Raw genomic sequence first — 134,753 nt, 5'->3', positions numbered from 1 at the left:
AAGGATAATCAGGGCTTGGAAAGGCGAAGTGGGGGTTGGAAATGTTCTACAACTGGTTTGTGGCGATGGTTACACATTTTTTACATACACTAAAAAACCCATTTGATTTGTAGTGGATTGAGATGCCTAACTGTGAGGAGAAAGTGGAAGAGACTAACGGGCCATAAACAAGCCTAGCAAAAGCAAAGTTGAGACTAAGTGTAGTTGAGGCTGGGATGGGGGTGCAAGTGATCCCTAGTGATTGGCAATGGGGCGCTGCAGCAAAGTGCAAGCTCCTTAATGGATACCCTGTCTGCCTTAGCCCCACGCCGAGAAGACGCTGTGAGTGTGTGAATTTTGAAGTGGAGGGCTCCATATGGGGTGGAGTGGCTGAAAAAACAAAAAAAAAAAAAAAACCGTCCAATTCTCCAAGCCTGTGACTTGCTTGAGGTGTACGTATTTTAATTATGCCAAAATATACCTAACCATTTTCATAATTTTTAAAAATCTCGTGTGTGTGTGTGTGTGTGTGTGTGTGTGTGTGTGTGTATGCGCGCGCGCGCTGGAGGACCTAGTGTGGGATCCCTGGAGTTGGAGTTCCAGGCAATTGTGAGCCTCCTGACAGGGAATCAAACTGTGGGCCTCTGGAAGAGTGATACAGACTTTTAACCTCTGAACCACCTCTTCAACCCACTGAATCCACATCCACACTGTTGAGCAAAGATCACTCTCTATATAACCTTTTCATCGTCACAGACTGGCACTCCATTCCCTAAGTAGTAATTACTTCCCCCTATTCCCATCACAAAACAAACAACACTCCTGTCTCTATAAATTTGCCTACTCTTACAATGTTTATCGATTTGTGACTGGCATATTTGGTTAATCATATAACCTTCAAGTTTTTAATCCATGATGTACTATGTGACAGAACTTCATTCCTGGTTGGACTTGGTGGTGTATGCCTATAAACTCTGCCAACCCAGGGGTGTCTGAGGCAGGAGGATCTAAAATTGGAGACCAGTTTGCCATTACAGAGTGAGACCTTGTCTTCAGGCAAACCAGTTCTCCCTCCTCCATTTCATTGCTTTAATGGCTGAACACACTTACTGCATAAAGCATGTTATTTGGATCCATCAGTTTTGCCTTTTTGCCTTGTTTTCACTTTTTGTCTGTTGTAGGTAAAGCTCTTATCTATATTGGTATATAAGTGCCTGCCTGCACTCCTGCCTTCGGTTATTTTAAATCTATATCCACGGGTGGTGGAATTGCTGATCCTGGGCTGTCTGAGTCACTGTGGTGGTTTGAATGAAAATGCCCCCCCTAGGCTCATAGGGAGTGGCACAATTAGGAGGTGTGGCCTTGTCGGAGTGGGCGTGCCTTGTCGGAGTGGGCGTGCCTTGTCGGAGTGGGCGTGGCCTTCTTGGAGGAAGCCTGTCACTGGTGCTGTGAGGTTTCAAGTGCTCAAACCCGGCCCAGTGTCTCTCTTCCTGTTGCCTGCTGATCCAAACGCAGAACTCTCAGCTGCCTCTCCAGCACCATCTGTCTGTCTGTGCTACGCCATGCTTCCTGCCATGGCGATAATGGACTAAATCTCTGAAACTGTCAGCCAGCCCCAGTTAAATGCCTTCCATGAGAAGAGTTGCTGTGGTCATGGTGTCGCTTCACAGCAGTAGAAACCCTAACCAAGACAGTTACTTTTCTACTGCTATGACAAAATACTTGGACCAAGGCAATTTATAAAAGAAAGCTTTTCATTTGGAGCTCACCATTCTAGGGGATTAGAGTCCATGACCACCCATGACAATAAGCAGGCAGGCAGGCTCGGCCCTGGAACAGTAGCTGAGCTCTCACATCCCTCCACAATAATCATGAGGCAGAAGAGCTAACTTGGATTGATTTGGGATTTTGAAACTTCAAAGCTGAGCTCTCAGTAACACACCTCCTCCAACAAGACACGCCTCCTAATCCTTCTCAAACATATCCCCTCTCAAACTCTTTGTAGTGTAGCCTTGGTTGTCCTGGAACAAGCTCTGTAGTCCAGGTTGAACTTCGAACTCAGAGATCCACCTGCCTGTGCCTCCTGAGTGCTGGGATTAAAGGCGTGTGCCACCACCGCCTGGCTCTCTCTGTTGTATCATAGTTACAGAAACTCAACATACTCCAAACTGACCCTTGACTTCTTCACTAGCCAGCCCTTCCATTGCTCGTCACCTTGGTAAAGGACACCACTTATTAACTAGGTCAGAATGCAGGCATCTGGAGCTGAGAAATGGCTTAGTCTGTAAAGTGCCTGACACACAGTGTGAGGACCTGAGTTCATATCCTCTCTACCCACATACAAAGCTGAATTCAGCCTAGAACCCCAGCTGTGGGGGCAGACACAGGTCCCTGGGACTTGCTGGAGGGCCACTTTGACCACAGTTCAGCGCCCCAGGTTCAGCAGAAGACTTGTCTCCAAAAATAAAGTGAAGAATAACAGAGGAAGACAGCTGATGTCAACCTCTGGCTTCCACATGTGTGCACAGGAACACAGAGTATACCCCTGTGTGACAGATTTCCCCTAGGAAGATACAGCGCACACATATCTATTAAGCCCAGAAAGGGAACCATAAAGACAGACCAAAGTTATGATTACACCAAAGTCCAACTTTGTGAACCTTCGCATTTTTCCTGGGGTTCTGCACATGAGTGTGTGTGAGGGCTGCTTCCAGGAGTGGGGATGACTCACAAAGCAGACCGTCACCAAGAAGGTGCCCCAGCGTGGGTGACGAGGGCTCATGAAAGCTACACCCCTGGTGCTCTCTGCACAACTTGCAGAGAGTGTCTAGGCCCCAGAAATCTCCTCTCCCAACCGAATCAGCTCATCCAGTGAGAGTCTCCCCTCCCATCAGCTGTTTTAGTGGGGAAGGGCCTTCCAGAATCTTCCAGATTTTCATTTTCCCAGACATGTGACATTTTGTTTACTTCTGTGGTGGTTGGAATGAGAAACAAACCCAATGACTCGTGCATTTGAACACTTGGTCCCAGTTGGTGGCACTGTTTGGGGAGGTTATGGAACCTTTAGGAGGTGGAGCCTTGCTAGAGGAAGTACGTCACTGGGGTGGGCTTTTTTTATTTATAGCCTCACCACCTTCATGTTTGGTCTCTGTGTTCCATGTTCCTGGTTGAAAATGGGATCCTTGCCGGGCGGTGGTGGCGCACACCTTTAATCCCAGCACTCGGGAGGCAGAGCCAGGCGGATCTCTGTGAGTTCGAGGCCAGCCTGGGCTACCAAGTAAGTCCCAGGAAAGGCGCAAAGCTACACAGAGAAACCCTGTCTTGAAAAACCAAAAAAAAAAAAAAGAAAAAAAAAAAAAGAAAATGGGATCCTTACACTTCTTGCTGCAGTCACAGACAGCCATGCCATTTTTGACTCCCCCAGAACCACAGCCCCATAAACTCTTTCTTCTACAAGTTGCTTTGGGCCTGGTGTTTTATCACGGTGACAAAGAGTAACTGACACATCCCCAGAGTCTCGTGAGCCTTCTCTCTAGAGGAATTCGGAGGATATTGACATCCAGCACACACACACACACACACACACACACACACACACACACACACACACACAGGAAAGGAGAGAGGAAGGGAGGGAAGGGAGGAAGAAAAAGATGGGAAACGCCTTTGGTATGAACACAGGTGGACAGCAGTCCCCGAGCGCACAGGGGCAATGCTTACAGCACCCTTTGGTCCCTCTACCATGCTTACCCCCATCCTTCTTTTCACCTTCTCCGCTTAACTATCCTCGCGTCCCCAGGCAGCAAAGCCCCGGCCGTCTCCTGTCAGCAGCAGAGGGAGCCCATACTCTACCAAAAGGGACTGAGTGTCTCCTTATACTCCAAAGCAGAAAAGACAGCGATTGTTGCTTTGTGCCACACAGTATGTCCTCACAGACAGAGCTCTAACCTCCCTCATACATCTCTGTTGCTGGGAATCCATGCTCCATTATGGGCCCACAGCGTCACTCTTGGAAAGCCTGGGCCAGCTTGGAGGGGAGTTGGGGCTTCAGTGCTGTTCTTGCTGCTCGTTGTCTTGTGCGCTGTCAGCTCCCACTCTCGGGGTTCATACCTTCACTGGCTGCTTCCTGGCAGTTGCTTAGCTATGGAGCATCCGCTGATCAGTTAGGTCATCACCAACGGTGGTAAAATGCAAGAGGCAGGTCAGCTGGTCAGAGTCTCCTAGGCCAGCATTGTAGGTGAATGCTCGACTGCCCACCCGGCAGAGCATCGGGGTCAGCACCTCCCAGACCCCTTACTTTTGGAGCTTTGGTCCTAGAAACTATCAAAGAGAGCAAAGCACTCCTCTCACATGTCAAACTCAGTGTGTAAGCAGATGATCAGTAATGACAGAGGCTGAGATACTAATTGACAAATGTTTCTTCAACTACACCGGCACCGCTTGGGGACATGACAAGTTTGGTTGCAGGCCATTACAATAAAGTCAATCACACGATTTCTTCCCAATGCATTCAAAAGTTATTTTTACAGGACTGAGAGATGGCTCCACAGTTAAGAGCACTCACGGCTCTTGTAAAGGACCAAGTTTGGTTTCCAGTATCCACGTGCAGTCTCACAACCTATGACTTCAGTTCCAGGGCATGCAATGTCCTCTTCTGGCTTCCGGGGGGCACCCACATGCACACGTACACACTCAAGCACATACATACTACACATCAAAATAAAACAATATTTTAAATTTATGTTTACCATGCTGGTTGGTTTTTTGACAGCTTGCTACAAGCCATAGTCCCCTGGGAAACAGGACTCTCAATTGGGAAAATGCCTTCGTTAGACTGGCCTGTGGGCAAGTCTGTGGGGCATTTTCTTGATTGATGATTGACTTGGGAGGGCCCAACTCACCGTGGGTGGTGCCACCCCTGGGCAGATGGGCCTGAGCTGTGTAAGAACGCAGGCTGAAAAAGCCATGGGGAGCAAGTCAGTAAGGAGCACTCCTCCATGGCCTGCATCAGCTCCTGCCTCCATGTCCCTGCCTTGGATTTCAGTCCTGACATCTCTCAGTGATGAACCGTTCGGTAGAAGCTAAACAAACCCTTCCCGAGTTACTTTTGGTCATGGTATTTGTCCCAGCAACAGAAAACAAACATTGACCCTATAATGTGTTGTAAGTGCACAGCATTGCATCTACAAAGAACACTATTGGGCTTCCAATGTCCTTTTGGTTAAAAACACTGTATTGCTAGCAGCATGTATTACTAGCAATGCCTGTGGGCATTTTGCCTGCATGTGTGACTATGCACCATGTGTGTGCAGTGCCTGTGGAGGCCAGAAGAGGGCGTCATATCTCACTGGAACTGGAGTTGCAGATGGTTGTGAGCTGCTTATGGATACACAGTAAATAAATAGGCAGGTATGGTAATGCATGTCTATAATCCTAGCACGTATGTGGCTGAGGCAGAAGGATCATGAGTTTGAGACCTGGACTGCATATCAAGATCCCATCTCAATCTAAAATCTAAAAATTGAACCCAGGTCCTCTGGCAGAGCAGCCAGTGCTCTTAACCACTGAGTTATCTCTTTGCCCTCTTCCTACTTTTAGAAGTAAGTTATTACCAGTCTGTGCCGTGTGTTTGGTGGTGTTTGTGTCCACATAGGTGCAGAGCCACCCACCACACTCAAAATGAAGTCAAAATCTGCTTGTAAAATTGAGTCTCTCGGGGAAAGCACAATCTGAAAAACTATTGTTTTCATAAAGTGGTATAACTCAGGAGGGGACATCTTGGTGTCAGAACTCATTCATCCACTTACTCATTCAAGAAGTATGTTAGGGGCTGGAGAGATGGCTCAGAGGTTAAGATCACTGCTTGCTCTTCCAAAGGTCCTGAGTTCAATTCCCAGCAACCACATGGTGGCTCACAACCATCTGTAATGAGATCTGGTGTCCTCTTCTGCCCTGTGGGGATATGTGCAGACAGAACACTGTATACATAATAAAAAAAATTAAAAAAAGAAGTATTTTAAGCTTGGCCGTGGTACATGCCTGTAGTTTTAGTACTTGGGGAGGGGAACAATGGAAGGAAGATATGTGAGCCCCGGAGTTCAGGACCAGGCTGACCAACACAGACAGACTTTGTCTCAATACACAGATAAGTAAATGTATTAGTCAGGGTTCTCTCTCTGTCTCTGTCTCTCTGTCTCTGTCTCTCTGTCTCTGTCTCTCTGTCTCTGTCTCTCTGTCTCTGTCTCTCTGTCTCTGTCTCTCTCTCTCCCCTCCCTCTCCTCTTCTCTCTCTCTCTCTCTCTCTCTCTCTCTCTCTCTCCATACATACATACATACATACATACATATATATATATGGAATTTATTGGGATGACTTACAGGCTGCAGTTCAACAATGGCTAACTGTGAATGGAAAGCCCAAGAATCTAATAGTTGCTCAGTCACACAAGACTGGGTGTCTCAGCTGGTCTTCTGTATGTGCTGGAATCCTGAAGAAGTCAGCTCTAATGCCAGGGAAGGAATAGATGTGCTGACGAGGGCAAGCAGGTGAAGAATGAACCAACTATTCCTTCTTCCACTGTCCTTCCAGCAGAGGGGGTGGCCCAGATTAAAGGTGTGCTTTCCAGCTTCAAAGTCTGGATTAAAGGCATATATCATCCAGCCTAAAGATCCGGACTAAAAGCCTGTTGTCTTCTTGCCTTGAGGTCGGGATCACAAGTGTGCCCTCCATTTCTGGATTATAGTTCATTCTAGATATAATCAAATTGACAACCAAGAATAGCCATAACAGTAAATAAATAGGTATGGTAATGCATGTCTATAATCCTAGCACTTATATAGCTGAGGCAGGAGGATCATGAGTTTGAGGCCTGGACTGCATATCAAGATCATATCTTGATCTAAAATCTAAATAATGAAAGGATGGATGGATGGATGGATGGATGGATGGACAGGTGGATGGATGGATGGATGAGCTATTCTGTCTAGTCAGTGTCCGGCAGCATGCTCAGACCTGGAGAGTGCAGGTGACAAGCACTGAGTGTCAACTCTAAGCACGCTAATCTCCTCTGGCACAGCTCTGACCTTTCTCCACCTGCCTCCCGTGATACGTCGTAAATCACATAGCTCTAATCTACCTAGGAACAAATCCTAAAATTTAAGATGATTTTTGAAAATGTTTTTAACAGGCCTGATGCCCACACTTGGAACATCAGAACTGAGGAAAAGGAGGCAGGAAGATTATAACGTTCAAGGCTAGCCTAGGCTACATAGTAAGTCAAGGCCATCCTAAGCTATATAGTGAGACTGTGTCCTCAAAAACCCAAGGGGTAAGGCATGTAGTTGAATGAGAAAGCATTTGCCTACCATGTGTAGAGCCCTGGGTTTGACTCCCCAATGTTGAAAAAAAATTGAACGAATACAAGTGATTGATCTAAATTTCACTTTGTAAGTCAGAAAAAATTACTATTCAGTGTGAGGAGACTTCTTACATCTATGCGTTCATTCATAATTAAGCCAACTGTGCCACACAGGAATGAATGCATATGAATATATGTGTATGTATGCACAGCTCTCATATCAAGATTAAATGCTTGTAGAAAAGGACCAAATGCTTTTACCTATTATTTTTGTGAATTAAAATCCTCCCACTAATTTTTGTGGTCGGCACACCAAATCAAAAGTTATTAACATCAATGAGTCAATCAGGAAGCATTTTCAGGACACTGAAGGTGTGTTTATTATGCTTCTTGGAAAGACAAACACTCAACAAAGGGATAGTTATAGAAATGCCCCCAGTCCTTACCCCAGTGAAATCCCCCAAGCTCCACCCACCGGTCCATCTGCCCCTGGAGGAGGCAGACTGAGGAGAAATGAGATGGAGGATGTGGGCAGGCAGATGATGGGGTCTCTTTCCTCAGAAGGGTTCCCGGTGCTGGAGTTTCAGACACATTGGTATCCAACAGCCACGGTTTCAATATACCAGTTAAAGAGATGACTATCCCAGAATGTCACTAAGATCACACATTAAGAGACCAGAGCACTGTAAACACAGGGTTGACATCACTTCCCTGTCCTGTTTCTTTGGATCCTACTTATATTCTTTAACTGCCTCTTTATTCTCCATTTTCATGTGTGTGTGGTGGGCATGTGTATGCATGCTTGCACATGTGTGTTTGTGTGTGTATGTGAAGGCCTGAGTTTGATCATCCTCAATCATTTTCACCTCAGTCACTGAGGCAGGTCTTTGACTCAAACTCAGAGCTACTGATGTGGCTACTCTCCATAGGCAGCTTGCTCTGGGGATCCCGTCTCTTCCTTCGAGGCTGGAATTAGAGGTGAGCTACCACTTAGTGGGTTCTGGGGATCCCACCTCGGGCTGTAAGCACTTCAACCCTGAGCTATCTCCCGGCCCCTCAACTACACTCTTCTCATAGGAGACCAATGACATATGGTTGGTTAAAAAAATATATCGAATGTTTGGAGAATTAGAAGCCTCTCCTTAATTGATTTTGACTTGAATTAATTGTTTTCTAAAATTAAAAGCCCTCTGTCTGACTCTAAATCTTTTCAGATATCATTTAGCCTCTTGTTCGTATTATTGAAGTTAATTCACAACTTTGAGTTTTTCTTCAGAAGAATACCATCATTTATTTCCCCAAGAGGGTGTGTTTAGATAAGAAAGACAAAAAGTGTCATTATCAAAAAGAAAAAGCTTATGTAATATATATCATACCATTATGTATTATGAAATATTTGGATGAGAAGTGGAACTTTCAGGGGGCTGTGTGTTAGCCTGCTGTCACTGTGGCAATATACTTGACAGAATCAACTTACAGGACAAGGTAATTTTGTCCCATGGCCTCAGACCACGGTTAGCATTTGTCTCATCAGGGGTCCCATCTTGGTGGCAGGCATACTGGAGCAAAGGATTACCTCATCATGACCAGGAGGGAGGGAGAAAGGGAGAGGAAGGGTCTAGGGATGAGATACAGCCCCCAGTCCTATGCCTCCAAGGACCCACCTCTCCTACCTCCTGAGTTTCCATCATTGCCCACTAGCCCATCAGATTATGGTGCCGTCGTCGTCGCCGGGCGGTGGTGGAGCACGCCTTTAATCCCAGCACTCGGGAGGCAGAGGCAGGCGGATCTTTGTGAGTTCAAGGCCAGCCTGGTCTACAGAGCGAGTTCCAGGAAAGGTGCAAAGCTACACAGAGAAACCCTGTCTTGAAACCCCCCCCCCCAAAAAAAAAGATTATGGCGCCGTCAATGGATGGACCCCTCTGATAAATTCAGAGCCCTCGGGATCCAAGCTCTTCGCCAAAGCTCTGCCTCTTGTCATGGCTGCTCTGGGGACTGAGCCAGCCAAACTCTGCTGTGATAAAATACCAGACACAAGTAGCGTAAGAAAGGAAAAGTTTTCGGTCACCCAGGGCAGGGAGACATGGAAGGGAGGTTCTATTCATGGCAGTAAGAGGTAGAACAGAGTAGAAATAGTAAGGGGCCGAGCAAGATAGAGTACCTAAGGGCATGACCCCAGTGCCAAGCCACTGTCCCTCCATCTCCTAATAGTCTGCTTCTAAGTAGATTAAATCATTGGTCAAGTCAAGCCCTATGACCTGATTATTGTTTTGGTTTTTTAAAATTACTTGTTTATTTTACAGGTATGTACCTGAGTGTATGTATGTGCACCAGGTTCAATGAATGTCCTCAGATGGCAGAAGGGGGCACTGGATCCCTTGGAAATGGAGTTACAGTTAGTTGAGAGCTACCATGTAAATGCAACCAAACTCCAGTCCTCTGCAAGAGCAGCATGTGCTCTTACCACTGAGCAATCTTGCCAGCCCCTCTAATGGACTTCTAAACCCAAGCAAGTATACTATCTTGCTTTACCACTGCAGAGAGTACAGAGTAACAGGCACTCCATGCCTTGTCCTACTTCTTGTGGGAATTATGAGATGTCCCAATCTCTTGTTTATGAATGAAGACCTTTTTATTAAAACACTAGAATATAACAACTCTTACAAACTACACTTTTTCAAGGTTTATATATGTGTATGTGTGTGTGTGTGTCTGTGTGTAAATATACACCAAATGCATGTAGTTACCTTCAGAAGCCAGATGAGGGCATCATATTCCTGGAAAATGGAGTTACAACAGCTGTGAGCAGGTGTGAGATCTTGACCTACTGTGTGCATCTCATCACTAATTAGAAAAACATGTTCCTACCCCTGACACTGCTGAAATAAGTGAGCTTAGTAAGTTAAAAATGCAATTTATTTATTTAAATTGAATATGTAAATTAAAACCAAAGGCATCAAACTTTGCATGAGGGTGCTGGGACCTGAACCTGGTCCTCTGAAACAGCAGCAGGTGCACTTAACCACTCAGCCATCTTCCTAGCCCTCAAGCTATAGTTTTTAATCTTCCTCTTTTTAAACATGTGTTAGGTGGTAGGCAAATTTGACCCTTTTACCTGTCAGGATTATCTAGATCTCAGGCCACTTAGGAATTGAAGAGCCGATTCTCGGTTGGGATGTCTTTCTATGACTAAAGAAAAGACCAATTCAGTAAAGAACCGATTCTCGGTTGGGATGTCTTTCTATGACTAAAGAAAGGACCAATTCAGTAAAGAACCAAACACAATAATGACAAGAAATGAATTACATCATCTGGGGAGGTCCAGACCCCTACAAGATCTTGACCTACTGTGTGCGTCTGATCACTAATTAAAAAAACATGTTCCTATTCAGACACTGCTGAAATAAGTGAGCTGAGAAACATTAGTTATGTAAATTAAAACCAAAGGCATCAAACTTTGCATTTCTGATTACATATTCAAACCATACAATTACAGCGTATAAAATCAATTTTTACTATAGTCATAAGTAGCAATTAGACATAGAGTTTTAAAATTCAAATGATATTTGTATTAGATGAAATTCCTCCTCTTCCCCAGCCCCAGGAAAACATCTGACTAGGAAATGATCTCCTGTGGTTCCTTTCTTCATAAAGAGTCCCCCCAAATAGCTGCTTGTGACCATTTCAGCCTAGGGGATGTGGGAAAGAAATGACCTTGACTCCCTCCAAACTCTGTCACTAGGGTCAGAGGTTCATAGTCTACAAAGGTTCCAACATTTTGTCAAAGATTTGATGCCTGAAGAAAGTTGGGAAGAAAATGAGGGCAGATATGTAGAACTGGCAAGCAGAAACCAAAGTCTATTTTCACTTTGTTTGATGGTAGTGGTGGTGGTGGTGGTGGTGGTGGTGCATGTGTGTATGTGTATGTTTCCAGAGGAACTGAGCTTGGAAACCATAAAAACCCCACACCTCAATCATGGTCTCTAAGCACCATTCCTTCCTAAAAGGAACCAAGGCTTCCTTGAAATGATGGATTCCAGATGTGGAGAAAAATACAAAATACATATATATGTGTACAAATAAGACTTGAACATACTCAGGATTGATGGAAACATATTCAGAGGACACCAGACTTAGCTTAAGCTGTGGGTATGTGCGTGTGAGTGCAGGTGCCTGTGGAGGCCAGCAGAGGGCATCAGATTCCCTGGAGCTGGAGTTGCAGGTTGTTGTGAGTTTAGTTCCCCACATGTGTGCTGGGAACTAAACTTAGGTCCTCTATAAGAGCAGCAACTGCTCTTAACCATTGAGCCTTATTTCTCCAGCCCAAGAAACAGCTTTTTTTTTTTTTTTTTTTTTTTTTTTTTTTTTTTTTTTTTTTTTTTTTTTTTTTAGACAGGGTTTCTCTGTGTAGCTTTGCTCCTTTCCTGGATCTTGCTGTGTAGATCAGGCTGGCCTCGAACTCACAAAGATCCGCCTGCCTCTGCCTCCCGAGTGCTGGGATTAAAGGCATGTGCACCACCACCACCACCACCACCAGCAGCAGCAGCAGCAGCAGCAGCAAGAAACAGCTTTTTGAAGCAAGTTTTCTTGTAACTGATTTAAGCAAAATCAGTCAGCGGATCTATCCTACTAGTTACCTTCCTCCTCATGATGACAAAGATCCCGAGGGAAGCAAGGCATGGGAGGAGAGGCGTCCGGCTCCTGGCTTCATGATGGGGAAGGCATGGTGGCTGAGCTTGTAGGAACTTGTCCCATCACCCTGGAAGACAGGACAGAAAGGACATTTAGTCTGGAAGTGGAGCCAGGAAACCCATTTCCTCCAGGTAGGCCCTGCCTCCTAATGGTTCCAAATTCTCCAAAACAGCAGCACCAGTCAGGGGACTAGATGTTCAAACACACGGTCCTCTGGGAGATAGTTCATATCTGAAGTGGGACAGATGCTGAATCATGTTCTGTGTCAGTCGGCTTCCCAGCACTGTGACAGGATACCAAGGAATACAGCCAAGAGGAGAAAAGCTAACTGGGGTGGTGGTTTCAGTTCTGGCCACTTGACCGTCTTGTTTGGGATCTGTGGTGAGACAGAACATCACCATGGGGAGTGCTGCTGGAGCTACGCTGCTCACTCATGACAGCCAGGAAGGGAGAAGATGAGATAAGAGTGGGGGGAGGTGGGCACAGGGATAAGATCTACCCCCTGAGCTAAGGACCTGGAGCAGAGTCGGACACTTGCATCAGGGAAGCCTGGAGCAAGGACGCTTTGCTGGGGAAACCGGTTCCCACTGGAACAGAGCTGTAACACTCCTGTTGGGATCCCTTTCCCTTCGGAGCTGTAGGTAATCCTTGGTTCCACACTCCCTTGAACCAGGCTCCAACACTGGTGTCCACCACCTCCCAATAGCCCACCAAGCTCAGAATCCGGAGGCTGGAGAGCTAGCTCAGCAGGTAGGCGCATGGAGGGCTGAAGTTCAGGTTCCAGACTCACCTCAGCCTGAAGCTCCAGATCTGGGGAACATGGTGCCCTCTTCTGGCCTCCATGGGTACTGCACTCACATGTGCAAAACTCACACACATACACAAAATTAAACAACAGCAATAATACATCTTTAGCTGTGAATCTATCAATAGGTTAATCCTTTGGAGTGGTCTCATGATTCTGTCACTTCCCCCAAAGTCCCATCTCTGAACATTGCTGCCTGGGAAACAGATGTTCAACACAGGAGCCTCTGGGAACATTGAAAACCCTAATAATAAGCCAGGTGGTGGCAGCGCACGCCTTTAATCCCAGCACTTGGGAGGCAGATTTCTGTGAGTTCGAGGCCAGTCTGATCTACAGAGCAAGTTCCAGGACAGGATCCACAGAGAAACCCTGTCTCAAAAACAAACAAACAAACAAACAAACAAACAAACAAACAAACCAAAAGAAGAAAACCCTAACAGTAACAGTCACTGACAAGTGTGTTGTTGGAAAGGATGCTCATGCCTCCGAGTATCCCCTCAAATGCTTATTCATTAACAGAGGAAAGGAGGGCTGCAGGGAGGCTCAGCAGCTGAGGGCACTGGCTGCTCTTGTGGGGAACGCAGGTTTGGTTCCCAGCCCCTACATGGTAGCTCACAACCAACTGTGACTCCAGCTCCAGGGAGATCTAGTGCCTCCTTCTTATCTCTGAAGTACATCAGGCAGGCATGTGGTACATGTACATACAAGCAGGCAAAATATTCATACACATAAACAAATTAATCTAAGAAAAAAGAGGAAAAGGAGTCTTCTCCACGGAGAGGAAAGTTCCAACTGTACTATGACCGAGAGTTCCAGCTATACTGCCAGGAAGGGAGCAGCTGATGCTGAGGGTCTGTCTCCCAACAAAGGGCCCACTTCCTGTAAGTACTGAAGGGCCTGGAAGGTGCCAAAGATGTTGGACTTAATTCAGTCATGGGGTTAGTGGAAAAATTCAAATTGAGGGGCATTCTATAGAACAGCATGCTCAGATTCTAAAAATGTCAGCCTCAAGAATGTCCAAGATTGGGCTGGAGAGATAGCTCAGAGGTTAAGAGCACTGGCTGTTCTTCTAGAGGTCCTGAATTCAATTCCCAGCAACACATGGTGGCTCACAACCATCTATAATGAGATCTGGGGCCCTCTTCTGGTGTGCAAGCAGAACACTGTATACATAATAAATAAATCTTTTTTTTAAAAAAAAGAATTTTCAAGACAAAAAAAGAAAAGAAAAGAAAAGTCAGGCAGTGGTGGCACACACCTTTAGTCCCAGCACTCGGGAGGCAGAGGCAGGCAGATCTCAGTGAGTTTGAGGCCAGCCTGGGCTACAGAGCAAGTTCCAGGGCAGCCATGACTGTTACACAGAGAAAAACCTGTCTCAAAAAACAAAACAAAACAAAACAAACAAAAAAATGTCCAGGATAGGAGGCTGGGTGTGATGGTGCACACCTTTAATCCCAGCATTCAAGAGGCAAAGGCAGAAGGATCTCTGTGAGTTTGAGGCCAGCCTGATCTACATAGTGAGCTCCACGACAGCCAGGAATACATAGAGTAACCCTGTCTTCAAACAAACAAACAAACAAACAAACAAACAAACAAACAAACAAACAAACACAAATCTCCAAGACAAGACTGGAGCGACGACTCAGTGGTTAAGAGTGCACACCGCTCTTCCAGACGACCTGGGTTCAGTTCCCACATCCAACTTCTTGTAACTCCAGATCCAGGGAGTCTAGCGCCCTCTTCTGGCTCATGTGGCATTGCACTAATGAGCATGCCCCCTCCCCAATCCCCACTCCCCCACCTCCCACCCTCTCCACCCTGCCTCCATTGAAAATAGATATTAAAAACGAAGAGTGCTATGTAGAGGCTTACCACACTATTATTTCAATACTTCTGAAGGTTAAAAATAATCCAAATTACTGGAGTGAGCATGGAACTCTATAGGCTACACAGAAAATGAGAACTCTGTGCCTTTCGTGAGGTCAACACCCGTGATGGGGTGAGATTTTGCAGTGCTCGAAGACCACCTATGCTGCTGTAAGTAACCCTTCGCTGTGCTGCATAAGAAGCCCAATGAACCCACTGGGTTCAACAAAAATAAATGAATAAATAAGTAGATAGATAAAAACATTTTAAATGAAAAGTTGAAAGGAACAATCTGGCTAGTTCCCTGTTACTGTATTTATCTAAATATGTTAGGCAAGTCTTAACAAAATAATGGGTTTGTTTTTAATAATGAATTATTAAATGAATGTGAAATCATTGTAACATGACTTGCTTTTCTTCAATTAACAGCTAATTGACTTTCATGCATATTTAACTCTTGAGTAAAAATATACTCACATGGCTAAAAATGAAAAGGTTACAAAAAACCTTCCCTGAGGCTGGAGAGATGGTTCAGCAGTTAAGAGTGCACATTGCAGAGGACCCAAGTCCACTTCCCCAAATTAACACCTGTGAGGCTAGGGCTGGGCGATGCAGCGCCCTCTGCTGACTGCCACAGGCACCGGCAGACACAGGGTACAGCTACATGCATATGAAATGCTCATACACATACAATTAAACAAATAAAGCTACAAATAATTTTTAAGGGGCTGGAGGGATGGCTCAGGGGTTAAGAGCACTGGCTGCTCTTCCAGAGGACCCAGTTCAATTCCCAGCACCCACATGGCAGCTCACAACCATTTGTAACTCCAGTTCCAGGGGATCCAACATCCTCTTTTGGCCTCCATGGACACCTGCACACATGTGGTGCATAGACACACATGAGGCCAAGACACCTATACACACAGAAAAATTTAAAGCCAAAAACAAGAAAAAAGTGAAAGAAGAGGGCTGCTGTTATAGTTCAGTGCTTGTTGGCTGGTTGCCTAGCAGCCCAGCATAAGCCCCAGGTTCGGTCCCCAGTACTTCACACACATGCACAGAACCCCCTGCCTGGAGAGAAGCGATTGGTGAGTGTCATCCCTCACAAACTGAGGGGTCTGCTCTCCGTAGGAAGCAGGTGCCCACATATTTGTCTTGATAGAACACTCAAATGAAGAAACTGAGCCTAATGTTACTTGCTTCAGAACTTCATAAGATTTTAATGTCTAAGAATCCAAATTAGCACGTCTCTGTCCAAGGGGTATGAAAAACTAATCTGAGTATAATGATGTGATAATGCCTTAGCAGGAGCAGGGACCCACACCACTGCCGGCGCTGTGAGTTATAGCGGGGCCATTAACAGACTCCATCAGCCGGGGCCTGATTCCGAAGGCTTAACAAGAACAGTTCCCAGGATGACCCTCGGTGCCGAGAAGGATCAGCCGTGGCTGGAGGTTGACGTCCCCACGGTGGGGCCGGCAGAGCAACCTGCTCGGAGTCCCGAGTGAAATCCACGTTTAACGTTCAGATTCCAGAGTTCTCAAAAGGGAGCTGCGGTGAGTGACAAGGACTTGGGAGGCGAGGAGGCTGGGAGCCGTGATTAATGCCACCTCCCCTCTCCGCATGCCCGACTTCCTGAGTGAGCTGACCCATGTGTCTGTGGGAAGTCAAAAGGGTGGGCTGCTTCAAACAGGGCATCAATACACTTCAGGATAATTAAGTGCCTAATTGAGTGTCTCAATTCAGCTGAAGCAATTTATGTGGCGTCCTGTCATGTCTGCAGTGCCAATTCCACTCATGTCTAAGATGACATATCTTCTCTTGTGTGTTTGTGTGAGGTATGTGTGGCTTGTGTGGTGTGTGTTTGTGATGTGCATCTGTTGTTTGTAGGGTATGTGTGTATGGTGTGTGTGTGTGTGCGCGCGCGTGCGCGTCTATCTGTGTGGTGTGTTTGTATTTGTTGTGTGTGTTCTGTGTGTGGTGTACAGTGTGTTTGTGTGTGGTATGTAGTGTGCAGTATGTATGTGATGTGTGTTCATGTGTGCTTGTACACCCATGCATGAGCATTTGGAGAACAGAGGAGGATGTCATTGCTGTCCTCCAGCTCTCCCCCTTATTCCCTTGAGGCATGGTTTCCTCTCCAACATGAAGTCTGCCATTTCAGCTAGGCTCCTCAGAATCTCCCTGTCTCCACCCTGCAATACTGAGGTTACAGTGTGCACAGCATGCCTCTTCTCTGTCTCTGTCTCTCTCTCTCTCTCTCTCTCTCTCTCTCTCTCTCTCTCTCTCTCTCTCTCTCTCTGTGTGTGTGTGTGTGTGTGTGTGTGTGTGTGTGTGTGTGTTTTATGTGGTTGCTGGAGATTTGAACTCAGGACCTCACGTCTGTGCACACTAGGCAAGCCCTCTATAATCAAGCTGCATCTTTAGTCTGCTCCCATTTTCACGAGGCCCAAAGCCCAACCCCGGAGGTCCTGTGATCATGCTGTAGTCTTCTGAAGGTTCCCTGCTTATTCATGCCATCACTTTGGGGGTCTAGCATGTCAACGCAGGGCACAGACATTAGACCATAGCAAAAGAAAAAAAAAAGTATTGATATATTTTCAGTGTGGCCTTTATCAATAGATTTTTTTCCTTATCTCTGGGGGGCAGTTACTACTTTTTGGGGGTGTCGTTGCTTTGACTCCCGCATACTCAGTTAAACACTTATGAAGTACTTACTAGATACACTGATCCATTGTCATTCTGGATCCTAGGTGTTAGTCTACACCGTCTGATCTGGCTTTGTTCTTCTAAGTGGAGTCTCGGCTTGTCACCTCAAATGATCATGGGGTGCCAGTATGGGATGGGTGGGACTTGGCTCTGTGCAGAAATCCTGAGAGCTTTGGGGAGCATGGTGCATATTGCTGGCTTCTCTCTGTCTCACACAACTGAAGAGCTGGAGTCTCCCAGCAGGGCCCACGCTGCTGTCTTCTGGTTGAGAAATCTATTTTCAAATGTCTTAGAAGGAATGGGATGGCCAAATAAGAGCTTTAAGACACATCAACATGGACCTAATTATACAGTAAATGCGTCCTTTGCTGTGGCATATGCAACTTAGAGGAGGGGTTGACATACCTGAGCTCACGGTTTCCAAGGTTTCAGCTCATGGTTGACTGGCTGCATGGCTCTGGGCCTGAGAGAAGATGGAGACATGCTGTGGAATATTAGTTTAAGGCGTGTTACATTCGTTTATGCTGTGGAGTATTTTTTAACGATGCATTCTTTCATGTTGCATTTGTTTAACTCTGTGAAGCTGTGTTACTTTGCCTGTCTAAAACACCTGATGGTCTAATAAAGAGCTGAACCGCTAATAGCGAGGCAGGAGAAAGGATAGGTGGGGCTGGCAGGCAGAGAGAATGAGTAGGAGAAGAAATCTAGGCTTGGAGCTGGGCAGTGGTGGTGCACACCTTTAATCTCAGCACTCGGGAGGCAGAGCCAGGTGGATCTCTGTGAGTTTGAGGCCAGCCTGGCCTACAGAGCAAGAGTCCAGGACAGGCACAAAACTACATAGAGAAATCCTGTCTCCAAAAACCAAAAAAAAAAAAAAAAGAAAAAGAAAAGAAAAGAAAAAAAGAAAGAAAGAAAAAAGAAAAAAAAATCTAGGCTTGGAAGAAGGAAAGGGGTAGGAGCAAGAAAAGGAGAAGGAGAAGAAGAAGCCAGCCAGCCAGCCACACAGTAAGAAGGAAAGAAAGAATATAGAATAATAACAGGTAAAAGCACAGAGGCAAAACGTAAAGAGAAATGGGATAATTTAAGTTAGAAAAGCTGGCTAGTGACAAGCCAAGCTAAGGCCAGGCATTCATAAGTAAGAATAAGTCTTCATGTATTTATTTTGGAGCTGGGTGGTGGGCCCCCAAAGAGTAAAAAACAAAATAAAACCAACTACAGAGACAGGAGTGTGTGGCAGAGGAGGAGGTTGATCATCTATCAGCAGCTGGGAAGTAGAGGGCCAGAGGGGCCAGAGCCAAGGATACCTTCAAAGGCACACTCATCCTTCAATCAGGGAAGCCTTCAAAGGCACACCACATCCTCCAACCCGGGAAGCTCCGCCTCCCAGTTTCTGGCAGTCCCCAGCATCACATTTTACATATTTACTCTGTGTCTGTGTGCACACATGCACATAGAGAGCCCAGAAGTCAACTTGCAGATGTCTGTTGCCTCTTTCCACCATGTGGGTCCGGGGGACCAAACTGAAGTTATCAGGCTTGGTCACAAGTGCCTTTACCCATGGAGACATCTAGCTGGCCCAGCCAGTAGTCCTTTCAATGACAAATTTACTAATGAGTTGACACACTGATGAAGTCAGAGTCTTTGTGATCCAATAGTTGTCCTAAAGTCCCACAAGTGAACATTGCTGTAGCAGAGGCCAAGCCTTCAGCACAAAAGCCCTTTTGGGGAACACATCACATCCAAGCCAGCATTCCTATCGTGAGTCTAGCTTTAATGTAGGAATTCCAGCGTGTGCACATGTTGAGAAGACAGTGTGACAAACCCCAGATTAATTAAAAACCTAAATAAAGGTTTGTGTTATTTCCACATGCATATGTAATGCACTTGGATTATACCCATGCCCTCATTACAGCCTTTTGTCTCCCCTCCTGGATCCCAGCAGTCCCCTTTACCTCCACATCCTGCCCCCATCCTGATCCCACGGTGGGGGGAATTGTGCAGTACTTGTCTTTTGTAGCCTGGCTGCTTTCACTTAACACAGTTTCCCGTTCCACACACTTTCCTGCGATGATGTGACTTTCTTCTTCTGTATGGCAGGAGAGTCCTTTGTGGGTATGCACCACATTTTCTGTACCTGTCAATGCATCTGCGGATGGGCAGCTGGGCAGGTTGTGTAGCTTGGCTACTGTGGGAAAGCCTCAGGCACCTCAAGGGGGCAGATACCCCTACAGCAAAGTGACATTGATTCTTTTGGGTACCAGGTGGTGGGTGGCTTTGAAACATTAAATGACTTATTTAAATTTGAGTCATGTTTCATAAAGTGTGTGTAGTGTCTTCAGGCTTGTCCCTTGGGGGAGAGAAGATTTTGGAGTTCCCCAGCAAGCTGGCCTTCCCGCTCCTTCTCCCTAAGCTCTGGACTCCTGTTGCACATCTTTTACTGTCCACATGTCCAAGGTGACAACATTAACCACCCCATAACTACGTTGCCCCTAATGTGTCTAGAGAATAATTTAAAAAACTAGCCAGGCATAGTGGTGCACACCTTTAATCCCAGCACTCGGAAGGCAGAGGCAGGTGGATCTCTGAGTTTGAGGCCAGCCTGGGCTACAGAGTGAGTACCAGGACATCCAAGGCTACACAGAGAAAGCCTGTTTTGAAAAAAACAAAACAAAACAAAACAAACCACACCCCGAGGACCCAGCTGGGCCTGGTGATGCACACTTTCAATCCCAAGACTTGGGAGTCTGAGACAAGGTCAAAGCCATCCTGGCCTACACAGAAAAGCACTGGAACACTGTCACATACAGGCACACACACAGGGTTGAACTGAAGGGCTGAAGAGAAGGAGAGGGGGTCCAGAGGTTAATAGAGCTCACTGTTCCTTTTTTTTTTTTTTTTTTTTTTTTTTTTTTGGTTTTTTGGTTTTTTTGGTTTTTCAAAACCAACCAGGTTCTCTGCTTAGTCTTTGCTGGAACTCACTTTGTAGAGCAGGCTGGTCTTGAACTCAGAGATCTGCCTTCCTCTGCCTTTAGAGTGCTGGGATTAATGGCGAGCTGACTGTTCTTACAGGGAGCCCAAATCCAATTCCAAGCAGCCATGCTGGGCAGCTCGCAGCCATGTATAACTTCAGTGATGAACACTCCAACGTCCAGTTCTGGCCTCCGTGGGCACCTGATAGTGCCCTGCGCTAGAAGTTTTATGGTCAAAATTACTTTACCTGAGCAGTTTGCGAGATTAATTTCTCTGTCTGTTTCTACTAAGGAGTAAATGTTTGAAGACCAATCAACAGAGCCAGGCATGGCTCCAAGTGTCTTTAGGATGGAACTCACTGTATCTCAGGATAGTCTTGAACTTACTATCCTCCTGTAACAGCCTCTGAGTTCTGGAATTACAATCATGTACCACCATGCTCCTCTCGTGTGTGTGTGTGTGTGTGTGTGTGTGTGTGTGTTTTAAACACACGTGTATTTTAACAGAACATCTTTTATTTATTCTTTGACAATTTCATTCATGTAAACAATACATCCGAATCATACGTACCCCAAACTCACACTCCCAGGAGACCCCAACTCCTCCCTTGTACTTTTATCAGACACCTCAATGTGTCTTCCCTTCATCTTCTCCCTTCTCCACCTCCCTGCCCACCCCCTTCCCTCTCCCCTCCCCTCTCCCCCTCCCCATCTCTCTCTCCAATTAGTGCTGCCCCTTGACTGATCTTGTTTATGTCTTGTGCAGTGGCCACGGCGTGTCCTGAGGACAGCACTTCGCAGCCCTCCTCTCCATTCTCCAGCTCTTACATCTTTTTGTGCCCCCCCACCATGATGTTTTTGAACTTGGGGGGTGGGGGTTGAGACAGATGTTCCATTTAGGGGTGAGTACTGGGTACCAGATGTTTTTCTGACTAGGAAGTGCCTTAGTCCTCTGACCTTGGCAGTGGGGAAGGGAAAGCACACAATTGTCTAGGCAGGACTTGGACTCCAGAACCACCTCCTGCCCCCTAGCATCCACCTTCTGCCCCCCAACACAGGGAGATCCTCTCCACAACTCCAGCTCCCACTGGAGTCTGGAAGGAAGACTCCCCTCCGAGCCCTTCAGGTCCAAGGGCGCAACAGCGACAGCATTGTTGAGCCCAACACGCTCTCCATTGCAGTCAGCCCTCACCAGCTGCCCGCACACTTGCTGTGCATCCACAGGCACTGGGGACCCACCCTGTGGTCCATGGGTTGAAGTGATCAAAGGCACTAGTGTGGACGCCACACGCCACACACAAAGACGGAGAAGGCTTAGGCTTGTGAATTTTATCCCTTTTGTTTGGGCTCCTCCTGCCTCCGTCTCTTCAACACTGGGGTTTAACAGGAACTGTATGCGCACCACCACGCCAACTCCATGCAGTCAGACTTCATGCTGACTATCTCCGTGTTTTACAGAACACACTTGGTAGAATCCTGTTAGAGCGATTCCATGACTCATCTTGTCATGTTTTTCCTATTGCTCTTTCATATCTGCATGGTTGGTCTAAACCATGAACTGAGTTAGGCTTTTAAACGAGGAGTCATGGGAGCTGGAGAGATGGCTCAATGGCTAAGGGCACTTGCTGCTTTTGCAGAGGACCTGAGTTCAGGTCCCAGCATCCATATCAGACAGCTCACAACAGCCTGTAACTCCAGCTCCAGAGGCTCTGACGCCTCTTCTGGCCTTTGAGGCACAGCACATACCCCTGCACAGACATGCATACATATACATAAAGAAAAATAAGAATTTTAAAAAGATGTCAAGTCGGGGTTGGAGATTTTGCTTAGTGGTTAAGAGCACTTGTTGTTCTTGCAGAGGACCTGGGTTCAATTCCAAGTACCCACATGGTAGCTCAGAGTCCTCCTGGATCTCTTGGAACTCCAGTTCCAGGGGATCTCATGTCCTTTTTTGAACCCCACAGGCACCATGTATACTTGGGGTGTGCATACATGCATGCAGGCAAAACACTCATATGCATAAAATAATCAAATAAATCTAAAAAATTTAAAAATTAAAAGCTATTGTGTGTCTTAAGTCCTTGTGTTAGATTGAATTCTGAAGTATTCTGAAAGCCCATCATTCTTTCCATGGGGTTCTGACTGGTTTAGCCTTCCCACTGGGTTTTGATTGTAGCTGTAGAAGGTTGTTTTCCAGACTCTCCTTGGGTCTCACACTGCGTGGGGTCTGAAAGTGAGAGGCTGTGTAATAAGGTTGACTTATAAGGCCAGGACCAGTCTTCCCAGTGGGTTTCAATTGTCATCAAAAGAAAAGAATGTACTCCAGAGTGAGACAACTGGTCTCTGGGAAAGATTCTGGCTTTGAAAGAGTTACCATGGCAACCTGTCTTTAGGGTAGCGTTTGAGTTTTAGGAAAACAAAGGACTTGGCTTTGTGTTGTTGGTCACCATGGAAGTGCCACAGCATGCAGCCTTCACCGGCTCCCTTTGCTCCTGGGGGCATTTGTTTTTCTGAGATTTGGAGACTGCTCAACACTGGGTGGCCATCTCCCACCTCCCCCTGGCATCTTGGACTCAGAGTAGAGGCCAGGCCGTATCTCTGACACAGATATGTTTTCTCTAAGACAGCAGGCTCTCTGCTGGCCTGACACAGCCCTCCACCTGTGTTGACTGCTTCTTAAATACAGCCTCTAAGTCTGGAAGCCCGGGAACACACTCTGTTTCAGCCTCTGCCCGCCGCCATCTCTGCTGTCCCTTTCTCTGGCCATAGGGAGCCATTTGTCCCCTGAATGGTACACTAACATTGCCAGGACAACAAGTTAGTCTCTTAAGGGGGAAATGGCGTCTGCACTCTCTTGACATTCACGAGATTATGTGTGAATTAAAAATCTGAGGGTGACTCAGGTGGCAGAAGAAACCATTGTGTATGTGTTTCTGTGTGTGTGTGTGTGTGTGTGTGTGTGTGTGTGTGTACACATGAGTGCAGCACTTCAGATCCCTATTATATCTGCTGGGAACTGAACTCAGGTCCTTTGCAAGAACACTCTTAACCACTGAGCCATCTCTTCTGCTTTAATTTTTATGGCTTTATTTTTTGGGCTGGAGATCCAACACTCTCTTCTGGCCTCTGTAGGCATGGCACACATGTGGTGCACAAACATACATAGATGCAAACACTCATAAACATAAAATAAAAATATACAAAACCCCCAAATTATATGCATGTATGGCATATATATATATATAAATATGCATGTATGGCATATATATATATATATATATATATATATATATATATACACTTTGGATGTTTTCTCCTTTAGTCTTATCTCCATTCATTGCATTTATTTTGGGCTTTGCAACTTTTTGTCCAGTGAAGAATTTACTTACTTTTCTTGTATGACAGTGAAAGTACTTCTGAGAGGCTGGGGCTCTCCTATTGGCTAGTCTCTGTCATCCCCAGCATCCTAACACCTAAGGATCCTGTGCTGGTAGCAGTGTGGGCTTCTCCTTGATAGAGGGTTGTTTTAAAAAGGTGTCTTTGGTGGGACACGCCTTTAATCCCAGCACTCAGGAGGCAGAGCCAGGTGGATCTCTGTGAGAAAAAGGCGTCTTTTAGTTCCGGGTTTGGATTTTTAAAAAATAACCTCTTACAGGTGATTTCTAGTTTTACTAAATTGGTACATCCTGTGGCGGAATTGGACATTTTCTTCCGTCACGTCCCTGACTAAACTGATTATGCACAAGCAGGGAAGTTGTGTGGCCCGCCTGTCAAGCCTTGCGGCAGAGCCCCAAACTCTTCTGTGCTTCTACTTGAACGTGTCATAAATGGAAACCGTCATGCTGCAGCATCGCACTGGACTTTTCTTTCGGACAGCCATTCCTCAGTTTCTTCTACATTCCTTAATATACTTTAGCTTCGGTAACTGACATTTGTGTCAGCGACTCGACCATCTTCACGGGGAAGCGTTCCTCCTGGCTGTTCATATCTCGGCCCAAAGCCACATCGCGCATAGCCGTGGGCTTTCCTTAGCTGGCAGCGGCCTGGTAACCATTCATTCGTGTGTCTGCCAGCCCTGGCCACCATGCTGGGAACAAAATGCTGAAGAGAACCACTGCAGTGCCTGCCTGCATGGAGCTTCCCGGAGGAGGTGGATATAACCTGAGCCTCACACTCTCATGCACACACTCATTCACACTGACACTCTTGTGCTCTGCACACTCAGTCACACACTTGCTCCCTTTTAGCCTATAAGATGCAGTATTAGGAAAGACATAGACAAAACTGCCATTTTTGCCTTCTCTAAAAATTGCATATATAAAATATAAAATTGATTTTATATTCTGTGATGGTTGGCATGAAATATCACGCTACCAGAAAATGGAGTCGCCTGGGAGACGGGCTTCTGGGCATGTCTGGGGGTGTTATCTTGATTGTGTTAACTGGAGGGAGACTGTCTTAGCGGTGGGAAGGACCAGTCCTCAGGGCCTGTGGCCTGGATAGGTGGACAAAGGGAATGAAGTACTTGTTTGCACTCCTTCATTCCTTTCTGCTTGCTGACTGTGGGCGCAATGTGAGCCGCCACCATGTGGGTGCTGGGAGCAGACCCTGGGTCCTCTGCGGAGCAACGTATGCTCTTAACCACGCAGCCATCTCTCCAGCCCAATATGTGCTGTTTTGATCAGACACCTCCCACACCCTCCCCACCCCTTCCTCCTCTGTGCCCCTCACCCCTTTCCCTCCCAACTTCGTGTGCTCTTTATTTTTTTATTGAATTCGCACTGAGTCCATTGGGTGCTGCCTGTGAGCCCATGTGTACTAGTTCCCTGGAAAAATGTGGAAGCAGGCATGGGGCTGGCTCATAATGTAACTAACACCAGTGTCTCCTGTGCATGCGTGTTTGTCTATGTGTATGTCTATGTGTGTGCATGTTGGTGTGTGTGTGTGTGTGTGTGTGTGTGTGTGTGTGGTGTATACGTTTGTGTGTGTATGTAATGTGTTTGTAGTATATGTATGTACATATGTGTACATTTATATATGTGTGTGTGGTATTTGTTTATGTGTGTATGTGTGATGTGTGTGTCCAGTATATATGTTTGTGGTTGTGTATGTGGGTGTGTTGCGTCTCCCCAGGAAAAGTCTCTCACACAAGCATCTAACGGCCATTGGGCATTGCCACCTGCTTAGCTGTGGCAGGCCTGGCATCTGAGCTGACCTGCAGGACGCTGTCTGGGTTGTGCTGGAAGGGCACAGACGCAACTCTTCACCTCTGTAGCCTCACCTTGCACAGTCAATGGACTGAGAGCGTCGGGAAGGGTACTTAGAGAATGGGGGAAACGCTCTTCAAGGTTTCTCATTCTGCTTAATTTTAACAAATAGAATATATATCAGCTAATGAATATTTCAGTCTTTCACGTATGAGCCGAGAATGTAATTACGGATTTGATTTTGCCGACTGTTGCTGCCTGCGGTAGTCAGAGATCACAAATCGCATTAGATGAAAGGTGAACCCCATTACGGCATCGGGAAAATGGAGCTTAATAAGTTTTATAATTATGGGGCAAATCTATGCAAATTGCCATTTTTTATCAGGCAATTTTCCATCTTCATCTTGGCGCTAATAGCCCATTAGACCTGTGGCAGCCGGTGCCTCGTTGCAGGGACACCCCGGCTTTCTTTCTGGGTTGTTCTTTGTAATAGAGACATGGTGTTTGAGGGTGAAACAGACACAGGCGGATTTACTTTTTGTTTTTGATCTTTTTAAAAATAACAAGATTCAATCCTGTGTTAGTCACTCAGCTAGAACTCAGTTTATACCCATCTTACATAGAGATTGAGAACTGGGAGAAGCCAAGTTCAAGGCATTGTTTTGTTTAGGTTTTGAGACAGGGTCTCACTATGGAGCCCTGGCTGGCCTGGGATTCACAAAAATCTGCCTGCTTCTGCCTCCCAAGTGCTAGGATTAAAGGCGTGTGTTTTAGTTCAGGCTTCTGTTGCTGTGATGAAACACCATGACCAAAAAGCAAGTTGGGGAGGAGAGGGTTTATTTGGCTTACAATTCCACATGGTAGTCCATTATTTAAGGAAGTCAGGACAGGAACTCCAACAGGGCAGGAACCTGGAGGCAGGAGCTGATGCAGAGGCCATGGAGGGTGCTGCTTACCGGCTTGCTCCTCATGGCTTGCTCAGCCTGCTTTGTTAGAGAACCCAGGACACCAGCCCAGGATGGCCCCACCTACAGTGGCCTGGGCCTCCCCCACTGATCACTAATTAAGAAAATTAAGCTCTACAGGCCTGCCTACAGCCCGGTCTTATGGAGACATTTTCTCAATTGGGGTTCCCTCCTCTCAGATGACTTCAGCCAGCACAGCGCGGACCACCACACCTGGCTTGACTGTTGTTGTTTGAGATATGGTTTCACCCTCTAGCCCCAGGCTTGCCTGGAAATAGTGGGAATCATCCTGCCTCAGCCTCCCAAGTGTTAGGATTACAAGGACGAAGCCCGGCTAAAGATAGCAATTTTTGAAGTGATTTTTGTTTTTGTTTATTCGAGACAGGGTTCCTCTGGCTGTCCTGAAACTCGTTCTGGAGCCCACACCAGCCTTTAATTCAAATATCTGCCTGCCTCTGCTGAGTGCTGGATTAAAGGCGTGCGCCACCACCTCCTGGCAAAGTGACTATTTTTTAAAGATTTATTTTTAATTATAAAATTAAAATTATTTTTACAATAATTTTATATTATTATAAATAAAGGGAGTATGTGCATATGAGTGCAGTGCCAGCAGAGGCCAGACTTCGGAAGATGTCAGATTCTCCTGGAGCTGGAATACAGGCAGTTATGAGCTGCCTGATGTGGGTGCTGGGCACTGAACCCAGGTCCTCTGCAAGGGCAGTATGTGCTCTTAACCACTGAGCCATCTCTCCAGCCCCTGATTCTGTTTTCTTCACTCACTCTGCACCATCATCTGAGACGCCATGTTTTAACTCAGTGGCTTCTAAAAACAGATATATTTTATTGTTAAGTGTTTTGCCTATTGCATGTATGTGACCACATATGTATCTAGTACCATTGGATGTCAGAAGAGGGTGTCAGGTCCCCCAGACCTGGAGTTACAGACAGGTATGAGCTGGGAATCTAACCCAGGTCCTCAGGAAGAGCAGCCAGCACTCTTAACTGCCGAGCTGTCCCTCCTCCATCCCGCCCTCAAATCTAGGAGCGGGCTGTCTCTTTTCTTAATGATGCTGTCTCTGCATCAACAGACTCATCCTGAAATTCTCTTCTGTGGTACAATTGGGATCCCAGCTGGCACGTGGGTGGAGTTCTAAAGTGGGTCCGTTCCTCAGGCTGCAGTTGGCAGTGAGGGTCCATCCTGCTGCCCGCGGCAGACCCCAGCCATGCAGAGAAGTAACACAAACTGTGGATTCTTTGGATTCTCTGGACACATAAAAATATGCCAGGACACAGTACTGAGGATTCTGGCTTGAGCAACAGGGTGGACAAAGGTGCTGTTCACACAGATATATGTCACCATGTCATTGGCTGCTTGTCTCAGAACATATGTCTACCTGGAACATGTGAATACATCTCCAGTTCGGGAAAAGAGAAGAGTTTTTGTGGATGCAATTAAGAATCCTGGGGCTGACCTCAACACTTGGGGCTGGAGAGATGGCTCAATGGTTAACAGCACTGACGGATCTTCCCAAGGACCGGGGTTCAATTCCCAGCACCCACATGACAGTTCACAGCTGCCTGTAATTCCAAGATCTGACACCCTTACACATGCAGGCAAAATGTCAATGCACATTAGAAAGACAGAAAGAAAACAAAAGAATCTTGGGGCTGGAGAAATGGTTCAGGGGTTAAGAGCACTTGCTGGTCTTCCAAAGGACTTGAGTTCGGTTCCAGGCCACAGAGTTGGGCAGCTCACAGCTGCTTGTAACTCCAGCTTCAGGGGAATTTGATGCCCTCTTCTGAGACCTGCACTCCCAGGTACACACATACACATGATTAAAATAAAAGAAATCTTTTTTTAAAAAAAAGAATCTTGAGAACATTCTAGATGATTCTGGGACCTTCTAAGAGGAAGGTACAGGGAAGTTTGAGACATATGTGAAGTGCACATAAAGATAGAGAAAAGAATTGAAGATATGTAGTCATAACCCAAGAACCACAGGAGCTAAGGAAGCATGAAGTTCCCAGAAATAAAGAAAAAAATCCACGCCTATGTCAAAGGCTGATTGACTATTAGAGCTGTGGAGAGTTAGAATATTGCAGATCTAGAGTCAAATCATCTTGGGCCATTTCTTTTCCACTGCTGTGTCTGACCTAACATCTTTTTAACTCTCATGTAAAATCTTTCAGAATGTGCCAACCAGATCTGTAGGGCCCACCAACCCAAAAGCCCAGACCACCATAAGCATTGATCAGATGGTGTCTGCTGCTACCCCTCCCACTCGATGTGTGAGAAATGAAACCTAACAAGTGAAGCTCCATCCCAGACACCGAGAGCTGCTGCTGGTGTCATGTGACAAAGGGTAGCTGGGGCCCACCCGAGGCGCCGTACCTCGTGTGAGTGGCACCTGCAATCAGTGAAGTTGGATTTGCTTTTTTTGCTGATGAAAGAAAGTGTTTCAAAACAGGCATAGAGAAGAAAATACACATTAATATATGTTTTAGCCACGTCCTAAGCAGACACTTTATAGCGAAGGGTAAAGGAGTAATCATGGGAGGCCAACCTCCCTGTTAGGATTGTCAGAACTGTGTTAATAATAGCAATAAATATTTATTAGGTGTTTAGTCTGCTCAGTGCTGTTCTAAAAGCTTTAAATTATTAACTAATTTAATCCTTTCAACAACTCCATGGGATAAGACTGCTGACTTAATCTATTTACAGTCAACACACCGACGATGACATGCCCAAGGTTATGCTTCGGGCAAGTGCTGACACCAGACTGAATGCTGGCCTTGCCTCCAAACCCCTCAGAAGGACATGAAAACATAACAGAACATGGGTTTAGAGGGACGGCTCAGGGTCAGGGCACACATTCATCTTGCAGAGGACTTGAGTTCAGTTCTCAGCACACATATTGGGCAGTATGCAACCTCTTCTCACTTCAAAGGGATCCTACACTCTCTGCTGGCCTCCAAGGACACTGAACTCATACACAAATAAACAAGTACACATATGATTAAATTAAATATAAAAAAACAAAGAGTGTAATAACTGAGACGTCTTCCTGCCTCGTCCTCCACAGCGCTGGGATTTGGACTTGGTTCCCTCCACCCCTCGCTGTTACAGATATTTCTGTAACACATGCCTGTGCAGGAGGTGACATGGATGCCATAACCTTCCAGGTGCAGCCTTCAGTCTAGGTTCCCTCAAGGGCATGACACAGTCTACGCATCACCATGACCTGAGACAGAACGGTCACGGCTTCAGAAGTCCTCCTTGTTGGGTCTGTGAGATGCCTCAGCACATAAAGGGGCTTGCTGCTGAGCCCGATGACATGAGTTCAGTCCCCACGCCCCACATGGTGGGAGGAGAGAACTAACTCCCAAAAGTTGTCCTCTAACATCTACCTGTACTCCATAGTGTACACATATGCACACACACACACACACACACACACACACACACACACACACACACACACGATCCTCTCAGTGGCTCTTCTTCAACCTTCTATCCCCTATATTTTAATAAATTTTATTATTTTTATTTCATGTGTATGTGTTTCACATACATGTATGGGCATATACCATGTGTGTGCAGTACCCACAGAGGCCAGAAGAGGGTGTCTACCCTGAAGCACCAACCTGAAGTTCCTATCCCCAAACATCAACTTGGATTAAATTCCTACCTTCTTGTTTGTATGCACGAATATGTACATAGTGGCCAGATCTGAGTGTCCCCCTCTATGGTTCTCTACCTTAATCCCTTGAGAAAAGGTCTTTCATTGAATTTGGACCTAGATAAACTTTGAGGCTAGGCTGACAGCCCCAAAACTCCAGTATCTCCGTCTCTGCCTAGCCATAGCACTGGGAGGGTGCATGACTGTTCCTGGCTTTTTATGTGAGTGCTGGCCAGCAAAGGCTCCTACCCCAGTTTCCACATTATTTACCATTAATTTACTTTTATAGGTGTGTGTCTGTGTGTATGTGCACATGAGTGCAGTGTCCACGGAGACCAGCAGAGGGTGTCAGATTTCCTGGAATGGGAGTTGCGGTTGTGCACTGCCTTATGGTGATATTTTATTTGTGCTGAAATGTGGTGATATTTTATTTGTATGTTAATAAATAAAGCATGCCTGGAGATCAAGGGGGAAAAGGCCAGCCATTTATAATATAAATAGAAGTCAGGCAGTGGCAGCCCACACCCTTAATCCCGATCACATGGCAGGCAGAGTCTCTGTATGTTCAAGGACACACTAGGGAACAGCCAAGCATGATGACACACACCTTTAATCTCAGTACCAACCATAGAGACTTGGAGGTCTGTACAGACAGACAGTGACAAGGAAGTGAGGTAGCTGGGCTAAGCGCCAATGAGAGGGCAGAACAGCAAGGCAACAAAGGCATGGGTAGACAAGAAGTAGGCACACCTTTTGACAGCTGCAGAGCTGGAAAGGTAAGGTTGGTGGCTATCACTACTTCCCTGATCTCTAAGGCTTTCACCCCTATATGGCTCTGTGTTTCTTATTCAATAAGACTGTTTAGAAATTCGGCTACACTGCCTGCCTGATGTAGGTGCTGGGAACAAAAACTGATTCTGAGACCAGACCAGCTGCCTCTGGATAGAGAGGAGACAGATAGGGCACACAGGAAAATGGTTTATAAAGGTAAAAGGGGAAACCCTGTGTTAGGATGGGGGGTTTAATTTCAGTTGGACATGTTAATTAGGTTAGCTAAAGAGGGCTTTTGATTGCTGGACTTCAATACTTTGATAGCTGGACCTTGGTAGTCAGCCTCAGGAGGAGGAAGTGCCCAAATAAGGGAGTAGACCTTGGTGGCTGGCTTTGTGAATGTAATCCAACGGTTTTTAGGAAGGCAGAGGGAATGAGGAAGAAAGGCAAGGCCTGCCAGAGCCATGCTCACCAGACACTGAAGCTGGCCAGAGTCCCTTCAATGAGTTTTATTGGGGTTACTTACAGGAGCAGAAATGATTCAAAGACAGCATCATCACCAACACCCACCCAGCACGGTGACAAATCACAAAACCTGGAGCCCACTGCACAGCCAGCAGGCAGAGCAACAGGCTGGAGAGTGTCCTTTCCAGGTGCCTCAGTTGGCCTAAACCTCTTCCAGCAGCGGTCCTGGGTTCTGCTTCTTGCAGGCAGCTGGTCTGGTCTCAGACTCTTCTTTGTAGCTCAGCGTCCTTTAGTCTGAGAGGGACTCACAGTTTTCATTGCTTTCCCTGGCAGGGAGGGGCCTAGTGACTTTGGTCAGTTTCAGGGACTTCCTGAAGCTCTTGTGAGTTGTTTACTTTCTGGCTTAGGAGTTCTCCTGCAGGACGGACTGTTTGCATCTCAGAGGGAACCATCACAATAGGTGTACATGCAGACGTCAGAGGAAAACTTGTGGTGTGTGTTCTCTTACTTCCATGTGGGTCCCAGGGATTGAACTCAGGTCCACTGGGTTGCCATCAGAAGCCTTTGCTCACTGAGACATTCTAATGAGTAGTGATATCTCCTTGCTGTCTGATTTGTAAACCTCTGACTTGAGTTCAAGTATGATAAAGGAATGCCCTCTGGCCAAGGCCCACCTTCTCACTTATTTCTAAATCCCCTGGGATATCAGACTGGGTTGTGGACAAGGGGAATGAGATGAGATGGGGCCAGGAAGAGGGGTCAGTGGAGGGAAAATTCATATGCTTTTTCTTACCAAGACAGTCACATAATATTACACCCAGAGATGGTGCCACTGTCTCCCTCACATCTTAAGGGGTCAACAAGAAAGGATATAATGAATTTAATGTATTAGTCAGGGTTCTCTAGAGCAACAGAACTGATAGAATATGTTAAAAGGGACTTTATGGGCCTGGAGAGATGGCTTAGTAGTCAAGAGCACTGGCTGTTCTTAGGTTCAGAGGACCCTGGTTTGATTCCATCTGTAACTCCAGTTCTAGGGAATCTGATGCCTTCTGGCCTCCACGGGTACCAGGCACACACTTGCTGCAGAGACACATGTAGGTAAGACACCCATAAAAATAAGGTAAAGTAGATGAAATGAGGGAGTTCAAGATTAGCCTGGGGCTGGAGAGATGGCTCAGAGGTTAAGAGCACTGGCTGCTCTTCCAAAGGTCCTGAGTTCAATTCCCAGCACCCACATGGTGGCTCACAACCATCTGTAATGAGATCTGGTGCCCTCTTCTGGCCTGCAGGGATATGTGCAGACAGAACACTGTATACATAATAAATAAATAAATGTTTTTTTTTTAAAAAAAAAGATTAGCCTGGCCTACGTAGTCTCAAAAGCATGACACAGAGCACTGTGGAAAGACATACCCTGAAGTGGAGATCCAGTCCACCATGATTGGGAAGGGGAGAGGGTCACCATAGCCCATAAATATGTCTCCCTCCCCTGTAAATGCTTGTAACCCTCCCTTACAAAACAGCAAACCCTTAGTCTCCTCTTTACCTGTGTCAGCAGGGATCAAGGCTCTCTAAGTAACTGTCACTCTCCTGTACCAGATCCGATCCACACCCGTGTAAGGTGTCCCGCCCTTTGCTGGGGTCTTCTCTTCCAGAAGACTTGAACTAAGAACACTGCCCCACCCACTTCTACAACTCCTAACGACTGTTACAGTCAGGCCTCTCCCCCGGCTCCGCCCCCAGGACATGATTGACTGAGCTGGGAATGCCACAGCTGTCCTCAGAGATGTTTTTGTCACACTGAGCTGGGAGTTAAGGAGAAAAGAGGCTCTGCTTTAGGTGCCAAGGATGCTGCTTTGTTTTTTTTTAAACCAAATTTTCATTACTTTCTTGACTTATGGTTCGTTATTTGTTTCAAGCAATTGATTTTAGAAGTATTCCCCAGTAAGACTTCTTCACTTCTCAGGTCCAGAAAACTCCACGTGAAAGCAAGACTCTCTGGGGACTCCTTTCATGATGGATGCACTGCCAACAATACACGGGTTCCCCAAAGTGAATACCCCGATTAAATGGGCCAAAGGGCATTATTTTGCAAAATAGTAAACCGGCAATCTCCCACCGCAACCCCTGCCCTGGAGCAGCAAGGTTCAAGGCTTGCCAGATGCCGCCACTTTACTTTGCTAAATCCACAGCTGCTTTAACGACTAGAAACGTTTCTAAAGAAAAGATGCAAGTGGCCAGCAGGGGCTGAGGAGATGGCACATGCTCACCAGCACCAAGGCTCACGCAGAGGACCTGAGCTGGGTTTCCACACTCACCTCTGGTGGCTCACAACCATGCGTCACTCCAGCTCCGGGGGTCCGGTGCCCTCTTCCGGCCTCCACAGGCACATGCATTCATACAGACAGACAGACAGCCTTTAAAATTTAAAATACCCATAGTGGGTTGGACCCTCCCACCCACCTGACCAATCAGCAATCATGAAAATGCCCTCCGGATTTGCCTCCAGGTCAAGCTGGCCTTTCTCAGTGGAGGTTCCCTCTCCCTCCAGTCTAGGGCCATCGATTTCACAAAAACCAACTGGCGCAGCTACTCTGCCCTAGGGATGGATGCCTAACGGGTTTCTTTCTTTCTCTGAACAAGTTTTAAATGGCCATCTTGACATCTTTGCTGAATTTGACATTTGGCAATCTTACAGGCCATCTTCGTTGCCTGCACATTCCTGAGCCTTCTCATGTCTTATCATTTTTAAAAATAAATACATTCTGTCATTATTCCTGCCACCGTTGCATATTTAGAGCCTGTCGACTTGAGCGATCGTATATTTTTAGTGGAATTTTCATATTTATGCACTCCTTCAGAATGTGCAACTCAGTCAGTTTCTTTGACAGGCAGTGGGAAGGGCAAGTTAGTTTGTCAGGCAGCCTGGTTCCCGCTCTCGCTCTGCTTCTCTCTGGGAGGAGCCCACTGACTGCCCCAGCTCTGTCAGACCATCAACAGTGTAGCACAACATTTCTGTCGCTGCATCTGAGCTACCTCCCCATTTGACACAGCTATTTCAAACTTTCGCCGCCGTTTCCCCTCCTTGCAAGTGTTAAAATGTTTTTGAAAACTTCACACTTGAGTACTATGTTCACATCACGCCTCCCCCTTTCCTTCTCCAGCTCCTCTTGCACCCCATCTACCTGGGAGCGTCTCCCCCTCGCTCGCTCGCTCGCTTGCTCGCTCGGTGGGTCTCACCTCGTCTGTTCTGACATCTCAGCTCCTTGGTCTGATGGTCTCACAGCACTTCCCTTCTTCTGAAGCATCTGGCATTTCCTTTACTTTTCTTACTCATTGCCTGACCCTGCACTATATAACGTTAAGTTCGGGAGAAGATGGACGTTATCTGCACTGTCCACTGATGGGAACCCAGAGCCTCAAAAAGTATCAAGGCTCAAAATCTATGGGGTGAGCAGAGCATGGTGGCATACACCTAGGATCCCAACACGCAGGAGGGTGAGGATGGAGGATCTGGAGTTCCTGGTCAACTCAGGCTTCACAGAGAGACTCTGCATCAAAACACCAGAGCAAAACAAAACACAGCAAAAACAAGACCACCGCATGGACTAGGACGTTAGAGTAACGTTATTTGAAGGTCGGTCTGCTAGTTTCAGTGTGCTCAAAGTCTTCACGGATGGTGTAAGCCCACCTGGGCGAGGTTTTTTGTAACTGAGTCTGAGCCACAAGCTGGCACTCTTCCTTAAAGGTCATGGTGATAGATTGACTTTATACAGTTCTAGGAATGGAACTCAGGGGCTCAAACAAGCTAGGCAAGTTCTCTACCACTGAGCCACGCCCCCAGTCATGCAACTGTTATTTAGTAAAACTAGGGGACTTATTTCTGTTTTGGAGACAGTCTCACACTAGCTCAGGCTGACCTGAACTCTCTTAACAGATCTGAGCAGCTGTGAACTCACAGTGGCCATCTTACCTTGGCCTTACAAAAGATGAGATTGCAGGTGTGTGCCATCATGCCCAGCTTTGGGATCGTTTTCATTCCTGTTAGTATCATAAAGTTTCTTTTCTGTTTTGGAGCTGAGGACCGAACCCAGGGCCTTGTGCTTGCTAGGCAAGCGCTCTACCACTGAGCTAAATCCCCACCCCTCATAACGTTTCTTATCTAACACCTTGTCGTCAGGTGTCCTCCTGGCTCAGGGGACTAGGTAAGTTACACTCCTGGTGTCTGCAGATCTAGGCAGGAGAGATGGTTCATCTGGCAGAGAACCCAGGTTCCATTCCCAGCACTCGTGTGGCGGCTCACAACTGTCTGTAACTCCAGTTCCAGGGGCTCTGCCGCCCTCTCCTGGCTTCTGCTGGCACTGCACACATGTGGTGCAGACAAGCATTGATACATATTAAAAAAAGAAGAAAAAGAAAATACGACTGAGACATTTTCTTCATTAAACAGGCAAGACCACTGCCCACAGACAGCAGACCACCATACAGAGGGCTCCCCCAAAATGGCTGCACTGACCATTACCCACAATCCCCAGGGTGAGATCAGGTGTTGGAATAAAACCCACATCATTGAGCACTAAATGAGCACTGCTTATGTAAATAATCTTAGTAGCAATAATAAGAGAGATAATTGTTCACAGGTGTCATTTCCTGGGGAAGAAAATCCACCTTTTCTTCTGAGAGAAAATGCTAATAGTTTCATTCAATTTATGAGTCTTAATTAGCACACTGCTGTTCTAATTATTGTGCGGGGCCTGAAATCATTTCCCTGCACCCCTTTCCCTCTCCTGCACATCCACACTCAATCAGCCACTTCTCTCCTTTATGAATATGCACTTCTGGGCATGTGCACACATCTGTGCATGTCAATCACAACAGCACAAAGCGATGGTGTGCAGAAAGCAATCTGTCAGTGTTCGTCCTTGTCAGTGGTCCTTCCCCAGTTTCCAGTCTCTCTCCCTCTCTTCTTGTGCTCACACACAGAGACACAAATGTGATGATTTTATTTTTAAGATGTATTTATTTAGCTTTTATGACCTTTTTCTTTTTATGTACATTGGTGTTTTGCCTGCATGTCTATCTGTGTGAGGGTGTTGGAACCTCTGGAGCTGGAGTGACAGACAGCTGTGAGCTGCCACAAGAGTGCTGGGTTTTGAACCTGGGTCCTCTGCAAGAGCAGCCAGTGCTCTCAACCAGTGGTCATCTCCCCAGCCCGGTATGTCTTTTTTTATTTTATGGGTATGAGTGTGAGTGTTTTACGGTCTGTGTTTCATTTCTGTGCCTGGTGCCCTTGGAGGACAGAGTGTTGGATCCCCTAGAACTGGAGTCACAGACAGTTGTGAGCTGCCATGTGAGTGCTGGGCATCGAACCCAGGTCCTCTGTAAGAGCAGCCAGTGCTCTTAACCACTGAGCCACCTCCCCAGCTCCTGCATCTGGCCTTCTACATGGGTCTTTGGGGCTGTCTGGTAGTGGTTTTACCCACTGAGCCATCTCCTTGGCCACCATGCTCCCCCACCCAGGCGTTAAGAGCATTGGCTGCTCTTTCAGAGGCCCAGGGTTTGCTTCCCAGCACCCACATGGCTACTTACAAACCACCTGTAACTCTGGGTCCAGGGGATCTGGTGCCCACTTCTGGCTTCCATGGGCACTGAACTCATGCAGTATACAAACATGTATGTAGGCAAGACACCCACACGCATAAAATAAATACATCTTTATATGGCTGGGTGTGGTGTGCAGACCTGTAAGCCTGGTTTTTGGGAGGAGAATCCTGAGTTTGAGGATAGCATGGCAAGGTATGGGGGAGGGGAGAGTGGAGTGAGGGCAGATGAGCATAGCCAGGCAGCAGAACCTCACCACCCCCATCCCTGGTGATCTGGCACACATCTCCACCCCCTCCAATTTGACCTTCAAAGCAACAAAAGACACCTCGGATCACTGAAAAGAGCTTTATTTAGTATATAATCTCTATACAATTCAGTACAACAAATTAGAAATGCTCTTTCTAAGGTTTTCCCCAACCGATGTCACAAACGGGAAGATCAGTCGCTGCCCCGACCTAACAGACCAGTGCTCTCTTTCCCCCAACCACGGGCCGCCATGGCTGGAGCAGCCGCAGACATGTGATAAGATGGACAGGATCCGAGACACTTTCATGCTCCTTCTCTGGTTCCAAGCTGTGTTTAAAATCAAATGTTTCAAACACACTTTGGCTGAAGATGAGCTACATTTCTGGGAAGTATCTTTATATCTTTAACGGCCTCGTTGCTTATGTGCTGGGCTAACACATCTGGAATCAAGTGGTGGGCCCTCCTTTCTGACCCTCTGCCAGGCATGGGAACAGTAACTGTCTACTGAATGGCTAATGCAGGGAACCGTCACCAGCAATGGACAATAGTACGATCACTCATGATCTTTTGATGAGAAGCCTGGGGCTTTTATTTCATGGGAGTCCTTGTCTGTGGTTCTGTTTCTTGCATAAATCACACCAACGACATGATTTGGGAAGAATATTCTGGAGTCCTCCTGTCAGCTGAGGCTTCCTCCGGTGCTGGGGACAGAACCCAGGAGCTCATGCAGGACAGGCAAGTTCTCTCCCTCTGAGCCACATGCCCAGCTTCCAGCTTAGACATTAGAAAGGTGAGATGAGTACATAAATCATCTAGGAAGGAATCTAAGCTCATTCATTTCCTTCATTTTTATCCCCTAATATTTAATAACTTTCCTGACCACATTTAACTTTTAAGAAATATTTTCCTTTTATTTTTAATTATTTGTCTGTGAGTGGGAATGGGCACATGAGTGCAGTTCCTGTAGAGGCCTGAAAAAGGCACCAGGTCCCCTGGAGCTGGAGTTCAGGCATTTGTGAGCCGTCCAACATGGGTGCTGGGAACCAAACTAGGGTCCTCTGCATGAGTCACACACCCCCTTAACTACCGAGCCATCTCTGCAGACCCGAGCACGTTTAATTTAAAAGCAATTTTGATGAGAAATCCACCTTATCAAAGTATCCGATTTAAATTTTTGCAAAAAGTATCTCTTTTTCTGTCTGGTTTCCTCTGCAGTGCTGGGGGGCAAGCTTAGGGCTTTGTGAGATGCTAGGCCGGCACTACCGTCAAGCCACACCCCAGCCCTCTTGTGGCTGGCCTCCGTACTCACAGTCAGAAGCAGAATGTGGACCAGAGACAGGGCTGGGCTACCCCTGGAGCCTGGCACACAAGGCAGTGGCCACCTGCGGATGGCAGCAGGTGGCTCCCAAGACGGCTGGAGACTCTGGCCCTGCGGGGTCAGAAGTGCCATTAATTCAGAGCACTTCTGTTGTTCTGAGAGGTTCTTCCGTGAACTCAAAGCCTAGTGCTTGTTCTATCCGGAACCACAACTGAATGTTATTACCAAGACCTAACAGTCCCCAGGGCCCAAACGGCAGGCAGCGAGGCCTGCAGGGTGCTGGTTTCAGCCTGCACAGCATTGGGACCACAGCCAAGGGCAGGCCATCTTTTCTCCTGTGTGCTTGATGACAAGGTCACAAGCTACAGTCCTGATCAGAGCTAAAAACATCAAACGTGATTTGCTGAAAGATTTGGTCACCAAGTGTAAAAACTTGTCCTATACACATCACAGTGTCTCGGGGAGAGCGCCTGTGTGAAGACTGGTTTTGGCACTTTGAATTTTCTAGGAAATGGTTTGGCAGCAAGGGCGCTGTGGATAAAGCGCCGATTAGCATGACTGTACCACGGTAAGGATGTGCATCCAAGTTAAGTCCATGGCTCTTGGATACCAAGACGCCAAACACGGAGCGATGAGACACATACATACAGGAATATTTGAAACAAATGCAAACTGACCCACAAAGTAACAGTCATGGGTCTCGGTACACTGTGCCTCACTGCATTTGCTGGCCCTTCAGAGTAAGGCACTGGCCCAGAGAGTTCCACCGGCGCTGGCGGCTGTGGCAGGCACGCGACATTGCTGGCTTCGTTAAAGTTTTGGCATTGATGAACATGTTTTCTTGCTGTGTTACCCCTAATTGCAGTGGTCTCCAACCTTAGGGGTTCAGACAAGGCAGGATTCCAAAGTTCCAGTGGCCTAATTTAAAAACCTTGCTGTCCATGTTTTATTTAAATGAGTTTTGCATAAGAACCCTGAGCCTGATGAGACCATGGAAACGCATTGTGAAAGCTCCTTAAATAGTCGGACTAGCGACTCAGTGGAGCACTCGGTTCTCCCGCCTGGTGCTCCAGGGGATTGATTGCACTAATGTGTGAGGAGAAACAGTTAAATCACTTCTGAATGGCAGGAACAGGAGAGAAAGTTAATTTCATTAGCTATCTTGATTTAATTAAGTGGACAGTATGCCTCTATCAGCAGCTTTTACATGCCCCCACCATTAGAAATGAATTATAAAAGCAATTATCAAAAACTCTGAGCAGGTACACCACTCCTCTCTGCTGTTTACAACTGAGCACAGCTCAGAGGCACTTGGTCACCTCTTAGGGAGGAAAAGTGTCGTCTCCGGGACCGAGGGGAAGGATTGGAGGCCACAAGTCGAAGGGTATGAAAATGCCACACTGAACTCGAGGAGTCAAGATACAGTGTCTAAAAAACCCCCAGACTTTGCAAGTTTCTAGGCTATGAAAAAATACAAAGGCCAAAACCACAAAAGTTTACAAAGTTTTGCAAGCCCAGTAAATCGAAATGAGTAAGAAATGAATCAAAACTATCTTACTTGCAAGAGACACTAAGTACCACGAATGAGCTTTTAAACAAGCCTGAACAGTAGCACAGGCTACCTGGCTACGTGTACTTCTGACCCTCCCAGACCTCTAGGATGAGACCTGTGACACTTTTTCCGCTTTGAGACAGGATCTCTCTACATAGCCCAGGCTGGCCCAGAACTTACTATATAGACCAGGCTGGCCTTGAACTCTCAAGAGATTTGCCTGCCCCTGCCTCTGAGCGCTGGGATTAAAGGAGTGTGCTACCACACCTGGCCCAGGAGCACCCTGATTGCTGTGCCCAGAATTGAACACACACTCTAAGTCTGCCCCACAGTTCTGCACATGTGACATTTTACAGCACAAAAGGAATATTTAAGATTCAAAGACCTAACATGATTTGTTTCTTCACGTGTGAAAGCATGGTGAATTGGAAAATGTTATACAATTTTAAAGGAGACAGGACAATAAGCTTTTAAAAAGCCACTGATTGGTCCCAGTGGTGAAGAAATATCAACAACTGAACCATGCAGTCTGTCAACTACACTCATTCGTAACTAGCTCAGGTTCACTGAAAATCACAAGTATTTCAGGTCTTAAATAGGCTCTCATTTTCCAGGCCATCAGTGGGTCACACACGACTCCCTCAGTGGCAAGTTCCCAGTCTTGGACAGGCACACACAGTTAGGCGAAAGAACACTCATGGAAAAGGCAGAGACAGGATGGAAGAGCCAGGAGTTAGTGAAAGGGTTTCGGAGGATGGCAGAATTGTCTACAGCTGTCCACAATCCCAGCATTCTTGCAAGCCCTGCTCCTGACTCACAGACACCAACTCCGTCAGCTGCAGATGCACTGGGGTTTTAAGGATGGACACGGTTACTTGTTTCTGGACAGTTTGTAGACGTGGAATGTCTTGTTCTGGAATACTCTAGTGAAGTGAGCTGCGTAGGAGGGCAGGTTCCTTTTAATCTCCTCACAGAAGCGAGGGTGGTCTGCAGGTCTCAAGTCGGGGTCACTCTCTCCTGGCCCATCCATCTCCTGAAACCAAAACAAACCCAAGTACAACTTGAGTGGTAGTGGTGAGACCTCATCCATCCATCCGCCTACCCACCCACCCATTCATTCACCCGCCTGTGCATCTACCCATCCACCCTGGCTTTTGTTTATTGCTTTGTTTGATTTTGAAACAGGGTCTTTCTATGTAGTCCTAGGTAGCCTGGAACTCCAGATACACGCCTGCCTCTGCCCCCTGAGTGTTGGGATTAAAGGCGTGCACCACTACGTACAGCCCAAAGCTTGGTTTCTGGGGACAGGAACTCACTATGTAGACAGGCTGACTTAGAACTCTTAATTCTTCTGCCCTCACTCCATGAATGCTGGTATTGAAGGCATCTGTCACCGCACCCACCCCCAAAATAATCACATTTATAAAGGCCACAAAAACCAGGGTAGGTCCTAGGCTTTCTGAGGGATGTGATGCTGGTCAGTTAAAGGGTATTTCAATGTCAACCCCACTCAGAGATCATGGTCCACATCCCTCTCCTCCATCCAAAGAGCAAACCAAGGCTGGAAAGGAGAATTCTGTGTCATGAGACTTGTCACCGTTCATGGCAGATCAGAACCAGAACTCAGATCTCCCTGTGCCCTGGTTGGTCTTTTGTCAACCTGACAAAATGAGACTCATTGAGAAGACAGACCCTTAACTGAGGGACTGTCTCCATCAGATCGCTCATTGAGAAGACAGACCCTTAACTGAGGGACTGTCTTCATCAGATCGCTCATTGAGAAGACAGACCATTAACTGAGGGACTGTCTCCATCAGATCGCTCATTGAAAAGACAGACCATTAAGTGAGGGACCGCCTCCATCAGACTGCCTGTAATCAAGTCTATGGGGCATTCTGCTGATTGATGTGGAAGGGACCAGTCTACTGTGGGAGTCCTCTGTGCCACCCCTGGGCTGGTGGTCCCGGGTTCTATATGAAAGCAGGCTGAGGAAGCCATGGGGAGCAAGCCAGCAAAGAGCATCCTCCCATGGCCTCTGCATCAGCTCCTGCCCTGACTTCCCTTCATGAAGGACCATAAGCTGTAAATGAAACAAATCCTTTCCCCTTGTCTTGTTAGGGTTTTACTGCTGTGAAGAGACATTGGGATCACGGCAACTCCTATAAAGAAAACATTCAATTGGGGTGGCTCCCTTACAGTTCAGAGGTTCAGTCCATTATCATCATGGCAGGGGGCATGGCGGTGTGCAGGCAGACGTGGTGCTGGCTACAACTTGATCAGTTGGCAACAGGAAGTAGTCTCAGTGTCACACTGAGGAAGCTTGAGCAAAAGAGACCTCAAAGCCTACAGTGACACACTTCTTCTAACAAGGTCGCACCTCCTAATAGTGCCACTTCCTTTGGGGGCCATTTTTCTTTCAAACCACCACACCCCTCCAGGTTACTTTAGCCATGGTATTTATCACAGCACAGAAAAGCTGACTGAGCCGTCCTGTTCCTAGAAGCACATTATCCTGTCTCATGCACAGAAGTTAGACACAAGCTGGGTGGTGGTGGTGGTGGTGGTGGCGGCGGCGGCGGCGGCGGCGGCGGCGGCGGCGCACGTCTTTAATCCCAGCACTTGGGAGACAGAACTCTGTGAGTTCGAGTCCAGCCTGGTCTACAGAGTGAGTTCTAGGATAGGCACCAAAACTACACGAAGAAACCCTGTCTCAAAAAACCAAAAAAAAAAAAAAAAAAAAAAAAAGGTAGACACAGAGAACTACAACAATTGGAGACAATTCCCCAACTCAGGTACTGGGGAGGAAAAGCGACACATGTGCTCACACACATGTTCACACACATGCAGGCGTGTGTTCTGCTCAGCCTCTGAAGTCAAGGCAGCCACTGCTTACTACTTTCCTTGGGCAAAAATCTGAGTCTCTGACTCTCACCTTAAGGCTGCTTTCGGATCTAGTCTCCACACACCACCAGTCACCCCACATCCTAAAAGGAACAAAGACCCCGTTTACTGTGACCTGGCTCAGCTCCAAGGGAATGCTCCTTTCTCTAAGGGAGACACAGCTTGTCCTGCTGTGGAGGGTGAGCTTAGCTACGCTGAGGCTGTGTATGGTGATGGACAGGAGGGAGCAGGATGTGTGGGCCACAGAGCCTGGGAAGAAGGGGCGGCCGCTGCCTGACACTTAGAGATGTGTCCACAGGATGCTCTGGAGCAGTGCGTTTAGAGGCAGATGTGTTGTGTAGAGCAGAGAAATATTCTTTACAAATACAATTTATGCAGGGCTTCATTCATCATGCAAAACAGCCGGAGGCAGAGAGGTGCTCGGCCTGAGTCAGACTGCGGGCCTGGACCTCCCTGTGCCTGGCCTAGGCCCGCTGTCACTGAAGAGCGGGACTTCCACAAACTGTCATTCACGCACGTGCTATGAAGCGGTGTGCAGCACTCGGGATTCCTCCTGGATTCCCACCCTCCCTGACCGCTCCCCAAGACGAAGAGCCACATGCTCACGTGTCCGTTGGCGACGTCCAGCAGATCACGCAGCCGACAGCCCCTCTGGTGCCTGCGTTCGTAGCAGATGCTATCCTCCAAGATCACAAAATCAGCGCCGAAGGACCTCAGGAGCGAGTGCACCTCCTCTGGAGACCGTTTCGCGTATATCTGATAAACCTTCAAAACGAGAGAGAAACGGGAAAGGACGCATTAGCCTCTCAGCTGCCTGGGAGTTAATGGAGGAAGGGAGGAAACATCCCCAGGGGGCGGTGCTAAAACCTGACACTCAAATCTCCTTGCTGTCCAGGCCACTCTTGTCCTGTCAATCACAGTCTGGAGTAGGAGGGTAGGGAAATCCCAAACGGATACTGTGATTATTTAATAGGAAGAGGGAACAGGAGTCACACTGAACACATCTAGCTTAGATGTCAAAAAGACCTAGATTCAGAGCAAATCATTTTAAGTTTTGGATATATTTATCAGATTATAATTCTAAGAATTACTAAACATGACTGAGTCAACATGACAAGCATGTATGTGGTACCATTCGGGCTCATGTGTGTCCAAGGGCCCCTGACCTTGGTTGGAGCAGGCCCTCTTGCTATGTGGCTGTTACACTGTGTGCTGCTGGCCCAGGACACCTAGGACTCCCCTCCACCTCAGCTCTTTCCTGGAGTCCAGGGACTCTACAGTAGCAGCCTTTCCCTGGGGTGCCCTGGCCTCAAGTCCACCACCACACACCCTGAGCAATCACTGTGGGAGCAGGCAGCGTGGGGCACAGCCCGGGGCTGTGAGAAGTACCACTTCCTCTGTGCCCTGATACAGGGCTGTGGGTGAGGGCCTGACGCACAGTGAGGCACCCACGGGGTAGGTGAGGTGGGAGGTGAGCTGTTCTCATCACCGCTTGGGTCAGGAGGCTTCAGCCGAAGTAGACGGAGGGCGAGGACTGGTGTCCCCGGGATGTCGGTTTTTAGCTTTACAGATGGTACCTCTGGGAGAGGGCGGAACACAGCTACCTCTCTGTAGCTGGGTGGAGCTGGCTAACTTCTGTCCTTCTACCAAATATGGGGTGATCTGCTAATACTCCAGCCAGATGAAACCTTTGAGTTCTTTAACCGCATCACGAAGCAGGCGCCGGAGAGATGGCTCGGAGGCTGGAGTGTATACTGTTCGTGCAGAGGAATGAAGTGTAGTCCCAGCACCCATGCTGGGGGTTCAAAATTGCCGCTAACTCTTGCTCCAGGATCTGATGCCTTTGGCCTCTGTGGGCACCTGTACAGCCAGCAACCCCCCCCCCCCAAATACTGCATTTATACATAATTAAAATAAACCTTAAAAAGAAACATAGTAGGATCCAGGCACATTAGGAAAAGCCTACAGTCCCAGCACTCAGCAGGCTGAGGCAGGAGGATGGCAACTTTGAGGCTAGCCTGGGCAACAAAGTGAGACCCTATGTAAAAAAAATTAAAAAAAAAAAAAAAAGGTGTGCAGTCTGAAACATTCAGCAGTATGAATCCTCGTTGATAAGGACTGGGTACCAGGCCCCTTCCTGTACTGCTGACTGGCATATAAACTGAAGGGACCTGGTCAGAGGGTGCCTTGATAAAACCTAAGAACCGCTACACCAGTCGAGACCACACAGAAAAGATACATACAGTTTCCCTCTCTTGACCACTCTATCAGGATTGGCCTAAATGACTGAAGAGAACGCACCACAGCCACATAAAGTATTTACAGCTTTGCGAGTGGCCAGGAGGGGCTGTGGCTGCGGCCTGGGAGTAGTGCTCAGCAGCGCTCATCTTCATCTGCGGTCCTGCTCTACCCATGGCCTGGTACAGTCATCTCCAGAATACGGCGTCAAGGAGGAAGGCAGACTCAGTACTTCTTTGTAAGAAGACAAAGAAAAGATGGGGCTGGAGGGGTGGCTCAGGGCTTAAAGCAGGTGCTATTCTTGCAGAGGACCCAGGTTCAGCTCCCGGCACCCACATTGGAGGCTCATAACCACTTCCAGCACCAGTTTCAGTGGGGAGCTGATGCTCTCTTCTGGCCTCTGTGTGCACTGCACTCAAGGACACATACCCACATACAGACACACAGAAACATACATACATGCTACTTGTCTCCTCGGAAGGCGGCGGATAGCTAGGATACAGGGACGAGGTGAACATGTGGCAGGCCATTCCTTTCTGGATGCTCTGAACTTTGAACTATGTGGCTGTATTATCTATTTAAATGAACAGCAACAGCAAACACCCTCAGTACACACACACACACACACACACACACACACACACACACACACACACACACACCCCAGAAATGGCCCACTGCTGGTCCACTTCCATTCCTTTCCTTCTAAAATCACTAGCTCCAAGGGCTTTGGCCTAAACGCTGCCTCCCACACGTCCCAGGATGTTGATATCCTCTTAGTCCTTTCCCTACCTAAGAGGAGCATGTGCTGGACCCAGCCCTAAAAGGCAGAGTCAGGAGACGCCAGCCCCACGCCCTTAGGCTCTGGCTCCTTCCTATGCCGCAGGCAGGTGTGCAGCATGCAGCCCATCATCATGGCACAGGAAGACCTGCCCTCTGGCCTCAGTGACGGCACAGGGCACAGGAAAAGATGGGCCTCACCGCTTGGGTCCGCTCTCTCAGGCTTTTGTCTTCATAGTGTGGGTGGTTGGTTAGCGTCCGTCCCGTGCACAGCTTGACTCCAGCCAGCAGCTGCATGCTCCCAGCGAACACGGCCTTTCTTGGTGTGTTAGAGCTACAAGGGTTCAGAGCGCGGATTAACCCCAACACTACAATTTCCAAGAAGACAACAGCTCCCCCTCAGAGTGCCCCAGTTCTGAAGGGAAACGTGAAGAGTTAGAGTCAGGGGGTCACACGAATGACTTGAACTGACTTACATCCAAGGCATTTTATGCAAACTTTAATTATTTAATTATTCTGAGACAGTCTCAGGATATGTAGCTCTGACCTGCCTGGAACTCGGGATCTTCCTGTCTCAGCATCAGCCCACTTCCTGTCTGTTTTCTTTTCACTAGAGCCAAGGCTGAGGAGTGTCTCGCTCTCCAGTTTGAAGAGCTGGCTTTTATGATGGATGGACTATTTTTGGAAGCAGGCAGTGAGCTCCTGAGCCCACAGCCTCTGCAGGATTCTCTTCTACCACTGCCCAGAAAGGTGGAGTCCAACTAAAGATCTCTGGGGCTGCAGCTGCTTTTTGAGCTGAACAAAAGGGCGCTGAGAGAAAAGGTTAGACATGAAAAGTGAGGGCTGGAGAGAAAGCTCAGTGGTTACGGACATTGGCTGCTCTCGGGGGGTGGTGGGGGGGAGGGGTACTCAGGTGCAGTTCCCAGCACCCACGCAGTGTCTCACAACCAACTGCAACTCCCAGTCCAGAGGATAGGATTCCCTTTTCTGGCCTCCTCAAGAAATACATACATATGATGCATATACATGCACCATGCATATATATGTGTGCATACGTGTGTATATGTATATGTGTGTATATGTATATGTATGTGTGTATATGTATACACACACACACACACACACACACACACACACACACACACACACACAGACACTCATACACAAAAAAGTAAGAAACAAATAGTAAGTGAGAAGCCAGGGAAAGGCAGCTGACCGTGACTCAATTTCATGGGGTAGAAGTGCATACAAGCAGAACCCAGTATCACTGTAGACGACATCTGAAGAAGAAAGCCTGCGAATAAACCCAAGAGCTGGGAAGACACCTCTAAGTAGTAAATCCGTCACGCAGAGCAGATGCACATTATTTCTGACATGGGAACAAACCTTGACAAAGTAAACAATACACAAACCCAAGTTAGACAGTGTGGGATACCCTAATGCTATCCACGAACTTATTTCCCAATGACCCCCAAGCTCCGACTCTGCCTCCTCGTGACTGTGAGGGGCAATGACGGAGAGGGACAGACGCCCCACACAAGGCCCTTCCTTTCCCTTAGCACTGGAGAGAAAGGAGCTTTCTTCTTTTAAATTTTGACACTGAGTCACCACATAGCCCAAGTTAGCCTTAAAATCACCATCCTCTTGTCTCAGCTCTGGGTGATGGGATGACAGAGGTGTCTGGCCAAAGGAAGAACCTATAGCTGACTCAGTTCCCTTCTTTCTGGGGAAAGCTGAGAGCTGTTGGGGTGGGGGCTCCTCCAGGCCTCTGCCCAAAAGAAGGGTCTCCCAGATGCTCACTAGGAACATCCCAAGACATGTTTATCTTTGAGTTAAGAAACAGGAGGGTTGCTGACATGGCACTTGCCCTTGATCTCAGCACTCTGGAGACAGGCAGAGGCAGGTGGACCTCCGAGTTCTAAGCCAGCCAGCCCTGCATAGTAAGGTCCTGCCTCAAACACAAAACAGAACAAAAGACTAAGCAGAAAAGAAACAGGAGGCTGCTGATCTGTGCTAAGACGAAGGTAATCCTGAAGACTACTTGAAATGTAAAAAGAAAGCCAGAGCAGGAGGCTGTAGTCTTTGGAAAGCAGGCAACCTGTTCTGCCGCGGCTGAGACGCCTCCTTGCATTCCTATCTTTATTCCAACTTAACACTAAGAATACAGCCTGGACGCAGGCCAGCAAAGGCCTATGGACGTCTGGGGGCAAGACACGCTGTGCTTCGAGTGATGACACTTACAAATAAATTACTTTTAGAAAATCCGAGGTTTCTTTCTAACCATGACATTCATCGACTGCTGCATTCCAATGAGGCTTCCCGGGTGAGGGGAGGAAAGCGGATGGAATTACAATGAGCAGGGAAGGAATGACAGACACATCATCTGCACCCGCCCTCGCCCTCGCTGAAGTCTAAAACGCTAGCATGAGCTTGGCTGGCCTGACGGGGTTGTCAGCATTCTAACAAGCAGACTCAGGAATACAGACCAGCTAGACACTTGCTCTGTCCCCCAGATCCACAATTTACAGGGAAGTTTGACACTGGTCCCACATGGTCGGAGGAACCGGAGGGTTATGAAGGCATGGGAGGGTTTAAATAAAGGCATGCGTAGGTAGAGAACTTCAATTAAGGCTCACTTAACACTTGTCCTGGGCCTTGTCTGTCTTCCTACCCTCCATTTAGAGTCTAAATTTTAGTTATACTCTAAATTTTAGACTGAATCACAGTTGCTAAGGGGAATAAATATGAATGAAAGGCAGAGCCATTATTTTCCCAGGCCAGTCCTCATTCCCCTTGGATCTTCTCAATGGCGTGCGCCATCCCACTGCAATAAGCCTACAATAACGTATCTTCTGCATGGCATAGATTAAGAATACACGGCGAAAGGAGCCTGGTTTCCACGTCTGGCAGAGCAGGAGACACAGGTGGCCCCAATGTCATTTAGTCTCGAAGTGCCAAGCTTCAATAGGTTAATTACTGCTGAGCTAATTACTGGACACTTCAAATAACAGAATTATGTGGCTAGGAGAAGTGATTCATGCAATATAAAAGGTTCAGGGCAAGGGGCTGGAGTGGTTAAGAGCACTGGCTGCTCTTCCAGAGGACCCACATGGGAATACACAGGTCTCTAACTACAGCTCTGAGGATCTGACGCCCTCTTCTGGACTCTCAGGGCACTGTGCACACAGGGTGCTCATACATACAGGCAGGCAAACATTCATACACATTTCCTGAGGCTCACCAGCACCTCAAGTCTGAACTTAGACAAACACATGCAACTCTTTCTACCTGATTAAAAGCAGAAGAAATTCAGCATGTGCTTTTCAGTTGTGCTGAGAACACTCCACACATAGCAAGCTTCTTGATTGCAGAGAGACTACTTCTAGTGAAAATCTTCTAAAGGCAAGTAATTAAAATGCCATCTTTCAAAATATTCCCATCTACAGATCCCTCTTAATTGCACAAGAAAATTTCTAGGCAACAAAAATGTTGCATTCCAGGATAGACTGGCACATGGCATGACCAGGCCAGGAAGCTGTCGCAGTCAGCCTTGCTGAAGTAAACATGTTTTCTGGTCACACCTAAAGCCTGTAAAGGCACCACCTGCTCACACCTAAAGCCTGTAAAGGGACACAAGAAGGCAGAAGATCTGATCTTTGTAGCCAGTGTTAGAGAGGGCTGGGGCTACACACCCAGGGACCTGATCTCCACAAAAGGTCCTTGCAGGCTAACATGGCTCTATGCAAATGTAGTTAATTAGAATTTGCTGAGAGTTGTGGCACAATGGTAGAGCTACAGAGCAAGGCCTCATCTGGGAGAAAGGAAAGAAGGGGGAGAGAGATAAAACTCTCTCTGTCTCTCTGTCTGTCTGTCTCTCTCTCTGTGACAAGGTCTCAAGTATCCCAAGCTAACCGTCAACTCACTATGTTGCTAAGGATGACCTTGAGCACTCAAAGTTCCTGTCCCCCTCCAAGTGTTAGGAATATAGGGAAGTGCTAGGGTACTCTTGGTTTATAAATTTACACGCTCATTCCATTAGGTAGCTAAAATCCAAACACCTTCCGACCACACTTGTGAAGCTTCTACAAGCTGTGAGGTTGGGTGAAGTAAGAGCATGGGGAACTGCGGGGGGGGGGGGGGGGCACACGCCTTTAATCCCAGCACTCGGGAGGCAGAGGCAGGCGGATCTCTGTGAGTTCGAGGCCAGCCTGGTCTACAGAGTGAGTTCCAGGACAGCCAGGGCTACACAGGGAAACTCTGTCTCTAAAATCAATCAATCAATCAAAAAAGAGCATGGGGAACACACAGTCAGCAGGGCCGGCAGAGACCCATTGCTTTGATGAAGGGGCAGTGTAATGGACAGCCACCAGTGTTCACATGTCCCCTGGTGTCCTGTGTGCACACAGCTGGTGCTCATATAGAAGCTACTGAACTGTACCAATCAGCATATAACTTCATCAGGTGTAAGAAGCTTGATAACTTAAAGGCTTCCAGAGCTTTCATAGGACTCCAGCCCCTTCGGCCCCTTCATGAGCACTATCGTGTCTGAGGTTCTCGCTCCTAGAAAACCACAGCTGGGCTCCTTTCAAAGATGGGACAATTACTAACTCCCACCAAGGCGATGGCATCTTCCACTGTGTCCTCAGTCACCCTGCAGGAATCCCAGACCTCCATGGTCTTGTAGTTTAGCAGTGAAGCCCAGAGCAGGTGTGGGGCTCCCGCAGAGCCTGAGGGGCTGGGGTGGAGTGGTGGTGACCGATTGATGGATAAGCCTCCTCTCCACACTCTGAAACAGAGTAGTGTGATAGAACTTCTTACACTAACATGGGAGACAACTGGATGTGTCCCTGGGTTTTTTGCATGTCATCCTAAGGCTAGCCATCTTGAACCCGAGTGTCTCCCCTTGCTCCAGCTAGTAAGAATGCAGATACCCACCAGTGATGCACTGGGTCCCCAGCTGCAGTCAGGATGTAAGAGTGCAGGTACCCGCCAGTGAGTGCTGGGTCCCCAGCTGCAGTCAGGATGTAAGAGTGCAGGTACCCGCCAGTGAGTGCTGGGTCTCCAGCTGCAGTCAGGATGCAAGAATGCAAGTACCCACCAGTGAGTGCTGGGTCCCCAGCTGCAGTCAGGATGTAAGAGTGCAGGTACCTGCCAGTGAGTGCTGGGTCCCCAGTTGCAGTCTTCTCTCCTGGCAGCAAACACACACCCTGTGACCAATCTCCACAGGGGAGCCAAAGTAGACTGGAGAAATCGGAAGGTTGAAAGAATACTAAATCGAGATATGGTAGCATACGCCTGTAAGTCTGGCTATGGGGAGGCTGAGGCAGGAGGCTTAAAGTTCAAGGCCTTGCTTGGGCTACAGTGAGCTCAAGGCCAGCCTGGGCAACTTTGTGAGACCCTACCTCAAAACAAAAAGTAAAAAGAGGTCTGGGGATGATACTCAGCAGTCGACTGATGCTTACCTGGCATGTGTGAAGCCCTAGGTTCAACCTCTAGTACTAAGAAACAATAAGAATATTAAATGTACTCCCTTACAGGGAGACTCAAAGCCTGCCGACCACAGCTGATTTGAATGTTGATTTAAACAAACATATTTTGTGTCTAAATAGACCCTACTTTGGCATACATTCATCATCACTTAAGCTTAATTTACAAACATGCCAAGCAGCTATTTTTTTTTTTTTTACAAAAAAAAAAAAAATCGTTTCGATTTGAGGAATTTTCGGGGAAAACAGGCAAGATTAGATGACAATGTAACGAAGCAATATTTTTAGAACAATATGAATCTTTCAGTTGCTGAGAATGAAATGAAGAAGAAGAAGCCAACCAGCTAATAAGTCAAAGTACTCGAGTGTGCCACAAAGATGCTGTTAGCTGAAGGGGGCTCTAGGATGCCAAGGCCAGACCCCAGCAGGGAGAGCAACAGCCTCCTTTGTACCCGGGATCTCATCTCACCCCTACTTCTGCAGAGCCAGAGCCATTGCTTTAAGTATGCTTTTTGAGGGGAAAACATGAAAATAATAAATGCTGAGTTGGAGACAGCCAGAGAAGTCCGGGCTCTGCTGCAATCGTCTGGACGATAATTAGCTTCTGTAAGCCATGAACACAGGTGGAGACGGTACGGGGTCCCAGGGAGAGGAGAGCCGCCACCTACACGACGCAGTCTATGGCACTACGTCCAACAGAGTCATCTTGAAAATACGGAGGACCGGTGCTGGAGAAGAGGCCCAGGCTCAGAGCATTTGCTACTCTTTCAGAGGACCTGAGCTCAGTTCCAGCCCCCACGGTTGGTGGCTCACAATGTCCTACAACTTTAGCTTTAGGGGATCTGACACCCTTTCTAGAATCTGTAGAGACCCCCCCATATAAGCACACATCCCCACACGCACATAACAAAGATAAAATAAATCCTTAAAAAATATAGACAGAGAGGACCAGCCTTGCTTCCAGATGAACATGTTATAAATATCTAATCAATTAGTACAAAAGGAATTAGCTTCTCTTTATATGTATAAATAATCTTTCCCTATTTACAATAAATACTGAAAGAATTGTTTACTCCAACATTACCCATCATGGTTTAAAGTTAATAAATAAGAGCAAAGTGCTGCCCTCCTCCCCCCGGAAACATGTCAAAAATTACACTCCTGTCCAGTCAAATCCAGTTGGACACTGAGACCAAAGCCACACAGACACTTAGACTTAAGTCTCTATAAACCCATGCATGGTGCTCAGGAGATCCAAGCAGCAAGCAGCTGACATCCCTTCCCCTGAAGCAGTACTAACGGGTGTGGCCAGTAAGCACTAGTCGAGGCAGGGACCCACGAGGCTGCTGCTAAAATCCTAAGGGATGGAGACAGTGGACGACACCTTCAAGACGCATGTGTGTGCCGGACAGGTGACTCCTGCTTATAAAGAGGAGCGCTCACTCTACAGAGCATGGGCATGCTGTGAGGTACAGAAGTTTGTCTTTGCCAGTCAGAGTCAGGGTTCTGAACAAAACTTTGAAACACACAAGCTTCATTCTGAGGCTGGAAGCTGAGGTAAAGCAACCACGTTCAGGCAAAAATAAATAAATAAATAAAAAATAAAAAAAAATAAAAGAAGGAAAAAGAAAAAGAAAGCAATATCATGCTAGGGCATTCCGATGTTGATATATTGAAAATCTTCTCTATGGGCTGTTGAGATGGCTCAGTGGTTAACAGCACTGGCTGCTCTTTCAGAGGACCTGGGTTCAATTCCTAGCACCTACATGACGACTCACAACCATCCACGGTACCAGACACACATGCAGGCAAAACACCCACACACGTAAGAATATAATTCAAATGATTTTAAAAAGGAAAAAGTTTGCTGGGTAGTGGTGGTGCACACTTTTAATCCCAGCACTTGGGTAGCAGAGGCAGGCGGATCTCTGAGTTCGAGGACAGCCTGGTCTGCGGAGGGAGTTCCTGGACAGCCAGAGCTACACAGAGAAACCCTGTTTGGGGGGTGGAGAGGGGAGGGAAAAAAAAAAAAGAAACATGTTTTATTTTTTAATTAATTAATTTTTAAAATTTGAAACAGGGTCTCTCTCTGTAGCCCTGGCTATCCTAGAACTCTCTGTGTAGACCAGGTTAGCCTTGATCTCAGAGATCCACCTGCTTCTACCTCCCTAGTGCTGGGATTAAAGGCATACACCACTATGCAGGGCTAAGGAAAATGTTTTAAACAAAAATAAGTATATTTTTCTGTAAAGTAAGCAGTGTGATGATGAGTCTAATGAAGCCTGCAGTGAGCTTTAATTGAAAACTCCAACGGAGAGGACACTTTCCTGTGTGTGTCAGCATTAACAGCAAATCTGAACAGGATTCAGATGGAAATAATAAAGATAAAACCAGCAAAAAGTAGAAACTAAGCTTTACTGAGAGTTAAATAAAGTAAACGGTGTTGTCTTTGTTTTTAAACCTGTGTGTGTACATCCGTTGGGGTGTGTGCATGTGAATTCAGCTGCTTGGGAGGCCAGAGGGAGGGTCAGAGGTCCTGAACCTGGAGTCCCAGCTGGTTGGGAACTACCAGGTGCGGGTGATGGGAACTGAACCAGGGTCTTCTGCATGAGCAGCCAGTGCATGCTCTCAACTGCTGAGCCTCATGGGTAAATAAAATCCCACTCTCCCTTCTGTCAGTGTTAGTTTATTTTCTGATCCTGTTTTCCACTTCAAATGAGTACTTCCTTTCCCCCAGGGGATGTAGCTGCAGAGAATCCTTTTGTTGTTTAGAGACAGGGTCTCACTATGTGGCCTAGACTGGCCTTGAACTCACAGCTTCTGCCTCTGTCTCAGTGCTGGGGTCACAGGTGTGTGGCACTGCACTCAGCCAGTAAGAGTTTCTTCCAAATTCAGAGTATTAAAAGTTTGATTAAAAAAAGAAAAAGGATGTTTCTTCACCATTAGAAAATAAACAATTCTCTCCCCCAGACAAATGAGATCTACAGTTGACTTCAGAAAGGCATTCTGTTTTAAACTTGAGAAGTTCCTCTTACCTAATCCAGTCCATGAGTTCCACTGTATCTGGGTCATAGAATTCTTTCAACTCCAAGAGTTCATCCATCATTCCTGGCCAGGACTGAAACAAAAAACAAAAAATGAACCTCTGTAACTATCACCAAGAGTAAACAACAGAGACAGAGAAACTGGATCATATACTCAGGAGCCAAACAGAAATGGCAATTGGAACCAGAACCGCTTTACCTTGCAAAGTTCCAGAATCATCCCTGCTGAAGCTAATGGGGTCAGAGGCTCTGTTACCTTTTACATATAGACTTCTATGTTGCTTTGAAAACAAAAGGTTACTGTTGGCCCTGGACAGATGGCTCAGTGACTAAGAGCAGGGGAACCAGGGTTCAGTTCTCAGCACCCACATGGTAGGTCACAGCAGAGTGTAACACCAGTTCCAGAGGATCTGCTGCCCTCTTCTGGCCTCAGTGGGTGTTGCGTACGTGTTCACACACACACACACACACACACACACACACACACACACACACACACACACACGAAAGGCTTTCAAAGCAGGATACCATTCTGTCCTCACCTAAGTCACAAGACAGATGGCGCAGTGGGAACATCACCATCAGATTGTTTCTCAGGATGGAAACTGTGGCTTGGGGATGTGGCTGACTCACTCAGGCTCAAAAGCAGCAGAGCTGTGCCCCAGAACCTGCTTCTAAACAGGTTGTAAACCTGCTTGTTAGTCTCATGACTCTATTCTGCTGCTAGAATTCTGGGCAAACGGCTTGTTACACAGTATTAGAAACGCTGGCACAGTGGGAAAAGACGGTTGGAAACTGGACTCTCCAGGAGAATCTAATATATTTGACTTCGTTATTTATGCCATGGGTCAACTCATGTCACTTCAGGTTATGCAGACACAATGTAAAAAGACCCTTCCTCCCCATCACTAATCTAGTCCATTAATCAATTAAATCTTAGTTATTCTCAAATGATGGTGGACCAAGCACCACTTCCTCTATTAATTCTTATTTTTGTTGTTCTGAGACAGAGTCTCACTATGTAGCCCAGGCTAGCCTAAACTCCTGACTCACTCTAAGTATTTTAGAGATCAAATTTGTTGTCCCTGTTACTTGACAATCAACAAAATACCAACATTTATCTAATAAAATAAACCAATTATTTTGGTATATCTGTGAATTCAATGGGTATTGGATATTTTTCTAATTTTTTTTTTATTTTTCTAATTTTAAAATTGCTGATACTGAAAGAATGTTAAACATCTAGTGTGTCCTGAGGGAAACTCCTTAAATAATATGCAAATAAAAACTAAATGTCACCTTTTAACAGAATGCAATAGATTAGCTTGGATTTCACAATCCAATAAGCTAATTGAGACCAGAGTAAATGCTTTTAATCTCTGGTTCTGAGGAGCCTAGCACATGATTTTCCCTTTGAATGGGATTATCCTAGAAGAATGAACCCACATTATAACTGCCAGTGAAACTCAAGCCAGGCTTCGTTCAAACAGCTACATCACTGACAGAAAGGCTTAACAGTTGGCACAGATGGAAAAGAGTCTTAGTGTCAGGGAAAAACTCCTAATGTCTATATTGTTCATGTTCTCTCTGATTACATATATATATATATATATATGTATTTTCCTAGACAAGGTTTCTCTGTGTAGCCCTGGCTGTCCTGAATCTAGCTCCTTAGACCAGGCTGGCCTTGATCTTACAGAGATTGGTCAGCCTCTGCTGGGATGAAGTCATGTGTCACAATGCCTGGCTTTACTTTGCATATTTGAGATAAAGCAGCTCAAGGATTTTGTACAGTGTGAGTAGAAGCTTCCTGCTAGCTGCCCAAGGCCTGAGCAACAGTTTGAGAAACTCATCAGAATCCCAATTCTCTCACCCCAGGATGACTGCTGGCTGCTGCTGGCAGTGGCGGCCATCCCAGTTCTTCCACTGGCCCCCACAGCCGTGGTTCTGGAGAGGAGGGGACTTTGCTCCCACCGGGCGGGGCTTGGTATAGCAATGTGTAGGGAAATGACTGGCTGGTACAGGGTAGGAGCCATCAGCATCAAAGGATGTAGAAGGTAGGCCGGCCCTTTGCTACACCATCCGCAGTCAGCGCCTGGGACACAGTTACCCATGAGCAAGTCCTAGTGCAGAGCAGCAGGTCTCACAAACCCAATGCTGTCCAAATCCTCACCAAGGCTGAGCATGAGCTTCTGACTCGGTGGGTCTGGAGTGCAATGCACATCTTGAATTTCCTAGTTCACTGCTGCTGCTGCTTCTGCCTGCCTGAGGAACACATGTAAGAACCAAACATCTAGAGCATGCTTTATTTGCTCCCTAAACCCTTCCTCAATCTTATCACCTAGTCCTTAACCAGCTTAAAATAATTCATCAAATTTCAACAAGTAGTGGAGGATTAGCTTACACCCAACCCCCCCCCCCACACTCACACACATATGCACACATACACATGTAGACACATACACATGCATACAGACAGGCACACACACACAAACGTACATACACACACATGTGCATATGCATCTATACACACAGACAGAGTCAGTTCTTGCTCCCATACTGTCCTGCTTCCACAGCTGTAGTAACGGAACAATGCTGAGCTTGCAGGGGTTTAACCCTCATAATTCCAGGTTAAGGTGAAACTGCCAAGCTGCTTATTAAACCTTGTTTCACTTCTTTACATCCAAGAATAAAATCCGGGGCTGGTGGGCACTGCCTGTAACAGCAGCTGTTCTGACAGGACACGGACTATCACATGCAGTTCCCAAGCGTGAAGTCTTTTGTTTACAATCACTCGTGTTACAGTAGCAGCAGGCCCGCCTGGAGGCCAAGCTGCGGGCAGACTCTCTCTTGACCACCCTGCCAAATCAGGGCCTCTGCACAGTAACCTCTAGTCCACTGCTCTAACTTTGGTTTTGGTTTAAGAAAGGGCAAGAGAGCTGGATGGTGGTGCACACCTTTAATCCCAGCACTCGGGGATGGACACACACATACACACACACACACACATACACACACACAGCCAGGTGGATCTCTGTGAGTATGAGGCCAGCCTGGTCTACAGAGTGAGTTTCAGGACAGCCAGGGCTACAGAGAAACCCTGTCTCAAAAAAAACCTCTGAAGAAAGAGAGAGAGAGAGAGAGAGAGAGAGAGAGAGAGAGAGAGAGAGAGAGAGAGAAAGAGAGAGAAAGAGAGAGATAGAAATAGATAGATATCGAGAGAGAGATAGATCACTTGGATTAAGTATTCTGTGCTATAAACCCCCAGGTGATAATTCAAGGCCTATAAATCTCAAAGACATAACAAATGAATCGCCAAGTGGAAAATGATGCTGACAGTGTCTCTGAGGGGTGCCCTGGCCCTTTCAAGTCAGTTACAGGAGACTACGACATTGTTCTCCACATCACTACAGTGTCTTCTGGTTGGGGAGAGGGTCGATCTTTCCTTCCTTGTCTTGTTTTGTTTAGGTCTCACTGTGAAGCCCAGGCTAGCTCTGAAGGCTGGATGCTCCCAACCCAGACTCTCAGCGTTGAGATTACTGTCGGGTACCACCACACCTGGCCCCAGAGACGAACTACAGTGTTTATTCTGTGTGTCCAGCTCCGTGAAAGCATTTAATATAATGTACAGGTTAACGTCGGTGCTATCTTAAAACTCTCTCTCTACATAAACTACTTTTTCCTGCCTTATTTGTTTCAAAATAGGTCTGAAAACATTTTCAGAATCTGCTTCCAGTAAGAGCTGAAACTAAAGGAATGGCTTTTTCTAAGTTTGTTTGTTTTTTTCCTCTTTTATGAATGGCTTTCATACTATAAGGCTTGACCTCTAAAATCTCCAAGCTTTTAAAGACCGTTTTTCCTATCAATGGCCACTCAACAAGATTCAAAGGAAGTCTTTACCAATGCCACAAGCCCTCTGCTTCCAAACAAAGAATGTGTGAGTCGGCCTTACCTTACAGCACAGGTAGAGCAGGGTGACTATGGGCACCGAATACCGCATGACCCAGATCTGTGGAAAAAGACTCTGTTAAGATCTCTGGACTCTTCGGCCTCCCAGGCTGGCTTTGTTCACACACACCGTTTGAAGACAGCATCAAAATCAAACAAACTGAACGAAGTGTCGGTCTTTAGTCTGTCGAAAATGGCTTATAATAACAATTGCAATTCTGGTCAATGGAACTATTGGCAAGTTTTAATTTTGCTTTTTTTGTTTTTTACTGCATTCCTAAATTCTGTGTATAGTGAACATATCTGACATGTAGAAATATTAAGTGACTCAAAAATATAATTGACAGGGCCAGGCGGTGGTGGCACACGCCTTTAATCCCAGAACTTGGGAGGCAGAGGCAGGTGGATCTCTCAGTGAATTCAAGGCTGGTCTGGTCTACAGAGCAAGTTCTAGGACAGTTAGGTTACACAGAGAAAGCCTACCTCAAAAACAACAACAACAATCTAGATTTTGTATCTACTCTACATGACACCTGGCACCTACTAAACCCTGACAGAGAAGAAACTCTACGGCTCACTTCCACCTGGATGGACAAGGACAGCACTGACCCTCTTTGGGTTACAGAGATGAACCAGCCTCAGGAGTAACTCCCAGATCTCAGAGCTGCACAGGCCAAATGATGCGAACACACACATATGGGACGTCCACAGGTACTTCATCCTGAAACGGCAGAGAGAAGGACGTCACAGTGCCTGCTGTGTGAGCGTCTGCTCAGTGCAAACAAGTCAGGGAGCCAGGGAGGGAAGCTCCCACACGCAAGACTGTCCTGTCAGTCTGCGCAGAAGCTGGAGGGTTACTAATCCTTTCCATCACTTTCTAGGAGCACTCATGTAAGTAAGCCATTGGAGAATATTTGCAACTAAGGAAAACACCAGCAGTGATATTTCACAGAGGGAAGAGAATGCATGAAGGCAGATGTATGGGGACAGAATCATCAACAAGGTGATGCCAGGTTTTGAATCCTGCTGTTAGACAACATCAATTAAAGAGCCATTAAGTTAAATCAAAGAAATCAGCAGAAGTACCTCATCGTACTCAGTGCCAGGACCCCAAACAGAATAGTGTGGATTAAGTTGTAAGCGGCTTCTGGTTTCAGGTCAACCGCACACTTTCTTGTCTGACCCATGGGCTGCGGACTTGCGGAGTCACTGGAGAAAACAGCAAATGAGCAACGTCAAAGCCGGATGTGTAGCTTTGATTTAGGTGGACCTTGTTATTTTCCCCACAAGAGAATGAATCAGCATCCATCAGTGTGGGATTTGAGACTTGGTATCATAATATAAATGCATCAGCAATTAAGCAACTATAATTTCACAGAAGATTTTAAATAAAAATGTAAACAGATTCAATTCTTTAAAGAATAACAGGAACAAATCCTCTGGAGATGCCTGAAATGGGAGAGCTCTGAATTCAAGGTCAAGGCCAGCATGCTCTACAGAGTGAGTTCCAGGACACATATATTTACTTATCTATGAATTTTTAATTCAGTTAATGGATCAAGGGGCATTTCACCTACCAATGCCTCATTATTTATATCCAATAGATGAATGTTATTATTATTAAAAGGATGCTCCAGTTTACACAACTGGACAGTGTGAATGTTAAACATCCAGTAGAAAAAACACTAAGTCTTAATATCATTTAACTGTGTTCTTATTTATCCATCTATTTTATTTATTTATTTATTTATTTGGTTTTTTGAGACAGGGTTTCTCTGTGTAGTTTTGGTGCCTTTCCTGGATCTCGCTCTGTAGACCAGGCTGGCCTCAAACTCAAAGAGATCCGCCTGGCTCTGCCTCCCAAGTGCTAGGATTAAAGGCGTGCGCCACCACCGCCTGGCTACTTATTTTTGAATGGGGTATCACTATGTAGCTCCAGCTGGATTTGAACTCGTTAGTTCTCCCGCTTCAGTTTCAGAGTGCTGGGATTACAGGTGTGCACCACCAGGTCCAGCTGCAGGAACTGTTTCTTGCTCCTTTTTGTTTTTATTTTATATGTACGGGTGTTCTGTCTGCATGTATGAGTGTACCGTGTGTGTGTGTATGGGGCCTTGGAATCCACAAGAGGGCAATGGATCTTCTGGGACTGGCTGTGAGCCACCATGTACGCACTGGAAATCAAACCAGCCTCTTAACTTCTGTCAATCTCTCTGGCCCCAGTTTTAAAACATTTAAAAAGGAAATTAGAGACTGGCTAATTTCTAATTGGAGAGATGGCTCAGCGGTTAAGAGCACTGGCTGCTCTTCCAGAGGATCTGAGTTCAATTCCCAGCACCCACACGGCAACTCACAACTGTCTGTAACTCCAGTTCCAGAGGACCTAACACCCTCTTATAGCCTCTGAGGGTACTGCAAGCATGCTATGTAGGCACAATACACATACACATTAAATAAAAGTAAATAAACATTAAAAAAAAGAATCACCCTTTGACCACTAGTCAGCACACATTAAGAAGCCACCATTCTTTAATTAACATAGTGCTTCTCCTTGAAAACCTCCTGAAACTTCTAACAGGTAGATGAGGACCCTCTAATGCTGCAGTTCTCAACCTGTGGGCCGCAAGCCCTTTGGGGGTCCAATGACCTTTCACAGGGGTTACATCTCAGATATCCTGCATATCAGGTATTTACATTATGATTCATAACAGGAACAAAAGTACAGTTATGAAGTAAGAAAATAACTTCGTGATTGGGGTCACCACAGCATGAGGAACTGTTTTAAGGGTCGCAGCACTGGGAAGGTTGAGAAGCACCACTCTATTGGAGCAGGCCAGCCTCCAGCCAGAGCCCCAGACTCACGGTGACCTCAGCGGACTCTGCCCTTGCCCTGGACAGCCTCGGCTCCTGTCCCGTCTTCACACCTGTGTCTCTTTAGTCACACTAGTTGTGCCATCTAGAAGAACTTTCCTGCCCAGGGGGCTAAGGTTTTTCGTGAGCCAGCTGAGAACAGATGAAGTATTTTCAGTTTCTTTCTCAAGAAGATTTCTATCTGTGTGTCTGTGTGTGAGGCCCCTGGAACCGGCATCACCGCAGGCTGCGAGCCACCCACCACGGGTGCTGAGGACTCGGGTCCTCTGGAGGAGCAGCAAGCGCCCGCATCCGCTGAGCCATCTCTCAGGCCCTGCTTTATTCTTAGTAACCGCAAGGCTGCAGTGCTCTGGACTCACGCTTACCACAGTTCTTGTGACTGGGAATCACAGCTCACCAGCAGTTTAACTAGCTATGGAATACACCGAGAAGGGGCTTCCCTGAGACCTCCATTAAGCTCTCACAACTGACAGCTGAGTCACCTTTTCCTTTTTTTTTCAATGAAACATGGATTGTAAAGGTAAAACCCATCAGCATGGAGGGAAGTATTCTATGAGTCTTCCAAAAAACCTTCGTGTTCCCTGATGCTTTCTTCTGCTAAGTCTTAAACACAGGCCTGAGAACATAAAAGTTTCAGTAAACACTCATAATTATGGTCCATACCAACTTTATGAGCTTTCAACTGAGACCCGAGGGAACAAACCAATAACTATTCTTCTGGTACTGGGAATCAAACCCAGGGCCCCAGGCATGCTAGACAAGTGATATACCACTGGGCCACTTGTCTGGACCTAATTTTCCCTTGTTATTTTGAAACAGGACCTAAGTTGTTCACATTGTCCCTGACCTCATTTTAGTGTAGGGTGGTCTTGAACTTGTGATCCTCCTGCCTCGGCCTCCTGAGTAGCTAGGCTTCCAGGCCTTTGTCACTGTGTACAAAGTTCTCACTTGAGAACCATGTGATGGAGTTAACAAAAACAAAAACAAAAAACCATACACATAAACAAAACACCCCTCCAGCCCCCCACATTTTCAGTCATTTCATATTTTGTATGGTGCTACATTATAACTCACTGGTAGCCGGACCCAGGCTGCATGGGTCTCATCTAGAGGAAGAAAGAAAAAAGCCCCAGGGAACGAATCATTGAAACCATGCCAGCCTGGTGACCTGACAGCAGCAGCACCGGCTAGTGACAGCTAATGCCCATTTCCGGTCCTTACTGTGGCTTTTCACACTGTTGCACAGCAGCCTCACCGAAGAGCTTCTTTACATGGATGGAGACAAACGGACCGGCGGGTCACCCACCTTGCCAGAGATGGGCGCACCCAGCACGCCGGCCGGACAGGGCCGCAGCCCGCTGCCCGGCAGCCACTTTTGAAGATGAACAGGTGTGTTCGCCATTCGTGTTTTCGCCTGCCCTCCTACCTCTCTCCCAGCTCCTGTCCAGAACAACGTCACGAAAGCAGGAGCGTCCAGGCCTACCTGAGGTTACGAAAGGCAACCACTGAAGCCGTGATCACGGTGACCAACAAGACGAACACGTATGCGTAAAACAGCAGCGTCTCTGAGAGCCTCTGGAATGTGTTGAGAGGCAGGAGGCCGAAGGCTTCTTCACACAGGTAGAGATTCGCATCAAAATCCCTGGGGAAGAAGGGAGGCAGGGGGTGTCACACCCGAGACAGGCAAGGAGCCGCAGGGGAGAGCGGGAGGCTCTGGGGCTTCGGTGTGAAACAGCAGGCTCGGTCTGAAGCCAGTCATACCTGGTTGCTCCAAACCCAAACTTGGCCTTCAGAAATTTAAAGATGTGCTCGTCTGACTTCAGGTTAAGAATTTTCTATTAGCAAAAGAGAAAAGGAAATGAGCTATTAGTGTCTCCCTGACAGCCTGTGATGGGAACAGCGCAGAGGAGCCGTTCCCCAGCTCTCACCTCCGCCTCATTGCCTCTCCCCTTCTAAGGGGATCCTTCATTCAAACAGCTGCATGAATTCAACATGCGAAGTAGATCAAGGAAAGGTGACCTTTTTCATTTTATATCAGGAAACATCAACAAAATGATCTGAAATCTCAAGCAGGTACACAGCCCGTGTGGCTTTCAGGACTCAGCATTCAGATAACTCTGGACAGACATGACCCTAAGGTGTAGATGCCCCCAATTCCAGTGTTCACCATTACATACTGTAATTTTAATTTCTGTAATTTTATTTTTTATTTATGAATTATAAAAATCCACATAATACAAACAGGTGGCTCAGGTGGTTAATTAAGAGCCTGTCCCGCTCTTGCAGAGGACCTGAGCCGGGTTCCTAAGCACCCCAGTAGAGCAGCTCAGAACTGTGTGTAACCCCAACTTCAGGGGATCTGATGCCCTCTTCTGGCCTCCATGGGTGCCACACTCATATGTACAACCCCTGCTCCCCACATACGCATCATTAAAAACAATAAAAATAATTTTTTTTTTTTTTTTTTTTGAGACAGGGCTCCTCTGTGTAGCCCTGGCTGTCTTGGAACTCGCTTTGTAGCCCAGGCTGGCCTCAAACTCACAGAGATCCACCTGCCTCTGCTTCCCAAGTCCTGGGATTAAAGGGGTATACCATCACAACCCAGCAAAAATAAAATCTTAAAGACAAAAATGGGGAAAATAATATCAGATAAAGAAAGGCAGAAAAAAATTAAGATGAAGTTACAATTGAGAAAACAAAATAAGTTCATTAACAATGAGGCAAAAATGTGGCTTGTGCAACTACTTGGAGCAAGGGAAATGCTTCCTGTGGGTCCAGTATGTGCAATGAGTTCACAGACTGCTTTTTCTAATTTGCTGTCGTAGGTCTCTGCCGAAACACTCAGCAAGGATCGATCAATAGACTCTTATCCTTTGGAGTGTCAAAAAACAGAAGTCTAGGCTCAGAGGTCTCTACCGGTTAAATCAAAGAGCAGATGGATCACCGAGTCTGCCAAGCGGGAATGTGGAGGAGCCTTGCACCTGTAAGCTGTGAGTGAGCGCAGTCAATCCTTGCTATTATCACAGACAATGGTTTAGGGAACCCTTCATAGTCCAGTCTTCAATGCAGTGTTTGCATACAAGCGTTCTTCTGCACTCTTTTTTTTTGGGGAGGAGGGGGCAGTTCGAGGTATTGGACTTAGGGCCTTTGCACATGCTAAGCAAGCAGTCTACTGCACTGCTAGATGCACAGGCTGGCCTTGAACTCAGGAACCTCCTGCCTCAGTCCCTAAGTGCAGGATTACAGGAATGCACCACCACCATGCTTGTCTTTCTGTAGACCTGAAACCAACTCTAGATTACTTACAACATCAAATATAAAATAAATGCTATATAAGTGGCTGCTGTACTGTGTTATTTAGGAAATGCAAGAGAAAAATCTATACATGTTCAGTATAGGCACATTTTCTGTTTGTGTGTGTGTATGCATGCAGTGCACATGTGTGTGTGTGAAGGCCAGATGTTAATGTCAGGTGTCTTCCTTCACCTTAATATTTGAGACAGGACCTCTCAATGAACTTGGAACCCACTGATTCTGGTAGACTGGCTGACCAGTGAGTTCCAGGGATGTGCCTGTCTGCCTCCTGGGCACTGGGATTACAGACACATGCTACCACGCCCAGCCTTTCCCACGGGACCTGAGGATCTGAACTGAGGATTTGTGCTTGGGGGTAAACACTTTGCCAACCGAGCCATCTCTCTGGCTCCTTCCTGAATAATTTTGAGTCCTCCAATTAGGAAATTGCAGGTATGATACAGAGTTTAAGGACACAGTGGCAGCCAGGCAGTGGTGGCACACACCTTTAATCCCAGCACTCGGGAGGCACAGGAAGGTGGATCTCTGTGAGTTCGAGGCCAGCCTGGGCTACAGAGTGAGTTAGTTCCAGGACAAGCTGGGGCTAGAGAGAGAAACCCTGTCTGGAAAACCCAAAACCAAACCAAACCAAACCAAAACAAAATAAAAAAGTGGCATGTTAATTGTGGTTCACTGACTAATTTTTTTTTCCCTTTTTGACAGTCAACAGGGAGAAGAAAGAGACTGCTGTTCTCCTCTGAGGGGAAGGAAGATGTTCACAGGTGTCTCTTCTGCTGGACCAGCCTTCGAGAAGAGAGGAGTGGGGTGCAAGAGTGTCAGGTGAAATCACAGGACCTTTGCTCTAGCTTAAAGACAAGCGGGAGCTCGGGAAGGCAGCTCAGCAGTTAAGAGCACTGTTTGCTCATGCAGAGGACCCAGGTCTGACTCCCAGCACCCACATGGTGGCTCACAACCATCTGCAACTCTGGTTCAGCGGACCTGATGCCTCATCCTGGAGCACCAGACACACAGGCAGACAAAACATCCATACACATAAAATAAAAATAATAAAATTAAAAACGAAAACCAACGGGGCACCAAGGTCCAAGAGGTATACCCTGAGGGAAAGCCTGCCCTCAGACAAGCAGTAAACAAAGCTATGCCACAGAACACTCAATCAACAATCCTAGTAAAGCCAGGCATGATGGTGCTCACCTTTAACATCAGCATTCGGCAGGCAGGCAGACAGAGCTCTGTGAATTGTAGCCTATTCTGCACAGTGACCAGGTTACTAAATGAGTTATTCTACTATCTAGTTATTTTTAAATTTATTTTGGTGGTAGGAATAGAACTCAGGGCTCTGTACACGCTGAGTTCATACATGCCCACAATGACATCCCAGCCTTGGGTTGTTCATTTTAACTTAGCAAAAATGAACTCACATCTTCTTTTGAACAAAGAAATCCCACTAAAGCCCACCTTGTGGGGCAGGTAGTGCACAGCTGTAGTCCCAGCACAGAGGTGGCAGGGGCAGCAGGATGTGGAGGTCAAGGCCAGCTAGGTTCCACTGTCTCAAAAACCTCCCAAACAAAACAAAACCAATAGTTAATGTGTTAAAAGTTGAGCCTTCAATCTGATGAGCTCAAAGACAGACACTGTGCTGGCTAGTTTTAGGAGAGGAGGAGCCTCAATTGAGAAAATGCTTCCATAATACCAGACTACAGGCAAACCTGTGGGGCGTTTTCTTAATTAATGATCGATGGGGGAGGGCCCAGCCCACCATGGGTGGCGCCATCCCTGAGCTGGTGGTCCTGGGTTCTGTTAAGAAAGCAGACTGTGCAGGTCATGGGGAGCAAGTCAGTAAGCAGCACCCCTCTATGGCCTCTGCTCCAGTTCATGCCTCCAGGTTCCTGTCCAGTGTGAGTTCCTTCCCTGGCTTCTCTCAGTGGACGGCGACTGGGGATGTGTAAGCAAAATAGACCCTTTTCTCCCCAGTCTGCCTTTGGTCACGGAGTTTCACGACAGCAACAGGAACCCTGACTGAGACCGACGGCATCCACAGTGACTGGAATGAGGTGTCCTCCACCGTCTCAGGCATCCACAGTGACTGGAATGAGGTGTCCTCCACAGTCTCAGGCATCCACAGTGACTAGAATGAGGTGTCCTCCACAGTCTCAGGCATCCACAGCGACTGGAATGAGGTGTCCTCCACAGTCTCAGGCATCCACAGCGACTGGAATGAGGTGTCCGCCAGAGTCTCAGGCATCCACAGTGACTGGAATGAGGTGTCCGCCAGAGTCTCAGGCACTTAAGCACCTGGTCCTTAGTTGGCGGCACTCTCTGAGAAGGCTCAGGAGGTGTAGCCTTGCTGAAGAAGTGCGTTGTCACTGGGGTGTAAGGCCTCACCCCACTCCCAGTTTGATCTGCTTCCTGCTTACGGTTCAGGATGTGAGCTCTCAACCTGCTTGGCTCACCATCACGGACTCAAACCTCTGGAGCCACAGGCCCTAAGAAACTCTTCTCTGAATTGCTTTGTCATAGCGACAGAAAAGCGACTAGTAAGGATGTGTCATGAAAGGGAAGAGAAATGAATAATCAAAACCAACAAAACCATGTGTGGCCCTTGCTAGGTCAATCAATCATGACTCAGGGATTCAAGTACGCTTTATAAAAAGAACTATTTCTAATTAAAAGTTCTAAGCTTATCTTCAATCCTATAAATACATTTCAGAAAGGATTCAATCTCACTTATTAACTTACCTTAATAACATTGTTGAGAAAAAGTGTCAAACAGAAAACTAGAAGTAAATGCAACAATAGTTTCCCAATCCTAGTCAGGAAGGTCCCAGTTTTTAGGTTTTTCTAGAAAATGAAAGAACTGTGTTTTAATTTTTAATGAACATTTAAATACACTTTAATGTTAACTATAATTTCGTAATCATGTGAGATTACTCAAAGATTTAAAATGTTGGCTCGTGTAACACACACACACACACACACACACACACACACACGGAAACAAAACCTATTCATGGGGTCTTTTTCTTTTCTTTAGTAACTTTACATGTGAAAGTGCAAAGGGGGGTATCGGTGGTTAGAGTCAAAGCAGGGAAGAGGGAGAAAAGGTGTGGGGTCTGGTGAGGTGACACCAAGACTGTGTGAAACGACCGCGTGGGACCCACTACTTTGTAAGGTGATTTAAAGATGCAATTAAACAAAGAAGATGAACAGAGGCCACCTGCATGGGTGAACAAGCTGTCCCTAGAAGACACAGGTTGTTAAATGAAAACCCTGGAGGGAACACATGAAGACCTCCCTATGAGTTACTGGACAGGAAGGCCCCAGCAGACCCCACGAAAACACAAATTCTTGGCTGCCCACTGTAACAGACCTTAAGGCCCTACATGGTGAACACAGGGGTTGTGGAGAAACCAAACTGGAACTGACTGGGAGACACCCTCTCAGCAGGCAACTTTCACAGGGCAGGAAGCTGCTACGCAGGATACTAGGGGGGGGGGGCGGGGGCAGGGAAGACCTCAATGATCTTACCTAGCACTGACCCTGCAAATAAGGCCCAGAGAGCCACACAATCAAAAATAGATTTTATAGGGCTGGAGAGATGGCTCAACAGGTAGGAGTGTGCACTGCTTTTGCAGAGGACTCCAGTTTGGTTCCCAGCACCCAGTGTAGGCAGCTCACAACAGCATATGACTCCAGGTCCAGGGGATCTAGTGCCCTCTTGTGCCCTCCATAGGAATTGCACTCACGTGCACATTCACAAAACACATGCAGAGCTCAAAATGAAAATCTTTTAAAAATAAATACAGTTTATAAAAATTTAAAAAGTCCTACCTGAAGTTTTCTTACAATTAATACTGAAAGGTTAAAACTGATGAGCAGCGATCCCAGAATCATGGAGTTAAAAAACTGAAGCATGCAGACGAGGAGCAAGCAGCTTATCTGTATGCCGTATAGCCAGGTGGCCTGCAACAAAGATGACACCAGGGAAGATTTCATCAGGAGACCAAGCCACGGTGACACAGTGGTCACATTTCAGGTTACAAGCAATGCAGAACACATACCTAGCTCCAAGAAACACCATCTATAAAAGGACACAATGTTGTATGAATTTCACTTGTTTTTCACTTTTACTGACAGAGAAAGTTTTAAAGATTTTTATTTAATTGTGTGTGTTCACATGAGTTTGACCATGTGTGTATGCAGTGCCTCCAGAGGGCAGAAGAGGGCGTCAGATCCCTTGGAGCTGCGGTTGTGAGCCAGTGGATGTGGGTGCAGGGTGCTCTTTAACCTCTGAGCCACTTCTCCAGCCCAGTAACAGAATATTTTAAATTCTGTGACATTAATGAAAAGGGAAACAAAGGGGTAAAGGTTACTTGGGAAATGACAAAATGTGATTCATAATTTTCAGTTTTCTTCCCAGTTCTTTTTATAATTAGCATCTACAACCAACAGTCAGGACTTCATCTCTTCTCGTTACTTCCCGACCATCCACGTCAGGACCGTGTCATGCATGACTTCATTTAGTTTGTATTCATCCCCAGTTAAGTCTGAAAACCCACATGACAGCTCACAACTGCCTGTAATTCCAGCTCCAGGGGATCCAACACCCTCTTCTGACCTCTGTGGGCACTGCATGCATGTGGTACACATACACACAGGCAAACACATATACGTAGAAAAAAATAAGTAAATCTTTTTCAAAGCAAGTTGATAGTTTTTCAATTACATACTCACACAGACCTATAGAAAATAACAGTTTTGTTCAGCAGACCTGACTTCCCTAACGGTTCACACTTTTAAAACTCAAAGGAAACTAATCTGCTTCACACATGGAGAAGTGAGGCCCTGGGCTCTGTCGATGCCTGGTGTCCCCAGGACCACAGGGCAGAGGATACTAGTGGTTTTTAGGATTACAATACACCTTACTGTACACAGAAAAAACAGGAAACGAAATAGTAACTGATAGGAAGGCAGAGTTCGAGAGTTAAAACCCAACGCCATTACCGACAGAGGCAATGCAGGTTCAGACGGCACCCCCCTTTTCATACAAACTACATACTCCACACTGTGTACAATCTTCTCATGTCAATGACTATTCTGTGAGAACTTAAATTTCAAAACACTGCGTAACTGTGTAGATCTGATTCTGAAATGTACCCCACAAAGGCTTCTGTCTGTAAGGCTTGTTCCCTAGCTTGTGGTACCTTAAAATTTGGAGGGGGGAGGGGAGAATTACATACATATATACAGTGAATATGATTATACCTAGCCTCTTTCTATCTTAGGTCCTCCAATATGCTCCCTCCCAAGTTCAGGTCTTTTTAATTGTTTCCTTTTTGGTTTTTCAAGACAGGATTTCTCTGTGTAGATTTTGGTGTCTGTCCTGGATCTCGCTCTGTAGACCAGGCTGGCCTCGAACTCACAGAGATCCACCTGGCTCTGCCTCCTGAGTGCTGGGATTAAAGGCGTGCGCCACCGCCACCCAGCAATTTTTTCCTTTTTGACAGCCCACTTAGTCCAGTTAGTACTGCTCATAGGTGTGTGGGAGTGAGATATCCATCACAGCGTGCAAGACCTACCAGGGCCACTTCCTCAGTAAAGAATGACTCTCCCTCCCTTAGTAACTATCCACTGAGGGTGGGGGTTGAGGCCAGGATTTCGGCTGGCTTGATCTTTTGTAGGTCTTATGCAGGCAACCCTAGCTGACAGGTCAATGAGCTGCGTCTTTGGGAGATGGAGCCCAGACATGGAAGGCGGTCACTGGCATCAGGCCTTCACAGCTATGCACAGTTCTGGCTCTGATCCTTGATTCTGCTCCCCGCCTGCTGACTCTAATGCTGCCTTGTGCTCTCGACACCACAGAACCAGCCCAGCCCATCACTATGTCTTCACCAAGGTAGACAGAAATCTCTCTGCGGTCATGGAACAAAACAAACCTTTTATTCTTAACTTGTTCTGTCCCTGCAGTAGGAAAAGTCACTACGATCACAATGTTTCACTACAGGCCATTTTGACACAGCTACATGATGGGGGTATACCTGCTTTAAATTTTTTTTAAAAATTTATGTGTATGAGCCTGACTGTATGCACCCCAGCTCCTTCTTTCTCCCAACCCCAGGCACTCTTAACATCTCCCTTCCTCTTCATGTCTTCTCCACTGAGTGAAATGTGTGCTGCTAGCTGGGATGCCAAATCATCAAGGGCAGGGAGCCACAGCTGTGGTGAGTTCATGGTGAGGTGGCCATGTCACATCTCACAGTCCTCCTGCCCATCCTCCTGCTCCTACATTCTTTCTGCCCTCTTTTGGGAGAAGGGGATTGAGATGGGGTCCCGTTCAGGGCGAGCACTGGGTATCAGGTGTTTTTCTGACTATGAGGTTTCTTAGTGTTCCGATCTTGGCAGTGGATACTCTGCTGGCAGGGAGGGAAAGGATGTCATCACAGCTAAGTGGGGGCTGAAGTCAGGCTCCCCATGTGGCCTGTGGGAGATGGTGAAAGCTCCAGATTTTCTGACACGCCCTGACAGGAAGCAGACGTGCTTCAGTAGAGCCGGGTGAGGGCAGAAATCCAGGTGCTCCCACCATCAGCTGCTGGCAGAGGTGGGAGGGGAGCTGCATGTGTTTGGAACGTGTTGGCCGCCATGAGCTGTTAGTTTTTGTCTTGCTAAGTTTTCACCTTTCTGGTCCTTTGCTGTAGAGAGGGTTTTCTTGTGCTTTTCTGTCTGAATCTACTGCTATTTCTGGGTTTCTGATTTTTCAAGTGTCTACTCAGGGATCTGTGAAGGAAAAAGGAAACACAGGTGACTCATTGCCACATTTTCCGTCTGGTCTGGAAGTTTCTAGTTGTCTTAGGGTTTCTATTGCTGTGAAGAGACACCATGACCACAGCAACTCTTATAAGAAAAACATTTAATTAAGGCTGGCTTACAGTTCAGAGGTTCAGTCCATTTTCATCATGGTCAGGAAGCATGGCTGTGTGCAGACAGACATGGTGCTACAGAAGCAGCCCAGAGTTTTACATCGGGGGCAGCAGGCAGCAGGGAGAGAGACACTGGGCCTGGCTTGAGTCTTTGAAACCTCGAAGCACCAGTGACACACTTCCTCCATCAAGGCCACGCCTCTTAATTGTGCCACTCCCTATAAGCCTATGGGGCCATTTTCTTTTTCATTTATTTATTTATTTATTTACTTACTTACTTATATTTATTTATTTATTTATTTATTTACTTACTTACTTACTTTTATTTATTTATTTATTTATTTATTTATTTATTTATTTATTTATTTATTTATTTTCGAGACAGGTTTTCTCTGTGTAGCTTTGTGCCTTTCCTGGAACTCACTCAGTAGTCAAAGTTGGCCTTGAACTCACAGAGACCCGCCTGCCTCTGCCTCCTGAGTGCTGGGATTAAAGGCGTGCGGGGGGCCACTTTCATTCAAACCACCACACTGGTCATCTCTGTTTTAACTCTATCGTCAATCATTTGCTCTGTGTACATGCTCAGGGCTTTACATTGCTCTTGGAACAGGAACAAGAAGTATGTGTATTCTACCTTGTCTGCACTCAGCCTCTGGCTTTCAAAAGACTATACCTTTTGTTTTGTTTGTTTTTTGGAGACAGGGTTTCTCTGTGTAGTTTTGGTGCCTTTCCTGGATCTCGCTCTGTAGATCAGGTTGGCCTCGAACTCAGAGATTCACCTGGCTCTGCCTCTCGAGTGCTGGGATTAAAAGCATGGGTTACCAGCACCCGGTAAAAGACTATATCTTACAAATATGTATAAGCACCTGAATGTAAGTACACGCAGAAGCCTGTGGAGGTTAGAAGATGCTGTCCTGTTCCCTGCAACTAGAGTTACAGACAGTTATGAGCTGCCAGTGGGTGCTGGGAATTGAACCTGGGGTCCTCTGCAAACAAGCATTCTTAACTGCTGAGCCATCTCTCTGGCCCCCTAACTCTCTTTTTAAAAGATTTTATTATTTTATTTATTTTGGTTTGTCAAGACAGGGTTTCACTGTGTTGCCCTGGCTGTCCTGGAACTCATTCTGTAGACCAGGTTGGCCTTTAACTCTCAGAGATCTGCCTGGCTCTGCCTCTGGAGTGCTGGGATTAAAGATGTGTACCACCACCACCTGGCAAGATTTTTTTTTTTTTTTTTAAGATTATGTCTCTAAGTATGTATGTATGAACGGGTATGTATATCTCTAAGTATGTATCTGTGAACGGGTATGTATATCTATAAAGTATGTATATATGAATGGGTATATATATCTATAAAGTATGTATCTATGAATGGGTATGTATATCTATAAAGTATGTATCTATGAATGGGTATGTCTATAAAGTATGTATCTATGAACGGGTATGTCTATCTATAAAGTATGTATCTATGAACGGGCATGTATATCTATAAAGTATGTATCTATGAACGGGCATGTATATCTATAAAGTATGTATCTATGAACGAGTATGTATATCTATAAAGTATGTATCTATGAACGGGTATGTCTATCTATAAAGTATGTATCTATGAACGGGCATGTATATCTCTAAGTATGTATCTGTGAACGGGCATGTATATCTCTAAGTATGTATCTGTGAACGGGTATGTATATCTCTAAGTATGTATATATGAATGGGTATGTATATCTATAAAGTATGTATCTATGAACGGGCATGTATATCTATAAAGTATGTATCTATGAACGGGTATGTATATCTCTAAGTATGTATCTGTGAATGGGTATGTATATCTCTAAGTATGTATATATGAATGGGTATGTATATCTATAAAGTATGTATCTATGAACGGGCATGTATATCTATAAAGTATGTATCTATGAACGGGTATGTCTATCTATAAAGTATGTATCTATGAACGGGCATGTATATCTTTAAGTATGTATCTATGAACGGGCATGTATATCTCTAAGTATGTATCTGTGAACGGGTATGTATATCTCTAAGTATGTATCTGTGAACGGGCATGTATATCTCTAAGTATGTATCTGTGAATGGGTATGTATATCTCTAAGTATGTATCTGTGAACGGGCATGTATATCTCTACGTATGTATCTGTGAATGGGCATGTATATCTCTAAGTATGTATCTGTGAACGGGCATGTATATCTCTATGTATGTATCTGTGAACGGGCATGTATATCTCTACATATGTATCTGTGAATGGGCATGTATATCTCTAAGTATGTATCTGTGAATGGGCATGTATATCTCTAAGTATGTATCTGTGAACGGGCATGTATATCTCTATGTATGTATCTGTGAATGGGCATGTATATCTCTAAGTATGTATCTGTGAACGGGCATGTATATCTCTATGTATGTATCTGTGAATGGGCATGTATATCTCTAAGTATGTATCTGTGAACGGGCATGTATATCTCTATGTATGTATCTGTGAATGGGCATGTATATCTCTAAGTATGTATCTGTGAACGGGCATGTATATCTCTATGTATGTATCTGTGAATGGGCATGTATATCTCTAAGTATGTATCTGTGAATGGGTATGTATATCTCTAAGTATGTATCTGTGAATGGGTATGTATATCTCTATGTATGTATCTGTGAATGGGCATGTATATCTCTAAGTATGTATCTGTGAACGGTCATGTATATCTCTAAGTATGTATCTATGAACAGGTATGTACTTCTGAGGGAAGTACAGTCAATCAGTTATGACCACGTCAAATCATGGTTAAAGGACAGCACACACACTAGCAGGCAGAGATAGCTTTGTTTATTTTATATGTAGTGTTTGACCAGTCAGCAAGAGCACACATTCTATGTACTGGGAGAATGTGACTATGAAAATTTTATAAAATATTATGGAATAAAGTAACTGCTCAGTCTGGAATGGTGGCTCATATCTGTAACCCCAGCACTTAGAAGGCAGAGGCCAGAGGACTGCTGGAGGCTCCAGACCAGCCCGGGTTACAGAGTAAGACCTTGTCTCCAGATGGCTCGGCAGTTAAGATCACTTGCTGCTCTTGCAGAGGAGTCAGGTTTGGTCCTCAGCACTCATTTGTCAGCACATAACCATCCATAGCTTCAATTATAGGGATCTGGAGCCCACCAGGCATGCATGAGGTACACATATACATGCAAGCAAAACACTCATATATGTAAAGTAAAAGTAAGTATTTTTTAAAAAATGAAAACAAAACACCTCCAAAAGGATTATATGTCCAATTGAGTTTTATATTAAAAAATTGGTAATCTATATTAAGAAATTTTAAGAGCTACACTGTATTTTAAATTGTAAGCCATGTTTATAAATGGCAACTGACTGAGATACCTGTGCCTTGATAGACATACTTTCAAATGATTTATTTATTTATATTTGCCTGCATGAGTTTATGTGCACCACATGCATGCAGTACCCATAGAGGCCAGAAGAGGGCATCGGATCTCCTGGAGTTGGATTTAAAGGAATGTAACTCCAATTGAGCTGCTATGTGATTGTGGGGAATTGAACCCCGATCCTCTGCAAGAGCAGTAGGTGCTCAAAACTAGTGAGCTATCCCTCTAGTGTCTAGAGGCACTATTTAACTTGAAAAAATGTTGAGGGGCTAGAAAAATGTCTCAGTGGTTAAGAGCACTAACTACCCTTACAGAGGATCCAAGTTCAATTCCCAGCACCTACAGGATGGCTAACAACATCTATAACTCCAGTTCCAGGTGTACCCAATGACCTCTTCTGGCCTCTGTGGGTACTGCATGCACACATGTGGTCCACATACATACGTGAAGGAAAACATTGATACACATAAAACAAAAAAAGTAAATAAATCTCACACACACCAAAAAATGTTACGACTGTCAAACTAGGCTGCACACAGTACTCAGCTTCAGGTGACCGCAGAATAATTACTCAGATCTACAGAAGAGCTCTGTCACAAGTCTGCACCAGTTTCCATCTCATCAGTGCCCATCGAGAAGATGGAGGCAGGCAGTGCTCACCTTCACGGCCGGTAGCATGTCTAAGGAGTCCAGGATGAACAGCACCAGCGCCTGCAGCAGCATCATGAACTGATTAAATTGCCATGTCAGGCTAAAGAGAAAAGTTGATATGAAAATGGCAAGAAGTGTCAGCTTCTGTGGAAAAAAGGAGAAAGCTTTGGATAATTTACACGTCTCTAGTCATAAAAAAATCTCGCAGTTAAGTTTTCTTAGGAGTAGCCTATATCCCTATAAACCAAATAAAAGTAGAGAAAGCACACACTGCTGCTTTGAAAACCCTTGCATTTGTTATTTAAGCTCTAAATACCCCGAAGTGACATTCTCATATAAATATTCACATATGGTATGTGCATTCCACGCTGATCTAGAGGCCGTAATATACCAAAGCACATCTCGAGAGCAATGGCTCAGAAATTCTGACAGTTTCACAGAACTGTGTGTGGGCTTCCTGCAACTACTTGAGGGTAGACTGTAAAGGGGACATTTTAAACTTGAAAACATTTTCTTTGCAGAGGAGGAAAATGCTCAGAGGAAGAGAGCTGAACTTGGAAGGGAAGAGATGGCTCAGCAGTGGAGAGAGCTTGCTGCCCCTGCAGAGGACCTGAGCTTGTTTTCCAACACCCACTGGGGCTGCGCACACCTGTCAGTAACTCCAGCTTGAGGAGATCGATGCCCTTCTGTGGCCTCCAAGGCACCAGAACCCAAGTGCCTGTACCCCCACCAAATACATGCCTGCACACATAATTTAGAAATCATTAATTTGGTCACAGAAGGAGAGCTACCCCTGAGAACTGCAGCATCCTGCTTCTCAGACAAAACCAGGGGATTAAAAAGTACTCTAGAACTTCGGGCTGGCAAAATACCTAGATGGGTAGAGACATTGGACTCCAGTTTAATCCGGGGATCTTACACCATGGTGGGAGGAGAAATGATTCCCCTGAGTTTTCTTCTGATCTCCACATGAGTGCTGTGGCATCCCACAAACCCAGAGACACATAGACAGACAGACACACACACACACACACATACACACACACTCTCACATACATTAGTTCACACACACACACTCTCACATACATTCATTCACACACACACTCAGACATTCATTCACATACACTCATACATAAACACACTCACACACACTCATACACACATACATTTATTCACACACACACACTCAGACACATTCATTCACATATACTCACACACATACATACACACTCACTTTCATACACACATACATTCACACTCACACAAATTCACACACACATACACTCACACACACATAGACATACATTCATTCACACACACATCCACAGATACACTCACACACATACACACATATCAGACACATTCGTTCACACACACACACACACACACACACACACACACACACACACACACACACAGTGTTCTTGAAACTTACTTCAGACAGAGGCTGTAGGTTTGGTCTCAGAAAGTAGGTGACTGCCGCAATCTGAATTGCAAAGAAAGGCAGCGCCCAGTTCTCCCTCAGCGGGATGGTAAACTCAACTCTGGTGGTATCTGTTCTGTAGGGAGAGAACACAGACAGCCAGACTGACAGTTCTTGTGATGAGTCCTCTCAATGGACACTGTCATCACCCGCTTCGTCACTGTCACCCCAGGATGTGACATCCCTGGGATTCCTCGCTAGCTAAGTGCTGGGATCGGAGCTCAAGCCCATGCCAGCGAGGGTACGGAGGACACCGCGGGCCCACGCCCAAACGCCCCTCATGCTTTTCTCTAGATGCTGAAGGCAACATTTTCTTTTCTTTGCTTTTGCTTTTAAAGGTTTTTATTTTATGTATCTGGGTGTTTTGCCAGCAGTGGCCAGAAGAAGGCATCAGATCCCCTAGAACTGGAGCTACAGGTGGTAGTGAGCACCATGTGGGTGCTGAGAACCAAACCTGGGCCCTCCCTCTGCCAGAGCAGCCAGCGCCAAGCCATCTCTCCGGACCGCAAGACCCTATTTTCCTTAGAGCTTTGTATCTGACGCTGAAACGTGCTGATGGCAGTAACCTTTCAAATGGCTTACCCAACAGAATGCCACCCTCCAGGACAAGAAGAGGTGAGCTTCACCTCTGTGTAATCAGTGCCAGACACACTCATGCACAGACTTCTGTAATCAGTACCGACACACACACACACACACACACACACACACACACACACAGACTTGTGTAATCAGTATTGACACACACATATGCACAGACCTGTGTAATCAGTACCAACACACACTTGTATTATCAGTACTGAGACACACACACTCATGTACACACTGATGTGATCAGTACTGACACACACACACACACACATGCACTGTGTAATCAGTACCGAGACACACACTTGTGTAATCAGTACTGAGACACACACTCATGCACAGACTTGTGTAATCAGTACTGACACACACATGCACAGACTTGTGTAATCACTACTGAGACACACACATGCACAGACTTGTGTAATCAGTACCGACACACATACTCATGCACACACTTGTGTAATCAGTACTGAGACACACACACTCATGCACACACTTGTGTAATCAGTACTGAGACACACACTTGTGTAATCAGTACTGAGACACACATGCACACACTTGTGTAATCAGTACCGACACACATACTTGTGTAATCAGTACTGAGACACACACTCATGCACACACTTGTGTAATCAGTACTGACACACATACATGCACACACTTGTGTAATCAGTACCGAGACACACACTCATGCACACACTTGTGTAATCAGTACCAACACACACTTGTGTAATCAGTACTGAGACACACACTCATGTACACACTGATGTGATCAGTACTGACACACACACACACACACATGCACTGTGTAATCAGTACCGAGACACACACACTCATGCACACACTTGTGTAATCAGTACCAACACACACTTGTGTAATCAGTACTGAGACACACACTCATGCACACACTTGTGTAATCAGTACTGACACACACATATGCACACACTTGTGTAATCAGTACCGAGACACACACATGCACAGACAATTGATGATGAATACAAAGAATGGCAGTGCCCTTCAGTGTGTGTGAGCACAGATGACCCACTTCTGAGTCTCAAGGTCCATACCTCTAAAATGGAGGTCACAGAACGCACCAAGTGGGGTTGCTGTTGTTTTGTTTGAGACAGGGTTTCTCTGTGTAGCCTTGGCTGCCCTGGAACTCACTATATAGACCAGGCTAGCCTTGAACTCACAAAGATCTGCCTGCCTCTATATCTGATATACTACCAAACCCAGTCCCTAATACGGTTGGTTGTTAAAAGAATAGATTTTGTAAAGCGCTGAGTACATTATAAGCATTCACTAGACTTGTAATAAAAATTAATTTTGGGAAGGCTGGAGAGATGGTTCAAAGGTTAAGAGCACGGACTGCTCTTGCAGAGAACCCAGCTTTAGGTCACAGCACCCACATGGCAGCTCACAACTTTCTCTGACTCTAGTTTCCGAGGATCTGATGCCCTCTTCTGGCCTTCACAGGTAACAGGAACAAGCATGGTGCACACACAGATGTGCATGCAAACACTTAAATACATAAAATGTGAAAAATCTGTATTTTCATTTTAAAAGTTTAGGGGCCTTACTAACTATTGCTGCTGCTACTGTAAGCTGGGCAACAATCCAGTAAGTCTTTTTTCAAGACCAGGGTCTCATTCTGTAGCCCAGATGGGCTGGTTACTTGCTATATAGTTCAGGCTGCTCTCATACTTGTGGTGATCCCCCTGCCTCAGCCTCCTGAGTGCTGGATTACAAGGCATAAGCTACCATGCCCAGCCAATAATCTTGAATAGGTTTTTAAACTGATATTTCACAAGGCTCCCACGTTTACAAATTAATATGAAAATATTAATATCAATAATAATAACAAAAGAATTGCATGCACACAGCACTGAGTATTTTGCTGCAAATCCTATTATGATGGACAGGGAAACTGGGTGTGATTAGGAAGCCTCTGATTGCAGCAGCTAGGAAAGCAGAGGCAGGAGATCTGAATTCAAACCCTGCCTGAGCTATGGAGTGAGTTCAAAGACAGCCTGGCAACATAGGGAGACCCTGTCACAAAATCTGAAAATTACAAAGTGAGTTTAATAGTAGAATGCCTGCAGGGCACAATGCCATGGGTTTTACACACACACACACACACACAAAACACACACACACACACACACACTCTCATATACACAAACACTCACTCACTCATACACATTCACACATATACACACTCACCTATACATACTCTCACACATACACTCTCACACATACTCACATACACACATTCACTCACACACACATTCACTCACACACACACTCACACATATACCCACACTCCTCTCACACAACACTCATATACTCTCTCTCACACACAAACATTCACACACCTCTGCCATCACCTAACTGTTTAGAGATGAGGTGTGTTCCTAAAGAAATACTGACCACAGAGCAAGCAGGAAACAACAGTGGGATTGTAACAGATGAGGCTGTGATGTGGTACTTCTCAGAGGGAAAACTTCTGAAGGGGGCTAAACAAGAAACCACTCTCAACCCAAGAAGTACAGCATACCATGCTTCGGCTCACCAACCACACTATTTATAGTCCTCCTTCATTCTCACTCAAAACCGGGAACAGAAGAAGAGCAAGCTGACCTGACTCACCTGTTGGTGATGTACCAGAGAGCTGCCAACAGTCCCGACAGCCAGGTGCCACTGAGGAGCCAGCTGGTTATATAAAGGGCTGTGACGTAGACTGCTTGGAGCCCGAAAAGAGTGTAGATATAAAAATAAACAGGTTCTAGATATTTCTGTAAAAGGTAACAATAAGAACTGTTCATCAGGGCCTGGGATGCAACTCAGTGGTAGCTCATTTGCCTAGTGTCTCAGTTACTGTTCTCTTGCTGAGAAGAGACATGGTGACCATGGCAACATACAGAAGAGTTTATTGGGGGCAGTTTCGGAGGGCGAGTCCATGACCACCATGGTGGGAGCATGGTGGCAGACAGGCAGACTGGAGCAGTACCTGAGAGCTTACATCTTGATCCACAGGAAGGAGGTAAAGAGAGAGCTAACTGGGAAAGGTGTCGGCTTTGAACCCCTCCCCATCCAACACACACCCACTCCAACAAGGCCACACCTCCTAATCCTTCCCAAACAGTTCCACCAAGTGGGGGACCAAGCACTCAAATAAATGAGCCTATGAGGGCCATGATCCCTTAAATACCACACTGGGGTGTGCCAGCCCTTGGTTCATTCCCCAAACTATGAACGTTTACCATAGAAGTCCTAAGCTTCCTTACTGGCATTTAAAAATATGTCCAGAGAGGGGCCGGTGGAGCTGGCCCAGTGATGAAGAGTGCATACCTCTTGTAGAGGACCCAAGTTCAGTTCCCAGCACCCACATTGGGCAGCTCACAGCTGCCTGTAGCTCCAGTCCCTGGAGATTCTAAAGCCTCTGGTCTCTGTATGTACCTGTACTCACATGTACAAACCTCTACCCAGACACACAGAGCCCACAAATCCAAAACAAAAGAAATCCTCGAAGACATATGTCCACAGAAAGGTAACGCTGAAAAGCTCGCAGCAGAGCCTGCAGCAGGGTCACCACCACCTGCCACGAGCCAAGAGGCTGTCTTTCTTCAAACTATCAAGAGAAGATGCAAGGGAGGCTTCCAGACAAACCAACACCAAACTCTGTCTCACTCTGCCTCATTCACGGGGAAGTGGCCATTGTGATCTGATAATTTCATGTGTTTTTTTAAATCATAAAGATAAGTCACAGAGCAGGGTGGTGGTGGCGCATGCTTTTAATCACAGCACTTGGGAGGCAGAGGCAGGTGGATCTCTGTGAGTTCGAGGCCAGCCTGGTCTACAGAGAGAGATCCAGGACAGCCAGGACTACACAGAGAAACCCCTCTCCCCAAAAAAGTTAAGTCATAGAGAAACAGGTTAGTCAGGAATGGTTATACATTTTCAAATGAAACTATTTCTGAAGCTTCTAGACTGCATGCATATTATGAGATAAGCCAGGAAGCATCTACTTGTAAAAATAACAGTATTTTACAGGATTAAAAAAACAAAGCAAAACCAGCTGAAATCAGAAGCTGAGTGAGACTTCCACTCTGACCAGCGGAGGTGAGGACCTTCACCAGACACCAAGAACACAATGAAGAGAACGCTCGCTCCGTACCTGTATAGGGAGGACTCTATACACAACACTGAGGAAAACTTCTTGGTAAATATTCATTCGTTGGAGGAGGTTAATTGTCCTCATGGATTCCGTTTTATTGTCATAGATGAGGCCACGAAAACCTAAGGATATTTGGGAAAAAAAAAAAAATCAGAGAAAAAATGACCACCATACTTCTCCTTCATTCACCACGAAGCCTTGACTCTTCAGTATTACACTGAGAATGTGGTAAAACAAGTGACCTCAGAGTAAACTGCAGAGCCATAGTGACAGACAGCACGACAGGGAGACAAAAAACGGACAAGCAGAACAACGGGAAAGAACAAAGGACCCACAATAAACCCATGTAATATGGCAACCTAACATCTGACAAAAACATCAGAAACACGTGTGAGAAAAAAAAAAGGTGGCCGGCGGTGGTGGCACACGCCTTTAATCCCAGTACTCGGGAGGCAGAGGCAGGCGGATCTCTGAGTCTACACAGTGAATTCCCCGACAGCCAGGAGTATACGGAGAAACCTGTCTCAAAAAACAAAAACAAAATAAAAAAACAGCTCAAACCTGAAATGACACCTGCTAGAGGAAACCATGTCACAATATAGGTACACGTAAGAATTTCTGAGCAGAACCCCGACAGTATGGCCCCCAAACTCACAAATGTGATGGCATGAGTTTAAAAAGTTTGTGCACAGCAAAGGAAGCACATCACAGAGCAGACACGAAAGACTACAGAATGGGGAAAAAACTTCACCAGCTGCACCTCAGACAGATGATGAATAGCTAGAATATATAAAGAACTACAGAAATTGAACACCATAAAAACAAAACTGCTAACCAATAAATGGGTTTATAAACTGTCAAACAAAATTTTCAAAAGGAAGAACACAAATAGTTGACAAATCTTTTAAAAAATGCTCAGCATCCTTAACCATTAGGGAAATGCATATTAAAATGACTTGGAGATTCCACTTCATGAAAGTCAGACTGGCCATCGTCAAGAAAACAAAAGACAGGAAATTCTGGAGAGGACTTGTGGAGAAGAGGAACCCTCCTCCACAGCTGGTGGGCGTGTCAACTGGGGCAGCCAGTGTGGAAACCAGTGTGGAGGCTTTTCAGACAATGAGAACCGGCCATTAAAAACCAGAGCTCCTCCCACCCATGCCACGCACACGCCCTGAGAAGCTAATGTTTGCTGGGGCAGGCGGATTGATTTCCGTCAATGGTAGAACCCTGTGAAGTTGCCCGTGCTCCAGTAAACACCACCCACAAATGATTATGCAGGCAGCAAAGCAAACCTAAAAAGACGTGAAAGCACATAAAGGAAACTAGTTGGGAAGAAAACAAGGTTTAGCGGAGGCAGGGGGATGAGAGTGGATAACGAGGGAGATAAAAATGACCAAAATGCATTATCTACACATATGACATTTGACAAAGAATATTAAAAGCTAATTTCTTCCTCAAAAGTGCTCATCACAGGATTGCTCATCCGGTGTCAGCCCGCCAACAGCGTTCGTTGTTTTTGCCGTGTAGCAGGAGCACACAGACTGGGATTTGCAGCAACACAGATCCCCGACGTCACGCCCACCGACGGCTCCCGGGAGAGGGAGCGCTATCGCACACGAGGAAACAGGCACTCCTACGAAGATGCTGCTGTCACAGGTTATTGTGAGGAGCTGCTGGTTTGGAGACCCCTGACCCGGGCTTAAGTCAGCAGTAGGGGGACAAAGACCCAGCACCACGATGCCAAACTTGCCCTCAGCATCCTGAGAGGTTACTTAAATTTTGAGGGACCCTGACTCTTGCCAAATCAGGATGTAAGGCTTTGATGCTGAAAATAGTTTCAGAATTAGCCAGTATGATGAAGGCAGAGTTGGAGATTAGAGCTGTTAAGCTAAACTCTCAAGAAGAGAGGGCCAGCACATCCAAGACACAGATTCGGGCTACTGGAAGAGCATGCTCACTGCATCTCGTGCCCCACGGCGACTATGTGGAAGGGGTTGGAAGCTGTGGGAATTTCATTGCTCAGTGTCTCTCGAGACATCACCAGCCTCCTTTGCCTCTGTTTCCCTCCTTGAAAGCTGAGAAGACAGGTTGGCTCCAGAGGTACCATGAATGGGATTACAGTCTGATAAAATAAAACCAGGAGCTATAGGAGCTGGAGAGATGGCTCAGCAGTTAAGAGCCCTGGTGTCTTCTAGAGGACCCCAGTTTGATTTCTAGAACTCACACGGCAGCTCACAACTGTCTCTAACTCCAGTCCTGGGAGCCTGGCACTCTCTTCTGACCTCCACAGGCACCAGGAACACACATGGTACACAAAACATTCATACATTTGGAATTATGAGCCAGGTGTGTTGGCACACACCTTTATCCCAGCACCGGAGGAGGCAGAATCAGGTGGATTTCTGAGTTTGAGGCCAGCCTGGTCTAAAGAGTGAGGACAGCTTCAAAAAACAAAACAAAACAAAACAAAAAACAAATGCAGGCATTGGTGTCTGTCTGTTTCTGTCACACACACACACACACACACACACACACACACACGCACACGCACATGCACACGCACACGCACACGCACACACCCAACGCATCAGCGCAGAGCAGGCAACAGCGCCCAGACTGTAGCAGTTATAATTACCTTGCAGGAGGGTCGGCGCCTGCAGCATCTGCTTGTAGTATGAATAGTACAGTCCACATTCCGTCCTGAATGAGATTTCTCGCTCTACTTCCTGAAACAAAGTGAGAATGAACTACTGGGTTTACTTGACCTAGTTTTGTTGAAACACCCACCGTTGCTATAGAAACAAGACGCAGAACTACAGAATTTAGGAAAGAAAAGATAACCCTGCAAACACCGAAGTCTTGACACAGGGAGGCATGGACGCAAGTGCCTGCAATCCCAGCAGCAGGAGGCTGAGACAGGGGGATCATGTCTGGTCAGACTATACGGAGAGATCCTGCCTCAAAACAACCAAATGAAGGCTGAGGGTGCTGACGCTGGACGATGGGCTGGATGCCCAGGGGTGCCCATTATTCTCTCTACTTTTGTAAGTGTGATTTTGTAAGAAACCATTTTTAAAACCTCATGGAACTTGTTCCATTTAAGTGGGTATATTGAAGTTCATGGTTTCACACACATTACAACTACAAAAACAATAATAACAAAACAAACAAAAAACTCTCAAAACTCACCACTAGACCCAAGTACGATTAAATCTCAAGAGTGCTGGAGAGACGACTCAGTGGTGAAGACATTCCATATGCATTTTTCTAAAGTATAAGTGATTTGAAAAGCTTCAGTCTATTCCATTACAGACTCCTTTATTCAGTGCTCTAAAAGCCAGGGCCTAGAGCTGAGCTCACACTGTGTAAAAAGTGGGATTGTGCACATCACCACATCCTCAGGTAGCCAGGGGAGGTCATAAACACTCACACTGCTTGCTACAAATCCTCACTCCAGCACATCTTTGCTCATCCCTACCTGCCATGATTTTTCCAAAGAGTAATAAACATTTATTAAAAGAACCACTTATGGGCTGGAGAGATGGCTCAGTGGTGGAGAGTATTGGTTGCTCTTGCAGAGGACCTGGGTTCAATTCCCAGCAGCCACATGGCAGCTCACAATCATCTGTAACTCCAGTTCCAGGGGGATCTGATACCTTCTTCTGGCCTCTGTGGGTACTGCATGCACATGGCACACTTAGAAACATGCAGGCACACAGTCATACACAGAAAATTAAAAAAATAAAAATAAGAATTTTTTTTTAAGATTTATTTATTATGTATACAGTGTTCTGTCTGCATATACACTTGCAGGTCAGAAGAGGGCACCAGATCTCATTACAGATGGTTGTGAGCCACCATGTGGTTGCTGGGAATTGAACTCATGACCTCTGGAAGAACAGCCAGTGCTCTTAACCTCTGAGCCATCTCTCCAGCCCCCAAAAAAATAAAAATAAGAATTTTAAAAAAGGAGAGCCACTTGGGCTATTTATTGTTAGACCTGTAAATTAATGTGTTTCTTCTACCCATCCTTTAAAAATACTATGAATTCGGGCCAGTGAGTGGGCTCAGCAGATAAAGGTGCTTGCTACCAAGCCTGACAACCTGTGTTCCATCCTCATGATCCACTTGGTAGAAATAATACGTATCCTCTGACTTCCACACATGTGCCTTGGCAAATATGTGCTACACAGACACACACAGAGACACATACATACACATACACACAGAGAGAGAAATGCAAAACTTAAAAAAATAGAGTAAAAATATATAAACACTAAGAACCCATTCATGTGCTTATGGAACAATCACTAATGAAATATTAGCATGCACACACACTCATACATGCACATGCATGATTTCAAAGAAATCTTCTAAGAATCTTCTAAGTCAAAATATCCAACTATTAACTCTCGGAAACTATTGGCTGGCATTTACTCCTTCTGGGAACACGGGAGGATAAACTTTATATACTGAACTTCCTGTCACAGAAAATAACCATATCTTGGGGAAGTTGTGCATTAAAGAAGAGAAGGAGAGTGAGGAGGAGGAGGAATAAAGGAGGGAGGAAGGGAGGGGAAGAAGAGCAGGAATGAGGGGGAAGGCTATGAAGGAAGGAAGGAGAAAGGGAGACAGGAAGGAGAAGATGAGGAAGAGGAGTCTGTAGGCAGGCTGGCTCGGGTCTGTAGTTCTAGTACCCGAGGTGGAGACAGGAGGATCACAAGTTGGAAGGCCAGCCTGGGCTACATAGTGAGACTTCATCTCAAAATAAAAGTTTTAAAAGGGCTGGAGGTGTAGGGTGTGGTGCACGCCTTTAATCCCAGCTCTTGGGAGGCAGAGGCAGGTGGATCTCTGCGAGTTCAAGGCCAGCCTGGGCTACATACAGAGTGAGTTCCAAGACAGCCAGGGCTACACAGAGAAACCCTGTCTTGAAAAACAGGACAAACAACAACAAATAGTGCTGTAGATGCAGCCCAGGAGTGCAGAGTAGCCTGGCCTACACATGGGTTCCATCCCTGTAGCGCAAAAGCAAAACAGAACAAAACCACAACTATGAGCCTCGGCGCCCTTGCTGCCCGGAAGGGCCTCTGGGGCCAGCCCCGCCTCCTCTGCTTCCACAGGGGTGCAGCTGAAAGAGGTGACCTTTCTCAATAATGACACCAACCTAGCCACCTTTCATCTTTGGGAACACAAGCTCTATCACTTTTGAGCATATAAAACCAAACTGGTACCCCATGTTTCTGTCCTGTTCAAACTCCCACTCAGATAACCGTGGAGACTGCCTATGGATGATAACTGAGCAAATACTAGCTTTTGTCCATGCAAAAGAATAAAAGGAAAATAAACCCACACGAAGTGTAATTACACTCCTCTTTTTCCCAGCTGCGTTTGAGTGTCCCAGTGCCAGCTACTGCCTTCCACAGAGTACCCTAACTTCAAACCTACAGTTTTGGTGGGGGAGCCAGCTCAGTCATTCACATCTTTGGGCTTCATTTCCTATAGGATTCTAAGAATTAAAAAGAAAGTCTTATAAAGATGGGGGTTATTCAAAGTGTAAGAAGTGGAAAGCTCTTCTACGCCCTTCCCCCTCTTTACTACACCCAGAACAGTAAAAACCAAAGGGGGATCTAATTAGTGAAAAACGCATTCAAACATGATTAATTGGTAATCCTGGCACCAGCTGTCTCAAACCAAATGCTATCCTTTATTAGACAGACACTCACAAGTTTTACATCTGCTTCACGCTAAGAGAACATCTGCTTCACTCAAACACTTTCCCAGTTCTACAGCAATTTATACTCTGGCTGGTGGTCTGCACCAATAAAAATATACATCTGTCGACGTTACCCTCTGCAGAATGCAAAGTGGACAGATACTCCCCATTTTAATTTGCACAGGTCCTGGAGGGGAGAGCAGTGTTTGGTGAAAGAATAAAAACGTGTCTGAAAATAATGACAGAAAGAAGCAGATGGATGAACTGGATACTCTTTTTCGTGTGTGTGTGTGTGTGTGTGTGTGTGTGTGTGTGTGTGTGCATGCGCATGCATGTGAGTGTGTGTGCACACGCACCCACAAGCACAAACCTGCAGAGCCGGCAGAGGGTGTCAGGCGTCTGGATGCTAGAGTTCCAGGCAGTTATGAGCAGACAGTACGGGTGCTGGAAACTGAACTACGGTCCTCTAGGACAGCAGCCAGTGCTCTTGACCTCCAACCCTAGGGAGACCCTGTGCACTGTAGTTTTAGAGATCTGCATCCCTAAAAGCACTGTAGTAGTAGCTTGGATAGTAATTGAAATACTAAAAGGTGAAAACACAGTCCCTGGTCTGTACCCCAGGGGTGTGCGAGCAATGGCTGGCCACGCCCAAAAGGTTATCATGCCCTTTGAGACAAATGACATCCAGTTTGGGAACACATCAAGCTCATTTAAAATATCTCTTATCAGTAACTTGCGTTGATAGACTATTCTCTCCCTACCCCCAATAATTAGGCTGCTGGGAATGGAGATGCCGACGACCCATTAGCTCTCTGAAACGCTGTTACAGAGTTAGGCTAACAAATCATCTCACCAAGAAACCGGAGTTCAAGGGAAGACAGCTGTGCAGAAAGCCCACACTGGGAACCATGCCCTTGGCAAACATATTTACGGCACGTACATGGTTTATTGTCTGGTTAAATTCACATCCATCTGTTAGATGTGAGGATTCCTGCCCCAGAGTTGATTAAAGCTGTGACACGTGACAGCTGACAAGCAGCGTTGGTGAGAAGGTTAAGTCTTGCAAGCTCTACCAGCCCGCACTGGGCCTGCCTGGAAGCCAAGGCAGCTGCAGATTAACCCCGGCTATTCCAGAGACACCCTGATTTGAAGAAGTTTGCAAATCCTGCAGCAGGCGTACTGGCGAAACAGAAGCCCATGGAAACGGACTAGGAAGAAGGCAGGAGAGCCGAACACGCTTGGAGTAGGTGGGAACAAGGGAAGTCTAAGAATCCAGTCCTAGACCCAGAGCAACAAGAAGGAGCAGTGCATGGAGAACAAAGGAAATGCTCGTGGCAGCTCCTAAGTCCAGGGGATCTAACCCAGCCCTCTGACTTCCACTGTTACCAGGTACACACGTGGCTCACACACTCACACACTCACACACACACACACACACACACACACACACACGTAAAACACTTACACGAGTAAAATAAATACAAAAAAATTTTTTTTAAGTAGCTGGGTGTGGGTGTGGTGGTGTACACCTTTAATCTCAGTACTTGGCTGAGGCAGGGGGATCTCTATGAGTTCCTGGTTTGCATAGTGAGTTCCAGGCTACATATAGGTATATATAGTTTAACTGTGTCTAAAAAAAAAAAAAAAGACAATGTGGTGGGGTGGTATCTGAGCAGAGATCTGGAGGTAACTGGGCCAGTGGATACCTGAGGGAAGGATCCACCAATCACACAGAACCACACACAAGAACCAGAGGTAGGCAGGAAGGCAAGGCGGCCCGAGTGCAGATGAGGGCACAGGAAGTGGGTGCTCCTCTTCTGCTCCCCTAGGTGACACAGATTCACTCTGGGCCTGTACTTGAAAGCTAGGAAGAATGAAGTGTGCAGAAGAGAGTTAGGAGTTTGTTTTTATACTCACTAGGCAGGCCAGGCTGGCGGGCACTGACTGATCTTTGTGCTTCTGCCTCATGCTAGGATTATAGACACGCACCACCATGCTCGGACACACACACCCCCTTCCTTATATAGTACGTATACTTTATATAGTTACATGTGAGTGTAGGCTACGTTTGTGCAGGTGTCCACAGAAGGCAGAAGAAGGTGTCAGATCCCAAGGAGCTGGAGTTACAATAACTACTTTTTCTTTTTTCTTTTTTTGGTTTTTCGAGACAGGGTTTCTCTGCGTAGCTTTGCGCCTTTCCTTTCACTCTGTAGCCCAGGCTGGCCTCGAACTCACAGAGATCCGCCTGGCTCTGCCTCCCGAGTGCTGGGATTAAAGGCGTGCACCACCACTGCCCGGCTAATAACTACTTTTAACCACTGAGGCACCCCTCCAGCCCCTAGAGGTTTATATTTTAAAAGGCTTTTTAAAAAAACAAAAAACAAAAAAACTGCAGAGTTCAGAGTGGTCCACCTGGACCACTGGGTGAAATAAGCCAGCCTCAGAAAGATCAACAGTGCAAACATTCCCTCACGTGCAGGATCTATACATACAGCATACACATGTGGGACAGGAAAGGGTAGCTATGTGGAGTGGAGGGAGGGGATTGGAGGGAAGGGGAGCAAGACAGAGCTGGGGCAAATGAAGAGTCCTGGCAGGTGAATGGAGCCGAGCGCAATGAAGGCATGTCTGACATCTCACAACGAAAGCCACTGTTTATACTCAGTTTAAAAAATAAAGCAGCAAAGCTGGGCTTGCCTTAGGGGCTGTGGCGGTGACAGGCAGAGAAAAGGCACAGTCTCCTTCTGGACATCGCACGTGTGTAGGACTGAGATTTGCTGAGCGACTTCAAGTGGGATCTGGACGAACAAGATCTTTCAAAGCCTTCTGGTCTATGCCAGCCAGACATGAAGTTGTGAGCCGCAGATGTGAAAAACGCCGAGGCGGCTCCAAGCTGCCAGGGCTTTGGCCTGCTGCATCTGAAATGCCCACTGGACACCAGAAGAAGGTGGTCAACTAAGGGGCTGATGCACACACAGGTCTGGATTTCAGGGGAATACCTGAGTGAGGTCCTCACTGGGAGCCACCAGCATGCAGATCTAAGAAATGAGGGTGGAAGGAAGATACCTGGGGTTTCAGCCAATGAGAGGTCAGAGGCCAAGGAGCAGCATTAGAAGCCCCTCGGGCTCAGCGGCAGAGGCAGGAGCCAACCCCAAAGAAGTATGTCCTGGAAGTCCAAGTCCAAGCAAGGCTGAGTGACTATCACCGGGTTTAGCATCCTGGAGGTCACTGGTCCTTTTACTAAGCACCTTTTTAGAGAAGGACTGCGTACTCAAGCCCAGTTGGAAAGGGTTCCAGAAAGAACCATGAGAGAAGAACAGGGACTATAGTAGCTCAAAAGGAAGAGGGCACAGCGGCCGCGTCCCCCAGATGGGAGCAAAGGTGAAAACATCAACGGCAGAGCGCCTGCGTCAGCAGAGCGAGGCGCAGAGAAGCCAAAGGCACAGCTGTGGGCACGAGAACCAGTCAGGTACGGTGTGAAGGCTTGTCCGCAAGTCCCAGGCGGGGTGAGGCCTGAAGAAGGCCGCCTTGTGAAGATGTGAGCTAGGAGTGGGGCCTGGTAGTCCACCCCTGTGATCTCAGAGCTGCAGAGGCCGCGTGTCCAAAACGCAGTGCGCCCAGTATGCATGCAGTCATCTGTGCACAAGCACAGGGCTGCACAAAGTCAAGATGCCCAGCGTTCGGGGGCCTAGGTGGAGTCAGTCGCCCTTTTCAGCTCTCACACAAAGACGAACAGAGGATGAAGAGAACAGGGTCAGTGCAGCAAAGACCTCAGCTCTGATGTCAGCTGGACAGGGTTCCCACTCCAGCTGCAGCATGGAGAAACAGTGACATCACTCAATCCTTTTGAACCTCAACTTACCTTTCATAAAACAGAATATACTCTATGAGGAGGAGGGCTTCAGGACTTCAGGTTTAATCTATATGTCGTGTGTGTGTGTGTTCGCGCGCATAAACATGTTTCCTCCAGGAGTTCAGCACTGGCTAGTTCTGTGTTCTCAGGCACTGCACAGATGCTAAGAAACACAAGGAAAACCAGCTGCAGCTCTGTGGGCACTGCAATGGCTTTGTAGACTGTTCTAGAACGATTTGAAACCACCGGAGCATTTGGTTCTGCAGCGGCTTTGTAGACTGTTCTAGAACAGTTTGAAACCACCGGAGCATTTGGTTCTGCAGTGGCTTTGTAGACTGTTCTAGAACGGTTTGAAACCACCGGAGCATTTGGTTCTGCAGCGGCTCTGTAGACTGTTCTAGAACGGTTTGAAACCACTGGAGTATTTGGTTCTGCAGCGGCTCTGTAGACTGTTCTAGAACGGTTTGAAACTACCAGAGCATTTGGTTCTGTAGCGGCTCTGTAGACTGTTCTAGAACGGTGTGAAACCACTGGAGTATTTGGTTCTGTAGCGGCTTTGTAGACTGTTCTAGAACGGTTTGAAGAGTTTGGGTGGCTACAGCTACGGCTCAAGAATGAAGCACCTGTCTAGACTCCACCAGCGAGGGCCTGGGGTTCAGCTCAGAAGGAGGGGCTCAGCTCAGAAGGAGGGGTTCAGCTCAGAAGGAGGGGCTCAGCTCAGAAGGAGGGGTTCAGCTCAGAAGGAGGGGCTCAGCTCAGAAGGAGGGGCTCAGCTCAGAAGGAGGGACACAGCTCAGAAGGAGGGGCTCAGCTCAGAAGGAGGGACACAGCTCAGAAGGAGGGGCTCAGCTCAGAAGGAGGGGCTCAGCTCAGAAGGAGGGGTACAGCTCAGAAGGAGGGGCTCAGCTCAGAAGGAGGGGCTCAGTTCAGGAGGGGTTCAGCTCAGGAGGTCATTTACCTAATGGGCAGAGTGCTTACTTGCATCCCTAGTGCAGGGAACATTTCTCACTTGAAAAAAAAATCACTAGTGCCTGCTATTTTTAGGGAAAAGAATGGCAAATTATGCTCTATTAAAATTACAGAAATTGTTTTCTAGGGCCACATTTGGCCATTCCTATCTTCCGAGAATTAAATCCACTTTTTTCTAAGACCTCAGATTTGCATGGGCATGCTACCTGTGACGCCATGACCTGCTTTTGGTTTTTAGTTTCTGGACTTCTACTTCATTTCTTCCATCTTTGTGCTTTGGTGGACAAGACCACACGAAGAGCTTTCATTTTATTTTTTCTTTTCTTCTCTCTCTCTCTCTCTCTCTCTCTCTCTCTCTCTCTCTCTCTCTCTCTCTCTCTCTCTCTTAAAAAAGATTTATTTATTTACTATACATAGTATTCTGTCTGCATGTGTCCTTGCAGGCCAGAAGAGGGCACCAGATCTCATTACAGGTGGTTGTGAGCCACTATGTGGTTGCTGGGAATTGAACTCAGGACCTCTGGAAGAGCAGTCGGTGCTCTTAACCACTGAGCCATCTCTCCAGCCCCGGTAGCTTTCATTTCACCAAATGTTTTCTGTTTAGTGACCTACTACTTAGCTGTATCCCTCCTTTTGCCCAATTGTTTACCCTGCAATTCCACGAAGGAATATTCCATTCATTTCTGGGTACTTCTTTCCTGTTCTATATTATACTATTTAAAACAACAAAACTCCGCACACTGCTTTGAAATACATCTCTGCTTCCTGGATTTCATTTCTAATTTCTAAACATTCCACATTCCTTCCCTTGTGCTCCAAGAATTGTTTAAGAACTACTTTCAGGTACCTGTCTGCAATGTAGAAGACCCTGGCTTCAATCCTCAGGGGTATAATAAAGTGAAGAGAGAATGGAGGAGGGGAAGGAGGGTGAGGAGGGGGTGACACTCATTACAAGCAGCAAGGGGTTTTGTTTTTAGCTAGCTTGAGTTTTTATTTAAAGGAATGAATGTATCAAAGAGGAAACTGTCACACTATCCTGAGGCAGGAGCCTGAGTGTTTTTACTGAGAGAATAAAGTCTTTCTACGTTCTCTGTCAAAAACAAAACAAAACAAACTCTGGGAAGCCAGAGAGATGGCTCAGCCATCCTGAACACTTTCTGCTCTGGTAGCAGACCCAGGTTCAGTTCCCAGCACCCACATTAGCAGGCTCACAATTGCCTGGCTTTACAGTTCCAGGGCATCCAATGCCTTTTTCTGGCTCTGGGGACATAGCACCTGTGTGCCTGCATATTCACACACCTATATGAGTAACTTAAAAATAAAAGTGTGGAAATCAGATATAGTAGTGCACACCTGTGAGTTTGAGGCCGGCCTGGTCTACAATATGAATTCCAGGCCAGCCAGGAGTAGTGAGACCCTGTTTCAATTAAAAAAAAAAAAAATTGGATATATTCGATATACTTGTGTTCATGCATCTTATGTCCTGCTTTTGGGAATGCTTCTTTGATTTACTCCCCCCCCCCCCCCCGTGTGTGTGTGTGTGTGTGTGTGTGTGTGTGTGTGTGTGTGTGTCCTGCTTTTAACTGGGGAGGTTTACAGGGTGACTTTCTTAACTACAACACAGGACAACTTGTTTACGTCTCTGTGTACTGTCTACTGATGTTCTGCAGTGAGTAACCGTGATGGTGTGTTGTGTAAACTTCTCCTGAGCTTTTGGGTAGTTTTCTTTCATAAACACACCTATAGGGCTGTGTATTTTGAGACAGAATCACTATGGAGCCCAGGCTGGTCTTGAACCCAGGTCTCTCCATTCTCCTATTTCCACTTCTTAAGCAGTAGGATTACAGGGATGTATTACAAAACTCAGATCTATTTATTGATTTATCTCAGGGTGACTTCAAAATCTCTACGTAGTTGAAGATGTCCTTGAACTTCTGATCATCTCGCTTCCAGCACCCAGTGCTGAGGTCACAGGTGTGCACAGTTTACATGATGCTGGAGATAAGCCAGGGCTTCCTGCATGCTATGGAAGCACTCTACTGAGACCCATTCCCAGTCCAGCTTATCAGACTGGAACAGACACTTATTTATAGATATATTTTGCTTCTAGCTATATAAAAGAAAGTCTAAGATGTCTCCAGTACCTTTTTCTCATTTTTCTTTTCATGTGCCATGTTACTACTATCATATCATTACTTAGTCATTATGTTACACAATCAATCACTACTTCATTACACATGTCAGCCTGTGCTGCTTACATCCAATACACTTTGTGCTGTAGTGTTATGTAGCCTTGGTCCTACAGTAAATAAATACAAGTTCCATTGATAGCATTTATGACATTTTTTTCTTCTATTTCACACACACACACACACACACACACACACACACACACACACACTTTTTTTTTTTTCTTTTTAGATGAAGTCTAGCTATATAGCTTTGGCTGGCTTGGAACTCACTCCATAGACCAGACTGGACTCTATTTGCCGGATTCTGCCTCCCAAGTACTGGGATTAAAGCTGTACACTGCCGTGCCCCACTTCTGTCTAAAGGCTGGGTTAAGTATTTCCACTTTCAGTTTCTTTAGGAACTTGAAAATCATTTCCCACTATAAGAAGAGTTGGTATAGTGCCTGTGGTGGTTTGAATAAGAATGCCAGCATAGGGCTGGAGAGATGGCTCAGAGGTTAAGAGCACTGGCTGCTCTTCCAGAGGTCCTGAGTTCAATTCCCAGCAACCACATAGTGGCTCACAACCATCTGTAATAAGATCTGGTGCCCTCTTCTGGCCTATAGGCATATGTGCAGACAGAACATTGTATACATAATTAATAAATAAATCTTTAAAAAAAAAAAGAAACATGTAAGAGAAGAAATGCTAAAGTTGCTGATCTATAAAAGATTAATTTAAGAGTATTCTTTTGTTTGAAACCTGGGGCTTATGCAGGGACGCTTGGCTCAGTCTGGGAGGAGGGGACTGGACCAGGCTGGACTGAGTCTACCAGGTTGATCTCAGTTCTCGGGGGAGGCTTTGCCCTGGAGGAGGTGGGAATGGGGGTGGGAAGGGGGGAAGGAGAAGGGGGTTGGAGGGGGGAGAACAGGGGAATCCGTGGCTGATATGTAGAACTGAATGGTATTGTAAAATAAAATAAAAGAGGGGAAAAAAGAATGCCAGCATAAGCTCATATATTTGAATGCTTAATCACCAGGGACTGGCATTACTTGAAAGGATTAGAAGGATTAGGAGGTGTGGACTCACTGGAGTGTGGCCTTATTGGAGAAGGTGTGTCACTAGGGGTGGGCACTAGGGTTCAAAAGCCCATGACAGGCTCAGGCTCTCTCTTTCTTGGCCTTCAGATCAGGATATGGCTCTCTGCTACTGTTCTAGAGCCATGTGCGCTTCCATGCTCTCTCTCATGGTGATAATGGACTAAACCTCTAAACTGTAAGTAATCCCCCAGTTAAATGTTTTCTCTTTAAAAAGTTGCCTTGGTTATGGCGTCTTCTCACAGAACAGTGAGGAGAACAGTGACTAAGACAATGCCTTTAATACGATGAAATAAGTTAACATGTAAATCACTTAGAATATTCTATAAGCATCATTCAAAATTTAAAAAAATTTGTGACAGGCTAATATGCAAATCACTATTGTAGGCCTAGATTAGCTCTAACTTGTGATTCTCCTGCCTCAGCCTCTTGAGTGTTGGCATTACAGGTATGTACCACCACACTCGATTCCATTCATGGTCCCTGAGTTTCACATGTGATCATGGAAACCCACGACTCTCCTCTCAGGTCATGTGATCTGTAATGTCCACTGGCTCCTTTATTAAGTCCTGCAATCCATCTCCCTACTCTTCTCATTCTGAAACCGAGGGGCTGTGTATGCTATGAAATCACTCTACCACTTAGCTGTATCCCCAGTGCTAAGTCTTACAATGCCATACTGTTCTACACTTTTTATTCTTCTGTACACACCTCACATGCACAGAGTTCAGTGCGCAACTTTGTAGAATTGGCTCTTTCCCCCTCTTTACATGGATTCCAGGAATCGAACTCAGATCATCAGGCTTATGTCCAAAGTGCTTCTACACATGAGGCCATCTCAGTGGCTCAGAATTAGTGTATGCGCGCGCACACACACACACACACACACACACACACACACACACACACACACACACACACACACACACGGTCTCATGGATCCCAGGCTGGCTTCAAACCCATTATGTAGCCCAGGATGACCCTGAACCTCTGATTTTCTTGCCTCTTCCTCTCAATTGCTGGGATCACAGGTTTGCTCTGCCATATCATGTTTTCATAGTGTTACTTCAGGCTAATGGTTTTGCTGGGTTAACATTCCCTGGGACCAACTATGTCCTTTCAATTTGTATACCCAAATTTCTCTTTATCCTTGAATTTTCGGGTGACAAGTTTCTGTTACCCCTCCCCTCCTCTTTGTTGGGACACCAGTGCTGCGTGTTTGCTTTGTTCTCCCTGGCCGCCTCTTCCCCCACAACACATGACAAATTTCACTCCACTGCTTCCATTTCCACGCCTGTCCAACTCTTCCTCTGTGCTTCCCACAGACGAACCTGCAGGCTGCGGAACCCTGTTTGGTCCTACTTTCTTTTCTAAATTCTGTCGACTCTTGTTTCCTTTCCCTTTGTGGCCTTCCTCTATCTCTTTTTAAAAAGCACAGACTGGGGGTAGAGAGACGGCTCAGTGTAGGGTTTCTACAAGAGACACCATGACCATGGCAACTCTTATAAAGGAAAACATTTAACTGGGGCTGGCTTACAGTTTCAGAGGTTTAGTTCATTATCGTCATGGCGGGGAACATGGCAGCATGCAGGCAGACACAGTACTGGAGAAGACGCTGAGAGTTCTACATCTTGAATCACAGATAGCAGAAGCAACTTGTACCACACTGGGTATAGCTTGAGCAAAGACCTCAAAGCCCGCCCCCACAGTGACACACTTCCTCCAACAAGGCCACACCCACTTAACAAGGCCACACCTCCTAACAGTGCCATTCCCTATGGGCCTTTGGGAGCCATTTTCTTTCAAACTACCACAGTGAGTAGGAGCACTTGCAGAGGATCTGTGCCCAGGTGGAGGTACACATCCACTGGACAGTTCCAGGCGATCTGATGCTCTCTTCTGGTACATAGACAGACCTGCAGGCAAGCACTCATATTCATAAACATAAATTAAATTTTAAAAAGTCTATCTTCCAAACTGGCAAATACTCTTTATTTTGGGGACACGGTCTCACTGTGTAGTTGAAGCTGGCCTTAAACTCAATCCTCCTGCCTTAGCCTGTTTAGTGATGGGGTTTCAGGCCTCACCACTGTGCCTGGCTATTTGTGATCTATGCGGTCTCTATCTTCAAGCCCTTGCTATAAAGTTTTGCTGGTTTCTTCTCCTCCTTTCTCTTATTGTATCATTTCACAATCTTCTGCTGGCTCCTTCTGGGTAATTAATCATTGTGAATATAACTGACAAGTTCTTCCTTGGTCAGTTATTTCGGCAAAGGCTCTGGTGGAAAGAGGCGAGGGGCACACACACCAGCAAAGTCGCTTTAGGAGAGAGGCTGCTTTTCAACAGTGACTTCTTAGCCTGCCCTGGTGGTGTATGACTCAAATCCCAGCCCTCAGCAAGCAGAGTCAGAAGCAGGGAGAAATCTGAGTTCAAGGTCAGCCAACTCCACATAGCGGATCCCATGCCAGCCAGGGCAACATAGTGAGACCTTAAGAATGATTTCTTTAGTGTCCCCCCCCCCCCCCCCCCCCCCGAGTTTAGTCAACAGTGATTGGCAATGTTAGAGTTGTCCAAATAGCAGCTTCTGTTCTACTAAATCCCACGTCCTACAGAAGCAGTCAAATCCTGTTAGGACTCCCTTCATACTGCCTAGCTCCACTCTTGTTCACAGAGGCACATCTAGGAAAACTGCTTTGTGGCTCCTTGTGCCTGTCCCCAGGGCCCCCATCAGGGCATGGGTGGACATGCCAATACCTCAGGCCTATCTATACTCTGTAACTTCACCGGAGGGCGGAGCTGGAGAGCCCTCGGTCAGGTCAGCACCTTTTACACTCCTCTGGACCTCACTGGTTTTGCCTGCAATTGGGATAAAAGGACTTTGAGACTCAGAAGATACAAAGTCTGGGGCACAGTGTGGTAGAGTATGCTTGGCATGCGCAGCCTTAGATGGGAGGGAGGGAGAGAGGGGAAAGAGAATCCAGCTCTCTTCATTTTCCTTAATTGTTCTGACACAATTTCAAGACGAGTAGAAAGTGACATGTTTTTACTGCCACTTCAAAGTGAGAAGTTAAGTAAGTAATTTTGGAATTTAATGACACAATTAGAAACAATCTAACTCTCCAAAATTGGGGCACATTCAAAGAGTGAAATAAATAAGAGTATACGAGTGTCAAATCTGTGGAATTCTATAAGCATACATCTTTAATCTAATAATGGTACAAGCTTGGTGAAGACGTGTGTCTGTGTAAGAAGTATGTGATGTGACATCAGATATGGCAATTGTACACATGATATTGGGCTTGCTAGGTAAAATACATATGCATGTAGGATGAAAAATGGAAGGGGAAAATATTTTTCTTTGGTGGTGGTGGCAGAAATGAAACCCAGGCATGCACAAACTAGACAGATGCTCTACCACTAAACCACATCTGCACCTTCAGCACCCAAAAGTTCCCCCTTTGTGTTCCGTGTGTGTGTGTGTGTGTGTGTGTGTGTGTGTGTGTGTGTGTGTGTGAGAGAGAGAGAGAGAGAGAGAGAGAGAGAGAGAGAGAGAGAGAGAGAGACTGAAGACAGAACCCTAGGCCTATACTCTACTGCTGAGCTACATCTCTGACCTTTTTTCACTTTGTTTACATTGAGACAGGGTCTTGATAAGTTGCCCATGCTGGCCTTAAACTTACCCTGCAGTCCTCTGCCTCTTGAGCAGTTGACCCAGTCAGCTCTGAAAACGTTTTTGATAAAAGTAATGTGAACTGAAACTGGGTGTGGGAGGCACGTGCCTTTGATCCACCGTTCAGAAGGCAGAGACAAGTGGGTCTCTGTGAGTTCAAGGCTAGTCTGGACTACACCTCCAGGCCAGCCAGGGCTACATAGTGAGACAATCTAAATCACAAAAAGTGTGTGTGTGTATATGTGTGTGTGTATGTGTGTGTGTGTGTGTGTGTGTGTGTGTATTCCTAAATACGGAAGAACAACCTGCTCAGTCTCTATAATGCTATTTGTATGTATATTTTCAGGGCCGATCATTTGGTATTGATAATCAACTGGTGTGCGCTTCCCTATTTATAACAACAATTAATGAAAAAAAGAGGCCATGAATTTAAGCATTTGGGAAGGCTTAAAAGGAAGGGAAGGAGGAAATGATATCATTATAAACAAACAAACAAAAAGGAGTAGTGAGTCTTACGAAGTATTTTTCATCTGAAAGTCTGTTTTCGCCATCACACTATAGCATGAATAACAACAACAAATAAAGCATAATAAACGTTCAATACTAGAAGCATAGCAGCAACACGGCTGTCCTAGAGCCTCTCCTGACCCTGATCACTAAAATGCACTGGCTGTCTCCCACTTGCCAGAACTCACAGCATCCCATCAGCCAAGCTAAGCTGCTCCTTCCGGTCCACCTCCAGGCAGATCTTCCCAGCAGCCGGCTGCCTCCCCGTTCCTCTGCTTTCCCTTCCTGCAAGCCCAGAGGTCCACCCTGCTTCAAACACAAGCTTATTTACTTGGCCCCAATAATGCACTGGGCTTGGAGGGCAAGGCAGTAGGTGAGAATGTAGACTGTGCCCTTCCGGTGTGTTTTGATTATGATAAAGAAGAGCAGAAAAAGCAGGCTGCTTTTAAAGGCCAATTTAAAGCTAAGGTGTTTACTAAGTTAAAAAAAACAACCAAAAACACCATAAAATGTAGCAAGAACCCTGCAGACAGTCCACACAGGATATGTCTTTTTAATCTATAACATTTGAAGTTTTGTGGCAAGGAAAATAAACTACAGTGACTGAACAGGAGGAAATAAACTCTCTACCCCATAAATGAGGCTCAGAATGGGGTTCGAAATAGATTTTCTATATTGATTAAGCCAGTATCTTTCCCTTCGGTTTTCAAGTTGATGCTTCGAGGTTCCCACTTTTCAAACTCTAACGCTGCAAAGAACATTCCAAAAATCACTGTGTGACAGTTTGAAGCAAACTGTCACACAGTCAAGGTGAGCCTGGGTTATTCTCGGTGTTCCAGTGAAGTGACGAGGTGACACTATCCTGTCCTCATCTTACCGGGACTCCAATCTGTGTCTGCTCAGGCACTTCTCAGCCCCAAGCACCTGACGATCATGTCCCCTTGGACAACACATTTAGGATTTCCCATGACCCTAACCATAGTCCACATGAGTAAGCAAAAAAAAAAAAAAAAAAAAAAAGCTACACAGCTCCTGTGACCTACACCTGACAATGATGTCAACGTGGTGTTTGCCTTTAGAAATGCTTTACTCCTGAGCTTTGGGGCCAAGAGGTTCTTTGTTTTGTTTTGTTTTTTTTTTAAATAATATTTTTTTTTTCATTTATTTTACATAGCGACTGCAGTTTCCCCTCCCTCCTCTTCTCCCCTTCCCCTCCTTCCCATCTGCCCCCCTCCCCATCCACTTCTCCTTGTCTCCATTCAGAAAGGGGCAGCCTCCCATGGGCTTGAACACAGCTTGGCACATCATGATGAGGCAGGACCGAGCTCCTCTCCTTGCTTCAAGACTGGGCAAGGTCATCCAGCATGGGGAACAGGTTCCCAAAAGCCAGCTAAGCACCAGGGACAGGTCCTAGTTCCATGCTAGGAGCCTCACAGACAGACCAAGCCACACAACTGTCACACAGGCAGAGGAGCTAGGTCGGTCCCGTGCAGGCTCCCTAACTGTTGATCCAGAGCCCGTGTGCTCCCACAAGCTCAGGTCAGCTGCCTCTGTGGGTTCCCCGTCATGACCCCCTTGACTCATACAACCCCCCCTCCCTTTCCTCAGCAAGACTCCTGGAGCTCAGCCCAGTGCTTGGCTGTGGATCTCTGCATCTGCTTCCATCAGTTACTGGATAGAGTATCTCTGATGACAATTAGGGCAGTCACCAATCTCATTACAGTAGATGGGCCAAGAGTTCTTTGGGGCCAGAGCCTACTCTTGGTTGCCAACCAATAAAGACCTGGCCTTCCATGTATGGTAGTCTGTAACTTTCTCTCCTGGACTGCAATACCAGGCCATCCAGGGCTGGGCACTGAGACTGTGTCTCAAAGGAAACAAACACAAAGACACATGGCATTGAGGTAGGGCATGGTGATGTATTTTTGGAATCCCAGCACTCAAGGCTGAGTCTGAAGGACCAACGGCTGGAGGCTAGCCTGAGCTATGCAGTGAGGTGTTATCTTAAAATCAAGTAAAAAGCAAACCAGCAAGTCATTTGGAACACAGAAACTCAACACGTGAGCTCTTTATCCTTCAAGGAATTATTTTTAGTCTCTGAATAATTAACAATTCCAAGTATTTTCACTAAAAAAAAAAAATAGCTTAGTGCCAGGAGGAACTGCACACACCTTTAATCTTAGCACTCAGGAGGCAGAGGAGGGCAGACCTCTGAGTTCAAGGCCGGCCTGGGCTACAGAGTGAGTTCCAGGCCAGCCAGGCCTACACAGAGAAACCCTGTCTCGAAACAAATAAAAAGAGATACTGCTTGAATAAAAAGTGGGGAGGGGAGTTGGTTGTAGCCTCCACAGGACAGAGAGTGGTGGGTGGAAGAAACCTGTTAGAGGATATGCCAGCTTGTGGCATCCCAGATGGCATCGGAGGCACAGAGAGAGGCTGTCCAGGCTTCTCTCTTCCCCATTCTACACACTTCTGAAACAATCTCACCCACACATCTACAAGCTGGTAATATGAAAATGTCCATTTTTCAACACAGATGGAGTGCCTGCCTTTGGAGCCACAAATCCAGCTTCCTTAACTCCCTGTCTTTGGCATGACAACTCAGAAAGTGCCTTCAGTACTGAAAGTCAGCTGGGGGGGGGGGGGTGGCAGCAGGAGAATCCCGAGTCAGAGCCAGCCTGGGCTACACAGTGAGACTTTGTCCTTGGAAGAAACTTCCAAACTCCAGAAATCAGGAATTCAGCTGTTCTCAGCCCTCTGTTCCTGGAAGGCAGCCCTTAACTCCTGAGTGACGAGGGTCCTTTTTCTGAAGACCCCATCTGACAGCTGATGCTGCTGACTCAGAATGGGCCTCTTGTTTGTATGAAGATGACTCAGGATGTCAGTAAGCCTCGCTAGTAACTAGAAGGTTAGGGCTTTGAGCCACACAGTATCATTCTGACCTCTCTAGGCTACAGACTGTGTTTAGCCAAGGATCCACTGAGTCATGTGCCAGCTAGTTTTCATGACAATTTGACCCCACCTAGAGTCATTATGAAAGACAGAACCTCAATTAAGGGAATGTGACCACCAAACCGGCCTGTGGGAAAGCCTGTGGTATTTTCTCCATCAGTGTCCCACCTGCACAAGTAAAAGCAAGCCATGAGGAGTCAGCCAGAAGTCAGCCTTCCACTACGACCTCTGCGTGAGTTCCTGCCTCCAGGCTCCCGCCCTAATTTCCTTCAATGATGGACTGTGGAAGTAAAGGCTGAAATACACCCTTTCCTCCCCAAGTTGCTTTTGGTCATTGTGTTTCATCACAGCAATGGAAACGCTAAGACACTCATCTGCACTGGAGCTTAGGTGAGCTGTATCGGATGGTATACTGGCATCAAACTAGACACTGCTACACTGTGCAAAGAGAGTACTTCAACCTGAGCTCACAAGGAAGAGGAATGGATGCTTGGGTTTGGGCCATCCTAGACTGCCCTGCATCTTCCCCTTCCGCTGGTTCTAGCCTGTATGACGCCTTCAAGTACAGCACGTCCCTGAGTTCCAGGTGTCACTCTAGCCAACTACTCATCCTGAATGGCTAGTGAGCACCTCAGAAGTTGTAGCCAACTCCTTAGAGGTGAGAGTCAACTGGGGATCCCTCAACTTGAGACTGGAATTTGGCTTTTTGAAAGTGGGTCTCACTATGTTATCCTGGCTGGCATGGAACTCAAGAGAACCACCTGCCTCTGCCTCCCAAGTACTGGCTTTAAAGGTGTGCACAACCACACCCAGGAGCAACTAGTCTGCAGCTAGGGCAGTCTGCCGAGGGCTAGTTCTCAACCTGGGAAGTTTGGCATACCTGGTAGTAGCTGGAGAGAAGTCACTGTGCCCCAGAGAACTGCATCTGGCAGTCTCCATATGTTACTGGGAATGGCAAATGTGGCCAACCAGCCACCAAGCTGCTCACAGAAGACCGAAGTTACTATCTTTCTGCCCTGTCAATCACCTTCCCTAAAAAATGGTAAAATGTCCTTCCAAACCAACTTCCTAGAAACCCGACTCCGCCCTCCCTCTTCTTCTCCAATTCCTCCCAGCCTCTGAACCCCTAAACAATGGGAGTGTAAACGCAAGTTCTCCAAAGAAGGCACATCTGAGTGGAAGGCCCTGCAGATCGAGGAACTGACTAGAAGCTCCATGCCTGTGGAGAGATGGACGGCTGCAGACCCAGAGCCAGATCATCTCCTGTTGTCTTTAGTCTCAGCAGCCATCCATCCCCAACCTCGTTCCCTGACTAGCATGTCTGTCTAGCAGGTGAAACTTCTGGCATCCACTCACTTAGCCAACCACTAGCTTCTCCCAGATTCAAGACTAAGAATGTCCTAAGACAGCATCTGGAACCCACAGTAGAGATTCCCCCACCTTGCTGTGACCCATGTCTTAGTTAGGTTTCTGTTGCTGTGATAAAACACCATGACCAAAACCCACTTGGGGAGGAAGGGTTTGCCTTACACATCCAGTTCCTCATGAAGGGAGGTCAGGGCAGAAACTCAAGGAAGGAATTACAGCTGAGGCTATGGAGGGGCGCTGCTTAATGGCTTGCTCGGCCTGCTTTCTTATACAACCTGGGACCACCTGCCTAGAGATGGCCCTGTCCCCAGTGGGCTGAACACTCCCACATCAATCAAGAAAATGCCCCAGAGACTTCCTTACAGGCCAGTCTGTTGGAGGCATCTTCACAAGTGAGGTTTTCTCCTCCTGGATGACTCGAGCTTGTGTCAAGCTGGCAAAAAAAAAACAAAACAAAAAAAAAAAACCAAAAAGCAAAAACAAAAACCCAACAAAAAAACCAGCACACCCACATTCTTGGTGTCCCCCGCAAAGTATCTGGGTAATGCACTGATTCATGATCCCTCTGATCTGTGACCAGAGAAGTTCCTGTGACCTTTTCCACAGCAGCATGTGTCACTCAGAGCAACAGGAATCTGTATCCAGGCCATGCTCACTCATATTTAGCTCAAAATAAACTCTCATTCCCTCCTGAGCCAGAGCTGCGCTGTGTAGACAGGGTCTTCCTTCCTTCCTTCCTATGCTCACAGCGTTCTGGCCCACGGGCCTCCTCCCCGACTCTGGACCGGCCAACTTCACTCCCACTTCGCAGCCACTTCCCTGTGCTGCATTTCTTCCTTCTTACCACGGAGGCCCCGGGTTCCACGTCTCACCCTTGAGAGCTCAGCTTTATCCTGACTCATCTGCTTTGATTTTTCTCTCTGATTTTGTCCCCCTCATCAAAATTAAGTCTCCGTCAAAGCCGGATTCCCAGGCCTCGAGGAGTGTCTGGCTCACAGAAGATAATCGCTTATTGGATATCTTAATTGGATATTCAGGTCTCATGGAATCCACTGAACAGGATTAACTCAGCGGTGGGCTCTAGCTTCATTCTGCCCTCCTCAATCCATTCTCCACACCACAGCCCGAGACATCTCTCTAGTGAAGCGCTGCAGCCTACTTCGATGCAGGGCTCAGCACACGCTCAAAGGCCATTCTCTCTGACAGGAGCACAGGCCCTTCACCATTAGCTGTTGCCACACTCAGCCACCCTTTGCCCATCTGTCCTCCGGCAAGGCTGTGCTGCGGCTGGCACATGCAAGTCTCTCTTGCCTCCTGGCCTTAAGCACATGTTCCTCCCCTGTGGTGTTCATTTTCCCTCCCTGGGTCTCTTCCTTTATTCATCCTTCAGGATTCCTTAACCAGGACATGTAGAAACCTTCCCTGACCCTCCTGTGGGCCTCCTTAGAACTCCACCCAGGTCAGAGCATGGATTCAGGATGTGTACCACTATCTGAAGCCTTGCCTGTATTATTCTCAAGAGCATCACCCACATGAAGGAAGGGTCTCATTTTATTCATTAGTACTGCTACAGATAGGCACAGTGCATGCTTAATACTGCAGATGTCTACTTCGTATTTACTAGACAAGCTGATGCCTTTGTTAGTTCCTCCATGTTCTCCACAGCATTTAGTTTGGTGTTACCCACAAGACATGGGATCAATCCTACTAAAAAAGTAGCACAGTGGCTACTCTGACCCAGGGTACCCAAGCATCTTGATGATCGAGTATGGCTCTTTAAGGATGTGAGCAAGGCCATTCGTAAACTTTAAAGAGCTCGACTAATAGTTCTTTCAACATGTCTTCCTGCCACACTGCTATCAGCATTTAACTTTGGCCATATAGTCCCATAGAGGCATTTTAGGTTTTATTCAAAATAAAGATATTAATGTTCATAAAGAAGCATTACCTGGGGCTGGAGAGATGCCTTAGCAATTATGTGCACTTGCTGCTCTTCCAAAGGACCAGGGTTTAGTTCCCAGCTCACAACCACCTGGAACTCCAGCTCCAGGGGATCCAATACCCTTTTCTAGTCTCTCCCAGGCATTTGCACCCACAGGCAGGTGCACCCACAGGCAGGTGCACCCACAGGCTGGTGCACCCACAGGCAGGTGCACCCACAGGCAGGTGCACCCACAGGCAGGTGCACCCACAGGCAGGTGTACCCACAGGCAGGTGCACCCACAAGCAGGTGTACCCACAGGCAGGTGCACCCACAAGCAGGTGCACACACATGTATGCGCATTATACCTAAACAATAAAGTAAATCATAAGGAAAAAGAGCAAGGCATGTTTGAATCAAAACTTCCTTCTATGGAGTCACACAGACATGCCCTGAAATGATACCGGCAGGCTCTAGATATTTTAAGACAGAAAGAAAACAAAATGATATTTAGAGAGTCAACCCCCCAACTCTAAGGAAATGATGGCTTTCCCACTCAAACCCATCTGCACACACAATGTTAGAAAGGTCTGAAGCTCCTGATGGAGAGGACGGCTCCATTTGAGTTTCTTCCTTTCTTTTTGCCTATCGCAGCCAACAGACAGAAAAAATTAAAAAGTTAAAAACTAAGTTTTCCACCATGACCCAGCTCACACACAGATATATACAATCAAAACTACAAGTAACAAACAATCCGCAATCCTACTCTATACTATTCCCTGGATTTCATCAAAAAGCATGACTTGCAGTCTACTATGCCAGTTTCACAACCCACATTTTGACAAATACTATGGTTTAAAACAACTACAGTAAAACCAGACTGATTAAAAATAACAAAATTCGATTTTCTTCCTCCCTCTCTTCTTCCTGCATGTGTATAGGGTAAGGGGATACACAGGCACATGTATTTGTATGTGCACGTGAATGGCGGCCAGAAGTCTCCCTGGAACTGGGACTGTAGAGTGCACCACTCTCCCTGGCTTTTTACGTGAGTGCCGAAGATCTGAATCAAGTCCTCAGCACGCACTCTACCAACATGCGGCTCACCTCCATAGTGCTTTCTCCTTTATTTTTCAGACAGGGGCTTACTATGTAGCCCAGGCTAGCCTCAACTCTCAACCCTCCTGTCTCTGACTCCCTAGTGATGGGACAGTTTGGGCACCACCATACTGAGTAAGAAACTCAATTTTGATGCCATTTTTAAACGACGAACACGTAAGTCTTTTTACCCTAGAGTCAAACCCTTTCAAGATCCAGGATTCTTTTCTTTTTTGGGAGGATAAGGTCTCATGTAACCCAGGCTAGCCTTTAAATGCCTGATCACCCTTTTTCCACCTGAATACTGGGATTACAGACATGCACTACCATGCCAGGATAAGAAAGTGGGTTGGATTCTCGTGATAAAACTGTGTGGTCTTGGTCATGCATCTACATGGCTAGCAACTGGAAAAATGAATTAGTAGATCATAGAATAACGTTCCAAAGTAGCCCATACCTTAATATTGGAAAACCACAAATCATTCTCATGCAGGGTGGCCAGGTAGACAGATGTAAGAAGTCCAATGCAAAGGGCCACGATTCCACCAACCCCAGACGACAGGATCTTCCAGAACCTTCCCGAGGCACAACCTTTTCGGAAAGTGAAACACATCAAACAAGAATACAGAACCTGGGGCAGGTGACAGCGCCACTGTTAACACCACTTGCTGCTCCTGCAGAAGCCTGAGTTTGGTTTCAGGCCTCAGATCAGGCAGCTTGCAACTGCCTGGAACTCCAGCGGGAAGGGGCTGATGCCTGCTTTTGGCGCATGTTCATGGGTACAACCTACACACACACACACGTGAAAAATCATAATAAATTTCACAGAAACAATACAGCACTGACCAAAGGACACACAAACTAGGAAAAACGCAAATATGGGAGATTTAAGGATAATAAGAAACGATGAATATTCTAGTGGGGAACAGACTAAGGACACCAACAGGCAATGAACAAAAGGGAAAAAACAGGCAATAAATGTAACAGACAGAAGAAAACATGTTAAAATTCATTCAGATTCTCTAGCATTGACAAAAGAATGAGCGGTACTTAAAAACACTCTTGGCGACTATGGAATTTAAAAATTCTAATATACAAGCTGGGGGTGTGGCTGAGTGGTAGAGCCCCTGCACGGCCTGACCAACACTGCAGGAGGGATAAATGGCAATGGAGTTGAAAACTGCTTTGGAAATGGGCTGGCTAGTTTTCACATCGACTTGACTTTGACACAAGTTAGACTCAGCTGATAGGAGAAAACTTCGCTTGAGGAATTGCCTCCATAAGACCGGCTGTGGGCCAGTCTGTAGTGGATTTTCCTAATTAGAGATTGACATGGGCAGGCCCGGTTACCGTGAGCTGTGCAATGGCTGGGTCCTGGCTGCTATAAGAAAGCAGCCTGAGGAAGCCATGAGGAGCAAGCCAGTAAGCAGCACCCTCCACGGCCTCTGCATCAGCTCCTGCCTCCAGGTTCCTGCCCTGCTTGAGTTCCTGCCCTGACTTCCTTCAGTGATGAACACTGATATGGAGGAAAACAGGCCTTTATTCCCCAAGCTGCTTTTGTTCATGGTGTTTCATCACAGCAATAGAAACCCTAACTAATACAGAAGTGGATTTAAATAAACATCTTGGGTGCTGGAGACTTGTTGTTCTTACAAAGGACTCAGGTTCCATTTCCAGCTCTCACATGGTGACTTAAACTGTCTGTAACTCCAGTTCCAGGGAACCGGATGTCCTCTTCTGACCTCTGAGGGCACCAGGCACATGCATGTGGTGTACTTATGGAAAGTTTCAGGACATGGTAACGGAAGAGCAGCTACTTCCCCAACAGCACATGGATCTTGCTTGGTTTTGTAAAGCTACATATGACTGCTTGAGGGCAACCATGTGGAGACAGCTACATTCAGACAGCAAGATAAACACTGTCATCTGTGCTACTCTCGGGAAGAGGAAGTTGGGAGAAGTGGTTTTCCCTTCTCTTTAAAATTTGTCTTTAATTTTCAGGGTTGCTATTTTTTCTGACATGATTTCATAAAATGGACAATCTTCAAAGTCTTTTTTTTTTAATTAAAAATAAAATAAAACAAACCAAAATGGGGTTGGAACAATGGCTCAGCAGTTAAAGAGCACTTTCTGCTCTTGCAGAGGACCCAGGTTCAGTTCCTATCACCCACATTTCGGTTCCCAACTGTCTGTAACTCCAGTTCCAGGGAACTGGATACCCAAGTCTGACCTCCGAGGACATCAGGCACACCGGCAGTGTGTATACACACATGTGGGCCAAACACATGAAAATAAAGAAATCTTTAAAAGCAAACAAGAAACAATCTAAGGCCAGTGAGGCAGCCCAGGGAGGAAGGGCATTGCTGCCAGGCCCGATGACCTGAGTTTGATTTCTGCAATACATGAATAAGAGGAGGGAGAGGCCTGCTGGTTGTTCTTGGACCTTCACTGCATACACCATTGAGTCACCACACATACACGGTAACTAAATAAACACAATTTAAAAAAAGAAAGGCACAATCTAACATAAGTTTTAACTGGGTAACACCATCAGAAACTACTCCAAATTACCTAACAGGCATTGGCTCCCGTCAATTTAGCTGAGTGGCCTGGCTCTCCAACAAAGACATCTTTTATCTTATTAAACAGCTTTTTCTGCTACCTATTAGCTCTGGCTGCTAAGAATTCATGCGGCTACAAAGGATTAATTATGTCTGATATTGAAAATGGCTGACAGGTGTGGAGTTTTTCAAGCTTACTTTAAAAATTTTCACCACATTTAATTACAAAATGTGACCAGGGGCCACTTAGCAACTGTTCAACGTTATATAAAGGTTTCACCAAGTTCTCATTTTTTTTTCTCCTCCCCCTCCATTCCTACCCACCCCCAAAATAAAGCAAAAGAGATAACTTCAGGAATTTGGTTGAATATAAAATGTTGAATTTCTTTCTCAAAGACTCTAGTGAAATGAGACTCAGGCAAGGTAAGGTGCCGGGCGGCACAGCACACACAAGCCAGACCGGCTATTAGAGAAAGAGGTGGTGAGGGGGGCAGGAAGGCACCAGAGGACCTGACCACACTGCCGCCCGTAAGTTAACCAACAGACAGCTTTACCAAGCTCTCTCATAGATGACAGCTGAAAAGCCGATATAACCAAAGTATAATCAGAATATCTGCTGCTGAAACAAGTGTCCTTCCTAAGTCTCACTAATTTTTTTTTTACCCTTTTAGATTGTGACATATGCTAATACGCAGAAGGAAAAGTAATCCAAAGTGCTACTTTAGCTCAAATCACCTACCAGATGGCAATTTCTTTTCCAACTTCACATTTTCTTTTGGTGATAGAAAATCCTCAGAAACTTCTATGGTTTTTGTCTCTTTTCTTTGCCGGATGTACATCATGATGTCAAAGATTCATGTGCATTGTTCTTCCAACAACTCCTACAAACAACACCAGATAAATGCCCCACGGCTATGTCAGCACCCTCTTTACCCAATACACTCTTATGCTCTTATGTACTTAAATGGCTTGACTCAAGTCCGCTGTCAGCAGACCCTCCCATATAATTCTTAAGCAGCCTTTAAAGACACAACACAAATATTTAACTCAACCATATTTATGAGGCACCTGTTCTGCAGCGGGCACTTCCAGGAGTCAGGGATGCAGGTGAGCCACATGAAGAAGCCCAGCCCTTCTTCCAGGAAGCCATCTTGGATGCTCAAAGTCTTGGGATATCTTCCTTAACCGAATCCGCAACACTAACTATGCGATTGTTGCGTGACACAGTTTTACACTATTTTCTACAGTTCCTACAGAAAGTAGTGGGTCTGATTCTCCCACAGAACTGACCACGTGGGAGGGATTCCTAGGAAACTTGTGACAGTCAGATTTTGAAGAACTGAAACATTGTTCTTTGATACCTGAATTTTAGCACCTATGTTCTTTGAAACACTCAGGGCTAAACTACACGCCTCAGTGTCAAAGGCAGCGGGGCTATGGCAATCAGGGTGGCTGCTCTCCCTGGGGAGCAGCAGTGGGTGTAGCTGCGGGAGCAGTTACCTAGTTTGGAAGCTGTGAGGGGGAGGCGGGGGTGTGGTGGCGGTGAGTAAGCTGGCTCCAGTCCCCCGAGAACATCTTGCCTCGTTCCTCTGAATAATGAACAGCGTTTTACTAATTATCTATTAAAGATGAGGAGTAGCGAGACGCGACTGTTTGGGCAGCTAATCCAACCTGCACTCCAGGTTCCAATGTTTACCTAACGGTAAGCCACTTGCTCAATACAACAGAGGAAGCCAACAACACACAACGTTTTTGTTAAGATTTGTTCATTCAAAAATAATGAGAAGGAACGCAGACTTAAATGCTGTGCCTGAAGGCACAAGAAACGAAGAAAGTGGGGGCGAAAAAAGGGGGGGGGATCTTTTCAAAGTCTTGCAGCCACAGCTGGGATCCTGTCCCCTCTTGGGGAGTCAACGCCCGTCCTAGCCCTAAGCGGGGCAGGGGACATAGAGGGTCCATCTGCATCCACCCTGAGCCTGTTGAGACAGAAAGTTAACAAACACTCCAGGTGCTAATTACGAGACGCGATGTTGCGATATGATGGCAACAACCCCAGGAACTAGGAAACAAAAAGTTGCTCTGGCCAGCGGGACGCAAAGCCCCGGCCAGACTTTAGCAAGGGACCAGCAGGCAGCACCAGGACTGCCGATCGGGATGCGCGCCGCCACCGTGCACCTGGAGCCACTCCCCTGCGCACCTGGCGAGCCCACGAGGGGGCCAGGTGCCGGCCAAGCCCCGGAACGTCGAGGCACTCGCTCCGGCTCAGACATGCTCCCTCCCACGCCCCGCCCACGTGTCCCACAGACACGGCTTGTCCAGTTGCCTCGCGGCCCGACCCGCGGCTACAGACCTGCGGCCTCAGCAGTCCTCGCGGGCGGCTTGGGATTGGCAAAGAAGCACACCGGACACCCAGGCCTTGGGGACGCGCCCACACCACGGTCTAGAGCAAGGTGGAGACCGAGAGGACCCAGCGGCCGATGGCTCTGTGAGGCGCCGTGCAAGGCTGGGCCTGGGGGGCGTCTACAGCCCCTGGAAGGGGCGCGCCGGGGAGGCCGGGCCGCTGCCGCTGCATTCATTGGTCCAGGGAGCTGTTCGTCCACGCAAGGCTCCGCCCCCGCCTCCCGCGCTGCCCCGCCCCGTCTCGTGCGGCGCAGACCGGAAGGAAGAGGCGCACTTCCGCTCGGAGCCTTGCTAAGCGTGCAGCTTTCGCTGGCCGTTCTTAAGCTTGGTCAGTTTCTGTCCTCGGAGGCCCTGCTCCCCGGAGGGATGGTCACCCACTCTCGGGGGGTGGGGGGGGGCTTTACCAGCTCTACCCCCTGTCCCCAGTGCCCACCTATCTGTGCTTTAGACGTTTAGCGACAGAACCTGCAGCTACGTTTGCGTCTCGAAAGACACGCCCTCCCACCCCCAACCCACCCTCGCCCATCCCCATCCCCGGTTGTTTGTGCTCTGGGCTTTACTATTCTTTTCCTTAACACGCTGCTCTGGTGTTGAGTCCTGGTGTTACTCTTATCTTTAAATTGCTTTTTTAAAAGCCTTTTTTTTCTTTGAGACAGGGTCTCGCCATGTAGCTCTGGCTGGCCTGGATCTCTGCCTCTGCCTCCTGAGTGCTGAGATTAAAAGTGGGCTCTATTGTACCCTGATTGAGTTTTAGTAATGGATGGCCCTCTGGGATCAGTACCTATGAAAAGGTGCCCTGCCATCCAATTCCAACAAAAATTGCTTCATCCACCCTGCCTTTCTTAGTTACCAGTCTCAGCTAGATCGTTTTCTACTTTGGATATCAACTGTAAATACCAAAACCACACTGCTCAGAATGCTCTCTTGTTAGATAGGATATTTTTTCCCTTTCTCCCCTTAAAGTGACTTGGGGAAAATGTAAGTGCTGTGAGGTGTGTCCCTAGGGGGACAGTATTCTGCTGCTGCCTGACTTACGAAAGAAAAAAAGAAAGGGAAAGGAAAGGAAGGACGACTGCTCCTAGGTTAGGTGGAGGGGAAGGTTTATTGTAGATATGTGGGAGAGCACAGCCAGAAGCAGGAACCTCTGGGAGAGTCCAGAGTGGACGTGACCCTGAGTCATGTGGGGAGAGGGGGAGGGGAAGAGGGGAAGGAGAGAGGCGAACCAGGTGCAGCAGCCAGGAGGCCCAAAGGCACAGAGAGAGCGGGTAACCAAATAGGTAGGGACAGAGGGATGCAGGAAGAACCTGACTGCAACGTCCGCTTTGATGTGTGTGTGTGTGTGTGTGTGTGTGTGTGTGTGTGTGTGTGTGTGTGTGTGAAGTAGGCACCTCCACCTTTTGTCTCGGGTTGGAAACCCAACAATTTCTTTGACATGAGGCAAGAACTGTCCTGAGAACATCAAGTTGTACCCTTCTCATAGGAAGTAGGCGCCTGCTGCTGAGAGTTGGAGTCTTAGTTCATGGAGTGTGCCTATAGTCCCACTACCCAGGAGGCTGCAGCAGGAGGATGGCAACTCCAACTCTTGCTTGGGCTACATGCAGAGACATACAGTACTGATTGTCACAAAAATACAATAAGGCAATGAGTTGTAGTGAATCAGAACAGAAAGACAGGGAAAATTATGGGGAAAGGAAAAGGAATCCCCCCATCCCATCCCAGATCTAGATGAAGCCTCTCCCCAACTGTAGACAGGAATTCCAGCACACACACACAAACAACACTTGCTATAAACTAAAGGCTGCCAACATAGAAATGATATTCCTCTCATGGGTAGCTATCTGATGTTAAAATAGCAGTGACCCACGCTGAAGACCTGAATGTATTTGACTTTTGTTTGGGTCTCATTCATTTCCCCCAGATACCTGGGAATCTCAAGGAAGACACTTACCATTTGATTACAGTAAAGATATCCTACCTTAGGGCTGCAGAGATGGTTCAGCAGTAAAGAGCTCTTGCTGCTCTTGCAGAGGACTAAGGTTTGGTTCCAGAACCCGTGTGGTAGCTCACACCATCTGTGACTCCCATACCAGGGGATCCAAAGCCCTTTTCTGACCCCCCAGGGCATCAGGTATTCATGAGGTCCACATACTTGCAGGCAAAGCACTCATTAAAAAATATAAGTAAGGGGCTGGCTGTCAAGATGGCTAAGCACTTAAGAGCACTGCCTGCCCCTCTGGAGGGCCAGGGTAGGATTCCCAGTACTCATATCCCAGTAACCCGTCTCAGGGGATCTGATGCCCTCTTCTGGCCTCAGCAGGCAATGCATGCATATGGTACCCAGACATATAGGCACGGCACTCATATACATAAGTCTTTTAAAAAATTTAATAAATAAATAAAAACAAGTCTTTACAAAAGTATTAACTTGAGTGATAGCCACAGAGGTGAAGAAAACTCAGCACAACCTGAGATATTTAGGTGCTCCATGCAGCTGGAGTCACTGTGGGTGTCTGTACAGATTATGTAAGAGGGAGGAAGCGAGGCCAGCGCCTAGGTTTCTGACTTGAGCAATCAGGCCAGTGGGACACACCAAAAGAAAAGCAGGTTTGGGCTGTGTAATAACCTGAAGGAGGGTTTTCTCATAGGCAGAGGTGGTTCTGTCTAGGATACTGCTGAGATCAGTCAAAGCTCACCTGGTGCTGTCTGAACGGCCACTGTGTGGCTGACAAGGGGCTGCCTCAGAGGCCAGTTGCTGCTCACAGGGCTTTCTGCACAGGCTGCTGGAATAGCCTCAAGACATAAGCACTGGAATCTGAGGCTTCTGAGGTGTCTGTGGTAGAGGGAGGGCAATGAAGGGAAGAGCCAGTGGCATGGTGACTAGGATGTGCAGAAAAGAAATGGCGGCACAGGGTGGCCTTCTCCCTGGGCCTGGGGGATACAGCCATGCACATTCTAGGCAAGTCTTTCACACTCAGTCAATCCTTTCTCAGAGCCACGCCCTGGGATGTTTTATCAACCCCCTCCCTGCACTTCCTGCTTCCTTTTTTCCTGTCCAACTTGCAGTAAGCAGCTCTCTCCACATATCCTATGGCTGTGAGGATGCTCTGCCTCCAAGGACTGTAGACAGAACCCATGGAGCCGTGAGCCAAAATAAGTACTTTCCTCCTTAAGGTGTCCTGCCAGGTCTGGTCACAGTGGTAAAACGCTAACTCAATGTCCTTCTGTCATTCTGTCTCCTGAGGCTACAGCACAGTGTCAGCCTTCTGTTGGATTGCTCGCTTAGGGGAGAAGTTCAGTGGTTATACTGAGGCTACTCCAACAGCCTGTGGAGAGAGCCCTGAGAGCAGCAACTGGCCTCTAGCCAGTCACCTGCCAGCCACGGAGTGAGCTATTGTGTTCACACATCAGACAGCTGTGTTAGGTATCGCACACAACTTAGGTCAGCGTTGGCTGGTATCAGGATTGGTTCTCTGCAGCAGAATCACCTCTGCTTGTCACTCTCACACATTGGAACTCTCAGGACAGTGGATGCATCTTGTTGTTGTGAAGGTTAGGGTTGGGGGTATGCTATACAGCGATAGATACACCAGTACAATACTAATCACCCATATGGATATGTCATGATGTATCTGCTCCCACTGAGCTAGACATCTAGGTTGTTTCTGATATATTATGTGTATGAAGGTTTTGCCTGCATGAATGTCTGTGCACTACAAGCATGCCTGATGCCCCAGGAGGCCAGAATAGGGTATTGGATCCTCTGGAACTGGAGTTACAAATGGTTCTGAGCCACCATGTTGGTGCTGGGAACTGAACCCAGGTCTCTGCAAGGGCAGCAAGGGCTCTTAACCACTGAGCCACCTCTCTAGCCCCTGTCTTTTTGTTGTTTGTCTTTTGAGACAGGATCTCTGTAGCTCAGGCTGTCCTGGAACTGTCTATGTAGACCAGGTTAGCCTCCAAGAGATCCATCTGTGTTTGCTTTCCCAGTGCTAAGATTAAAGACATGTACCACCATACCCAGTCTGTTTCTGGTTTTATGCGATTTTAAGCAATGCTGTAAGAATATTCTTAGACATATACAATTCTTTAGGAAATGTTTCTAGAAATAGAATAGAAAAAACTCATGTTCTAATTTGTGATAAAAGTTGGCAAACTACATCCCAAAAAGCTGAACACTTCCATTACTTTAATTTTTATTACCACTTTGTATTACAGCTAGTATTTCTCTGTACCTTTGCCAACAGTGGACATATTTAATCTTTGCCAGTGTTAAGTGAAAACTCATCTATCATTATCTTCCGGGATTTTTAGGGTAGGGCACGGCCTGCTGGGATGACACACAAGACTCTCCACACGCTGGCTAATGCTCTACCATTTTTTGTAGCCTTACTCCTCACTCTTTCTTTTTTGCAGCATAACCTTGAGTCGGGATAGCCCAGGCTAGCCTTGAACTCATCATGTAGTCCAGGCTAGCTGTGAACTCAGGATCATTCTGCCTTATCCTTCCAAGCACTAGAATTAGAGATGTGTAACACCATGCCCCATGTATATATTTATCAGGTAAAGATGATGATATCGGGGTTTCTAATTATTTATTTTTACTATGATCGATCCCTTTATATTTGTTGTCCTGCTCAGGTATTTAATTTCTTGTGAAATTATCATTTGTTCGGTGTGACTGTTTAATTACTGTTTGTCATATACATCACAGATAACGTCTCATTATCCTATTATCTATTGTGTGTCTCCTGCTATGTAGAAAATTTCTAGGTTTATATGATTAAATTTGTCATCTATTTATTTATTTATTTTTATATGCATTGGTACTTTGACTGCATGTATGTCTGTGTGAGGGTAACAGGTCCCCATGAGCTGGAGTTATAGACCGTTGTGTGCTGAAATGTAGGTGCTGGGAATTGAACTCAGGTCCTCTGGAAGAGTACCCAGTGCTCTTAACCCCTGAGCCAACCCGCCAGCCCCCATAAATATGTCATTCTTATAGCTCATAATGTTTACAAGTTCTCTCATTTCAAGATCAATTTTTCCTGAGTACTTTTTTCTAGTATTTTAAATACAAAATATTTTTGCAGTGGGTAGCTGTTCTAGCTATGATCTTGAATCACCACACCTAGTGAGGTAACAGGTAACTGTTATACCTGCCTATGACCTTGAAGTCCACTAGGGACCCTTCAGACCTGGGATGCACATATTTGGTGTTCTCTCTCTTCACTCCCTCATGGTTTTGGATGCTGGGGAAGACCAGGCAGATCTGAGACAGAAGAACAGCATGGGACCATGCCTCACCTTTCCAGGACCCTGTGACAAATTCCTCTAGTCTGTCTTGTGAGTTTTCTTTCCCAAATGAATTCTTTTGCCCTTAAAGCAGATTCCATGGATTTCTCCCACTAATTTTTTTTGAGGGAAGGGTGGTGGTTCAAGACAGGGTTTCTCTGTGTAGCCCAGACTAGCCTGGAACTCACTCTTTAGACCAGACTGGCCTTAAACTCAGAGATCTGCCTGCCTCTGTGTCCCAGTGCTGGGGTTAAAGGTGTGTGCCACCACTGCCTGGCTTCAAAATTATTTAATATGGAATGAGAGCTAACACAATCTTTTTCTAATTGTACCATTATTTCATGACCCTCACTTTGATGCTCTAAATGACTTATACTGCATAATAAATTCTCATGGGTTTACAGCCAGTTTGTGAACTATTATATTTAAATTATTTTTTAAACCCAAATTATGCTGTCTTTTTAAAGAGTTTGTGTGTATATGTGTGCCTGCAGTGCCCATGGATACCAGAAGAGGGCGATGGATTCCCCCAGAACTGGAGTTAGAGGCAATTGTGAGCCGCCATGTGGGTGCCTCAAACCAAACCTGTGTCCTCTACAGGAAGATCAAGTGTTCTAAACCACTGAGCTATTCCCTAGCCCCTGTTTAAATTCTCTTTAAAAAGAACCAAGGGTGCATGCCTATAATCCCAGCACTTCGGAGGCTAAGGCAGAAGGGATAATAGATAGGGGCTGGAGAGATAACTCAGTGATTAAGAGCCAATACTGCTCTTGCAGAGGACTAGTCAGGTTCCCAGCGCCCACATCAGCCGCTCACAACCACCTACAACTCTAGTTCCAGGGCACTGTTGAGTCTCTGAGGGTACCTGTGTTCACACACCCCTCCTCCCACACACACAATTTAAAAATAATAAATGCTAGAGTTCTTGCCTATGTGCACAAGGCCATCAAGAAAACATACAGCCTACAGAACCAGCAGTGCCATAAGACTGAAAGTACTGTCCCTTTGTAGAAGAATGCCCTTTTAAGTCTGAGAGAGCAGTCGATTTTTAAGCATGACAAATGGTTCAGCTACACTATATATTGTTTCAATAAACTTTATAATAATTTTCCAGGTTCCGTGAAACAATTCATGATAATCATTATTACGATGGAATAAAACACATAGAAATGGGGGGGGGGATGTGGTTCTTACAACACAGCCTCCGTGACTGGAGCATATACGTAGTTCAAGACAGTTTGGCTCAGGGCTGTAGAGACAGCTCAGTAAATAAGAGCACTTGCTGTTCTTGCAGAGGACCTGGGTTGGCCTCACTGTCCCAGATCTCCACCTCCCCAGTGCTGGGATTACAGATGTGTCACCAAACCTGCTTTCCATAACCCAGCAGTCATCTCCAGGTTTTTGTCATATGATAATTATTTATCCTCATCCTCTTTCTGTATACAGATAAATGTGTTCAACTGAAGTCAGTACAAGTGGAATTCCTAATATTTCCTGCCTTGGTCGTTTCACACCTTCCTTGAGTATGGCTCCCTATCAGGAACCACAGAGATGGAGTCTGTCTTTGGCATTCTTCTCAGCCTGGTTTGGCTCACTAAGTCTTTTGTCATTTTGGTAATGCTGAGATGAACTCAAGCCTTTATGAATGGCTGACAAGTACTCTACCCCTGAGTCACACCCCAGCCCCTCACTGGGGGATTCTAGGCAGGGCCTCTACCACTGAGCCACACCCCAGCCCCTCACTGGGGGATTCTAGGCAGGGGTTCTGCCACTGAGCCATGCCCCAGCCCCTCACTGGGGGATTCTAGGCAGGGGCTCCACCACTGAACCACACCCCAGCCCCTCACTGGGGGATTCTAGGCAGGGGCTCTACCACTGAGCCACACCCCAGCCCCTCACTGTGGGATTCTAGGCAGGGGCTCTACCACTGAGCAGTGTTCCCAGCCCTAATACTTATTTCTAAAGGAAGCCATACAATGGTCTCTGAGCTTTGCTGGTGCTCCATTGCATAGGAACTGAAATTGTCCTGGCTTCTCCTTTTCAGCCTCATATTCCAGCCAATGCAGCCCCTTCTCTGTGAGTGTCTATAGACCAGTCATTATGAAATATTGCTAATATTTTTCTCTTCCTCTGTAAACTTTGTATTAACTAAATTCAGAACAGTTTAAAACTGAATTACATGGGTGGATTGGCACAGGCATGAATGCCAGTAGCTGAGGGTTAAGTTCACAGAGCTTCGAGGCATCCATTTTGTTTCATTTTCTTCCTCCACACCTGCTATTCTTCTTACCTTGACTTCTCTGTGCTTTTTTAAAAATTTCCATCTCTATGGTTACCTCCTACACGTCTTTTCATTTTTCAGGGCTGGAATCAGTGTTGTGTGTTTCTGAATGAGGGGCAAGAATAGTCCAACTATCCAACTGCAGCAGATGAGGGTGCTCAGTCGCACAAGCGTCCCACTTGTTCTCGCTTCTCATTCATCGGCGGCCTCGGCTGGTCCTCCCCGCCTGTCTCTCCGGGCGGCCTCGACTGGTCCTCCCCGCCTGTCTCTCCGGACTGCTTGAGTAGCAGCCCCTGTGCAACAGATGGGCCTGGATGCTGAGAGCCTGAAGCAAAGTCTCCCTAGGAACAGATGTGTAGGCACAGTGTCAGGTTTCAGATTCTTTGTGGGTTCTCTACAGGAAAAAGTAGAACCCTGAGCTGGAAATGGATGTTTCTAGAACTCCCAAGTCCAGACATTTTATCATCCCAGTTTAGTGCTGGGCTAGCTTTTCACCAACATTCTTCAATTGTTCCCCTAAAATCTTGAGAGCCTCTGGATGGGGATGAGCTTGTCTAAGGTGGCTTCTTCCTCCCCCTCTTGCTCGCCTCTTTTCCCTCCATACATTGATTTAGTGTGTGTGTGTGGAGGTGAGAGGGTAACTTGTGGGTGTCAGTTCTCACCTTCCATGTGGGTTCCTGGGATCAAACTCTGGCAGTGAGTGTCACGACCCACTGAGCCATCTCCAGGCCAGAGACAGGGTCTCTCAGTCGAATCCAGAGCTCACAGATCCAGCTAGTTCGCTCTGTGGCTCCAGTCTCAGACTTCTGTGCAGTGTAATTAGAGGCAGGCCACTGTACCCACCTGGCATTTATGTGGGTTCTGAAGATCCTAACACGGTCTTGATGCTTGCTGCTTCCAGGGCAAGGGCCTTAGCCAATAATCGTCTCCCCAGTCCCTGACGGTGGCTGTGGTGTACTTTAACTATTAAGGGCTCTCTAACCATTCATACATCTTTTGCAGACAATGTCTACTGAAGCTCTTTGCCCATTTTTGAAGGGAGGAATGAAAATTCATTTGGTGCTGATGGGCCGTCATGTGCCATCAGCCATATCTCATTACCACAGTGTTTCACATGTCCCATAGGGCTACGAGAGAGGCTGGGGACCAAGTCTAGCTGAGCAGCCATATGCTCACTAAATACCCATTTTGGAGGCTGGAGAGATGGTTCAGTGCTCTCCTCTTCAGAAGACCCAGGTTTGGTTCCCAGCACCTATGTGGTGACTCACAGCCATCTGTAACTCCAGTTGCCAGGGATCTGATGCCCTCTCCTGGCCTCCACAGGCAGTACATACATATGATACACAAACATACATACAGGTAAACCCTCAAACACATAAAACACACACACACACACACACACACACACACACACACACACACACACAATCTTACCCCTGGGGGATCATTGCTGTATTATAGTTACACACCAGTAAAAGCTGTTGAGTATTGTAGTTGCTTTTACTTTTACATAGCTGTGACCAAAATATTTTACAAAACAACAGGGCAGGAAGGATTTATTTAGCCCAAAGGTTCAAAGGGTTCAGCCCATAGTTGCTTGGCCAGAACATCACAGCAGGAGCAATGAGTGGAAACTAATTTTCTTTACCTCGAAATGAAGCAGAATCAGAGCCATGATGGAACTGGAGACTACAGAGAACCTTCAAAGTCTGAGTCTCAGTGAACTTTCTCTTCTAATCATGCCCCATCTCTCAATACTTCTAGAACCTCCCAGTGTTTCCAGAACTTCCCCAAATAGCATCATAATCTAGAATTCACCACATGCTCCTTGGGATATATTTCATAATCAAACACTAACGGGCACTACTGTGCAGACAGAAATTTATATAATGCATTTCAAAAGCCAGAAGAAAAGACTTGAGAATGCCACCACAAAGAGTTGGTAAATGGGGACAGAGAGATGGCTCATCTGTTAAGAGTGCCTACTGCTCCTGCAGAGGACCAGAGTTCAGTTCCCTGTGCTCTCGTCAGGACACTCACCTGTATGTCCAGCTCCAGGGGAGTCACTGCGCTCTTCTGGCCTCTGTGTCATACCTATTGCACTCACATGTCATACCTATATGCATGTTGCCCCCCGCCCCCCACACTTAAAATAAATCAGAGGCTGTAGAGATGGCTCAGCAGTTAAGAGCACTTGCTGCTCTTTGAGGGTACCTGGGTTTGATTCCAAGCATGCACATGGCAGCTCACAACCATCTCTAACTCCAGTTCTAGGGATCTGATGCTCTATCTTGAACTCCAAGGTCACAGGCATCTGTGTGGTGTACAGACATACACATAGGCAAGATAGCCCCACCCCCACACAAGATAAATAAGATAATAATTTTAAAAATCTTTAATAAGATTTGGTACATGAAGAGATAAATGTTTAATTGATTTAAACAATATGCACTTGGGCTGGGGGTAAGGGGAGGGTGTGGGAGTGGGGAGAACAGGGGAACCCATGGCTGATATGTAGAACTGAATGGAATTGTAAAATAAAATAAAATAAAAAAAAACAATATGCAGTATATAAATGCACCATCATTTCATAGTATAATTTTTATGTGCTTTTTTGGGTATGCTATAAGTTCTACACTGTGGAAGAGAAGAATGGATGTTGGAGAATATCAGTCTGTCTGCCTCGATTCAAGTGGAAAACATGTTCTACTGAAGGCCAAGGTCAAATGTGTTTTGTGTGATGTACACTAGTAGTCTTGTTTCTTCCACTCTTTGTCAGCATCTTAAGCAGCATGATTAATAAAGCTAGTGTGTGGGAATGGCTTGGAATGGAAGAGCAGAGCCAAAATAACTAAATACCAGTGAATGGTCCAAAGTCAATTAAAAATGACTGATTATCTGGTTTGGTATGAAATGGAGACTCTCTCATTGTACATGCTTTTCTTTTCATGGAAGAATAGACTTTTCTTCAGCATCAGTTATGAAAACACTGTCACTTAGCCACACCCCCAGCCCCTCACTGGGGGATTCTAGGCAGGGGCTCTACCACTGAGCCACACCCCAGCCCCTCACTGGGAGATTCTAGGCAGGTGTTCTACCACTGAGCCACACCCCAACCCCTCACTGGGGGATTCTAGGCAGGTCTATCTCTGAGCCACACCCCAGCCCCTCCCTGGGGGATTCTAGGCAGGTACTCTACTACTGAGCCATACCCCAGTCCCTCCCTGGGGGATTCTAGGCAGGTACTCTACTACTGAGCCACACCTAACAGTTCTGGATTTCTCCTTTTAAACTGAAAATAAAATTTTGTGACATAAGTTCTTCTTGAAGAGTTATCTCCAGGACATAGAAACTCAACTAGTAGGCATTTGTTAAATGATTTAGTAAAGTGGCTGAATAGTGCTGTATAAATGCAAATTACTGGGAGGTCGAGATTCATTGGTCTAACCCTTCAGGTATTTCATACAAAGCAGCGGTGCAGCTGCATCCTGATTCTGCACTTCTTTTCACAGAGACGAATGCTACTGTTGTAGGGTTTTGATAGAATTATGTATCTTTTCCTTTGTGCCTGTCTTCCATACACTCTGTTTGTTTGGTGTATTATACTTTACTGTTGCTGCGATGAAACACCATGACCAAAGCAACTCACAGAATGAAGGGTTTATTGGCTGTTACAGTTCCAGAGGGTAAGAGTCCATCTTGGTGGGGAGGTAGAGCAGCAAGCAGCAGGCATGGCGGCTGAGGCAGGAAGCCGGGAGCTCACATCTTCAGGTGTAAGCGTGAAGCAGAGAGAGCAAACTGGAAACTGAGTCTTTAAACTACCAAAGCCAACGTCCAGTAGCATCTGTCCTCCAATGAGGCCATACCTCCTAAACACCCGCCAAACAGCGCCACTAGCTGCGGACAAAGTGCTGACACACATGTGCCTATGGGGGACATTCTCATGCATTTGGCAAGGTATAACATAGCTGGACAGTGCCGCTGCGCTCTGCTCATTCAATGTTTTTTTATTCTTTGACAGTTTCATTCACAGATACGATGAGTGTTAGTTGTTTTCACCCATTCTCTCTCACACCCCGCCTGCACCCACTGAAGCCATTCTTCTGTTCAACAAGTCCCTCTCATATCCTTTACGTCTGTAACCCATGCAGTTTAATTAGAGTTACTGACATGAGTGTGGGAGCATGCGCAACTGATCAGTGGCTACACTACTGAAGAAAACGTTATCACCCCAGCCCCAGCAGTCATCAACTGCCAACAGTAACTCAGGGAGGGCCCTTCTCCCCTTATCCATGATGAGATGCTGACAGGCCAAATTTTCATGTGGGTGCTGGAAAAAGAACTCAGGTCCCCAGGAAAACCAGCAGCAAATCTTGCGCAGGTAACCACAGCTGCAGCGAGCTCATGAATTCAATGGGGATGTTATGTCCAGAAGACATCTTCTTGCTGCACATTACTCTGCACTCTGTGTCTTACACTTTTTTTCCTGCCCCTTCTGCGACACTCCCTGAGACTTGGAGGAGGTGATACGGCTGTCCTGGGATGAGACTTTATATTCCATTATCTTTTATTCTTGCCATTCTGGACGGTTTTTAACCCTTTCCCATGGCAATAAAAGGCTTCTCTGATGAAGGTTGGGGGACACCCAATCTCAGAGACCCAGAAGTTGAGACTGGAGTATTGGTGGTAATCCCACCTTGAATAGTGAACAAGAGCTAGGACCTCTCTGTCCTTTGAATCTTTCCTTGAAGATTTAAATTTATTTATTTATGTAGTCTCTCTATGTGGGCCATGACTTGCTGGTGATGTGGAGGCCAGAAGAGGGTGTTGGATCCCCCTGGAACTAGCGTCACAGGTGGTTGGGAGCTGCCTAGTGTGGCTGCTGACAGCTGAGCTCTAGTCCTCGGAAGATCAGCAAGTGCTCTTAACTGTTGAACTATCTGTCAAGCTCCTTTCTCCCTGGCCACTGTAATTTTAAGTGTAAGTGACATCCATAGATGATGGTCAAACACAGGGCTGATTTGTAAAAACAAGATTTATTTTTATTTTATGTATATGAGTGTTTTGCCTATATGTATTTCAGTGTAGCATGTGTATGGGGTTCACAGGGGTAAGAGGGTGTTGGATCCCCAGGAACTGGAGTTACAGATGGTTATGAGAAGTCATGTGGGTGCTGGAAAAAGAACTCAGGTCCCCAGGAAATCCAGCTAGTGCTCTTATCGGCCAAGCCACCTCTCCAGCCCCTGATTTAGTTTTCTTTTCCTCCCTCTGACATTTCCTACTTGATCACTAGGCCCTTTGGTAGAAGGTGGAACACTATTCCCGGCCTGCAGTTCACTGTTCTGCACCAACAGGTTGGTATCTGGACCTCAGGTTTTTAGCTGCTTTGGAGCACAAGTGTCCTGGTGAAGAAATGACCTCTTCCAAGGTTACACTGGCATCCCTTAGAGCCTTTGCACAGCCTGGGGGAGAATGTGTGTATGTGTGTGTGTGTGTGTGTGTGTGTGTGTGTGCGCGTGCGCACGTGCACTCGCACAGGTGCTCACAGAGGCAAGCAGAGGGCATCAGATCCCCTAGAAGATGCTTTTCCAACCTTTGATTTTCCACACTTGTTTAAACTTTTCTTCTTTTAAGACAGGGTCTCACTGCTGTGGGATGTTCTGTATGTTAAATGTGTTGCTCTGATTGGTTAATAAATAAAACACTGATTGGCCAGTAGCCAGGCAGGAAGTACAGGCAGGACAAAGAGAGAGGAGAATTCTGGGAAGTGGAAGGCTGAGTCGGAGAGATGCTTCCAGCCACTGCCATGACAAGCAAGATGTAAGGTACCAGTAGTATGCCATGAGCCATGTGGCAACTTACAGACTACTAGAGATGGGTTAATTTAAGATATAAGAACAGTTAGCAAGAAGCCTGCCATGGCCATACAGTTTGTAAGTAATAATAAGCGTCTGTGTGTTTATTTTTATAAGTGGGCTGCGGGACTGCCGGGGTTTGGCAGTAGCTGGAGAAAACTCCAGCTACAGTCTCACTACGGAGCCCTGCCTGGCCTAGAACTCTCTATGTAGAACAGGCTAGACTCAAACTCACAGACTGTGTTTGTACACACTCTTCAAAAACTACACTTCCAAACCCAGATGTGCCAAGACTGCCCTCTTGTCCAGGCTGAGGGAACCTTGCTCACTCTCAGTGCAGCTTTTGGTGGATTGGACACATTTGTTTTCCCCCGCCCCATGCTTCAGATGCAACGCATAGCTGCTGTCCCATCAGCACTATCCATTCTTTCCTGGTGGCTGTCACAAAGAAAAAAAATTTCAATTCCCAGATGGGACTTGAGATGGTTCAATGCTTAAGAGCATGTCCTGTCTTCCAGAGATCCTGAGCTTAATTCCTGGGATCCACATCAGGTGGCCCACATCTGACTGTTATTCTAGCTCCAGGGAATCCTACCAGCACCTGTGTGTGTGACTCTTCGTTGGCCTCTGTGTGAACACCCACGAGTGTGTGTGCCCATGCATGTGTGTGCGCACACACAAACAAAAGATTCTGAGACAAAATGAAAGGACCAAGCAGATGCCATAACAGGCTGCTCCATCTTCTCTCAGAGATCAGGCCTCAATTTCAGTTTCCTGAGACTAGAGCAAGCAGTTTCTGGGAAGGCCATGAACAAAAGACATAGTCCTTGCAGTAGCTCCCTTTCTGCATGTAATCTGATCGCTCAAGGTTCAGTTGATTGTTTACTGTCTGGGACCCCCTTCCCCCCACCAAACTTAGAGCTACATGCATGAGTCAAGGATAGAGCCTGGGCCACTGAGTCAGCCGCCACAGTCAGTATGTGCAAGGCCAGCCAGCCTCCATGGCAGCTCAAGGGCAAAGTCTGGGACTTGCCCCAAAATGGATAACTGTAACCTCCAACAAACCCTAGCCAATTAAAAGTTACTAACATGATTGCCACTGGCATAAACCAATCCCGAGTCTGTTCCTATGTAGTCTGTAGATCCCAAGCCCCCTTTACTCTAAAAACCCTGCCCCATTGCTATTCAGGGTCTCTGCTGCTCTGCTGCTGCGTCAGACAGACCTAGAGTCCCGGTTAACTCAGAATAGTAAAAAGACTTTGCTTTTGCATCGGATTTGGTCTCTTGGTGGTCTTTGGGGGAGTCTGGATGTTTAGCATTTGTAGACTGACCACTGGGTTGCCCCAGGTTGGTGTTCTTAACTGTACAGTGCTACTGGAACTTTAACACCTGGAATTCTCTGTAGACAAGGTTAGTTTCAAATTCTGCCTACTTCTGCCTCCCCAGTGCTAGAGTTAAAGGCATAATCTGCCACATATGGCTTATTTTTGGATGAAAATGAAGGATTAATTTTATTTCAATGTGCCTCTTTGTACGTGTGTGCAGTTGCCTGTAGAGAAGGCATCAGATTCCCCCAGAGGTGGCGTAACAGGCAGGTGCTGGGATCCTAACTCAGGTCCACTGGAAGATCAGCAAAGGTCTTAACCACTGACCCATCCCTCCAGCCCTAGTTTTTGGGATTTTGAGACAGGGTCTTGCTATGCAGCTCAGACTGGCCTTGAATTCTTGATCCTTTTGCTTTGTCTTCCCAAGTCGGGGGAACCACAGTTGTGTCACGCCCCAGCTCCTGTCTCCATTGGCTTCGTCTGCATACCTTTTTGTAGAATTTTAGCTGCAGGGAGCAGAAATAAACCCAACTTAAGATTTCAATCACATTCCGCTATACTTTCTCTCACGAGCCTGAAATAAAATTTCTAACACCTTTTGTGATTGGATACACTGAATTTAAATAGGACTGCAGCTATAAACAAAAAGAGCAAGCTGTGGATTGATGTGTCTATTTCAGTGAGCTGCAGCCATGTTATTTCTGAATGTGGAGACTAAAATTAATAAAATGACAAGGAGAAAAAGCCCAAAATTTGGAGATGTGTCCTGTAGTGATAGGTCTTTAAATAACACCAGCAGGTGTTAATAAAAGATCTGAAAAAGTGAGTAACATGCTTTTTTTATTTGTATTTATTTAGAGACAAGTTTGCATCGTAGCTCAGGCTAGCCCCCACTCACAGTGTAGTGGAGACTGGGCTTGACCTCCTGATCCTCTTGCCTCTACCTCCCAAGCATTGGAATAACAGCTGTGCACCACGATGCCCAGTGTGTTTTATTTTGGCAAGGGCTTTTCCAGGTCACTGTGTACACACTTAATAGGTAAGAATTTTATTTAGTTTTTTTTGTGACTTGAGCTTTGAGCCTGGGGTTTTCCATATACCAGACAGGAGCTCTACCATCTCAACAGCCCTAAGATAACATTTTTATTATTAATTGTCCTTATTTATTTTTATTCTGAGGATGGAATCTAGGGCTTTATGCATGCTGCACACATTGTCTACCACTGAGCCACACCCCATCTGTAGTACCAATTTAAAACTGTTTGATACTGATGCCAATGGCAATGACATGGATATTTATAAGTATTTTGTTTTAATGAAGGGCAGAGCTGAAAAGCAGTGCTCATATCAGAACTGAAATGAAGATGTTTAGTTCTGTTCTATGTCAGTGGGCTGTCACCTCAGATCGAACTGTTTTCCCTGGAATAGTTGGGCCTGAGCTCACAAGGATTCCACACTTTCCGATCTGCGTAAATAAAACTATCGACTTAATTTGAAGAGTTCATGTCGCTGAATGTTACTGCAGAGGTACCCATCATATACTCAACTTTGCAAACTGTTATAGAATGGCACCTTACTCTATATAGTCAGCAACCCAACTAGTATAAATTTGGTTAAGTGGTGCACAAAAAGACCACATCTGATGACTTCATTATAAAGCATGGCATTTCATTATATCGTTTTATAATAGATATCTAAAATCAGACTTTTTAATTTGAAGACCTACTGTAATTTTTAGCAAGGTAAATAGTTCAAAGTGATTGCCTGTTATTGAAAATAACACTCATTAGCTGGTATACTTTTACCCGTACTTTATGGATCAAGAGATAAACCTAGATACTAAATGCAGTAAGGTACTGCCAGGAAAACGGGCCTCCAGCCTCTAAGACAGTGTACCAGCTGGGGGCTGCTGCTCATGCTGGAGCCTGAGAGCCACACCCTTTCTACCAAAGCAAGCCGTTGCTTAGTGACGACCATGAACACACTGGTCAGGGCTGGAGAGCTGGCTCAGGGGTTAAGAATGGCCCCTGTCCTTCCAGGGCACCCACCTGTGCTGCTCACAACTGCCTGGAACTCCAGCTCTTGGAAACCTAATGCCCTCTAATGGCCTCTGTGGCACTGTATCCATGTGTCATAGATACACTCATAAATAAAAATAAATCCCTAAAAATAACAACAAACCTTCAGACACCAGACTTGTCGGATGCTTTATTGAGCCAGCAGTGCTCTCATTTGACATTCTGGATGGTTGATCTGAAAGAAACCTCTGACTTGTCCTCAGCCCCTTTACAGCAACGACCAAGCTGAGGCCCTCAGCACCAATGGACCTGGCTAAAGGTGGTTCCCTTTGCTGTAGCCTAGCTCAGAATCCAGCCAGTGGTCAGCCTGCTCCAGTGACTTTACTGAGCTCATCCAGTACCATGCTGACAGAGGCAAGCTCTGTGACCAAGGCATTACTGAAGGGCCCACAGCACCGAGGAGGAAGCCTGGAAAGTGACAATGGTAAGGCTGATAGGAGGAACCCCAGAGCAAATTGTTTGGCTTTACATGCCTATCGCCTGAAGTACTGACTACAGAGTTTTGAAAAGGTAGATAATGAAGATGACAGAGAGGCCAGTGAGATGGCTTAGTGGGTGAAGGAATGTGCTGTGGCAGCCTGGAGACCTGAGTGTGAGCCCAGGAAAGCATGTAAGGGTGGAAGGAGAGAACCCACTCTGTTTTCTTCTGACCTACACAAACATGCTGTGACACACACATGCCCCATTCACATAGGACAACTGAAAAGGAAGAAATACAACCCAGCTCTGAATACCTCTATGAACACAGTTTTCTTTACAACATGTTTTGATTTCTGGTAGCTGTAGAGCCCAGATTTCAGCACTGTTTCAGAGCCCTTTACATTGTGTGAATATATGTCACTGTGATTGGTTTAATAAAGAAGCTGGCTGGTCAATAGCTGGACAGGATAAGGCTAAGCAGGAGAACCAGACTAAGAACACTGGGAAGGGCCGAGTCAGAAGAGTTGCCAGGAGATGAAGAGGGAACAAGACATGCTGGAGGGCAGGTAAAGCCACAAACCACATGGCAATACATAGACTAATAGAAATGGGTTAATTAAAGTTGTAAGAGCTAGTTAGTAACAAGCCTGAGCTTTCAGCCAAGTATTTATAATTAATAGTAAGTCTCTGAATGGATATTTGGGAAATGGCTGGCAGAAGAGAGCCGATTGTGGTCCTGATGGAAAGTTCGACTACACAGTAGGCTGTATAAGAGAGTAAAAATGTCAGCTTTGTGAATCATATACATCACCCAAACACAGTAACACACTGTTTCAGAAAAGTTGATAAAAAAAGTTCAAAACAGAAATGAGGATGTGGCTGAGATCCAATAAAACTTTACTTATGGAAGCAAGTGGTAAGCTGGACTTGAAATGGAGGCCACAGTTTGCTAACCTCTCATCTATACCAGCACTACCCAAGGGAAACAAAATGTAAACCATACATGTGATTTAAGATTTAGTAACCACATTAACATGTGTTGTGATTTGGATATAAGTGGCTGTAAAGGTGCATGTGTTAGGTTTGGCTGTGAGCTTTTGGGAATTGATAGTAACTCAACCATGGATTCACCATTTGATGCTACTATCAGGAGGTGGGGAATGGCTGGAGGAAGCAACTCCTAGCTATGCCCTGGGTAAGTCTATCTTGTTGCCTGCCCGTCTCACCCCTCTGCTTTCTGGCTACCATGAGCTGTGAAGTCTGAGGTTCCCACCATGATGTCCTGCCTCCCTGCAGTGTGACAGCAAGAGACAGATAATCTTAGACAGAAGCCTCTGAACCCGTGGGCCAAATCAAGCTTTCTAAAGTTTTTTTTTAAGTTTTGTTTTGTTTTTGTTTTTCCAAGACAGGATTTCTCTGTGTAGTCTTAACTGTCCTGGAACTCTCTATAGACCAGGCTGGCCTTGAACTTATTATTAAGACCTACCTGTGCTGTGGGATGGCCCATCTGTATGCTGTGAATGTGTGTTGCTCTCATTGGTTGATAATAAAACTGTTGGCCTATGGCAAGGCAGCATAAGGTTAGGCGGAAAAACCAAACTAAGGAGGGGAAGAAGGGTGGAGTCAGGGCAGATGGGAGCCAGCTGCACAAGAAGCAAGATGTCAGAGAACCAGTAAGCCACAGGCCATGTGGCAATGCATAGATTAACAGAAATGGGTGAATTTAAATGTAAGACCTAGTTAGTAATAAGCCTGAGCCACTGGCTAAGCATTTATACTTAATATGTTTCTGTGTGTTTACTTGGGACTAGAAGATTAAGACAGAGAAACTCTCTGTCAGGAATTTGGGTACATGTGGGACAAAAGCTCTGCCTCTGATTACATATGGCATCCAATGTGGGGCAACTCCAGCCACATAATCTGAGAGGTTAAAGGTTCTAAACTGAGCCAAGAACAGTTTCACAGTTTGTGTCTCTCATGTGGGCCAAGGTACAGAGTATATGTATATACTCTGGCTAGTGCGGTGCATGCTTGAGCTACAACATGGCAGATTCCTGCCTTGGTACACAGAGGTGTTTCCCAGCCGTGGAGTGCACTGCAGAGCAGATTTAGTTTTTGCTCATACAGACAAAAAGGGGTAAAGATACACAGTAAGAACAGATTCAGATGAAAAAAAAAAAAAAAAAAACTCTAAACGGGTTACAATGTGTTTAAAAATATACATAAACTTGGGAAAGAGAATAAAAAGGGTAGAAACAATTATAGTTAAAAAATTTAAAAATAATAGTCCTTAAGAAGGAAAGAGTAATAAAAAATATAAGCCATATAAAGATGAAAATACAGAGAATGAATTCTATATTTTAATATGTTGTCTTTATATTTTTTGACTGTTAGTGAGCAAATAATAACTACAAAGAGACCTTGGATTGTGGAAACTGTTATATTAAATCAACCTATATATTTTAAACATACTTTGACTCCAAAATTTAAGGTATGTTCTTTTGAGGGGAGAAGTTGTGGTTTTATTTCCACAAGAAATGAGAGGCTATGGATTCATTCTGGGTTAAGGAAAATCAGACCCCCTGAAATCTTAACTACAAACATGAGAAAATAAGTCTAAATTAACTACAAGATATGTAACATATATTTTACCTGCTCAAACATGAAACAAAATATTATCTTTGGCTGGCTTGTGTACAATGCAGTTTATACTTGTTTTAATACAGAAATGTGTATTACCTTTAAAAGTTTATATATTTTCAGAACAAGGGGACCATACACCAATAAAAACGGATGGTTCAGGTGATCCAGCATCCAAAACAAGGCTGCTGACTGAGATGATCCAGCCTCAAGGAATTCTCCAGTCAAGACTTAACAATTATCCTAAATATCTCAGAATCCCCAAAAGGTTACCAGTTTCCCCAGTCAGCAGGAAGTAGTCTAGAGAACTATGTCCACATTCCCAAAAAAATAATTATAGATGTTTTTCCTTGTTTAAAGGGTTGGCTATAAATTGTTATTGGTCATAGTCAATCTCTTTCTAAAGAAAGGGGAATATGATATAAAACGATGGAGAGAAGGGTAGATTATTATGATAAAAAAGAGTAGACTATCTAATCTACTTTAATCCAAAAAACAACAGTTAATCTCAAAATATTTTACATTGGTATGGATTTTAGTTTACTGATACAAATTTAGAGTCATTTTTATTATACTGTATGTATATTTCTACTCTTGTTTAAAGTATTATGTTTAAGCAGCTCATTAAAAAATGTAATGTATAATTAAAAATATAGATTAATAGTTATTTATAATAGTCAAACTACAGTCATGTTAGTTAGGTTTTCTAGGTATACAGAGATATAGTTCAGATAGATAGGTAATCTTCAAACACTTCAAAGACCTACAGAATAGGATATTTAAAATGTTTTAATAACTTAAGACTTTTTCTTGACAGTGAGACCTGTCTGCTCCTGCCAGCACCAATTACTTCAAAGAAGATGATGGGCACTGAAGAAACTACATATGGAGTTTGTTTTCTTTATGGCAAAAGGTAGCCATGGGGGAAAAGAAACAGACCTTGCCTCAATTACTGACAGTTACTGTCCAAACTGGACCAGAAGAGTGCGAGAAAGGCAACTGCCAAACTTTGCCAAGACAAGGTAGGACAATATGCTAGGCCTGTAGGCCAGAATGGAATGTCCCAACATTGCAGAGGAACATTGGGTGACTGTTCAGGCAGTGAGACGTCCCTGTCATTAGGCAACAATGCATCCTTCTGGAGTCTTTGATGGAGTTGAAGACTTAGATATAGTTATAATCACAGTTTTCCTTAGTTATGATAAAAGGCAAATTAAATACAAACTTTAGATTCACCAAGATAGATAATTGAGTGTTTTCTCACACAAATAGACTAGATATTGTAACTATAATTCTTGCTGGATAACTGTTTTGTTACATGTAATTTTACTATGTTAAAGTTAAAACCTTCATTTTTTGACTAGACAGAAAGGGAGAAATGCTGTGGGATGGTCCTTCTGTAAGCCGTGAATGCGTGTTGTTCTCATTGGTTGATAATAAAGCTGTTTAGGCCTATGGCAAGGCAGGATAAGGATAGGCAGAAAACCAAACAAGGAGGGGAAGAAGGGCAGTCAGGGCAGATGGGAGCCAGCTGCCCAAAGAGCAAAATGCCAAAGAACTGGTAAGTCACAGGCCATGTAGCAATGCATAGATTAATAGAAATAGGTGAATGTAAGAGCTAGTTAGTAATAAGTCTGAGCCACTGGCCAAGCATTTATATTTAATATATAAGTTTCTGTGTTTATTTGGGACCGGGAGGTTGAAACAGAGAAACTCTGTCAGGAATTTGGGTACAGGTGGGACAAAAAGCTCCACCTTCGACTACTTGCCTGCCTCTGCCTCCTGCTGGGATTAAATGTGTGTGCTACCACTGCCCAAGTTGTTTTTTTAAAGGTATTCTGCCACAGCAATGAAAAGCTAACACAAAGTGAAAATGACTTTATCATGGCTTATTTAATTCAATATAGCCCAAATATTTTAACATAGTCAATATATAAAACCTTTGAGATGCTGTCCATTTCTTTTCATATTAAATCTTTGCAACTGTTGTTTTTTACACTTTGTGTGCGAGTCCCGACTCCAGTGCTCAGTAGTGACATGACTATGGCTGTCATGTGGGACCCAGTGATCTGGACATAGGTCCCCCATGCTGTGATCTCTACAACTAACTTGTCAACGCAGTGTTGAGACTTGGTCCTTGAAAAGTAGAAGACAGGACCACGTCAACCTACAGAGCACAGGACAAGGGGGTATAGTTTTCAAGGAAATTGTTTTGGTTTTCATCACCTCTAGCTGGGAAGGCCTGGTATTCTAGGGCACAGACTGTGCTGTAGTTAGCTGAAGCACCCCTGGCCTCTGCAATGAATCTGATGTCAAAAGATTATTTGGTGATAGATCACAAAAGGATCAAAGTATGAGCCCAACCTTGTAATCACTGGCCTTCAGCAGAGTTCTAACTACAACAGATCAGTACTGAAAGCATTTCTGTGTCTGACGCCAAAGATAAAGAACTGTTTAACAAGGAAGAAGGCCCAGAGCCGCTAAGTGATGCTTGTGAAATGTAGCAACTACAAGCCAGTGATAGCTCAGGGAGTTGACAGAACTGATTAGTAAACCCCAAGCACCTCTTGTGGAGCTGTCAATGATTCAAAC

The 134,753-nt window shown here is 46.1% G+C and overlaps 1 protein-coding gene across 2 annotated transcripts; it reads right to left on the bottom strand.

Annotated features, from left to right (window-relative positions):
- Positions 1 to 40,387: 40,387 nt before the first annotated feature.
- On the bottom strand, positions 40,388 to 112,422 carry Dpy19l3 (dpy-19 like C-mannosyltransferase 3). 2 transcript variants are annotated; one of them, XM_028877759.2, is made up of 19 exons: positions 112,221 to 112,422; positions 110,610 to 110,751; positions 107,767 to 107,900; positions 84,626 to 84,716; positions 81,988 to 82,109; positions 80,460 to 80,605; positions 77,175 to 77,298; positions 75,749 to 75,883; positions 68,600 to 68,731; positions 67,508 to 67,609; positions 63,215 to 63,288; positions 62,937 to 63,095; positions 59,672 to 59,794; positions 59,195 to 59,306; positions 58,590 to 58,646; positions 54,629 to 54,711; positions 46,309 to 46,441; positions 43,696 to 43,854; positions 40,388 to 41,221 (listed from the first exon to the last, which is right to left on the bottom strand). In XM_028877759.2, exons 2-19 carry the CDS (start codon positions 110,710 to 110,712, stop codon positions 41,060 to 41,062), a joined length of 2,151 nt encoding a protein of 716 aa, XP_028733592.1. In that variant the 5' UTR covers positions 110,713 to 110,751; positions 112,221 to 112,422; the 3' UTR covers positions 40,388 to 41,059. The 2 variants fall into 2 exon arrangements, with proteins under 2 accessions (XP_028733592.1, XP_028733593.1); XM_028877760.2 differs by lacking the exons at positions 107,767 to 107,900; positions 112,221 to 112,422 and having other exon boundaries at positions 110,610 to 110,687.
- Between the last annotated feature and the right edge of the window lie 22,331 nt (positions 112,423 to 134,753).

Source organism: Peromyscus leucopus, chromosome 1, assembly GCF_004664715.2.
Source record: "Peromyscus leucopus breed LL Stock chromosome 1, UCI_PerLeu_2.1, whole genome shotgun sequence".
Taxonomy (NCBI): domain Eukaryota; kingdom Metazoa; phylum Chordata; class Mammalia; order Rodentia; family Cricetidae; genus Peromyscus; species Peromyscus leucopus.
The sequence above is the reverse complement of the archived record's forward strand: the minus strand, read 5'-3'. Positions and strand labels throughout refer to the sequence as shown.

Coding starts and splice junctions, on each gene's coding strand:
- Dpy19l3 (XM_028877759.2), bottom strand. CDS start 110,712: ATGATGTACATCCGGCAAAGAAAAGAGACAAAAACCATAGAAGTTTCT. Junction 58,647..59,194: donor ATCTCTGTAACCCAAAGAGG/GTCAGTGCTGTC, acceptor CTTTTTCCACAG/ATCTGGGTCATGCGGTATTC. Junction 46,442..54,628: donor GAACTCATGGACTGGATTAG/GTAAGAGGAACT, acceptor GAACCCTTGTAG/CTCTAACACACCAAGAAAGG.